This window comes from Bactrocera tryoni, chromosome 4, assembly GCF_016617805.1.
Source record: "Bactrocera tryoni isolate S06 chromosome 4, CSIRO_BtryS06_freeze2, whole genome shotgun sequence".
In the NCBI taxonomy this organism is placed as follows: domain Eukaryota; kingdom Metazoa; phylum Arthropoda; class Insecta; order Diptera; family Tephritidae; genus Bactrocera; species Bactrocera tryoni.
Genome location: NC_052502.1, coordinates 17,209,146 through 17,353,324, shown reverse-complemented (window position 1 = coordinate 17,353,324; position 144,179 = coordinate 17,209,146). Strand labels below are relative to the sequence as shown.

Below are 144,179 nucleotides of genomic sequence, written 5' to 3'. Positions count from 1 at the left end.
TCCTGTAGGTAAGGTTCATTACTTCAATTCCACCCTACAAAAAAGATTCCATGCTGAGCTCGGACTTACCTAAAGGTTAAAAATAACTTCGGATTGATTTGTGAGAAGAACCTGGCACGCCTCTAGAGACCAATTCCACGTCTTTTTTTTAACAAATGGCTTATGGCATTTTTTAGACTTTAAAGCGTGACCTCATGAAAGAAAATTCTGGAATAGTAATAGTGGTTGGGAACCTTGCTTTCACCTTACTTTCAGCGAATATAATTTTTAAGTACCTATTATAAAATATTTTTTTGTCAATCTTTTGTAGCCACCAATTGCAACAACTGTCCATCCGAACCTTCATTACAAACTCACTGGACGATTTACTAACCTATCGAACTCCTCTCGTTTGTCATACATTTATTTCGCTTTACTACCGATATCACTGTCAAACTGGCTTAATTTTAAGCCAAAGTTATGGTATGGTGTATCACATCACATCAGTTGGAATTAAATATTTTTATTAGCGTCAGTTGGTCTATCACTTCAATTGGTGTCCGTTTCGTTTTTGGCTTCCTTTTCTCCTAACCACCCGAAGTGTGTGTGGGTGAACCTCGACTTGTGCATTCGTAGCCTTTACAGTTTTTGTCATCCGATACTTGGCGGTGCTTTGTATTGCAATGTCATTGCCGCCGCCCCGCCACTCCAGCAACTAATGCAGCAGTCACATTAAGCTACTGTACTCGTTGGCTACAATTTGTGCTTATGGTGCACGCAATCAGCATGCGATACATCACTCGTTAGTTGATTGGTGGCGAGTATCAAGTGAAGTGAAAACTATCATCATCTATGGTATATGTAAGCAATGTCATTGTGAAATTTCATGTAAATATTTTTGAATTGTAACCATTTTTTTTTCAACTAATATTCAATAATTTTGAAATTTTTTATCTGTATAATTTTTTCGCATATTTTGATATTAGGTCATTTGAGGTTAGCGGCATATTAATGTATTATTTATGCGGGCACAATAGACCTAAGGTCGCGGTGCATTCCACGTTTATCAATGTGGGTATGTTTCACCGTCCCAGGATTTCGGGAATAAAATGAGTATGAGCGGTTAGATGAGGTTCTCCAGATCAAGAATATATAATGTGTAAATACTAGCTAGTGAAGTGTTAGGTTAAGAGGTCGACAGCTTACCTAAAACTCCTATATAATTTATTATCCTTACAACTAGACAAAGTGCTTTGAGCCTACTGCAAATTTTTTGAGCCGACTAATGTCAGTTTCAGCTACGTCTTCTGATTCGCTAATTGTAAGACTACCGATATGTTCCAGTTTCAGTCTTGCGAAGGCTGAAAAATGGAAGAAAAATTGCCTGTATGATTCCACCTCACACTTCTCCATATAACTAGACTAGCTCGAAGCGTACAGTTGGCCACTAAAGAGTAAATATTGTGTGGTAAATGATCTTCGATCAATCTCGAGGCCATCCTATTTAGTAGAAGTACTGTGAAAAATTTTAATAAGATCTCTTCACTAGTTTCTGAGAAATAGAGACCACCCAATATATGGTTGGATAAGAAAATCTTCGTTTTCTATATTATTACAGCTAGCTTGAGGTCATTTCGTTTAGACGATTTCAATAAACGATATGGGAAAGCATTATAAGCAATTTTGATTGATAATCTTAATAATACTTGACCATAATGGACTTGAAAATTATCCCTTTGGTGTGCAATCACGAAGCATTAAGGGGCTCATCTATGTATGGTCTATACAATAATATACGATTGTTAAAGAAACACTGAAATTTAACAAAATGACAGACTTTGAAAAAATGTCGAGTTTTGCTCAAAAATGAGATGCTTTTTGTCCCGTTAAAATTAACATTTTTCATTAGCTTAATCTGGTATACAAGGAGTCATGCATAGACCAGTAGTTTTGGTTCTTTGTGATACCAGATGAACTTCAGTCACTAGGTCCATGAGGAATAGTCATTCTTTAGGATGCCTGCTCTAGATGCGAATTTTAACAGACTCTCTAGCCTCACTGTCGATACCTCCTCCAGTCTATCATACCGTGGGAACCCCAAATTCTTACAACGTAGTCTTGCCAATGCGGGACAAGTGCACAAGATATGCACCATTGCTTCCCTGGTGCCTTGCTTTAGACAATTTCTGCAGTCCTCTCGATCTGTCAGCCCCATTCTGCGGTCGTGTGTTGCCACTAGACAGTGTTCAGTTAGTATTCCGATCATGTTCCTACAGTCTCTTCTTTCGAGTGCTAATAGAAATTTTGTGCACTTCCAATCTAATCTTTTGCACATGACTTTTGTAGTTTTGTAGCTCGTTCCATTAGGTTTTCCTTACCACGCTTCTGTCCCGATCGACGTATAGACAATGCATGAGTTTCCCAATATGCGATACGAGATTGAGGTTGACTGCCTTGATTGCTCTAGAATTGCCTGAAGGTGCATTATAGGTCAGCACCGCGGTTTTCGCACTAGCAAAGGCCTCAGCTGGGGTCCGGCAACTTAAAAGGCAGACTTATGCCTAACTCTGCACACTATATTCCCACACCAGCTCCATCGGTAATTTTCGAGCCATCCGTGTAAATATTTAGAGTGTTGCGCGTAGCTAACAAACCTTTACGCCAACCATATTTTTCTATGCTTACTTTGAATCGTCTCTCCCAGTTGCAAAGTGGGGTTATGTAGTCGGTGTTTGTCCAACCGCCCTTACCCAGCTATGTCCGCAGGTTCTATGTGTAAATTCTCCTGCAGCCAGCAGTCGTCCCGCCGATTTTGCTGTGCAGCTTTCAGCGAAGAGGTCTATAGGTGGCAGGTTTAGTACCAGTTCAACAGCCGTTGTTAGACTTGTTCTTAAAGCTCCCGTTATGCACAGCACAGCGAACCTCTGAACCCTTTACATTGGCTTCAGGTAGGAGGTTTTTCCTGGGCCTGTTCACCATACTACAGCACCGTAGATCAGCTGATCCTTTGTAACCTTGTCAATTTTTTCGTTCAGCTGTTCTAACATTTCTCTAATTTTACTAGTGTCGAGCAGCTACTGCAAATTGGTATTTCAGAGAACCTCTTAATTGAGTCAATTAGCATTGCATTGTCTGAAATGTCTATAATCTGACTAATGGCAGATATGAAGAAAATATTAAGAAACGACCATTAGGCAATCAGATTTTAGTTCAAAATTTTCTGCTAAAACAAGTTTTTACTTTATTAGCTTGGTTAAATTCCTATAAATATTCTTATATTTATTCTGCTACATTTTCTAAAATTTGTTTGTTTTTCTTTCTCTTTTTTCTCTTTTAGGTAAGCATTTCGCAACACGGAATATTATTTTGCAGTTCATAAGCCAGGAAGTCGGCAGGTGCAAACGGTAACATTTGGTACCACATATTCTAATCCTCGCTTGCATATTTATATTACTCACGTATAAATATTCTATGTACACACAATCATATACACTTTCAACCATGCCGCCGCAATATTACGCCATCAATAAATGCCAACCGAGGGCCAAAAGTGTTTGAAAACAAATGCAGTCCGCGCATGGCATATCAAGCGAACACAAAAAATATACTTTTTTTTACATATTAGGCCACTTATGTTGTCTGTACAACAGGAAATTCTGCACTTGGCGACGTGCCATCAATTTTTTATCTTATCACAGGTCATCTATTTACCTGCCTAAGCAATTTTATTTGAACGCACATAGTGCAACATAGGTAAATGCATACAAATATACATATATGCACACATACTTGTACATTTAGAGAGAGGCTACTACATACTTATATAGAGAGCGGCTCTTGGTGGGTATGTTGCATGATCGGCCGCTATGTTGACTCTCCATGTGCAGCCCCTTTCGGTGTTATCATAACGTTAAACATTTTTCTATGTCAAATTTTGTTTGCCATTTCCAGGACTTTTTTTTATGATTTTCCCCTTCTATTACAACGCTTTTACGCACACACAACTCCTATTTGCTAATAATATTTCATATTTCATAGAATTTCGTAACGTGTGTTGGAGTGCCTCAGCTAAACCTCGCACCGACATTGCACAGAATTCAATGCTGGAGTACCCTATAATTAGCTATGGTTATCCACATACCTTGTTGTTATTGTATATTTATCATGCACGAGCCGCTGCGAGTGTCAAATCGCATTGTGTTTTGCTTCAGAATAATAATGCAATGTCAGTTTCAAACTGACACTTTGATTGCAACAATGTTACCACATCGTTTAGAGCGGCGGTTTATAAGGAATTTTGATTGCAGTTTCATACCCAGCGGCAGATGGAAGGGTTATTTTTGTTTTTGTGCAGGAATAGATATAGCTAAAGGTGTCTTCGATTTTTCGGAACTTGGAGAGTGTTACCATAATCTTACCCTTAATCTTCAAAACGTCTTCGATCCAACCAAAAAGATGTTGTTACCGACGAAAACATCAAAAAAGTACACAAAATAATTTTGCGTGACCGTAAAGTGAAGTTGTTCGAAATGGCAGGTACTCCAAAGATATTAACTGAACGTGTACATCGTATCATATTTGGGTATTAGAAAAATCTGCGCGAAGTGTGTGCTGCACGAGCTCATTTTTTGACCAAAAATCGACGAGTTGATAATTCGGAACAATGTTTGGAGATGTTCAAGCCTAATAAATCCGAGTTTTTGCGTCGATATGTGACATGGGTGGATAGATTTCTCATTCATTTCACTCCGAAGTCCAATCGACAGTCATCCGAGTGGACTTCATACGATGAACCCGCCTCAAAGCGTGGAAACACAGAACAGTCGGCTATATGATTTGGAATGCGAATGGAATAATATTATTGACTACTTTGAAAAAGAAGTATTTGAAGGATGAAATCGCTGGAAAACGGCCGTATTTGAAGAAAGTGCTGTTTCACCAAGATAATGCACCGTTCGTTCCAAGACAATTCCATTCCCACGACAGTCGGGTCTACGTAACCAAAATGAACCCAGAATTTTTATCCGGTCAAGGACTGTCAACTCGGCAGGACTGTCACAAGTCAGAGAAAACATTGAAAAAAACCATGAATTGGATCCGTATGCTCCAGATCTGGCCTCTACCAACCATTTCATGTTCTCGGATCTCAAAAGAATGCTCGCTGGGAAGAAATTATCATCAGATGGTATTGCGAACGAAAAATCATCATGAGTTCCTTATGAGAATGTTCCTATAAATCTGAATAAGAAGTTATACCCTTAATAGTTTACCGTAAATTTATAATACCCAGAAAGAAACGTCGAAAACCCTATAAAGCGTCACGAGCTGAGTCGGTTTAGCCTAGCCCCTCTGAATATATGTACATAGACCACAGTAGTACATAGTCCCTTGTTTTTTTTAGATATCGATCTGATATTTTTTACACGTCCTCTTCTCTCTAAGAAGCACTCATTTGTCGGCTGCTGCTCTGATATCGGACCACTATAGCATTTAGTTGCCTTAAAAATTGAGCTTTCAAAGTCACGTTTTTGTATGAAATTTTTTTTATTTGTAAAAGTTATTACAGTTTCGGTGCAACCGAAATTTAAGCTTTTTCTTGTTTAAATTGAACTCAAATTCAGCAACATAAATGGCCTTTTACCAAAGGTTTCGAACCGTTCGCAGAACCGTTATCATAATACCTGAGAGAGGTACCACACCTTGGCTTACAACTAATTTAAAATAAGAAATGACGGTACCCCAATTAAAGAGTTCTCTCAAGTTTGCACTAGTTACATTGTAACTATTAACTGGCTAACAAAAAACTAGTCCGATTTAACCACAACCCCTAATTTCGCCGCAGATGGCATACGGAGTTACGTAGAGTTCAATATTCGCACACATTTATAACTGTTGTTGAGTTATAAATCTTGTAAAATGATTCACTACTTCCATGGAGAAAAGAGCATTGAATTGATGACTCAAAGGTACATTGTTACAATTGCCATAGAAAAACGTATCGAGCGACCGAGTATAAAGTGAAAATGAATTATCAATAATTGCAGACTGATAGCTTGAATCGAAGAAGTATGCATTGAGTAATATGTATTTATAAAAAATATGACTTTCTATGCAGAGTGCGTGGGTTTATGCTCGCCATTATAAAATATCGAAAGCATTTGCAGAGAAATTATATAATTATCACGTGATTTTTTGTCAAATAAATAATGCTTTATAATAATTAGTTTTTTTTACAAAAATAAATTTGTTTTTTTTAACAAAAATACATTTTTTTTAACAAAAATAAATTTTTTTTTAACAAAAATACATTTTTTTTAACATAAAAACATTTTTTTAATAAAAATAATTTTTTTTTTAACAAAACAGTAACACATTATAGTATTGTGCTTTTAGCCATTCCCTAAAGAGTATAACGATCATTAAATTGATTCATAATTTGCTTTTATCATCAAATAAGTAATTGACAATGCGATTAAGAGGGAGTATACATTCTATATTTCACTCGCACTGCCCAATTTCATGAACTATTGAATAACTTGTATTGAGAAAAGTTAACAAAGTTCTACCAAGTTTCCAATATGGTTTTTTACCTCTGATCTGTGAAGAGTGCCACTACATGCTTAGACGTAGAGCTTAGAGTTCTCTTAGATGACGCTAGCTTATTTCACAACAAGTTTGTACCGTTTCTTTTTCTTTTATTAAAAAATAAGCTTAATAGTACTATGGTCAAACATCCATTATTATTTTATAAAGAGTGAATCATTTCGAGGTTCCCCACTTATTTAAACAAAAAGCACAGAAACTTCAAATTTAAGTGTTTATTCGAAAGAAAATTCTTTGGCATTTATTTTTAGAAGATTATCTCTTTCCAATGGCCGCGGCTACGTCTCAGATGGTACATCCGTTGCGTCGAATTTTCGATGACTCGTTCGATCATTTCGGCTGGTAACTGGCAAATGACACGCGTGATGTTTTGCTTCAAGACCTGAATTGAAGCGTTATTGTGCGCATAGACTTTAGACTTTGCATATTCCCCAAAGGAAAAAGTCTAAGGGTGTGATGGTTTTTTTTTTTTTTATTTTTATTTTTTTGTCGATTGCTGTTTTGTTTCGGGCTCATACGCATAAATCCATAATTCGTCACCTGTGACGATCTTATAAATGTCTTTTGAAGCACCGCGATCGTATTTTTTCAGAATATCGAATGTAAGCTGGTGGGAGAAATGGATAGGCATGCCTCTATCTGAAGGTATGTTACATGACGGTCATGCATTATCAGTTCACGTACGGCATCGATATTTTCTGGCACAACGGCTGTTTTTGGACGACCATCACCGAATTCGTCTTTGAGCGAGCGTCGGCCACGATTGAATTCGTTGTACCAGTTTTTCACAGTGCTATACGATTAAATAGAATATATATGGCAGCCCTCGTATCACACGATTTTGGTCACTGGCCACTTAACCGGCCCAAAAAGTCTAGTTATCTGTTCGCCGAAGTGTTGTCTCAATATTGATTGATGCGATGTGTGGGATATGTCGCCGAGAACACGAGCTTCAATTTCAAGCATCGAATAGTCGGTTATCATGGCGCGGTAACGCTCGCCATTGACGGTTACTTTCTCAGCGGCTTTTGAAAAAATATAGACCGATTATTCCAACGGCCTAAAAAACACACCAAACCGTTGTTTTTTCTGAATGAAATGGCAACTCTTGAATCTCTTCATGTTGCTCTTCATCCCAAATGCGGCAATTTTGCTTGCTTACATACCAGTGAGCCGGAAATGGCCTCATCGCTGAACAAAATTTGACTCGAGAACGTCGGATCTTCTTGGAGCGTCTTCGCCCATAGAGCGAAGCGATTTCGCTAGGGAAGTTAGAGCGGCTTCGGGTTTTGCACTAGCTGTACGCTTTCACTTTAAGGTCTGGACGTAAAATTCGCCAAGTCGTTCCATACGTCAGTTTGAGTTGCTGCGAACGGCGCCGAATCGACTCTCCACGGCCTTCGCGTACACTCTCAGCTACGACTGCTATATTTTCTTCATTGTGTTCTGGATGTGGTCTATTCGGTCGAATATTATCGAATAATGAATGCTGGGTCTCAAGATGGGTGATGGTGTTGCGAATAGTACGTTTAGTGGACCGATTATGTTGACCATAACTTGAGCGAAGCGCGTGAAACACACTCTTTACGAACCTGAATTTCTGCAATAAAGTTGAACGGTTTGTAAACTTTGTGCAGGCGTGTGTTTTTCTGTGATGAAATGCCAAACAATACTGAATTAAAATAACATGACAGCTTGACACGACTCACGCGTGATCGGTCATGAAAGGCTATTGAAAAAAGTAACTCTACTTGGACCACCCGTTATTATTAGAATTACAATTGTTTTATAGTGCTTTTAGTTCCCATCAGTTTAGCTCAAAGCAAGGAGTATGAACTGTTTTTCTATATTTCCTAATTTCTGGTTTTATGAAAAAATTGTCTTCTCGTTATGGCCGCTTCACTATGTACTTAGCCTTATAGTGTTCACTTTCCCTTAAGCTATACTAATTGTTCTAAGAGTTCTTGAAAGCGGTCTGCACATAAAAAGAACTCTGTTTCGCATGTTCCTCTTTCGTTACTAGCGCAATGAACTGAAAATAGAATTTTTCTGCTTGCAGAGCTCCGCACTCGGAACCCGCACGTAATGCTGCACACACATGCTTCAATGAACCGGCTCAAATGCTGCACTCGCTTCTCGCACGTCTTAATGATTGAATTAATTTCAGATTCTAGTTAATCGAGATATTGAATTCACTGCTTTTTATCCTCAATTCAACATGTTCTTGTGCGCTCGGGGTTTTTTCTTTCTTATTACGTCTTGTTGCCGCCATCATTCTTCATATTTCATTGCCACCCTGGTGCATATGCGCGCCTGTCCGACCGGCCATTGTCCACATGCTAGCGCTTGGCTATATGTCGTTTGCGCTGTCGGTTCTTGTCTTTGGACTGTCGTTTGTTGTCTTCTAGGTTGCCAGTTCAGTCGCTTTGCATTGCCGTGCCGCTGCGTCACTCATCGGGTTGTGTGTGTGTGTGTTTTGCTGCGTCCACCCATTGATCCACTCTTGGTCTATTTGGCTCGACTGTCACTGCACATGCGTATTTATGCAACGCTTATGCCCATTCATGTGTTTATAATGCCAAGTGAATGCTGTGCAACTCTCGCTGCGGTGCGTTCTTAAATGGCTTGAATTGCATTTGCTTTGGACTTGCTAACAAAATTAAATGGAATATGCTAGAAAAGGCAAAGAAAATGATCAGAGAGTTGAGTGGTGTAAAATAAAATTGTCCACTGAAATTGTTTTTTTGCTCACCGCGTCATGGCGTGGACGAGACGTGACATATATTACTATAAGAAATGGCAAGTGTCAAAGAAAGGAAGAGTGGAGAATCATTTTATTCGGGAAGGCATGTTCTCTATTGAAGTCCACGAGACATCTCGTTACTATTGTAAGTATTTTTAGTGTATTTAGTTGAGCATAAGCTTAAGCCGCCCAGCTAAAAATAAGATCTGACAACACTCGTAAAAAAGTATTTATAACCAGCACGGCTTATTCTTGATCTTCCAAACTGCAGTTTCAAGTTTTTCAGAGTGAGAAATAACAAAAAATATATAAGACAAAAATTAATCTATCTAGTTCAACGGTTCTTCAAGATTTGATTAGTTTAAGCAAACAGCATTGCTTTCTGAAAATTTTCCTTAGACTCTGGACTCAGGGATCCAGTATTTCGTATGCCATCGTAGGAAAGCAGAAATATTATAGAACATTTGTGACGGTTTTTTTCTGCAGGCATGTACTTTGCCTCGGCCAACTTTTCTTTCACTCCAAAACCGATGGATTTCTGCTGAGTCCAAAATAGAGAGTCATGATGGGAGTCTGCTTTGTGGGGAATCAGTATTATACTTTTCGGTGGTCGAAATCTCAAACTCCATTATCTCCGAGCACTTTTCTTCTATAGTATTTGCTATACAAAATAAAGTGGGTTCGGACTGCTCTACAGCCCAGCATACCGATTGGCATCTAAGAAGCGTCTTGGGAAATATAAGGAAGAAGCGAATAATATCCTCTGAGAGTCCCATCCACCTTTACCATAAAGTAAAAATGCACACAACCTTTATGAGCGAAGGTGACAAGCAAAATAGTAATATTCTAGATGGCACTCACGAAAGTTGTAATTGATCCATAGCTTTGGTTGTGGCAGGGTTAATGATTCTGTAGACCTCAACGCCGCTCACAGATGAGTGAAAAGCGGGAGTTGGGAACCGTGAACCACTAATGAACGAAAAATGGTAGATGAGAATCCTGTCCGAAAGACTGGAAACGTTAGAAACGCAGCGCGCAAATATTATATAGTGGCTACTAGATCCAACCCAAACAAACAACCACGAAACTCCTCCTAAAAGTCGGTCCTAGTGAACCGATGAATAAAAACGAAGTTGCGATGCTTTTGTATTCTCTTTTTATCCAATAAATCTCACATTTATGTAGCTTCCTCTTATCACATGGTCGGATCTCATCGTCTCGAGAATAATAATAACATTTAAGGAATCGATTACGATACGTAAGATTTAGGAATGCTACTGATCACCTTCAGATGTAGTCCCAGAGCCTTATAATATTAAAATAATGAGAGTAGTTTCCACTAAACCAGATCACTATCACCACCTATCACCTTTTTATCGAGCCAATAAATACATACATACTTCGTTTTTTACTCTATTCCGTTTCTCATTATTTGTTTACTAACGATTTTATCTCCCTTGACTCCCCCTCTACATCATACTCGCATACCTGTTCTGTCAATCTAAATGAAAAGACTTCAAATTAATTTTCATTGCGTTGGAATTTATAGAAAGTGGTTAATCGCGTGTCGCTTTAATTGCTATTCTGATTATTATGACAAAACTCGTTTCGTTCACTCGTGTTTTCAGCTCGCTCTTTAAGTTTCCAATGCAGACACAGCATACGAGTGCAACATGCATTATACAAACAGCTTGAAAAGCAATTAAAGTAAATTCTACATTTGCTCATTTTGTTGCTGTTATCTCTAGCCGACATTAAGCGTCGCCCCAGTGACGAGTTTTCCCATAATCTTATCGCCTCTGCCGACGAGTGGCTAGTGAAAACGGTAGTGTTTTCTCAGAATCATTATCTTTTGATTTCTTCGTTTGTTTTATGTCTAATTTAATCAGTTATTAGTCAGGCTTGTACCACTTTGATTAGTGTGTGCCCCCATGGCGCGCTGTTTTTTATATGTAATTAAAATGTTTAGTGTAATTAATGAGTATTCTTTGAATATTTGAACATGGAAATGTTGTATGAAAAACTAGAATTTACATAAGCTGTTTCTAATATGAGATTTTTGTAGAGAAATATTTACTTTTTATGATTAAAGCTTGTTCGGGTTTGACCCTAATTGATTAATATGCTTATTATTAAGCGAAGAATCTTTCATTTTCTAAGTAGTAGACGTGCTAGTTGAGCTGATTGATCTGTACGTGCAGATTATATTGATCTCTCAAGAATTCCACTATTCATGCTGTGCTACAATATCTGAGTTGGAAGAATTATTTCAACTTAATGTTGAATTTAGAATGTGACTTACAAAATTTTTAATGTATACCAATAACTGTCTGGTGTGGATACATGCCCCCACAATAGGGCTGACAACTCGAGAAGACAGCAGGAAATATCTAGAGCAAGGCATCAGGGAAACAATGTAGCATCTATTGTGCACTTGTTCCGCATTGACAAGACAACGCTATAAGCATTTGGGGTCTCCACGGTATGATACACTGGAAAAGATATCGATTGTGAGGCTACAGAGTCTGTTAAAAATTCACGTCAAGCGGTTGGCCTACATGATTAACCTAACCTAACCTTACTTATAGTTCTAAAAACTTTGAAAAGATTTTTAGAAGGGTAGTATTCGATAAGAATAAGAAATAATATTTATATCGATAACTCCAAAATCAGACGCTATTGAGGTGATACCTTTACTGTAACTTCGGATTATATCTCGCACTTTTTTTATACCGATGAGTTAAAAAAAAGTATTATTTATATCGATAACTTCAAAATCGAAATTAATTTTTACTCCATCGCCCTAACTTATTGTTACCTAAAATATAGGGGGTTTGTCTCACTCTCTTTACTAGTTTTCAGAAAAAAAGTTCAGAAATGATTTTTTCGACTGCCCAAGCTACATAACCAACCTTGACCCGGATTTATAACGAACTGTTCAATCCCTCCAGATTTTTCCTTAAAACTATTTTATGATATATTGTATGCCGATATAGAAATCAACAGCACAACTACGTCTTTTTCAGCAAAGCTAAAAATACTGCCCATTATACAAAAAATATCGATATTATTATCGAATTTTTAGTTATCGATAGACAGCTAAAGGTCTTCAGGTTCTCAAACAATATTAAAAGTGTTGGACAAGTATACTCTTTCAGCCCCTATGTAACATTATAAAGCTTATAGCTCCAGAATATGCCTAATTTCATATTAATCGACAAAAATAATCGATACATTATCGATATTTTTCATATTACCACCGATTTTTTAATGCTAGTCGTCTTAAAATATAAATTTATATTTCTTATATAAATAACTTTGCTATCGTTCATCGATGAAAATATGAAAAACCTTGGAGAAGTATATTCTTTTAGCCTTTATTCCACATTATACGAATTGGAACTCCTGTAAAAAACTCCAAATTTAATATTAATCGATGATAATAATCGATAAATTATCGATATTATCATACTCTCATCAATTAATAAATGTTTATCGTCTAAAAATGTAAATTAATCTATTTCTATATCAATCACTTTACGATCATTTATCGATTTTGGTAGTGACTTTAAAGCCAGCGCCTTGTAAGATCAAGGAAAGCATTTTTATTTATATTTTTTCGTATACAATTTTAATATATTTAGCTTAGGTGAAAATATTAGCCATATTTTGCTAGCCAACTGAAATAAACCGTTGTAAAATTGCACGGTTGACTGCTTACTGGTCACTTGGCCACTACTAGCCTCAACTCAAAATATTTTAATTTCACACATTCCCCTAGCCACCGGCTGCACCAGGTCTTATTATTTATTTTATTCGCTGAAGAAGCCATTCTTTTTTTACTATTTGTAACTATTTCAACGCTGCCGCCACTTTGATGCACTGCTGTGCTGCCCGCCGGCCTGCGTTCGTGCACTGCGCACTGCGCCTGCGCGACTGAGGATATGCGCTGTTGGTCGCCGCCACAACCACAATCAGCTCCTTAAAACTTTAACAGACGATTTTCTTCTTAAAAGTGTGAAGTGGCATTATTTTTATTATTTCTTAGTTAGCGCTTCTCCCGGCAGCGGCAACAAAGAGCGTTGCAAACAGGTTGAACGCTAAATAAAAGCAAGAAAATATGTTAACTTCGGTTGCACCGAGGCTATAATACCCTACACAGGTGTGCTTCTTATAAAATATGAGGGTAAAAAAGGTAAGAAATCTTGTCAAATAAGAAACTTTTCCCTCAAGGATCTGAATTTTATCGCTCAGTTTGTATGGCAGCTATATGCTATAGTGGTTCTATTTGAATAATTTATTCAGGGAATGTAGCGTTGGCTTGGACGACAATCTATCCGAAATTTCGTGAATATATCTTGCCCAATAAGAAAGTGGTCCATATAAGGACCTGATTTTGATTGATCAGTTTATATGGCAGCTATATCTTATATTGGTTCGATATCGACGGTTCCGACATATATGAAGCTATTTGAGACGATAAGTATATGTGCAAGATTTCAAAGCGATAACTCAAAAATTGAGGACTTAGGCCGTATATATACTTTATAGGGTCTCCGACGTTTCCTTCTGTACAGGGTATAAATATAAGAAAAACTATATCAAACAAGGCGAACTACATACGTACATCTCGCTGGTGGTTGAGTGGCGGCATAAGATGATGATTATGAGGATGATGATGATGCGCGTGCGCGCGGACATATTTCTATGCAGTTACATACACTCTCTTACATACATATAGAAAACCTTGAAAACTAACAAAGCCGCAAGGTAGCGCAGCAAGTAACAAACGCTCATATGCATGTATATGTATGTGTGTATGTGTAATATAAACAGCAAAAGTCAAGCCGTGAAGAAGGTAAAGAAAGAAATTTATTCTTCCTTATCAAGTCAGGGGTGAAATGTGCATGAAAGAAGAAAAATAGCAGCATTGCAACAAAACGCTTACACTACACACACGCATACATGTATGCCATAAGAAGATGGTAAGAAAAATACACTTCTTAGCCGACAGCGAAGGCCCAACACAAGCTGCCAAGCCACATTGCGGTTGGTGGTTGGAGCGGCGGGGCGCGCGACGTGAATCGATAGCTCAGCAAAGCAGTGCAACTAAGTAACTATGTGTTGTTGTTGTTATTGCTTGGACGCTTGGTCAGCCAACGCGCCGCTTAGCGCTAGTCCAGTCGCCCAGTCACTCACTCAGCAGCACTTGGCGCTCTGTTGTGCTTGGAATGCGTTGTGCAACAACAACGACAACAACAAAACAAATTTACCTTTGCACACGTGTGTTTTTCATATATCAACTCATTTGTTGTTGTTGCTGTCATAGCTACGCGGTTGCCAATTGGTTTGGCCGATCGTCGGTTGGTCGGACGGCGTCGTCGTCGTCTTCGTCTTTTTCCACTGTCTTGCTTGGCGCATATCTATTTCAAAGCTATTATTCTTATTTCCCTATCGTATGCTGGGCTTGCATTGGCTTTTGCTTTTATTGTTGTATCTATCATAGTCATACGCTTTGTTGTGTGCATGTTTTTGTTGTAATTTAATTTAAATACAAAATGTTTTTCTTATGTAAAATTTATGACCACAGAAATGGATTTGAAATTAATGTCCGAAAAAATGCCAACAAGTAGATATACACACATGCACACATATACATATATATACACATACATATGTATATGCATACATACATACATATAAGGCGATATGTATACAAGTGCATTTCAAAGGGCCAACTGCTGTTTCGCTTCATCTCCACCATTGTTGTTGTTGACCCGCAGCGTTTCCTGACCATTCGTTGCAGTTGAGCTCATCGTACCCCACCACATACACACTCGCATGCATGACATTTGTATGTACATATGTGTGTGCGCATTTCGGTTTTACAAATTCCAATTAAACTTTTGTTATTTGTAGCAAAGCAACAATCATTATTGTTGCCCGAAAGCGCCAGCAACAACAGGTGCCAACTAACACTGCTATTATTATAACTTTGTTGTTGTAGCTCGTACCTTTTTGTTTTTGTAGCCGATCACTTTTACTTCTAATGAATTCCGCCGCGGGTATCGGCCGATTATTTTCAGCCCCGTTAATGGGTTTCTTAATAAAAGCTCACATTTATCACGCTTTGTTGGCGGAGCTTTTTTTGTTAACTCGGGTATTTTTGGTACAATCGCGGCTGAAGTTTATTAACTGTGTATAGTGAAGTTTTTATAGTGGCTTAAAATCCGTTTTGCTCCGAGAAAATTTAGTAATTCTTTTTGCTTAAGAATGCTTGCAAGAGCCTGCAGTATCCCCTGGAAACGCTTTGTATCAAGTTATTCGCTTTTGTCTGCTTCTTTGAGACTTTCGGTTTAATTTTTAACTGTTCTTCAGAGCAATAGCTGAATTAAACACACTCACAGGAAGGACTCAGTGAAGTTCAGCTGTGACTGGTACAATATAGGTTATAGTTCTGTCTGGATGTGTACTTTCAAATAATTTAATGATGATCTACATACCTTTCCACGTCGTTTTCGTAGGCGATTGGACAGTTAGAATAGGTTAAGTTATGTTAGCTTAAATGGTATATTATTCTCACAGGAATCTCACTTGGGCAGTATATAACGCCGGTCCATTGTGGTACTTCGAACTCCTATAAATTAATTATGAAGACCCTCATAAATCGCCAAAGCGTTTTGTGCCAATTTCAAATTTTTGAGGCGACTAATGTCGGTTTCAGCTATGTTTCCTGATTCGCTGAAGATGTGACTGTCGAGATGTTTCAACCTCAATCTTGCAAAAGCTGGACAATTGAGCAGAAAGTGCCTGGATAGTTTCACCTGAAGGACAAGCAGTTCAGTAGATCTGCTACGCTCTACTCTAGGCCAGTAATATATCGTAGAAGCTGGTCGTCGATCAATACCTTCTAAGCGCATGCGAAGTATGAGGTTTAGTACTATAACGCAAGACAACAACGCAGATCCAACTCCAATGAGAGCGGCATAAGAGTGCTCCACTTGCGAGTTCATCGAATCAGATGTCTAGTGAGGATAGACACTCCTTCACTTACTTTGAGCGCACAATTGGCGAGTTAAACGCTAGTTTTACCGCTCTAGTCTCGAAGTTGTCATCTTCTTTAAAGAAGAGGCACTTTGGAGCAGTATATATACTGCCACCTTAATAGCTGTCTCCTCAATAGGTTGGTAGCCTAAACCTACGCTTGATGGATACCTTCTTGCGGAAGACTCCCCCTCCAACCTTCCCATCTCTTTTTGACTAATCTATGAAAATGCTTACTTTTCTCCAGCGACTTTCTCTCGTCAATATATAGTACATATTTCTCGCCGGTATGTGAGCAGAGAAACAGGGACCAGGAGTAGTCTCAACGACTCAAAGGTCCCAGTGTTCAGGAATGCAAATGCAGGAGTACAGCATTTTAACGTGTCCCAGTTTGGACCGCTTCATATATCCATCAGAAAGCATTTCTTTTGAGTTAATGATCATTTTGGATAGCAATTACCAAGGTACATATATAGTTGGAAGTTCTTCTGGTCGGTATTAGATTAGTAAATGAGGATTGCACCGCGACCTAAGGTCTCTTGTGCGTCGAGTCTAAAGCCAATGCCATAATTTAACAGGCTTACCATAATGCTACGCTCAAAAAGAGTGTATAGTCCATGTCTAAGCAGTGCACTCAAGGTAGCCCATGTCGTATTTATTGCCCTTGGGAAGAGCTGGCTGGAGGGCTATGAGGGTATGGAACTTTCGTTGAGGAAGCATAGGAAGTTTTTTTTAGCTCTTCGTCTCCCGAAAAAGACTATCAATAAGCCAATTATTGAGTTTAAAAGTTTAGCAGATGAAGTTCAAACATCTGCTGCTTCTTAAGTTAAATTTAGACTAGAAAACTATGGCGCCTGATATTCGGGTGGACGTTTTCACTTTACGACCGCCGCTTCTATCATTTTGCCAAAGCGCAATGGACTATAAATCTTCCGCAGGACCTTTCTCTCCAAAACTCGTAACATCGCCTCATCAGATGTTGCCATCGTCCATGCTTCTGCACCACATAGCAGCACGGAGATGATGGGTGACTTGATAATACCAAAAATATCGTCGCTAGTATTTTTTGAATTTCTGTTTTTTTCCTTTTTAAGTGCTTACAGCTTTCTTTTTACAATAATATTGCCATGTTTCCTCTTTTTGGCTCTGAAAATTTAATTTTTTTTATTTCCTTAGAAACTGCCGCCTGCGCTGTTCGCTTAAAAGTCATTTCCTCTCTTTTTCGTTTGGTGATTTCGCCATTTATGTTAATAATGGCTTTATTTGTTTTTATCTCCAATATAAATGCTGGTTTGTATATTTTTATTGTTTTTGTATTTTTTCGCTCGAAACCAGTAAATCTTTTAATTTCTTTGCATTTAATAGTGCTGACTAGTCTCGCTTGACCCATTGACTCGCTAATCAAAACGCGTCAGCGGAAGCTCGCACACACATACACACATTTGTACATATATACATGCTTATGCAGCGTTTATTGTTGTAAGTGTGTATGTTAAGCGCATATATGTATGTACATATTTGGTTTGCCAGCACTTCAACAAATTGATTTACTTTTTGAGTGATTTCTTCGTTGTTTACTGCCTACTGTCTGTCTGCCCCATTGTTGGCCACCGCTGCTTTGCCAATTTAGTAAGTCATTCATATTTCTGCCACTGTTGCAATTTAAATTCCAAATCGGTGCTTTTTTTTACTCAATATAAAGCCATACAACTCAATTAATAAATCATTTTATGCTCGCATTTCGCACTATTAATTGATCAGCCGCTGTCTGTTGACTTATTCGCTTTGATATCCGGTCAAACCGGTTACGCGCATATTTTGCGGTTACGTTGCTGTTTTTGTTGTTGCTATGATGCGCTGCGTTTTGCGTTGAAAAGATCGTCATATTTTGTTTGGAATGTGAATAATAGGCAATATTGCAATTAAAACAAACATCTTCGTCAATTCTTTTTGCGCTGATGCTGGTATGTGTTGTTGTAATTTTTTTGTTATGAAAAACACAAAGCAATATTATTTAATATTATAGCATTTTGTCATAGCTGAGGCGAGTTTTTTTATTTTATTTTATTTTATTTTTGATCTCTTTTATTTTTTTTTTCTCTGTATGTATTTTATCTACTTATGAGCGAAAGATGTGAATTTGCTGCTATTCTTATGCTGATGCGTGGATTTTTGTTAGTTATATATCTACCTACAAGTATGTTTTATACAAATGAACACGCCATTTCTTAATTGCCGCATAATTGATGGCTTTTATATAGACTTAAACACACTCGCTAATTTTTTTTCTTTTTTTGTTTCTTTTTTTTTTGAAACTCGAGACATCTCATTCATGTTGCGCGTGCGATAATGATGCTGACATAATTGAAATAATGTTAAAACATTTAATCCGAAGGTCATTTGTGCAAAATGTTGCAATTTAAAATGTTTAATACATAATTATTATATTGTTGCCCGGTTTCATGCACATTTACTAAAATCACTTTTATTTAAAAGCTTTTGGATGTACATCCCTATTAAAATGATTTGTTTTTTCTTCTAAATCAGATGTACTATTATACAGGGTCCGGCACTCGAAGTGTAACCGATTACAAAAGCCATAAATTCGGTTTGGAAAATTATTTTTATTTATTTTAAAATACAAAATGTGTGAAAATAAGCATAAATTCAGGCCCAATTCACTTTTGCTCGATATGACCACCTTTTGCCTTAACTATGGCCTTGAGACGGTCAAAAAACGAATCGCATGTGACTTGCCGGTATTTTGGCTCACTCACGGACAATGGCTTTCTTCAACATCTCGAGACTGTTGTATTTTTTACTTCGAGCCTTGCTCTTCAAAATGACCCAGAGAGAATAATCCATTGGATTCGCATGTGGTGAATTCGAGAGCCATTGTGTGGTCGTACTCGTAATGAAGTTCGGAACGTTGTTTTTCAGCCATACTTGGTTCACTCGCGCTTTATGAGACGGTGCTGAGTCTTGTTGAAACGTCCATGGTATGCGACCGAAATGTTTGTCTGCCCACGGCTTCAAAGCAGCCTCCAGAACACTTTCCCGATAATATGTCGCATTTTCTTTGACGCCAGGCTCGATAAAAACAATTGGAGAGCGCCCATCTGCGTTGATAGCGGCCCAAACCATTATTTGTGGCGGATGCTGCCTCCTGGTGGCCAACCAATGACTTAGATTCTCGTATGAACGGTCGGTCAAGTAAACCCTATCGTGTTGAAAGTTTACGAATTGCTTAATTTGAAAATTTTTTTCGTCAGTCTTACTTGTTGCTGCTTCGGTGTGAGATCATGGGCCTTTTGGAACTTGTAAGGCTTGACATTGAGCTTATTTTGGAATATGCGTCGGATGCTGCGGTCGGATTTTCAGTTCTTTAGCCATTTGATTGGCACTTCGTCGTCGATTTCGCTCAAGTCGCTTCTTCACTTTCCGAACCATCTCACGTGACGTTGCAGCCTTTTGATGACCACCTCCATGGCGTTTTGCGATGGTACCAGTATATTCGGGTCGTAAGCGTAGATACAGTAATAATATATTCCAAGAAATCCTGGTAGATGAAAAGCAGTGTTTCACCGACGTTAATGCGACGCTGGTTTCGAAAAAATCCAGTGATTTTGGAATCAATCGTGTCTTCATTTTTCTTAGGCCCAAATGTTCTTTCAAAGAGGGTTCATTGATCCTTCTGATATTCCTACGATGCCAGTAAGCTCTCTGATTGTAAATCGTCGATGCTCAAGCACCAATTCCTTTATTTTATTGATGTTGCAGCTACAGAAATTTGTTTCCGCACATAAATTTTAATGGAGCTTCTTCGTTGAATGATTTCAGCCCTCGTAAAATCGCCGAATGCACTCTCTGTACTTCAGTAAGACAAGCCTATGCTAAACACTAATGAAGTTTTTAAGGTGACATTTGGCACAGAAGTCACCGACAGTCATACCAATCCAGAAAAAAATATTCCAACGAATGTATTTTCGCGTGAAATTTATATTCAAAAGTCTTACTATTTTTTGCCCATTCAAAATTCTTTATTTTTCCATTGACAAATGTTGTATTTGTATGAATCATTATACGCTTCTAGGCAAAGTTTAACAATCTGTTAGATTCATAGAATTCTTACATTGATTGGTTTTGGCTTCATTTGTCAGCAGTTGAAGAGTAATATGTGAATTTTAGTGTCCGAATTATTAAAAGCGGTCTTCGATTAGACCAGCTTGTCGAGTAGTGGAGCGAGCAATTCACTGGTAATACAAAATATCTTTCATCGTACTCAACGTAATTAATTGTTTGATGTTTTGGTCAATATAGCAGAGCTCAAGCACGAATCGAAGTTGTTCGATATTATTTAATATTTTTTTTTAGCGTAGGGGTCAACTCCATTTCATATAATTCTTATTTTTAAAACAAACGCAGCGTTTAGCAGACTGTAGACTTATTAGAGAGATAAATTTTTTAAGTTAACATTTTTGTTTATTATTTTCATATCATAATATAATACTTGATAATGTTAAAAATATATATAAATATATGTACATATATATAAATGTTTGTTTTTAATTATATATTTAATTATGAAATAAACATTTTTAATTATATACATATGTATATAATATTTTTGCTTATAAAAAAACAAATTTTCCACCAAAAACATTGATTAAAAAATTCTTTCCAGAAAATTAAATTTTTAACAGATTTTTTTTTATAATGAAGCATGTTTAAAAAATTGATTATCAGTAATAAATGCTGCTTCGCTGACAAATCTAAACAAGTTGGAAAATTCGTCTATCAGCGCCATCTATTGTAAGTTTTACACATGTATCAGAGAACGTATCTCTTTGTATGTATAGGAAAGATCATCCACTAATAACAGCTATTAAAATGGTCGGTATACAAATTATTGTCAACTATATCCAAAAATATTATTTGTAATGGGTACCTCTCAACGCACAACAACAATTGAGACAATTTTTTTTTATTTTCAATATTACGAAGCTTTACAAATCGTGTTGTTATATCATATGAGACACTCTGTAGTCGCACATGCGCCATCTATTGGTTAAAAGTGGCAGTTTTGTTTGCATGTATTCGTGTGCACAACCTCATACGACTAGTCGTAACGCGACTTCGTGTCTTAAGCCATCGTCGCGACATCTATGAGTGAATTTCTAAAGCCATTTCATATAACAAGTTCTCACCGTTACATTTTGTAATTTATTTTAGGATCGTATTTAATAATAATGGGTTGTTTATTAAATTTGTTTGAGAAATATATATATTTGCTTTAAAATATTTTATGCAAAATACATTCCTGGTTTTGAAATTAGCACATCAAATGAAAAGCTCTTTCAGTGGTTGTCTCTGTGTTTGTGTGTTTTTATACCCTGAACAGAGTATATTAAGTTTGCACGAAGTTTGTAACGCCCAGAATGAAGCGTCGGAGAGCCTATAAAGTATATACTATATAAATGATCAGTATGTTGAGCTGAGTCGATCTGTCTCTCCGTCCGTCCGTCTGTCTGTCCATCTGTCCGTCTGTCTGTATATATGTATGTATATGAACTAGTCCCACAGTTTTTCAGATATCGTTCTGAAATTTTTTAAACGTCATTTTATATTCAAAAAACTGCTAATTTGTCGGAACTGCCGATATCGGACCACTATAACATATAGCTGCCATACAAACTGAACGATCGGAATCAAGTTCTTGTATGGAAAACTTTCACATTTGACAAGATATATTCATGAAATTTGGTATAGATTTTTTTCTAAGGCAAAAATGTAATCTCCGTAGAAATTGTTCAGATCGGATTACTATAGGATATGGCTGCCATACAAATTGAACGATCGGAATCAAGTTCTTGTATGGAAAACTTTTGCATTTGACAAGATATATTCACGAAATTTGGTATAGATTTTTTTCTAAGGCAAAAATGTAATCTCCGAAGAAATTGTTCAGATCGGATTACTATAGGATATGGCTGCCATACAAATTGAACGATCGGAATCAAGTTCTTGTATGGAAAACTTTTGCATTTGACAAGATATATTCACGAAATTTGGTATAGATTTTTTTCTAAGGCAAAAATGTAATCTCCGAAGAAATTGTTCAGATCGGATTACTATAGCATATAGCTGCCATACAAACTGAACACATAGTTACTAAAAGAAAAGCACCTGTGAAGGGTATATAAGCTTCGGTGCAGCCGAAGTTAACGTTTTTTTCTTGTTTTTTTTTTGTTTTGCTAATGTTCTAAGATCTTTGGGTCCGGGAACTTTGCCATTTACTCCGTGGTAAAATCATACTTCTCTCGAAATCGTAAGAATGCGTGCTTTCTCGGTTGTTTTCTGAGGCTTAGTCAGCTGTTGAACCTACCTATACAACACATTTGTGCTTCGAAAAATATTTTTTTTAAGTATTTCCATTTAAAGATTTTGATTTACGAATGCCGAAACTTCATATATTAGTCTTCAACTATGTAATGTGTTCTCTTTCTCAATTCTTCTTTTCTAATTTGCGTGACTATAATTATTCATTTATATGCTGCTGTTTTTTTTGTATACCACTGTTGTTTTTTTTACATTGAACTTAAGTATGTATGTGTATAAACTTGTTTGTTTGATTTTGCTTTTGTTTCGCTTCAATTTCTCTCATTTGGTTTCCACCTTCGGTTTCCAGTAGTTGCGCTCATCATTTCTATAACTGCCATTTAATTTATTTTGCATGATTTGTGGTTATGGCACTGTGATTTTCTAAACATCCATACATACAAACTTATATGGACTAACTTCCGGTCATTAGAAGCGTTGTTGGTTTTGTTCTGCGAAATGATTTTATTTGTTGAGGGCGGTGTTAATGTCGGTCATAGTTTATATTTTTGTGTTGCTACTTATTCGACTAGGATAAACTGATGGTCACTCACATACTACATATGCATTTAACAAAACATGTGTTGATACCTGCATATACATTTTTTTGTTAGATTTTCTTTCATATTTTTTCATTGCCGAAAGAGTTTGGGTATTTAAAAGGGATATATCTAAGGTGATAGTATTTTAATTGCAGGAAAACTGTGAAGGGAAACTTGCAACCTAAAATTGGATCCAGATGTTCCAGTTACATAACTGTATGTACATAGATTTTGAGTCGTCTGTTCGGTAGGATGATGCAACTCTGAGGACTGCGGTGCCGTGCACTCTGGCCATTACCTTATGCCGGTTTTCCTTTTTAAGCATATTTGCCCAGATTTCAGCTCCGTATATTAGAACGCTGATTGTCGTAGACATTCGGCTGAAAGGCTCCTTGACATGTGGTTTCAACAAGATGGCGCTACATGCCACACAGCTCGCGATTCTATGGCCATTTTGAGGGAAAACTTCGGAGAACAATTCATCTCAAGAAATGGACCCGTAAGTTGGCCACCAAGATCATGCGATTTAACGCCTTTAGAGTATTTTTTGTGGGGCTACGTCAAGTCTAAAGTCTACAGAAATAAGCCAGCAACTATTCCAGCTTTGGAAGACAACATTTCCGAAGAAATTCGGGCTATTCCGGCCGAAATGCTCGAAAAAGTTGCCCAAAATTGGACTTTCGAATGGACCACCTAAGACGCAGCCGCGGTCAACATTTAAATGAAATTATCTTCAAAAAGTAAATGTCATGAACCAATCTAACGTTTCAAATAAAGAACCGATGAGATTTTGCAAATTTTATGCGTTTTTTTTTTAAAAAAAGTTATCAAGCTCTTAAAAAATCACCCGATACAATTTCAAAGACTCTTAAGTTGATCTGCCGGGCCTAAAGCCGTATTGTCTAGCGGAAAGTCCTCCAGCTTCGTTGATAACCGCATCGAGTCTGGGTTTCAGTAAAAAGGGCTTAAAAGAGAACATTAAATAATCAAATAAGTCATATTATCCAAACCCCTAAGCCAGTATAAAAGTAAAAAATCAAACCCAAAAAAAATATTTAAAATGTATGTACCATGCGTTACATGTTTACCTACATAAATATATTTCAAACAAGACTAAAACAACAAAAACGATTTTTATATATATATAAGTATGAATACATACCCTACAGAGTATACTAAAATAAGCCAAAATTCAATAGAGAAGAAAAATGCACTTAAAAATCACTGGCTCACTGAGCTGAATGAGCGTCTTCAAGTATATCCAAAGTGCTCTCAACGCTGTCAGAGCGCATCGCAAAGCTTTGTATGTAATTGAGCTGTCATGCTGCGACAAGATCCTTCACAGCGAGCGAAATGCCAGCCATCAACGAATACCAACATTAACGAGTGTACATACTTACATATGTACATAATCGGTGCATATATGTACATATTAGTGTATATTTATTTTTGTGTGGGTTCAAGCAGCCATTACATTTTCTTTCTCTGCAAATCGTTTCGAACCTTATTTTAAAATAGAAATGCTTTCCAGAGGTTTTTGCTAATATCTTGCTTCTATTTCATGCCAAGAAAAAAATTACGCTCATTTTCAAAAAAATAAAAATTCAAATAAATTGTTTTAAATTGCAGCCTTGCAGCTGCACATCTTTCACTTCCGGTTTAAATCAATCAAAGTCTTTGAGCGAACAATAAGTACTCTGAATATCTTGTTTATACCTTGAAAATTTCCTTTATTTCAATTCCAATTTTCCAATTGTAACTTGGCATTTGTATTCATCAAGTTATATAACTTGTTTGCCACATTGGCTTGCCACCACACACACTTTTGGTTGTCACTTGCCACATGCCACTTGCCACTTGGCGCTTGCGAAATTAGTGATTGGCGTTGCGGACACTAATTGCTTGATGTGTTGTTGTTGTTGTTGCTAATGCTACGCATTGTCGCCTTCAGCAGACGCATGCATATAACATTTACCATTTCCGCTTGAGTAATAGCAGACACCTACTGCATGTGTGTGTGTGTTAGCTTGTAGTCAAGGCCAAGTTTACGGCGAAAATCGGCAAAGTAAAGCAAGCAAAATTGTTGGTTTTTCATATGCATATGTGTATGTTACAAGATAATATACATATGTATGTACATACATATATATTACGTGAAACCATTTTATATACTTAGAGCTGCGTATTTTTTCTTTGGATTTTATTATTTTGATGTAAGAGCCAGTTCATTTTCATTATAGCAGTATCAACGGCAATAATTTTAAAGGGGCTTTAACTGGAGAATTTCCTATAGAATTAAAAAAATAAATTTTATCAATATATTTATGTTTGTATACGCATATATTTAATACAAATGCTTTTGTAATGCTTCTTTGTAAATAAATAAAATAATTGGTTAGAGCAAGAAAGTTCTAAAAATATAAATAGAATTCCTAAAATATATTTTTTTTAATGATTATAAAGTCTCGGAACAATTATTTTTACAACTGCAGAATTTTTGTTGGACAAAAAAATTTCAAAATTAAAACAAAATAATAAACAAATAAAATACAAGAATAAAAATAAAAAAAAATAAAAAAAAAAATAAAAAAATAATAAAAAAATAATGAAAACATTAAAAAAAAAATAATAAAAATAAATAACAAAAAACATTCTTATTAAAAATGAAGAAATTGTGTGGTTTATCATTAAAAAAAAATTTTGTTGTACAAAAAAATTTAGAAATTAAAAATAATAATAATAATTAAAAAAAAATAAAAATAAAAAATTAAAAAAATAAAAAAAATAATATAAAAAATAAATAAAAATAAAAATAAATAATAAAAAAAAAGAAAAAGAATATAAAATAAAAATTCTTATTAACAATGAAGAAATTATATGGCATATAATTCAAAATTTTTTGTCGCATTATTCCTTTTTTACCAAATATCTAATGATTGGAAATTTTAACAATTTTCGTTGGAAACAAAAATTTAAAAATTAAAACAAAATAATGAAATAAAATAACAAAACTATTAAAAAGAAAATAAAAAATAATTAAAAGAGAGAAAAGAAAAAATAAAAAAAAAAAATATAAAAATATAAAAACACAATAAAAAATAAAAAAGGAATAAAAATAATAATAAAACAATAATAAAAAATAATAAATAATAAAAATAAAAAATATAATAAAAATGCTCTTATTAACAATAAAGAAATTATATTTTTTTACCAAACAAATAATTATTGGAAATTTTCAGCTGTGAAGTTTTTTATTTCCATATTTTATTACTTTTCAATTAACTTATAATGCACGAACGAAATTTAATGTTTTTTTTAAATATTTTTTTTAAATTTTATTTTACAATTTTTCTATTTTTTTTTTTTATTTTTATTTTTTTTTATTTTTTTTTTTTAATTTTTTTTTTTTTTATTTTTTTTATTTATTTATTTTTAATAATTAATAATTTTTGAAATGTTTTTTGCAGTCTCTTAACCATAACAAAATTTTGTTCAACAATGTATGACACAATATAAGAATATATGGTATGGATATTCGTACGTACAAACGCATGCATTCAAACTGTTTTTCTTATTGTTGTTTGTGCATTTTTCCCCACCAACTTTATTTTAATTTTCAACTTGAACTTACTCTAATTATTTTGACTTTGAAAAGTTGTGATGTTGCAATAATATTTTGTGCGTTCAACGCATGCAAGTTGCTCCAAATAATTGTTGTTGTTGTTGGAAACTTGATTTTCTATGTGCACTTGTGATTTTAATAGCGCTCATAAACGATTTTTTGACTGCATTTTGTAACATTTAAGTGAGTAAAAATTAAACTAGGCTAAATGTCAGCGCTCGTGTGCAGTGACATGTCACGAAATGTTCGGTGTGTGTGTGTGTATGAATATTTCACACATACATACTTATACATATACATATGTGTAATAATATGAGACTATGAGAAATAGTTTTACAACAAAAAATAAAACAAGAAAAATTTGTAAAAATATAACAAAAAATAATAATAAAAAAAATAAAAAAAAACTAAAAAAAACTAGAAAAAAAATAAAAAATAATAATAATTTTGATTTAAATTTTGTATACATTAACTACAGAAAAGTAAGAGTTTATAGGTTTAGTTGAATATCTAATAGAGAATGGTAAGCGAAAGGCAAAATTTATTGTTTTTTTGTATCTTATTATTAAAACTATATATATTCATACCTAACCGACCACTTACTCATGCACGTGTTACAATTTTATGCCTTTTATAAATTAAAGTAAACTGTTTAAATCGCCACAAGTGCTGACAGCACTTCCTCTCCACTCAGCGGTGGTCAGCCACTCTGCCACTCGTGTTACCTCCGAGTTCAAGCACCCAAGACTCCGAATGGATCAGTGCACACGCATATGTAAGGAATATATAAAAGAAAAACATACAAAAACATACAAAAAAACATATATACTTAAATACATATAGACATATAGGTCAGCCGGAGTACATCAATTGCTGATCAGCTGGTCTTTAAGCCTATTTTAGACATTTATTTGTTGTTGCTTTTGCTACTACTCTACAATTTTTGCCAAGCTTTTGTCATCATCCATTCCCCCACTTCTCTCTTACGTTTAGCATTTCGGCGTTGTCTTCTAAAGTATTCTTGCTTTGGCATTTATTCGCTGCTTAATGAGCTGCTTGGCCGGCGTAAATTGGTCAAAAGAGCGGCTCAATCAAAACAAAATAGAAAAAAATTAGGAAATCATAAAAATCACATACACAAGAAAAGTGTATTTGCTGTGCGTTGCCAGTGTTTCTTTATTTTATTATTTTTGTTTTGTATTTTTGTTTTCTGCTTCTCTTTCTCGCAAACTTTTTGTTCTTTATTGCTTATCTAAATTTAATGTTGCTCATTAGCGCTGAATTTCTTCTGCCGGCAGTCTATTTTCATTTAATGTTTTTTCTTCCCGTTTTATTTTTATTTTTTTCAAAAAATATTGCTGATTCTCACCTAAGCACCTGAGTCGATTAGGCGATTTATTTATTTTTGTTGTTTGTTTTTATCGCTTTTTTTTAGCGAGCAAGCGGAAGTTGCTTTCGATACTTCTTTTTAATTTGCATTAATTGGAATTACGGGGCTTGTCTCACTGAGAATTAGGTTATTCTTAATTTCCAAAAGAGTAGACATTAACTTTTAAGCCAATTAAGTTTATTTCTAAATAATTTTATTATTTTTTAATAAATAGATGCCAATAATATCTGTTGTGGCCGTACGAAATATTAGCTTTAATGGGTTCTGTGAAATCCTACTTACATAAGACGTTGATTCCGGAGCCTTATATCATATTTGAGAAAAAAAATCAAAGAGAACAGAATACTCAGGCTAACGCATTTTAAACAAGGCAACTAACGATTGCAAATTACGGTGCAAATTACGGGAAATAAAAGATCAAGGAACAGCAGAATATCTATAGGAATCTGGATCTCACGCAAACAACTTACTTTTATATCTACAATTCCATTCTTCGACTCGACCACTACCAAAATTCCAAAACCTAATAAATCTTAGAACTGTTCTTCTTCATATCGTAAAATTAGTTTACTGGCGATCTTCTCTAAAGTGTTTGAAAAGATACTTTTAGAGAACATATTGCCGAAATATATTACCCGAACACCGGTTTGGGTTGAGAAGGGAACTTTGTTAAAATTATAACGAGTGCTTTCGAATGCAGGCAATACTGGGCAGGGATTGTTTTAGATTGTTTAATATCTCATCGTCCAATAAAGTATAGCATCCAGGCTTACTTTATAAAAATAAAAAAATAGCTCCCAGCGCTAATACCTAGGACTTTATTAGGACAGAAGACTCACTTGGAAGCCACACATAAAAGAACAATTGAAGCAGCTCAAATTTAAAACAAAAAAATGTACTGGCTTTTAGGCCTGCGATCACAATTTAGTCTTGAAAATTAAGTTCGACTCTACAAGTCAATCCTTAAACTATTATAGACGTATGCAATGCAGTTATGGGGGACGGCGAGTACACCCAACATTGAAATCATCCAAAGATATCATTTTTTAGACTTTAAGAAGCATTGTATGTGCTCCTTGGTATATAAGCAACTTTAAATCTACAAAAGACTTGAAAACGAAATAAGCAAAGCCTATCAAAGAAACCTAGATATACTTTCTTATCATGAAAACTTACTGGAAATAAATCTACAGGACAACAGTGTGAATGCAAATTATGTTATTGCAGAATATATTGATTAGTCTCAATGGATGATTGTCTTCAGCTAGATTGCATATTAAAAATATAGTAAAGAAAAAAGATCTTGTTTCAAGGAACCCTCTAAACGATTAACTTGAATGGTTTAAGGTTTACAAATGGACCAGAAAACCTTTAATGGTTCTACACATTATTCTTATAGACTATTATTTAAGGGGTCTCGGCGGTCTAGAATTTAAAAAAAATCGATTTTTTTTTTGGTTGATAGTTCGAAAGTATGTATGTATAGTCCTTTAAGAATGTACTGTAAAATCTTTGGAAGGATATTATTTTAGCTTCTACAGCCGTTTTAGCAGGTAGCGCGCGGTCGAGGGGCTCAATGAATGGATGCTTTGTACGTCATTTATCTCAAAACTACTTTTTTCGGCGTGCCGTTAATGAAAAAAAAAACTATCCATCTGAATCACTTGAAATTTTAATATGGTGTTTATAAGATAAATATCTACCGCTAGGACTACGATCAGATTTTAATTTTAAGAACTTCGATTTTTTTCGATCTAAAACTGGTAAAAATGGCTGTTTTCAGAATTGGAGCTTCAAAAGCGCGAAATTTTTTTAATTTTCAATTTTTTTTTTTTTTGGTTGTAATATGATAGCTGCACTCCTACTGATTAATAATTTATTTGGTTTTTATGTTTCAGATGTTCTGAAGAGTCAAAATCAACAACGGCACCGGGAGTAATTTTTTAAGATAGCTTTTTTTGGATGCCATTTTTAATATTATTAAAAAATTTTTATTTAACAAAAAAATATTTTTGTACTTTTCATAAGTGAATAAATGAACTGTAAAAATTTTAAATCGATTGCTCTTTTTTTCAACCTTAAAAAAATCCAGAAAACACCCTTAATTTGAGGGTTCGAGACCATCGGGACGCCTTAACACCCAGATAAGAACGTCGGAGATCCCATGTGTATACATACATACAAATGATCAAGGAGACGAGCTAAGTTGATTTAGCCACAACTGTGTTTTCGAGATATCAGTCTGAAATTTTGCACACAGCTTTTTCCCCCTAAGAACCAGATCATTTATCGAAATCGCTGACATTGTACCATTATAGCATATACTATCGCCCATACAAACTGACCGATAAATATCAAGTTCTTTTGTGGAAAATCCTTTTAATTTTCCCAAAGTTCATTGTCTGAGCAACGTTACAACGTCTCAACATATTGTTCAAATCGGAATAGCTACCATACAAAAATGTGTTCTAACGGTTATAAGACGGAATTTGAATTTTGAGGCAATAACTGCTTTAGTAGCTAAATTTTTCGTAGAAATATTTATTGCATTTATGTTTGTATTGCATATGATTTCACATAATTTACATTATTTATTATTTTCTTTTTTTTTCATTCACTGTCCATTTTTTCTTTATTTTGATTTATTTCTTACGGTATTTCTTAATATCCTTTTATCTACCGGTTCGAATCTTCATTTCCCTCTGCATTGTTGTCTGCTACTGCGGCGCCTAAAGAAGCTCTTAAACAAAAAGACAGTAATTCCAACTTATTGTTATTGTTGTTGCTGCTGATGCAATTTTCTATAATCGTCTGCGCAGCGCATTAAATAAATTGCTTCAAAAATAGCTTGGCACTTTTCCTTTTTACTTGCAACAATAACAACAACAATGCTAACAACAATCGAAATGCAAATTAAAACAATACCATGAACAATTTTGTTGTTGTTGCGAATTACATTTTCTGCAGATTTTCATATAATTTTAATGCATTCATTTTATACTCTTGCAACATGTTGCCACAGAGTATATGGTACTATTAGTAGTACGAGTTGCTTGTTGTGTTCACCTAACGGTTGTTTGTATCAGCTAGAACTAATGGTATTAGAAATAGGGTTATACATACATATAAATGTCCAAATCCAACCATAACTGTTCAAGCCTCTAGGTACCGAATATGTGGACCGGAGTATCTATAGTTGACTTTTGACTGAAAATTTCGGTCGATGTGTGAGATATACAATTAAAGTTCAGAGAAAATGCTTTCCTGACAATGGTAACTCTGTGTATTAAAAATGGGTTAAATCGGGTCAATACTTCCCTGAGCCCCCATATGCGTAATATAAAGCTTTTCGAACTTCCGGGTGACTCTATACTGGATATGTCGACCAAAATTTGAGTTATCTCAATGAAAGTTACGGAACGTATTTTACAATATATCTTTAGGCCTAAAATAGTTACAATTAGGCGAAAACCTGACCTAGCCCCCATATAACTACTTATTATTAGGATTTTGGAACTTCCGGCTGGCCCTGCTCCATATGATTGGTGATAGAATGTGAGGTACCTTAATGAAACCCAGGGAACATATGCCGAATATAGTATATAATTTCTATAGAGTATATATGTGCATACGAGTATAAAATTGCTTGAATTTCGATCCTCAGGTTGACGTTTTACACCATAAACTATTTCCCTGGCGCTGATTTTTGCAAGTTGCAAGAGTAAACTTAGCCCTTCCTTACCTCTTTGCATTGTTTTTTATTATACATATATTTTTTTGTTAACTGAATATTGTATTATTTATTGTTGTTGCCAAATTCATTGTAACTTCCAACGTCAGCTGACTTTTCGCGCACAAACTTTCCATGCAAAAATGCGAAACTCCACTAATTAGCATGTGAAATATAGTAAATACACGTCGTGCTGCAGCTGTGCAACTGGATATATACATACATTCATTCAGACATACGTGTATGTGTGTGTGTGTTTCGACAATATTTATTTTCCGCTGCATTTCCAGGTATGATTAGCGGCTCTCGAGCGGCATACTTTGTCTTGTGGTTAGCCAGCTGCTGAAAATTAACACTTCTTTCCTTATATATACATACATACATACAATGTTGTTAGTATGAGTTATCAGCCAGATTTCCATTGCACATGCGCAAGGTGTTTAATTTGCCTCGCAAGCGCATTCAACATTTCTTGCTTGTATTTCTCGTATTCGGTGAGGATTTATCTCTGTTGCTTTTGCAAGCTGTTATTTCATGAATTTATGCTTTCGCGCTCGCTCCAAATTCACGGTAAATTACAGAGATTTATGCAAACTAGGAAAATGCCAGCAGATATTTAGTTTCATTGTGAAAATTTTGTGGAAAAAAATAGAATTTGTGTTGTGACTTACTTTTTTTCAATATTTTTGAAATATGTAGTCGCAATCTGGCTGAGTTTTTTTTTTTTTACAATTTTCATAGATTTCCATAATTGCATTTCGACATTTACTAAAATAATGTTTCGACACCAGAATTTATTATCAACATATTACCTGTGTATAAGTTCTCTCTGTAAATCCTCATAACGTTTTCAACGAATTCTATGGCAAGTCATGTGTGAAAGACTAGATCGCGTGGGGTTAGTGCAATCTCAAAATTTGCTTATAGCACAAGTTCGTTCTATCCTGGAAGCAAAACTGTTGAACAATCACAATCAGAATCGTTGATTTGGTCCGGCTACCACTAAATCTAAAGTTGCACCATATCTTCCAAATGAGTGAGTTTTCAGTGTATCTAAAACTTAAGTTCACAGTATGGAATCTTGCTTTCCCATTTTTCAAAACAATGTTCCACAAATTTGAACTTAGGCATAGCGAAGAACTCCATCCTGTAATTATCTAAGCAATTTAAAATCGCTAATTTCATATACATATGTATAATGCTTAGAGTTTACTGATCATTTATTTTGTGAATTAGTCAAATTGCCTGAAAATATACTTGGATGAAAAATCCGGTTCGATTATGTTAACGTAAAACAGTCTCTCATGGAAACAGGCATAAATTCACTAAAAAGAGGTTGTGTACTAAAACCACCACTTAACGCAGAGCAGCCCGAGTTACCTTGATAAATCTGCGTAATCCTTGTAGACTTAGGTTAGGTTAGATGGCTGATCAAAGATCGCACATGGACTGCTATATGTAGTCCTTTGTGAAGCCATAGAAGAGAAAAACTCCTGTTTTCCAACTTATAAATTAGCAAAGCGCTTACTAGCCAATACAAAATTGGTAATACAGAAGGTATGCACTCCCTTGTATTTAAGTCTTGACCTCCCAAACGCGAGACAGTCAAGAAAGGTGTTTTAAGTTGTTTCCACCTCACCTTCTTCCATACAAGTTCTTCTTTACAGCTTCTGCAGATGGCTTACGATAGAATTCCCGTACTGCGTGGACCCCAATAGGGCAATGGTCTGTTAAAGGCCCCACAACTAGGATCACTAGATCTCTTGCTATAATCTTGGGCAAAAAAGCTTTTGCGACAGCCGATGGTGGCCCAGTGCTGGCAAAGTTTCCGCGAAGCCAAGCTCTCTAGTAGTAGAACACAACTGTATGGCCTGCCACAAAGACACTCGGTGGTATTGATAGCGAGGTTAGGCACTCCTTAACCAGCCCTTCGTCAATTTGCTTTCTAAATATTGTACGTAGCACGTAAAACTTCTACTTACGACGTGAAATGCTTAAACCAATTTCTACATGCAAAAAGTCCTTACATGATACCAACCACCTCTTTGCGCTCAGGCCAACTTATCCAAAACCTCCCCTCTTGCTCTATTTATCGACTCCTCTGAAGCAGCATAGGTTTTCCGTTAAATGACGGCGTTAATGCCAATCCTACCTTCTGGAACTGGAACTGTTGATTTTCTCAAGCTTCACTTCCATTGATTTTTTTTTTGCCAGCAAAATCCCTTGCCCCAGGTTGTCACATGTACCAGTTATTTGGTGCCAGGTTCGCACAATAAGGTTAATTTGTAAGGACCTCCCAACCAAGCCTTCGGAGCTTCTAACGAATCTCTATGGATGTGTATGGCCTGGCTTTGTTCTGATGGAACACAATTCTTCACCTACATATGTGCCACAGATTCCCACTTATGGGCAATTGCTTCCTTCAGACAATTCTGTTGTTGATAGTTCGGTTTAGGATCAGCTACTAGTAGAAGATTTCCTGTCAATCCCACCAAACAAATGGCAAAACCTTCTTGACAATTCTGGTTTGGCCTACGTTTGCGGTCTTTCGATTCGACGTTGTCGTAAGTGATTCACTTTTCAACAGCAGTATCCATCCGCTTCAGAAATGGATCGATTTGTTTGCGATTCTGCAGCGATTCGTAGATAAAAATTCGGTCTCTGAGTTTTTTTTGCGTTTACTCGTGTGGTGCCCATACATCGAGTTACTTTTTGTATCCAGCCTCATTTAAATAGTCCCAAATACTTAGTTTTTGTGCAATGCTTGGTACCTGGGCTATCGAAACATCGACTTGACAATTTATATATATTATAAAGTTTCCTGACCGCTCATATACAAGACGAAACACAGGTTACTAAAGACATCTTTTGGAAAAATAATGGATTTATTTTTACTAAAACTTGTTTTACATATTCCAAAACATATTCCCGAGCAATTTTTGAGCGATTGTGGCATTATTTTTAATGAAAAATGGTTATTACTATGGTACATTGTCGGATGTGGTTTAACTTAAAAATTTTCGTTTAAAGTAGCAAATGACTCTGGTGTGGGAGCTTAAGAAACGTATTCAATTTTAGAAAATGATTTAACAAAAACCTGAATTTGAATTGTGAAAATACATAAGAGAGGTAGTTCACAATTCAAATTCAGGTCTTGTTAAATCATTTTCTGCTCCTGCACCTGTCGCCATGCTTACATAAAAACTGCATTCAATAAATGATTTACTCGATTAGCGTGGAAAAATCAATTTGTATTTGCTTGTGATTGCTGAAAAAGATCGATAACGTTGTATTTATTACAATTTGCTGGAATTTCTAACATAATACCTGTCTGTCTGTCTATCTGTCTAGACCAGTCAAACGCGTTTATTCAAATGCACATTAGCCACAAGTGTCATATATGCATTAGGGTGGTACTTAGAATATTAATGAAGGTCAGTTTTTAGTGATTTCTGTACAGGAATCATTATTAGCCTGGAAGAAGTTATTATATAACATTTTGGTCTCTATTGAGATACTATACATATAATGGTATATAATTAAGGTGTTTCGGAATTTTATATTTTTGAGTGTGATTAGCGCTAATTTCGGGTTTTACTAAAAATACGACCGTTTTCGGTCATATGTTCAAAAAAAATATATATATGTATATATTGGAGTCAAAGTTCAGATAACTTTGAGCGTCTAAATATTCTATTTTTGAGTAAAATTACCTCGAATTTTGGTCACAAGTTCCCAAAAAATTGGTGGGGTCAAAGTTCAAGTTGTTTTGTTTGTCTTTATTTTATACTTTTGACAAAAATTATGACCGATTTTGGTCACAAGTTCCCAAAAAATTGGTGGGGTCAAAGTTCAAATTGTTTTGAGTGTCTTAATTATATATTTTTGACCGATTTTTGATCGATTTTTGATCGATTTTTGCCATAAGTTCAAAAAACACTTAAAGGGTTAAAGCTCGGTTATTTTTGACTACAATTTTGACCAAATAGTTAAAAAAAAACTACTCGGGTCAAAGTTCAGGTAACTTTAAGTGTCGAAATCTTCTATTTTACAACAAATTCTGGTCATAAGTTCGGAAAAAATTACTGGGGTCAAAGTTCAAATTGTTTTAAGGGTATTAACTTTATATTTTTGACCGATTTTGGTCAGAAGTTCAAAAAAAAAAACTTACTGGGGTCAAAGTTCAAATGACTTCAGTTCCGAGATTTTCACAGAAATAGACATTTCCGCTTATAATGCTCAAAAAGTGTTAAACAAGTAATTTTTGAAGTCTTCTTAGGGTGATCCAAAATTTTGACACCCACGTCACAGGTCCTAATTGTCTTTCATCGCTACCAAAATGTATATCTCTTGTGTACTGCTTATTATTTTTGTCTAAATTAATTTTTTTTTTCACAAAAAATGCACCTCCCACATTTTTAAGAACCACCCTAATCTATCTTCAATATTTAATGTTTGAAAAATATTAAAATTCCATTACAACTTTTAAAAGCGCTTGCTGTGTTGCGTGTTTACTTTTGATTTTCTTGTGCACTTGTGGCACGTTTAATAGCCACAGCATAGAGCTGAACTAGTCGCGCACTGTTGTTGTTGCTATTGTCATTGTTAGTGTTGTAGGTGCCTAAGAACAAGTTGCAAATTAAGTATTCAAAGCACGATTTCCGTCCTTGACATATTCCTGCTGTGCTGCAGAGCGCACTGAAAACCACATCTTTGTGTTTATGTGTGTGTGTGTGTGTGGAGACGACGCGCGCCTGAACGAGGCGACTACTAAGCTATTAAAATGACTAGATATAATGCTGGTGCGACGGCGCGCTGCTGCCACATGCAGACTGGCTCGCTGGTTTGGCGTGGCGCGAATCTCCGCCGCGCGTTGCATGCAACACAGCCGTATGCAGCAAGTGGCCGGTTGGCTGGCCGACCACCTGCAGTTTGCCAGCACCAACACCAGCACCAGCGCTTTACCGGCACTGCCACTGCCTCTGTTTGCAATGATGCCTTTGGCATGCAACGCGTTTATTTTTGCAATATTTTTTCCATTTTTTCTATTTTTTCTTTATTTTTTTCTTGCATTTTCTTTATGCTTCAGCTACCGCATTTCTGCCACGCCAACAGCCGGTAGTCGTCTGCTTGGCCTTTTATTTCCAGCAGCTCCTGCGCGCAGCTATTTAACGATTGCAATATATTGCATTTCGCCATAGTCGCAAGTTGCCACAAAACGTTGCTGCAACCTTCTATGCCATAATGTCAGAATGCCACATTGACCATAAAATAAGTGTTGCTGACACATTATCATAGACGCATTTGTGTGCACTCGCCATTGTTTATGTTGCAAGCATGGCAGTTCGCTCCACAACAACAGCACGCGGTTGGCAATGCGGCTGAATGTTGGTGGCGTATCATCAACACCTTCTGCCACTCAATGATCGCACTTCTTGGCTTTTATGCCTTTATGCGTTTGTGGCTACTCGTTTGTTGCCGCAAACTTTTGCCTGCAACTGCATATGTATTGATATGTATAAATGTACATATGTATATGCGCAACCCGAGTTGCACTTCAAAAATGGCTTCTACTTTTCTAATGTTCCTATTGTAATAATTTTTCTTCATTTTTTTTTCATTAATGACAACAACAATTTACGCGCGCATTCATTGTTTGACCGTTTGGACACGCTCGAAAAGTTTCTATGGCACCATTGTTGTTGGTGCACTAAAATAACAATTTTTTTTCGAAATGGTTTCTGATAAATGGAATGAGGTTAGCCGGAGTCCTTAGTTGTTTATATATGAGAACGTCGAAAATTTCGGTACCTCGGTACGAAGTTGGAATTTTTTCGAACTCTTATAAAATTTGTATCTCAGCGCGTTTTGTTTTAATTTTTTTTTCAACTATATTTTTTAACCAGATTCTCTATGTTTACTTCCTTTAAGCCTATTAGAAAAATATACTACTTCTTCACATCTGAATTTATATTTTGTATTCCATACTCTGGTCACCCGACCTCCGAAAAATTGTATATTTCGGAGTTAAACTGCCAACTGAATCCTTACTCCTTACTTACTTCCTGGTCTTCCCATGACGGCACGATAATACAGTAAAAGCCGTTTGACCGGTTTCTTTCTTTAGTTAAAGCAACGAACCGATACACGGGTCTGTACTATTTACGAAGAAGGGTTGTAGGATTAGTCTAAATTTTGGTTTGTGAAAAAAGACGGACGCAAGACATTACACTTCATAATTGCTTAAAAATCGAAATGTTCATCGAAAATCTTATTTCTTTAATCATTGCTTGACAACAGTAAGAAGGTCGTGCGAAAATTTCAAGTTGATCGGTCCAGCCATTTGGAAGAAGCTCATCGACTTTGAAAACAGCGTTTCGGGTAGAACGCGTTTAAAGTTTTGGGAGCCGATCTTGCAAATACATATGTTCATTTATCCGAATATGTTCATAACTCCGAAACTGGAAGAACTTTATTTTTTCAGAGAATATTTTAAAATATACCTACGGTCGATTGGGAACAAGATAACAATTTGGACCTTGTTGCCGGAAATTTATAAATCCTTAAGTTCGTCGGTTCCAAAACTTCATGATGAAGATTGTCAGCAAATTTGCGTTCGTGATATGAATCAACTTAAACAACTCAACACTTCCTTCTTGACTGCTCCGCGTTTGGGTGGTTAAGACTTTAACACTTGGGAGCAGGAATGAAAATGAAACACCTTTGTAAATTTATATTGGCTTTTCTAAGGCCTCACAAAGGTGCACGTGCGATCACCCATCTAACCTAACCTAATCCTTCTGTAAATTTTGGAACGTCGTAAAATGGCGTTATCGTTTTCTGACGCCTTAACTACCAATCAAGTCCTTTCGTAATATTTAATTATTTTTATATGCTGAACAGGGTATATTCAGTTTGCCACGAAGTTTGTAACATCAGAAAGAAACGTCAGAGTCCTTCAAGTGTATAAATAATTGATAAATATCTTTGCGAAATTTGGCATGGATTATTGTCTAAAGCAATAGTTCAATCATCGACCAAATTGTTTTGGGTCGGACCATTATAACAGGTCAATTGAAAAGTCCCCGCCCTGCCGAAGTAAAACACATTATTTAACAAAATTCATTTTTTATTGAACATAGTTTCCGTGAAAGGTGATAAACTATTTATAGCGACCCTCTAACTTTACTATTTTTGTAGTACTATTTGTCCTTTGCTTAAAAATAGGCCTCAGTTTCAGCAATCGCCTTTTAATTCGACGATAATTTCTTTCCAGCGAGCATTCGTTTGAGATGTGAGAACAGGAAATAGTCGCTGGGAGCCAGATCTAGAGAATATCGTGAATGCACAAGTAATTCGAAACCCAATTCATGAATTTTTTCTATCGCTTTCACTGACTTGTAACACGGTGATTGCCTAAGTGAAATAACACTTTCTTTCACCGCAAATGCCGCCGTTCTTAGGTGATTTCGTCCTTTAAACGGTCCAATTACGCTAAATAATAGTCGCTGTTGATGGTTCTTTTTTTTTTCAAGGTAGTCAATAAAATTCATTCCATGCGCAGGCGCTATAATCTTGCCTGCCGTCAGTCTCGTCTTTCCTTTCTGTGGAGCTAGTTCATCGTATGAAGTCCACTCGGATAACTGTCGATTGAACTTCGGAGTGAAATCGACGCAAAAACTGCTCCGAATCATGAACTCATCGTTGTTTTTGGTCAAAAAGTAAGCTCGCGCGGCACCCAATTTGCACAGAGCTTTCTCATACCCAAATATTCGAGAATGATATGATGTACAAGTTCAGTTGAAAACTTTAGAATGTCTGCTATCTCGCACAACCTCACTTTACGGTCATTCAAAATAATTTTGTGAACTTTTTTCATATTTTCATCGGCAACAACCCCTTTTGAGTTGTATCGAAGACGTCCACTGCGTTCACCGTCTTCGGTGCTCATTTCACCACATCTAAACTTAACATACCAGTTCTTTATGGTTGATTTTTCTGGGCATTGTCCGGAAACTTGTCATCCAACAAAGTTTTTGTATCAACTGTATTTTTTCCCTTCAAACAGCAAAGCTTTATCAACACGCAATATTCCTTTTTATCAATTTTTTCACAATAATAAATGTTGCTTCACGCAAAATTATATAATTGACAAATTAATGATCCGACAGCTGTCCAGTTAATATACACGCCTTTTGTAGGTTAAGACTTACTAAATATCTTCTTCTTCTTCTTCTTTATTGGCGTAGACGAGAGGTTTCTCATCTTAGGCTCATTTCTTCTTTACATTGGGAGTTTTTTTTTACGTGGCGGGTTCCAAACCCAGCGCACAACCTTGGAGAGAGATGTTTCGCCTTCCCACTTTCGCTCGTCTTGTTGGATGTTTTTTGGCTATCCAGAGGATACTTGGTCTAAGACCGGAAGTCGTGAGCTGCTTGAGCCATATGTAAAAGAATCGTTTCTGGCCACTCTCAAGTGAATGGTGCTCAGAGAACTTTCCTAACTTGCGTGAACACATGGTTTCATAATCCTCATATGGATTTAATTTTATTAGCGCCATCTATCTATTAGCATATGGCTACCAAACAACGATTATTTTCCCAATATAAAAAAAAACAACACGCCTGTTTTGATTTTAACGTATATTTGTTGTTGTCTGTTGCAATTGGTTCCTAAACTAAACGTTTTCATAAAGGTTCTTTAATTGCATGTCGCAATCGGTTCGTAGTTTCAACCATTTTATACTTTATTTAACATACAATACAGCTAAAGACATTCTAAGCCACGCTCAATTTATTTTGCACAAAAATAAAGAAGGGTTACCTCCTTCTCTGCATTCATAACTTCATAATGAGTGGTCAGTTCAACCAATGCGGCCGGAAGAGCAAAATATGCACTTGTGCCTCGACTAGTCGGTGCTAACCGCCGCTTCGGCAACTGAGTTCCCAACCGTTACGCCTTCTCCTGTTGCTTCTCTGCGCACCTTAGCAAGCCTCTTATACTCATTATAACAACAATGTATAGCGTGTATGCCTGCATATGCATATGTACTCTCATTTGAGCCACCTTCTAATCGCCTCACTTGACTGACTGCATTTGTTCGTGTTTGCAATTTCGCGTTCGAAAAAAATTTGCATTACTCATGCATTTATGCAGCGCCCTCCTCCAAATTGCCAAGCGCTTAGAAGCGCTGAGTGCGAAGCGTAAGAGGGTGCGCTTGTTGTGTTTGGCTGCAAGCAATTTTGGCGGCATGTTGCAATCACCCCATCAGAGTTTCGAATTTATTTGAAGATTTTCCATTCAGGTGTCTCTAACTTACAAACTTGCATGTAGACTCTTAAATGTCTTTATAGTGTGTTTGTGTGACTGTGTGACTGTGTTTGGTTTTGCTTTTTGCTCGATAATTGTGTTCTGCGGCGTGTTGTGTAGTCGGTTTCATGCGTTGCATGCATGCGCTTCTTGATTTCATATTTATTTCATTAATTCTTCTTCTTTTTTCACAATTAACTTGTAATTATTTCGTTTTCATTATTGCAAAAATATATTTTCCCTTCTTCCAATAATAGTTTGAGTGTGTTTTTTGCAATTTAATTGCATTTAATTTGGTCTGTGCGCCATGTTGGGTGCCTAAAGCAGTCGTGTAGTGTCTACATACATATATAGTGGCTAGTTAGTGTGCAAATAAATTCTAGTAGTTAGTTTCTCTTTTTGTGCTCTGTTTTGCTCAATATTCTATTAGTTAAGAGAAAATTATACTCATTTTCTGTTCTATTAATTATTTGATTAACAGCTTGTTTAATTTTATTTTATTCTTCTTTCTATTTCCAGGTAAAATATAATAATAAATTTGACGTTTGGAAAGAGATCATAATTTCTGGTATTATACATTATGACTTGGTAAGGTAATTATAAACGTACATATGTATGTATATTGCATGTGATTCAATTTTTTTTTATATATGACAGATTGTATAATCGCAGCGCTGGGAATTATTTTTTGTATTTGGTATTTAAACATTACTACGAAAGTTGATTAGCATATAAAGTTATTTTTAATTTTTGCTACTTTTTCAAACAAAGAGCAGTCCCAAAATCTCAATCGCTTTCAATTACTGAATAATCGATTAAGGTTGTGTGCTAAAACCACATGTTTCCGATATCACAAGCTTCAATTTCAGGCATCAAAAAATCAGTTATCATGGCGCGATAACGGTCGCCATTGACGGTTACATGCTCACCGGTATCATTTTTGAAGAAATATTGACCGCAGACTTCACCGGCCCACAAACCACATCACACCGTTATTTTGTCTGAATGAAATGAAAGCTCTTGAATCTTTTCAGGTTGCTCTTTGTCCCAAATGCGGTAATTTTCTTGTTTACGAGTACATACCCATTGAGTCAGATATGGGCCTCATCGCTGCATAAAATTTTGGCTCGAAAACCTCGGACATTCTTAAAACTTTTCAAGAGCCCATAGAGCGAAGCATTGTCGCTTGGGAAGGTCGAGCGGCTTCAGTTCTTGCACAAGCTGTATTTTGTACGTTTTCAAGTTAAGATCTCGACGTAAAATGCGCCAAACCGTTCTATAATACAATCCGAGTTGCTGCGAACGGCGCCGAATCGACTCTCCATGGTCTTCGTGTATACTATCAGGTATGGCTGCTATATTTTCTTCACTGCAGGCAGGACGTGGTCTATTCGGTCGAATGTTGTCCAATAATGAATGCTAGGTTTCAGGACGGGTAATCCTCTTCTTTACTGGCGTAGAAACCACTTTCGCTTTCTTTTCGCTACGTGGCGCCAATTGGAGATCCCAAGCGAAGCCAGGTCCTTCTCCACCTGGTCCTTCCAACCAACGGAGTGGAGGTCTTTCTCTTCCTCTGCTTCCCCCGGCGGGTACTGCAACGAACACTTTCAGAGTTTTTCGTCCATTCGGATAACATCACATAGCCAGCCTAACCGTTGTCTTTTAATGGACCATAAATCTTTCGCAGAACCTTTCTATCGAAAACTCGCAACGTCGACTCATCAGGACGGGAATAATGAGTGACTTATAGAGTTTTGTTTTTGTTCGTCGAGAGAGGACTTTACTTCTTAATTGCCTACTTAGTTCGAAGTAGCACCTCATGGCAAGAGATATTCGAGGCAGACATTGTTGTTGGCATGATGCTGGTTCCAAGATAGACGATAATTTCGTCTACGTCTACGATTTCAAAGTTATGACTGTCAACAGTGACGTGAGAGCCAAGTCGCGAGTGCGACGACTGTTTGTTTGTTGACATGAGATATTTCGTCTTGCCCTCGTTCACTGCCAGACTCATTTTCTTTGCTTGCTTGTCCAGTCTGGAGAAAGCAGAACTAACGGCGCGGGTGTTGAGGCTAATGACATCAATATCATTGGCATACGTCATCAGCTGTACACTCTTATAAAAGATTGTACCTGCTCGATTAAGTTCTGTAGCTCGAGTTATTTTCTCCAGTAGCAGATTGAAGAAGTCGCACGATAGGGAGTGGGCTTGTCTGAAACCTCATTTGAGATCGAAAGGCTCAAAGAGGTTCTTCCCGATCCTGACAGAGCTTTTGGTATTGCTTAACGTCAGTTCACACAGCCATAGCGACATAAAGGCAGCTCCTTTTCGTGCTGTCGAAAGCAGCTTTGAAATCGACGAAGAAGTGGTGTGTGTCGATTCTCTTTTTACGGGTCTTTTCCAAGATTTGGCGCATGGTGAAAATGCTGTGTTATCGGTTGTTGATTTTCCAGATCTAAAGCCACACTGATAAGGTCCTATCAGTTTGTTGACGGTCGGCTTTAATCTTTCACACAGTACGCTCGATAGAATATTTCTACTAAACAAAAAATACAATTTCTGAGTACTAATTAGCAGCTTATGAAGTTCGCGGCAGTTTGAAAACCGCTGTAGTAAAGCCAAATCAGCTGTTTCTGTTGCTCTTAACACGCGCTCTTACTGTGACGCTCTGCCTTAAAATATTGCTCTTTCCACCTGCTTCGTGGCTTAATCATCGATCGCTGTTTACATTTTAATGCCAATAGCAAATACAAAAACAAAACAAACAACAGCAACACATCAACACCAAAGAAACAAAGGAAAGGCAATGCAAAAAGCATTTGAAAAAATACATTTAAGTAGAGCTATGTACACCTATGTAGCTGTGTATGTGTGTAGCTGATATCCGCCGTTGGTGGAACACCTTCCGCTACTGCGATTCCCACTCTTCAACTTGCTATGGCTGGCGTTTTTGCTGTTGCCTCAGCTGTTGTTGACTGTTGTTGTGCTATCTGATTGTCTGTCTGTCTGCTGTTGGCTGTTTCGTTGCCACTTTGTGGGCATGTGTGTGTGTGTATTGCCTGTTGCGCTTTGGCCATTCGCTGTCGCAGCGCTGGCGCAGTGCTCCCAGCCAAGCTGCTTTTGCCGTCAAGTCAGTTTCAATTCGAACGCGCTCGCTTTCACAACGTCACCGAAACCGCGCTGTTGTTGTGTACGCGTGCGGTAAAACGACAACCGCAACAACAAAATAAAATTTAATTAAACCAAACAGCAGAGCAGCAATATTCAAAAGTTCAGCTGTGAATCGTGCAAAACGCGAAGAGAATGTGCAGCGCAAAAAATTTCAAAGAAAAAATTAATAAAAATAAAGCAAAAATCAACTAACGAAAATGCTGCCATTTCGCGTTTGTGGCTGGAACGTGACGCTTTTGTTGTTATTGTTGTTGTGGAAATACGAAAATTCCACGTTATCAAAGTGACTGTCGCGCGGCGCTGTTTTTATAATTTTCGTTTCGCGGTTTTATCTCTTCCACGTTGACAGCAGCACAATAACAACAACGCGCGCAGCTAAAAGAGACTGCGACGCCTGAACGACTGCCAACCGTGCAAATAACTTTTTGTTTACTTTTTTCGCACTTTTTATTCTTTTTTTTAATTTATTTTTTCGAAACGACACAAAAAATTGCTAAAAAGCTTAGCATTAAGCAAAAATAATTTCAATAAAAATTGAGAAAAAATTAATTCAATGCTAAACCGGTGCGAATTGTGTGAATTATGCGGCATTTTGTTATTGTTGTATTGTTTGTGCATTAAATACAACAAATAAAACAACAAGTGTAATTAACCTAAAAAGAAAATTTTACAAAAAGTGTACGTACTCGCATGAGTCTGTGTGTATGTCAGTATATGCAATTGCATTAATAAATAAAATCACAATACAACCCTGTGCATGTAGGTGTTTTGTTGTGTTTACAAAAAAGTGCAATAATTCTGGTGAATGCTGGTAAATTACGTTTTTTTTTGTTAAAACAAAAATATTATTTTGTTTGATGCGCCGCTTAAAGGGCGGCCGAAATTTATTTGAACCAGGTTTTCAAGTGCTGTGCGATTCAAATTTGATGTGGAATTATTGTTGCTGTTCAAAATATACGTATATGGCTATATATGATATGAGTTACAAAATTATGATTGATTTTTTTTTTTTTTTTTTTTTTTTTTATTTATTTATTTTTTATTTATTTTTTATATTTTTGTTGATATAAATTTTTAGAATTTTCTTGTATAATTTTTTTTTTTGAATTTTTGATTTGTATTTTTTTTTTTTATTTTTTATTTATTTATTTATTTTTTATATTTTTGTTGATATAAATTTTTAGAATTTTCTTATATAATTTTTTTGAATTTTGATTTTTGTATTATTTTTTTATATATTTTTTAATTTTTTTTTAATTTTTATAATTTTTTTTATAGAGTTTCATTTGTTTACATTGCTTTAATTTTTGTATTGTGTTCTTTTATTTATTTTTATAATTTTTTCTGTGGTTTATGAGTAAAAAGATTCATTAGAAGCAGAAATCTAAAATAATGAAACAATTTTTTGTAAAATAAGACAAAAAATCTGAAGAAAAATGCAAAATTCTGTTAAGATAATATTCCTTGTCTTTGTTGTTATAAAACTAGCCTCACTTCGGTTGCGTAGAACTAACTGTCAGGGAACGTTAAAAAATACTTTTTAGGAAAATTTGTTTTTGTTTTTTAATTTGTCGCTATCGTATTGGATTACGAAATATTTAGAGCCGAGGAGATTGAAATAATAATAATTTAAGGAGTTACATGTGTTTCCTCGGGTAAAAACAGCCTTTTTCAAAAAATGTTTTCTCATATAAAAATCAAATATTTTTTACAATTAACAAAGAAATTCTGAAATTGTTGGAAAAAAATATTCTCAACTCGGCTATTGCGGCGCCATTTCCGGTGACTCCTCGGAAAAAAATGTGCACGCGTTGGCAGTACAACTACTTACAGGATCTTATAAAGTGAAAAAAATACGTGTTTTTGTTAAAACCTAAATCTGAAACTTGGACGAAAGAAAAAAACTGAAAATTGGATTATTGGCAGACATTTTTACAAAAAATAAGAATTTCCGTGAAATTTTCGCAACATGTTTTCAAATAGTTATAATCGGAAAAAGAAATCCTTCATCCAAGTCTTTAAGAATGTATAAAATTTTATGAAATCGGTTAAGTAGTTCTCGAGAAATCTTGCCAACCGACTTCAAAAACACAGTTTCGAGAAAAAAGCGTGTACAGGCGGCGCACTTAGCCTAGCTAGCCTTGAGCACACAAGTTCTCAAGGCTGTATCTCCGAAACTATTACTTGGATCAACTTGTAATTTTATGAGAATATTCTAGAGGTGCTGTAGAATTTTAATAAGACAATAAAAAAAATCGATTTTCTGAAATCCGTAAACCATGGTCACCCCTTAATTCGTCGTTTTCGTATTGGATTATGAAATTTTTAGAACCGAAGAGATTGAAATAATAATAGTTTAAAAATATTGAATACAATATTTTCCCAACTATTATATAGAAATAAAAACTATTTTTTTATGATGAAAAAAAATAATAATTTTTTATCATAAACATTTTTTATCATTAAAAAAATACTGAATAAGTATATAAAATTGAGATTATCTACATTTTTAAAGAAAAAATTCTTAAAATAATGTCCCGGTTTCTTTTTTGAGTCTTAAACCGAAAATTTTCTGTATGATTTTACTGTTTTTTATGCTCTGAAAACACGGTTTCTTTGGTAAACAATTGAATTTATTCCACCAAAACCACTTACAAGCTCTGGCTCTACTTAAGCAAAATAATTTTAAGTTACTTTTTGATAAATTTCATGGTCTAGTAAATCGTGGACTTATCGATAATCGATTAATAAAGTGACATTCTTTACTATAAATAGTTATCAGATTGACTAATTGACAGTAATTTAATTTATATTTTTCAACAACTTAAAATAATTTAATTTTTTTTCTTATTTTTTCAACTTTTTATTTTATATTTTTTAATGCTTTTTCGTTTATTTTTAAATATTTCGTTTTTTAATATTTTATTTTTTATTATTTTTTTTTTTTTTTTAACTTTTTAAATTTTTAAATATTATTTTCTTTTTTATTTTAATTTTTTTTTAATAATTAATTTTTTTTTTTTTTAATTTTTAATTTTTTTTTTGTTAATTTTTAAATATATTGTTTTGTTTTTGAAAGGCGTATACACTGAGCGTCAGCCCATGCGGAACCAGTTTCCAGAACCATTAAACCTCTTACTTTTTATTTTTTATTAAAATTTAACTTTATTGTTTTTGTTTTATTTTGTTTTATATATTTTCCAAATATTTCCCACCTGTGCCTGCGCAAAATCTCCCATGCGCTTGTCGACATGTCCCTCCGCTCACCTGAGTCAACATTTTGTTTCGTACACTGTCGGAAAACGTTTATATTTATGTTGTGAAAAAATGCAAAATCAAGCGAGTTAACAAGGCGGCGCACACACACACACACACACACACTTGCCTGGCTGCATAAGGGAAATATCTTGCAAACTGCCACCGCTTTGTAAACTCTTGCAACAGGGAATTTAAGTGCTTAACTTCCCATGACGAAGTCGCGCAATGCCAGCCAGCCAGCCAAGAAAGCGGAAGCAATTGCCAAGGAATGCAATAAGATAATAAATACACACATACGCACATACAATATTTATTATTTACTTGTGCAAACTCGCGAGCTGGTTCGCCTGTTTGGCCTGCTTGTTGTTATCGCTTCTGTGCGAAGGGAATATTCACAAGATAATAATTTTCCTATATTTTTTGCTTTAAAAGTAATTAAATTAAATTGCTACCGATGCGGTGAATATACCCACATATGTATGTACATATGTGTGCGTGAGCACTCTCATTTTATTTGTTTTTATGTGTGTGTGCGTGCAAGCACTTGTTTGGGTCCCCTTGTGGTCGCTGCACTGCTGTTTACCTGTTGCAACCATTTATTGACTCGCCGCAATTACTTGTGGCGCGCATTTAATTGCATACGTATGTAACTGCTTATTTACTTACATACATACATATGTACATGCATACATAGATATATACATATATATGCATACATATTTATATACTTAAAGTTGCATCCTTTTTCCTGCTCATAATCCTTTCGGGCTTCAATGACTCCGATTACACATTGACTGACCGACTCATATTTCGAAATTCCAGCGCTAAGGAATCCGCTTAAGCGCTTGACACCCCAAGCAATTTAATTTGTGTGGAATTTACTTTTAAAAGCCGGTTAAAATGTGGCTTTGTTCGATTTAGTTTTGATTTCAGTTTTTATTTTTTTTATCCTTATTTATTTATTTTTTTATTTTTTTATTATTATTTTTTTATTACTTTTTTGTATATATATTTTTATAATTATATTTTATTTTATATATATATATATATTTTTTATTACTTATTTTTTTATCTATTCTTATTTTTTTTTGTTTTGTCTCCTTTGTTTTGTTTTATTTTTATTTCTTTTTTTCAATTCTCTCAAGTATTTATCGATCGTGATCGCACCGGCGCAGCTAACGGCGCTTTAAAGATAGATGTGTCTATATGTATTTATGTGTATGTGTGTTCTGCTTTCAACCAGTCGCGTTTAAAGCGTCTTACAATTAGCAGTCACACCAGCGTCTTGTAGACGCGCTGTACCCGTTTGTGTGGCTAATGTTTACATGTGTCTGTATGTGACAGTTAAGCGGCTTCAATCGGCACACACGTCGCTCTCCACCTACTTTATTGCCATTTATTCACGTATTTGATTTGCTTATACCCAACGCGTGTAGTTTATATGGTATTTAGATGCAGTGAAGCTTTATGGCAACTAATCTTTTATGAGGAGGTGCGACTGAGTGTCGATTGAGTATTAATTTGGCATGATTAAGGCTAAATATATAAATTATCTTGGAATTGTCTTCGGTTCACGACTTCGACTTCGATTCCTTTCGCTACGTTTAAGCGCTACTCGCCTGCCTAACACCATGTCCCGATCGATACTTAATCACGAGTTTTAGACTGTTAAGTAGATTATCTCACTAATCTACTAGATTTAACAAGATTTCGCCAAATATAACACTTCTTCATCTAGTCACCGAGGAGATTTGCAGCTAATCTACTCGAAATCTCCCTATGCGGCTCTGAGCTCCATAACTTATTTCATTTATACTAGTTGTTAGTTCGATTTGTCACTCTCTAAAGCTTAGTAAATCGAAAGCAGTCTACATTTTGCTTCTTTTCGAAAATGAGAAAAAGTATTAGAAATATATTTATTGCAAATTTTAACCGATAAAGTTAGAACTCGGGAGCCATATGGTATTAAAAGCTTCCGACCATTTAAAAACAATATCCAACTCTTAGAAAACAATGGAAAGGCTTCGAGTCCCTTCTTCTTATGAAACATTTCATTAAAATTCTGTACTACGATCGCTTTTGTGTGGCTTGTGAGAATTTTAATCATTAGGAGCCATTGAAAACCTGCCCATCTGTCATAAGATCGTTTTTTTTATGAGCTGAAAGCAATGAAAAGCCTTCGAGTGCGTTCTTCTTACGAAAAATTTCCATAAAACTCTGTACTATGATCTCTTTGGATGTCTTATTAGAATTTTAAGTAACGGGAGCCATCGGAGACCTTTCATCTGACATAAGATCGATTTTTTATGAGCTGATACAAGTTTGGTCATGAGGTTAAAATTTCATAGTATCGCGTTCAATGGTCAAGAGTTCACCCTTCAAATATGAGTTTATTTCGTATAAGCTAATGACTGTTAATGTCAAGTTATTAAACCTGGAGAATTCAGATCCAAAATACGCTCAACCGCCATACATGTAATGAAAGCTTTTACTTGCTGGAGCTAGTGTTAGTCATGAGGTTCGTGTTCGGATGTCGTTTTGAATCACCTATGAATGTGCGAACAACGGCCGTTATCAGACAAAATACACACCCCTCTCAACTAATCGTAAAATATGGGTTACTTCGTATTAATAATAATTAACCTGGAACTTGAACGAAGGAAAAAAAAACTGAAAATTGGATTTTACGCAGACATTTTTACAAAAAAATCAAATTTTCAATAAAAATCGAAGTCAAAGTCGTCCAAGTCTTTAACAATTGTATCTCGAAGAGCTGTGTAAAAACGAAGATCGGTTAAGTAGTTCTCGAGAAATCTTGCCAAGCGATTCAAAAAACACAGTTTCGAGAACAACGCGTTTAAAGGCGCCTCACTTAGCCGCCTAGGCTTCAAGGCTGTATCTCCGAAACTATTACTCGGACCAACTTGAAGATATAGGACAATATTCTAGACCTGTTGTAGAATTTATTAAGGCCATAAAAAAAATCGATTTTTGAAACTCGTAAACCCATGTAATCCCTTAAGCTTGAAATTCTACAAAGAGTCCACTCTTCACTCATAAAGTTCTTTAATTAATTAAAATCTATGACTATATTTGCGAGAGATTACCACGCCACCATGACAAAGATGATAAAATTCAATATAATACTTTGGGATCATAGCGTTATCCGTCTGAAGGTAGTCTCATGAACAATTTTCCAAAAATCAATATAATTTTCATTTTTTTTTTTTCAAAATGGTTATGACTGTTTACAATTACTACTCATTTTGCATTCACTGTAAGCCCTGAGTCGGCGCTAACACATAATTTTAGAGATTTTATTTCTTTCAAAATAAAACTTTTTTCTTCCTACAAACCCCCTCTCCGCTTCTGCATACAATAAATCATTAAATCCTGAGAGATTTTTCATTTTTATTATTTAATTCGTTCGTCATGCTTCAAATATAAATAAAACCAGTATGTATGTATATAAATTTGTCCATTTGTCGCATTCGCGCGCTCATTCACGCAAACACACCTGTCTACATTCGCACGTAACGTTGCATTCACCGTGCATTAAGTCACCTCCGCGCTTGCATGTGCATGGATTTATGTCGTTGGTGGCTTTGATGATAACCAATAGTGTTGTTAGTGACGTTATTGTTGTTGTGGAATTTGTTGTGCTTGACCACTACATGATTAGAACTGGACGTTAGCGTGTAGTTGGGTCACCTAATTTTGCTTGCCACTTAAACGTCGCTTTTACACACCCGTTTCTGCAAGTAGTTGATGTATTAACAGTGTTGTTTTTGTATATCACATTGTTTTTCGTTTCTTTATTCGCTGATTGTCAGTTGAGATTTTTATTAACAGGTTGTTGTCTTTGCTGACTTTTATGTTTTTACGGTTTTAGATTTTGTTTTTGTGTATTTTTTGTGTCTTCTCTTTTGTTTTTGTTTCTTTCTTTTTGTGTATTTTTTTCTTTTTTTTGAGTTTTGCTTTTCTTGTGAAACTGCTTTCTTTCACTTCTTTTGCGCCAAGTTCTTTTGTTGCGTCCTGCCGTTGTTTACAAAAGAATCCAAGAAATTACTAGAATGTTTTGGTATTTTCTCAGCATTTTTTTTCTTATTTTATGTTTTAATTGTTCTTTTACTCATCAAAATTGCAAAGTTTTTATGTAACATTTTTTATAATAATTTTTCTTTTTAATAAATTTTTGAAAGTAGTTTTATTTAATTTGTTTTGTTTAAATTTTAAGTTTTATTAATTTTAGTTATTGGTTTTTTATATATACATACATATGTATATTAATATTTCTTTTTTTTTTTAATTTGTAATTTATTTACTGTTTTAATTATTATTTCCTGTTTTGGTTATTTGTTTTTAATATAAATACTTTTAAAGTTATATTTACAAAATTTACTTTTTATTTTTTCTTATTTTGTTTTTTTCCCCTTTTTGTTAAATTTTTGTCTTATTATTTATTTTTTAATATATACTAATTGTCAATTTATTTTTCATTTATTTTTATTAAAATTTGTTTTTCAACTTTTTTATGTAGTGTATGTATGTGTATGTATGCAAGAAATTATACTTTTATTATTTTTTAACTTTTTTATATTTATGTGTTTGTTTAATTTCTACACTTAATGTTTTATAATTTATTTTTAATTTTTTGGTAATCCCTTAATTTTTTTATTATATTTATATTTATATTTTTAGGTTTTTTTTTTTAATTTTTTTTTTTGTTAACAGTTATGTATAGGTTTTTTTTTTTAATTTTTGTGTTTATGTTTTAGTTTAATTTCTGTTTGTAAATATTTAAATTGTTTTCATAAAACATTTAATTTTTTTGTAATTTTTTTCATAACTTTTTTATATGCATTTTTAAATTTTTTTGTTACATTTATATTGTTTATTTACTTTTATTTTTTTTATTTCCTTTTATAGATTTTTTTTATTTTTTTTTTGTCAAAACTTTTAGTATGTTTTATTATTTTTTTGTATTTATCATTTGGTTTAATTTCTTTTTATATGTCTTTTTATTATTTTTTTTGTTAAAACTTTAAAAATAAAAAATTTCTAAAGTTTTTTATTGATATTTTGTTAAATTTCTTTTCTTAATTTTTTACATATTTTTAAATTATTAACATTTTTATTATTTTTTTTTAATTAAACAATTTTTTAAATATTTTGAAAATTTTTTGTATTTACTTTTATTTATTTTTTTTCCTTTCCTAATATTTTTATAATTTTTTGAATATTTTTTCTTTCAATTGCGTCCACCTCAAACAACGCTTGTCTAAATCAGCTTTCTAGTTCTATAACGAATGGTGCCCCGTGCTGATTGTGCTGCTCCCTCCCATGCATACATTCATACATACATAAATATTTCGTTCATTAAAGAGATTTTCAGTCATTAGCACCAGCACGTTGCTCTGTAATAGCTTCGCATAAAACTTACTGATCTGTAAAGTTATAAAAACTGAAAGGCTTGCATGTGTGTGTGTGTGTGTGTGTGTGTGTGTGTGTTGGAGTTTGTGCTGATGAAGTAGAGTTGAGTAGAATAGAGCAGAACTGGCGTGACTCATGCGCATCTATTTAATATTGGCAGTAGTCATGAAAGTTGTGCATGAAAATAAATTCTGATTTTCGCACGCGGCGTAATTGTGTTGGCTACTTTATATTTTAATTTTTTTATATTTTTTTGTGAACTAGTTTTGATCTGCGGATTTCTGTGCTCTCTAAGTAAGGCATGTGTGCTGAGTTTTGAGATATGTTTATATATGTATGTGGAGTGCTGATAATGTTAGAATTTCAGATAGGCAACACGTAAATTTCATATATTTTTTTCGTCTGAGAAGTTGATTTTGCGCTATTTTCATAGTTTTGACGCCATAGAAGTTACCCATGAGCATCTCGTTGAAATTTAATGGCGCTAAGTGTAAGCACTAATCGAAAATTAAATCGATAGCGCTTGTGTTCGTATGGAGTGCTTATGTGTTTGAGGAAAGTAGAATTCTAGAATATCATTAACGATGATTTTGTTCTTGATTTTACAAATTTAATAGGGAGGTCTTTAAGTTTCTTAAGCCTAATATTAAAGCATTTTTCTTAGTTTAAGGAGTTACATGAGTTTCCTCGACTAAAAAACCTTTTTCAGCAATTTTTTTCTCATATAAAAAATGAAATATTTTGTTAGAATTTTTTGTTGTCACAAACATCGGCTATTAACAAAGAAAGAATGCAATTTAAAAAAAAATCTTTTAACTCGGCCATTGCGACGCCATTTCCAGTGACCCCTCGGGAAAAAGATGCGCTCGCGTTGGCAGGAAGCTCCTTAGAGGATCATTTAAAGTGAAAAGATGTGTGTTTTAGTAAAAACCTTAACTTAGAACTTGGACGTAGAAAAAAACAACTGAAAATTGGATTTTTGTGAGACTTTTTTACAAAAAAATAAAAGGTTTCAGTGAAAATTTTGCGAAATTTTTTCAAATAGTTGTAATCGAAAAAAATCCTTTCTCCCAGTATTTTACCTGTTAAAAATTTCATAAAGATCGGTTGAGTAGTTCGCGAGAAATCTTGCCGACCGACTTTAAAAACACAGTTTCAAGAAAAACGAGCTTAGAGACGTCCTCGTACGCACAAGTTCTCAAGGCTGTATCTCCGAAACTATTACTCGGACCGACTTAAAAACTGAGGACAATATTTTAGAGATATTGTAGAATTTAATAAGAAAATAAAAAATATTCGATTTTTTGGAAACCGTAAACCCATGTAACCCTTAAACAGTACTGAGTGCGAAGCGAACACTCTGTACTAATTGATGCCTGTCCTTAGTCTTTTCGCAGAGAGCGAGTTATTTTTCCAGTTCCAAACAGATTATCGAACCCTTCGGAATACGTCGCTGAGAATACTGTTACCACGAGAAAATTCATTCTTGCAGTTTTTCTATATTAATCAGAGTCGAAAGTCTTAAAAAAACATTTTAGAAAGTAGTTTACACTTTAATTAGATCCTTTCAATATATATTTTTGGATTGCTTCTTAGTAAAATTAAGAAGAGCCTATTGATTTACATATGTCTATGTTTTCCTGATTCTCTCTAACGAAGCGCATTCGGTGTTTACTGTTATAAAGAAATTAAGAGTTTTTCGATTGTTTTTCTGAGCTGAAACCGATTTCGGTTCTATATTTCTTTCGCAAAGTCAGTTCCACTTTTCAATGATAAGGCCCTTTGTTTATCCTTAAAAATTAATTATGTACATTTCTGAAGTTTCTTTAGCCTAATATTCAATTTTTCATATTTTAAGTACAAAAATTCTCATGAAATCTAAGAACGTTGATAAATGCAACCACCCGCAGTCTCAAACTGAGCTGATCTCTTTATATCTGCAGCTTTTTCCATTCTGTTAAAGTAAACAAAAAAAGTTAAAAATAAAATTTGGAACACTTTATTATAATCTAGTACTTTTCCTATAACTTATCACTTTACTGCGCAGCTTTCGAAAGTGAACTCACTTTGCAGCCAAACCTTTCGAAACTCCACTATCATTACGCTAAACACCAAAGTAAACAGCCAAACATACATACATAAGGTACACATGATGCTTTCTTCGGCGGCAAAGTAAAAGCAACGCAGGCCGAGGTTGGCAGCATAAACTCTTGGCTTCGTCTATAATTAGCCTCACAGTTTGCGCTGCGAATAAAACGAATTTGCATTTACAAACATATTCATGCTTGAACCTCAGGTATTCAGTGGAAATGCGCGTTAACACTTGGCGCGCGCTTGGCTTATCATTAGCATAAGCTTTCGTTTATCCAGCATTTAGTAGCTGCCAGCCGAAGGGGGCCGTCGTGAACGTTTTGTGGTGAACGCCCACTCATGCAACTTTCATATATACTTATGTATATATTTATGCAGAATCTTCATCTTTCACTTGTTGTTGGCTATACTTTCGTATTTCTTATTCGTATTGTTGTTGTTGGCTTTTCCGTTTAACACCAGCTTACTGCTTTTGTTGACATTTTTTTCTGCACGCTGATTCTTTCATTCTTTTGTTTGCCTGCATTTACCCACTAAAGTTGTTCCGTTTTTCAGCAAACTCTTTGTTGTTCTTTTGCGTGCTTGTGAAGCTTTAAATTCTTTGCTTTCTTGTTGTATTGTTGTGTCGCGCCCAGTGTTGTTGTTGTTTGTGATTTTAACCTTTATTGTTTACCTTCCATGCCTTGGCATTCCATTGATGTTGTTGCCAACAATGTTTGTTTTTGTGTTTTTGTTGTTGTTGTTGCCGTTGCTGTTGTTTCGCAAATGCCATTTAAGCCAACATCACTTTTGTTCTACATATTTTTATAAGTCAGCGAATGAATGAATGCGCCAGCGCCACAAACTCGCTAATCTGCTTGGGAATGCGAGCCGCTAACCGCAAATGCTGGTTTATATCTGAATATATGTATGTATGTGTGTGGGTACATACATATCTATGTAGGTGTGCATACTTACAGCACAAGCTTGGTTCTATGCAATTGCATGTTTGTTCGCTAGTTGCGGCTTATAAATGTAAAGTTAGGTTAAACTGCGCTATCTACTGCTCTATAATATATGTATGTATGTGTATGTATGTATGTATGCATATACATATGTACATATGTAGGTGTATAACATAAGGTCTTTTATTTTCTGTTACAATTTGTTTATACAGTTTTCATGCTTTGTTGCATTTTATTGTTAGTTTGTTTGAAAATCGCCATTGATATTGCTTTTGACTTTAAACTTTTTATGCTCAAAAATTTAAATTTTTATTTTAATTTTAAATTTTTAAGAAGTTATTAGTATTTTAATTTTTAGTTTTTTTCTAATTTTAAATTTTTTAATAAAGTTTTTATTTTTTATAAAATATTGAAGAAATAAATTTTTATAGCAAATTTTTTTTACCATAATTTCTTCGTATTTATTTGTTTTTTTGATGTTTATACATTAATTTCGTTATTATTTTTTTCTGTGTTTACTTTTTATTTTATTTTATGAAATCTTGATTTTTTTTTTATAAATTATAATTTACTTTTTTTATAGCAAATTTATTAGCTATATTTTGTTATATTTTGTTTTTGTTTTTGTAGTTTTTGTTTTTTTTTATTTACATATTATTATTATTTTTTTGTTTTATTTCATAAAATCTCTCAGACCAGATTTTATTTATAAACTATTAGATATTGTAAGTTTTTATAGCACATTTCTTAACTATAATTTTTATCATCATATTTTTAAATAGCATGCCTATGTCTCAATTTTCTTATTTTATATTTTTATACTCTTACAACCAGTTGCTACAAAGTAGCTGTCTGTCCGTCCGTCCACCCATGCAATTTGTAACTAGAGTAACAATTTAGATATGTCGATGAAACTTGGCATGTAGATTGCTTAGTAAAAAAAGTAATCGGACCACTGCCACGCCCACAAATCATTAACCGAAAACAAATAAATTGCCATAACTAAGCACTAAATTAAGATATAAAGCTGTAATTTGGTACAAAGGTTCGCAGTGGAAGGGGCAATTGTGGGCAAAATTTGAAAATGTGGGCGTGGCCTCGCCTCTAACAAGTTTAATGTTGTTTAATGTACCTATCTCTTAAACCACTTAAACTACAACAACCAAATCCGCTGAGTACAAATCTTATAAGAACTTCTACCGACAGTGAAAATCTATGAAAACGGTGGATAACCCCGCTCACTCCCCTCATCCCCCTTATGACCAAAAATTGCTTAAATCCAATAAATACTGTTCATGCCCCGGTGTCTATAGTTGACTTTTGTTAGAAAATATCGGTCAATGTCTGAGATATATAATTGAATTTAAGGGATGTTCCTTCTCTTATAATGATATGTCTGTATATAAAAAATGGGTTAAATCGAACAAATACTTGCCTTAGCTCCCATACACTTAATATAAAGATTTTCGAACTTCGGAATGACTTTGTACCGCATATATCGGCCAATATTTTATTTATCTCAATGAAAATGAGAGATCGTGTTTTAATCATGACAGTGTATCTTTGTGCCGAAAATGGATAAATTTGAGCAAAAACTTGAACTTGTCCTCCTATAACCATTACCGTGATTTTCGAATATCCGGCTAACTTTGCTACTTATGATTGGTGATTGTACAAGTGTGTGAGATACTTTCGTTTTTTAATAAATTTTATGCCGAATTTGTCGGCCAGTGTATGAGTTATATAAAATACATATATGTACTATGTATGTATGTATATGTATAAAAGATTTCTTAGAATCCGATCCTTTGGTTGACGTTTTACATCTTGAGGTATTTCCCTGGCTTTAATTCTTGCAAGTTGCAAGAGTATAAAACGTTCGGTTGAACCCGAACTTAACCCTTCTCTACTTGTTTTTACTATCCCACTTTCTAAGTTGGTTCGAACAGGACATAGTGTGCTAAGTTTTGCTAAAATCGGTTCAGTAGTTTAGGTGTCCATTGCGGACAAACAACCTGACACGTAATTTTTATATATAAAGATATATTCAATATTTAATATTTAAATATTTTTTTATTTTTAATTATTTCTATATTCAACTTTTATCCACCTTTACATCTTATTTTCATCGTTTTTATCTACTTGTAGTACTATTATTTCTATATTTAACTTCACTTCCATAAATTTTTTATTTTTGTTTTTATTATTTCTATTTTTACCATTTACACTGGCCCCCATTTCTACCTTAATGTTCAGTTCCATTTCATCGTTCTTGTTTTAGCGCGCTTTTCGCCACGCCTCACCGATTATTGAACACTTGTTGCGCTCGCTCGCCTCTTGCCGCCACCTCTAAACATGCACATATTTGAATTTCATGTGCTCGTGCATTTCCAACTATGTACCTTCATACTACATACATACACTGCCATAGATACATATTCGGTTCCACCTCACCTATTTTCGCCATTTCACAATTCGTTTTATTCTCGCCCAAAGTTTTCTGTGATTTTCTATTTGCTGTTATCTCGTGCGTTTCATTGTTATATGCAAATTGGCAATATTTTTCTGCGAACTACATGCAAACTTACACCGTTTTCTAAACTACAAAACTCTGGGCAACATTTAACTATTTACTGCTCATTATTGTTCTCTTCATTGAAATTGAAGCCAAGCGCAAGTGCTCGCCGCGCTCAGACGCAAGTCTCGTTCTCACCTGCTGAGGTGTGAATTTTATGATAGACTGACATTTCAAGAGCAAAGTTAAGTGTGTGAATATGTATATAAGGTCGTTTATATCATACTATTAACCCGACTGGGATGCTTTTACTCAAAACGGAGGATGGTTATGGAGAAAAAATTTCATTTTCGTTCTGAGAACTTTGCAAAGGTGACTCATACTCTCAAAATAGAATTAAAAATATTCCGCTAAATAATTTTTTGAATGATTTTAGTGCATGCTAATTCGTGTAGAATGTTTTTGTGAACATTTGTATGTCTTCTCGTTTTTTCAATGAGAGCAATTACATAACTATATCGCTGAGAAAATATTCAAACCAACTAAAAAAAAAACATTAAAGAAGTGTAAAATACTAATAATTTTATTTTTAACACTTTTTAATTCCATTCGAACTAGTTGCAAACTAGTTACATTCGGAGCAGTTTGGTTTTTCCTGCTGGGAACTTTAATTACGTTTATTTTACGTGTTTTTAAACTAATAATTGTTCTAGATTGGTATACAAACTGTACGTTTATTGGATATTCGACCGATTTGCTCCGTCAGCCTCGACTAAAGTTCATAACCAGCAATTTATATTTACCATACATATACAATGTATGATACTTATACATATATGTATTTGCATAAATATTTTCATATTATTTTTGTGTTATTGACCAATCGCAAGGCTATTTCATGTGTGCCACAAATCGTTTGGTGAACCGCGCTTGGACTCAATGGTAGTTGATTTCAGTTATTTGTGCATAGAGGATGTGTTTTTCTTTCTTTTGTCGCAGTTGGAAGCGAGAAAGTAAGGTAGGAGTGTTTTGTGGGTTTGTTTTAGTTCTGGGAATTTTTTGTTTTTGGACTTTGCTAATTTTACCTTTTTTAATTTTGTTCAATTATTTTTTGGTTTTGGATTTTTATTTATTTTTTTCGTTCTTTGCATTTTTTGATTTTATTTTTTCCATTTTTTTGTTTTTGGATTATTTATTTATTTTTTTTTTATATTATTTTTTATTTTAATTAATAAACAATTAATTTAATTAATTTTTTTTTTTTTTTTTAATTTTCCGAATTTGCTAATTTTTTCTTTTGGCATTTTTTCAATTATTTTTTGGTTTTGGATTTTTTATTTATTTTTGTTCGTTTTTTGCATATTTTATTTTATTTTTTGCATTTGTTTAGTTCTCTTTATTTTGTTTTTTATTTTTATTTTTTTTTTTATTTTATTTATTAAACATTTTTTTTTTTTATTTATTTTAATTAATTTTTTATTTTTTAATTTTCCGAATTTGCTAATTTTTTCTTTTGGCATTTTTTCAATATTTTTTGATTTTTTATTTTTCATTTATTTTTTGCATATTTTATTTTATTTTTATGCATTTTTTTATTTTTTATTTTATTTTTTTTTTTTATTTTTTATTTTAATTAAATTTTTAAATTATTTTTTTTAAAATTTTTAATTTTTTATTTTTTATTTTTATTATTTTTTTTAATTATTTTTAATAATTTTTTTTTTTAATTTTGGTTTTTAATTTTTCTTATAAAAAGTGTGAAAATGGAAATATTTAATAAGTTAGTAAATATTAAAAAAATAAAAAAATAAATAAGAGAAGTGAAAAATTTTTTTTATTGCTCACTTTGTCATTTGCTAGGCCGGTTGACTTTCACACGCACTCTCCACACACACACATCCGTTGTTATCTCATATCAATGCTTGCAGCTCAATTTAACGATGTCAATACACTTCATTAAAAAAATCTCCCAACAATCTGCTTGCTTTCTTTATTTTTTGCTTCTGCGCATTGCCTTTGCCGCTGCGCATTGACTTGTGCGAATATCCGCCATTTGTGGTTTTTAATCTTGTTTTAAGGCAGTCGACATTACAGGCAATTTAATGCCGAAGCATCAATATCAACTAGCGCAAGCTAAGCTTTAGCCTGGAGTGAGCTGTGCGTGTGTGATTGGAGTTGACGCCGGCTGCGCATGCGCATGCGCACGCTTGTGTGTTGCTGAACTCGAAACAAAACTAAAAGCGAGCTGACATGCGGTGCATAACATGATTATAAACGTACCTATGTACATATATTCGTACATATATACATACATACGCACAAACACATGCATTTATATCTTCAACTTTATCTGCTTGTGTACATTTGACTTGGCGCTCGAATTTTTATTAGTGAAAGTGATAGTGAACTTTAATGACCCACAGCAGCACAACGTCAGCAACAACAGCAACAACAATAAATAATGTGATATTGACGTGCCAGCGTACAAGTTCATAAGCGCAAGCTTTGTACATTGACTACCTCAGCTGCTTGGCTGGCTACCAGGCCTGTCAGGCTTCTGCCTACTGTTTGTGGCTGCGGCGAAGTAAAAATCATAGATAAAAGCAAATGAAGTTGAAATTGAAATAAAAATGAAAACAGAGCAATTTCAACTTGTCTGCTAATAAAATCATGAAGTCACTTAATCGTTGTCTGCAGACAACTCACTCGCCGACTCGACTTTTATGGCTGCTTGTGGAGGCAAGCGAAAGAGTTGAGCTTGCAGTTGTGAGACTGAAAAAATAAAATACCGAACATTATCAAATATTTTCGGAAAATTAATATATATGTATGTATGTGCATATGTATATACTATATATTACCAAATGTTATGCATGTTTTTAATACCCTCCAAGTCAATGAACACGCAAACATGTGTTCTGTGAATTTAATTTCATTTTTTTTTTTGTTTTTGTTTTATATTTTTCTTTTATAATTTTAATTACCACTCCAGTTCGATGACGTATTGCAATAAACACTGTTTACAAATACAATATGCAGATAAAAATACACCTGCAAAAATGTACGATGACGCCGGTGTTGTACATATGTAATATTTGAGTCACATGCAAATGCTCCAGTTAAAATATTTTTTTATTTACTTTCAATTGGAAAATATGCATTGCGCCTATTTTAGCTTGCGCTGATAAGTTTTTCAATACAGTAAAACCCATTTAAGTGCATCTATTTAGCAGCTCGAGTGATATTTTTTCGAGTTTTGGTTGCTGCGGAAACAAGTTGTTGGTTTATGACCCTTCTTGAACCATTTTTTACTTGAAATATTTGTTTTAGTGATGGAATTTTCAGTCAGATAGTGTAATTTCTCAATCGTACGACGCCACCTTTCATAAAATGTAGTATTTTTTTGTTTTTAATTACTCAGCTGAAATCCTAAAATTTAACATTCGGTTAGTGGTGTTTTTTACTTTGGAATCTAGGAACCATATAACCATTTTTTGAAAAGTGTAGTACCTTAGTTGAAAATTTCTTTTATGTGTATTTTGAATTATCGGCATTTTGATTTGTCGGTATTTCGATTGTTGGAATTTCAAATTTTGAGATTTTGATTATCGGCTTTATGTTATACACCCATCTAAAAGACTTGATCAACTAAGCACCATATGAACTGGTTATTGCTTTTCAGTAGTGGTTTTAAGAATTTTAATGTGTGTAGCGGCTATATGTAGGCAATTCAATTTAACTTGTAGATTAAAAAAATCAAATTTTTGTTTTGAATATATGTCAAATGTACTAGTATATAGTATACTAGAAAATTCTACGATATGTTGAAGTTGAACCGGCAAATAGTTTTGAGGATATGAGTACATTTCTAAACAAATTTTAGAATACTATAATGTAATTGGTATCAAAACATTAAACTTTTTTTTTGTTTCAAAACGTTTTTTTTTCAGAGCCGGTAAGGACATTTTTTCTGAAGCGGCTGACGACTTGAAATTTTCACACGATCTCTGTAGAAATATAAGTCAGATGCTGTATGCAGTAATCAGAAGAATAAGGACACAAGTGACCTAGGGTCGCGATGCAATCCTAGTCTTTTTATTAGAAAAATAAGTCCTTTGATAATAATTAACATTTTTTATTATCTCTGATTTATTGTTAATTTTTTCACAGAACACGACTATTTTGACTACCGGCATTTAGTCAGAAATCAAAAATTTTGCAAGTGCTTCGATATCTACCTGTATTCATCTATGATAATAAGTTTTTTTGTGGTGGTTTTTGGATGTGAGTTAATTTGAAGCAGAAAAATCTTCCTCACCGCCAAACACATTTTTTCGGAGGTGCTCCTAGCGATCGGCTACGGCATCATGTGACTCGAAAATTTTTCAAAATGAATCACACATTACCAAAGTACATTTAATTCGATAAATGTATATTATTTTTACACTTCTATAACCATTTAATCCGTTTTTCGATAGAGGATATAATCACTTAATTCTTTTTTCTATTATAGCGAACTTCTCTGTAGATGGTGCTTATCTCCAAATTGTTTATAAACCATTGCTAGCATCAAATGTAATTTTTTTAAAAGGTAATAAATGCAGTGAAAAGTTTTCTGATCAAAATTATAAATCACATTTGGCGCTGTAGTGAAAATATTTTCGAAAAGTTTCGTTTTTACAACTCATTATGATCAGATTTCATACAAATTGTAAAATTTGAAATTTTTTTCAATTAACCATTTTGAGATCGTGGTTTTTTACTATATTTATTTATGTAGATGGCTATTTTATACTTTGAATATCTGTTTAGGGTTTCAAAATTTATTATTGGGTCTCAATATTTTTTTAAGCGCCTAAATGTAGGCCTTTTTTATTTATATGATTAGAGTTACAAATTTTTTTTGGCAGCGACTAAAATAGAAAATAGCACTTAAAGATATGATTTTCAGCGCATATTGGAAGAAATTAAAAAATTGGAAATTACGCCAATACAAATAAATATTTGGAAAAATTGGGAATGTACATATCTCGTCACTTAAAATGCAAAATAACGTATCATCAAAATAATCGTAATTGAGTTTTTTATTGCTAATGATTTTCTACAACATATTCCATATACTTAGGTAAAATTTTCAGCTTTCCGCTGTCATATATACATAACCTATATATGTACATAACCACATTATAACCAAAAATCAAATTTTGTTTTTATGAGTAGTTTTCATTATATCGTTTTTTCTACGCCTGCAAACTTATAAAAACTGAAATTAAGTTATTTTGAATTTTAGGTGACGATATGTATAGATCGTGTGAAAAATTTTTTTGTGTTCTTTGAGAAAAATATGTGAGAGAGATATAGAAAAAAATAAGTGAATCGCGCGAATTATTTTTTTTTTGGTTTTTTAGGCAAAATATTAACAGCTTTATGTACATTTTTCTATAAAAAAAAAATTAAACAAAAATAGTTGTAAATTTAAAAAAATATTTGTTTATAAAAATGAGCCTTTTGCGTATAAAAAAAAGTCAAAGCTGAAGAAAAATGTATTTTTATAATGAAATATGGTACTTTTCTTCGTATACGCAAATATTTACAGTTACAATGAAGCGTTAAAATTTTAAAAATTCATTATTCAAAAATTATGATATTGAGTCAAAATAAAAAAATAAGTGTCCAATATTTGGCCTCAAAGAGCAAACAAAAGGTTTCGAAAAAAATTTTTTTAGCAGTGTCAATTTTCTATGGAATGACTCATATGTACTATTTTGAAAATCTCAATAGTTAAAAAAAAATTTTAAACTGAATACTGGAGAGCAATATATAATTATTTTTTTAAATTTTGTTATTTCAAACTTCGAATTTTTAATTTTTTTAATTTTTTTTTTTCATTTAGTATTTTTTTCTGCTTTTTATATATCATATATCATATTTCAAATTGCTAAATTTTATATTTAATAAATCTTTAATGCCTTTAATTTAAATTTCCTGCTCAAACTAATGAGCATTATTAATTGCTCAGCTATTTCTCTCCGTCTCGCCATGATGCAAGTAAGCTGCACAAATTGTGATTTTATGACAAGTTCACAAACACATATACAAGCATTTATAGCCATGAATACACATATACATATTTAGATGCTGCCAACTAATAGTACTTTGTGGTCATTAATCATGCCACAAAATTGCTTAGAAAAGTAAAAGTAAATGCGCTTTGTTGAAAATTTCCATTTACGCTTTGTTTGTAAACATTGCGCCGTGTAAAATAAATACGATTTTTCATTAGCTGGCATTTTTTCAATTTATTTGTCGCAAAGCGTCTCACCGTCGCCTGCACGTGTGCAACAATTTGTACTTAGAGACATTTGCTTGCATGTCTCTGGTATTGTAAATCATATTGTTATTGTTGTAAATCTCATTGTTATTGTTGTAAATGACGACGATTTATCGTTGCATTCACTTTTCACTAACAAACACACGCATACACTCACACAAAAGTGCCTTAGTGTTTGCTTAACATTTTCAAAGTGACGGAGACACTTGTAATGCTCGCTACAGAAATTAGTTAATTAACCGCAACTTGAATGTTTGTTACTTAACGCTTGTAAGAGTAAAAAAAATACAAAGAAAAAAACTGGAAAAGCAGCGTAATAAGCAAACATACAAATATAAATGGCTTAAGTGCACTTAGTCAGGCAACACTAGTGCTACACTTGTCTTCAAACTGTCACTAACAACTCAACGCGTCAACACAGGTCAGCAACTTGGAGTGATGTTTGTTTGTTTGGTTTTAATTGCTACATTTGAAGTGAGTTAGGTCTTTCAGTTTAGTTTTATTTGCATAAGTTTAAATTTTTTGCTTATTCTTCAATTTCTGTTGAAATTTGTTTTTTTTTATTTTTTTGTAATTAAATTTTTTTGTAGTTAATTTTTTATTAATTAAATTTTTTTTCGTAATTAATTTTTTTTTGTATTTTTTCAAGTTTTTGTAGTTTAGTTTCAAATTTTCTCTCAAAAGTAAAATTAAAAAAAAAAAAAAATTTAATTAAAATGTTAATAATGTTCTGCCACAATTCTGAAAAAAAAAATTTATTTTTATTTTTTAGCTTATCTCACAAAGGCATGCGCCATAATTCTCAAAATATATATTTTTTTTCGTCTAATCTTAATTAAAATTTTTTTTCGCTCCACTCTTAAATTTTCAAACCGGCTCAATTACATAGTTTTACTACTTTAATTGCATATGCAAACAAATTTTTTGCATATTTTTTATTATTTCAGTTATGTCATTATTTTTCATAGTAGGTAATTATGAATGAAGCTTTTGACTGCGGCACCATGGCGTATACGTACTATTGTACGCTTTTTATTTATTTTATATATACATTTTTATTTTATATTATTTTTTTTTGTTTTTTGTGCGAGCGTACAAAACATAAGCTCATTACGTTTTGTCGTTAGCAAAATAGCATTATTTTTGTTTGTTGTTGTCGTTGACCAGCTCTTAAATAGCCAACAACATCGGTCATTGCTCTAGCTTTGCGCGGCTCAGGTTTGTTTGAGTTTTTTCGCTTCAGCTGTGTTCACGTAGGTTGAAACGCCACTTTATTACAATTGACAGTGGTTTGATGAGTTTACTGTTATGTTTTTTGTTTATGATTTTTTGTAGGAGAACTGGAGTTTTTAATTTTGAAAAAAGAGTATATTTTTTTAATAATTTCGTTTTTTTTTAATAAATTAATTTTTTTCGAACATATTTTAATCTAATTTTATACTAAAAACGATGTAAAAAATTTTAGCTATGAAGCTATAAAAACATTTTCGAAATTTTTGAAAAAAACTATCAACAAATAGTATCCTTCTCGTTGTTGTTGTAGCAGCAGAAAATATTCTCAAAATGTAACTTATAGGAATACGAGTAACAGTCCCTGTTCGAATGAAAATTCGAGTCTATTTCAGTGTATATTAGTTGTCTGTCGCCAGATGAATTTACTGTATTATTTTATAATTTTTGTAGGAGAACTTGAATTTTCAATTTCTAATAATTTAAAAATAAAAATATTTTGTTTACAATTTTTTTTTTATTTTTTTATTTTTTTTTTTTTTTGATATGGATTGATAATTTTTTTATTTTTATCTTTTCACAGTTTTGACATAATCTTATACTAAAAATCTATGATAACAAGTAAGGAAGGGCTAAGTTCAGGTGTCACCGAACATTTTATACTCTCGCATGATAAAGTGATAATCGAGATTTCATTATACGTCATTTACATATTTTTCAAATACCGTATTTTTGTAAAGTTTTATTCTGCTATAAAAAAATATCACCAAAAAGTATACTTATTGTTGTTATTGTAGGAGCAAAAAAATAACTAAAAATAATTTTAAGTAATGCGTCCTAGTTGACAGTCCTTGTTTGAATAAAAATTCGGGTATATCCCAGTTATGCAAACCCGATATGGGTGAAGCGCGTCGTGGGAACGATTGGTAGCACCATCATATGGTGTTAGACTGATTTCACAACAACAAGATATAGTTTTCAAAAACGAAAAGTATTACTCAAAAATCTGTTCAGTCAGATTTTCTTATAAATATTACTATATGTAATAGGTAAAGTTTTTTTTTCTCAAAACTTCACCTTTTTTTGCAATGTACCATTTTACTTTTCATAATTTTTTTAAGGAAATTATAAGAAAATTTTTTTTTTATGAAATATAATGAAAAACTATTTTGAAAAAGTAAGAGCTTTTACGAAATCTCATTTGGGAACTCAATTAAATATATATTAACTAATGTATTATTTCATATTAAAAACATTTTTTTTTTATTTTAATTTTTTTTACTTTTTTCTCATTTTAATACTTAAACTAAAACATATTTTAATCAAAAAATTGCCACTTATTTCTCCGGCTCTCTATTTAATCTTTATTGACTGAAATATACATTTTTATAAGCAAGCGATATGGCAACCTTTCAGTTAGCAAATAGTTATTATAATATAACTTTTTTTAATGTCTGCGTAATATTAAGAGTAAAGTTTTTTTGAACTCCGCTTTTGGAATAGTTTTATTTTAGAAAATTCTTTGAAAAATTTTAGTAAAAAATACATATTTTCGGCACTCTTCACACTTCTTAACTGCTTGGCAATTCTGTAGAAGAAATTATCTAACGAAAATTGTCTTCATTATGAGTTTAGTAATATTTTTTGTTACTAACTCATTGAAATTGTATCAAGTTGGCAACTCTAATCAATAAATAAGCAACAAACAATCTAGAATATAATAGATAAATATAATATTGCAAAAAAAAATTTAAAAATTTAAAATAATTATATTAATTTTGAATTATTGTTGCGAATTCGAGATCTGAAAAAAAAACGAAAATAAATTCCTTTTGAAGCCATAAAGAAATATTTTTTTGACCAATTAAAAATATTGATAACCGTTTTTGAGTTGCAGAGAATGTTTTCTTTTTTAAACAAATGTTGAGAATCGTCTATTTTCAAGAATAAAACAAAATAAATACAATAATAAAATTATTTTCAATTTTTTATGAAAATATTTTCGAAAGACAATATCGATATTTAACTTTGAAAATCGTGAGCTGGTTGAGCCATATGTAAAACAATATTTTCTCGCCAATCCCAAGCACATGGCTCCGTCCTTCGATATTTAATTACTTTTCTAAAAAAATTTATATAGGCTCATATAAATGAAATTGTAAAGCTTGACTTCTAGAGAAAAGTTTGTTGGCTGCACTCTGAAAATTCCCCAAAAATTCATATACAAATCGGCCTCCTTTTATGTACATGTGTAAATATAAACATTGTGCACACTTTATCGCTAAACAATTTCCATTCCTCAATAACCAAAAAATAGAAAGTTTTCGCTTTAAAACAACAAAAACTTCACTGTTTTTCCAAGCACTCATAAAATAATTAACTTTACAACTTCTGGCAACTCGCACACGAAAAAGTCGTTTAAGATTTGAAGAAAGTGCTGGTGCCTCAGTGAACCGGCATCAATTGCCGCGTGCAGCCAAAGGCAAAGCTATACATTTCAATTTTTATGAGCCTCGAGGAACATGTTCATAACGTTTGCTTATCGCCACCAAAGTTAAATATATATGAAAACTACAAGTGAAAAGAAAAACTGAAAACAATTAGGAAAATGGTAAATATTTGATAACTTTGAACAATAAGAAGTGCTGTAAAAATTGAACGCACTTAAAAGCATATCGCTTGCACTCGCAGCTTTGACATGCTTGTGACGACTAGTCTCCTAGTTGCGCTACATTGCTTGGAAACCCAGTAAGCTTTTAGGCTTTTGTCAATTTGCAGCTAAAGTTGTGAGTAAACGAACTCAAAACTACAATAAAGTTGTCTACAGTACCTCAAGTCGAGTGTAGTAGCGCTTTTAACAGTATTTCTAATCGAGAATATAACGTTCTCAACCGCATTTCAAATTGAGAATAATAGTATTCTCAAACAATAAAAAAAATCCTTTTTGTATCACAATATTATTGTTCCTGTTGGGGCTCAATTTGATTTCAATAAATTTCTCAAAAATAAAGTTTTTGTAGCAATAAATTTATCAGGGCTTGAAAAGTTATCAGAGAAAGATGTTGAAGTCCATTTCGGGTGCATTTAATTCTTCAAATCCAGGAAATTGGAGATCAACTTCACAACAAATTTCTGAAAGGTTGAAATGATATGGAGAAAAGATGTTAAGGATCATCTTGGGTGCAATCGATTCTTCAATTACTTAGAAGGAATTAAAGACCGATTTTGAAGAACAAAGTTCCGAAAGGTTAAAGAAATATTAGTGAAAAATGTTGAAGACCTTCTTGGATGCAATCAATTCTTCAAATATTTACAAGAAATTAGAGATCCACTTGGGAACATATTTTTAAAAGGTTTAAGAGACATTCGAAAAAGATGTTGAAGACCATCTTCTGAACAATAAATTTTATTTGATTTAGAAGAAATTGGCCATCCATTTTGGAACAATAAGTTTCTCAAGTTTTCTGGTAATATGTTTTCGTTGCTTATTGGATAACCTACTATATATGTATGTATCTATAGCATATACCCCCATGCGTAGGCAAGTTGATTGATGCGCTTTGCAGCGTTTACGCTTTGCAATGTTTACGCTTGACGCGCCTTACTTTTGTCACTTTGTCACCGCTTTCGTAATTCGGCGGCATTTTTCGGTTTTTTTTTTTACTCTGCTGCTGTAAACTATTTCATTTTTGTCTTCTCTTGTTTTGTATTTTTTTTTGTAATTTTTTTTTGAATTTCAACTTCAAGCATACCGGTGCTGCTGGTACGTTCATGCGCCTGCTAGTGTTGCATAATCCCGGTTTTACTTTGACTTTTTCGCTTTAATATAAAGCTATTTGTTATCACCGCTGTCTTCCTCGCCGACTACTTACATTCAAGTTGGTATGTTGCTTTTTCCTTTGTGCAACTTTCACGCGACATTTCTCGCATGGAATTTGTAAAGGCCTCCAGCGGCAGTCTTTATGCACCTTTTTTCTCGCTTTTGCCGTTTTTGTGCATTTTTAATGATTTTCCGTTTTGATTTTTTACGCTTTTTCGAAATTGCATTTCTCTATGTCGTCATTAATTGCTTGCGCTAAGCGACTGCTGCTGGCGCTACTTTTTGTTTTTGTAATATTTTTTGATTCATTAATTTCTGCATTTGCAGCTGCGCATTGTCAGCCGGGAGTCTTTGTGTCTGTCTGTAAATAGTGACGCTTCCGGTTTTTACATTCATTCAATGCGTACTTTATGTACTATAATTCATGAGCATTAAAAGACTAAAAAAAAGTATCTAAAAATAAAATATTGTTTGGAGTTTGTCGGCAATTTGGTACTCTTTAAAATTTCTTCATTCAAGTACAATGGTTGCGTAATCATCATTAAAAAATTGCTATAAAAATGTGGTAAAAATAGAGTGAATAAAATAATGCATTGTTTTGTAATTTGTTATTTATTTTTTTTTACTTTTTAATCTTTTTTCGGCTACTTTTTGAAGTAATTGCTTGCCACGTGCCGCTTAGTTAAACTAAACTGTGTAATCTCTCTTCTCACTCGATGCACTTCTCTTACGCTTGGTAAAAGTGTGCCTCGTATTCATACCATCTCTTCTCTGCTGAGATACAGCAGCTGTTTCGAATGTTAAACATACCATACACGCTAGCTTTCTAGTAGCTCAGAAACTAATTGTTACATTTTTCTTAAATTTGATTATTTTTATCGAGGCTAAACGAAATTTTGCTCCAAGATTTGCATATTGCTGAAAGGGCTTCCCCCGTTCTGACAATTTATATATATTTCAATATGTTAATAAAATTTGTATATATGTTTCAAGAATACATATATTATACCCTACTGAATCTCATTAAAAATATTTGGACCAAATTTGTCACCGCATTAGTATTTTAAAAGAGTTTAGCTTGAAAATATTAGAAAGAGACTTAAATCTTAAATTGGAGTTGTTCGATTTTAGTTTTTTGGTGCAGATTTTTAGTAAGAACATGACATAAACGCTTCCTTATTACCTTGAACTAGCAATTTCTATACAGTAAACCGTTTACCATTCCAAAAAGCAACCAATCTTTCCAATCCTCTCATTCTTCTTAGGACAGCTATTTATTGTATTGATAATGTATTTGATAATGTATTTGATAATGATTCTCTGAATATTAAATTAATAGATCTAACGAGGCTTGCCCTAAAAGCTCACCTATATTTAGTAGAGAACTTTACTGCATTGGGAAATTGCTTATGAGAGAAAAGAGCACAGATCCTATAAAATATACTACTGTGAGCAAAAAATAGTAAGTAATTTTTAAATTAGTAATTTATTCTTCAAAATCTATGTCGTCCCCCTCAAAGTAATGCCCCTTGGTTCCAATACATTTGAGCCAACCTTTTTTCTAATCCTCGAAACAGTTGTTAAAGTCAGTTTCCGGAGCGGCCTTAAATTGGAACCATGAGTTGTCGGCCCGTAATTCCGGCCTCTGACGCATAACGCTTAAATGGTATTCCTTATTATTGTCAATTCGTCCTTATTTCTGTCAACACAACTTTGATTTTTGACTTGCTTTGACGTGGGTGTTTCGGCTTCGGCTCACCTTTGTCACGATATTCGGCCGATCTATCGTCTGTTTTCGGGTCATAAGCATAGATCCAAGACTCGTTGTCAGTAGTTAGTGTTTTGCAAATGTTAACGCGTCGAAAAAAGTTAGTGTTTTTGGAACCCAATCGTCCTTTCACTTTTCTTAGACCCAAATGATCTTTCAAAAAGCCAATCTAGAAAAAATGTATTTCGACAAATGGGTTTTCGTGGGAAATGTAAATTAAAAAGTCTTACTATTTTTTGTCCACAGTTTTATATAGTAAAAATTCTCTTTAGTGCATAATTAACTTAGCTTTTTTTTCAAAAATTATTTTTAATTTTTATTATTTTGCAATAAATATTTTTATTGAGTTTTTTTCCAAATATAACTAATTTAAAAGTTACTTTTATTTATTTTTTTCTTTGATTATGTATTTTTTATTAATTCTTTTAAATTTTTTTTAATTTATATAACTAATATTTTTTTTTATTTTTTTAAATTATTTTTTATTTTTATTTAATTATTTTTATGTATTTTTATTTATTCTTCTAAATTTTAATTTTTTACTTTATATAAACATTTTTGTTTTTATTTTAATTTTTTAATTGTTTCCTTTAATTAAATTTTTTTTTTATTTTTATATTTTTATTTTTTTATTTTTTTATTTTTTTATTTTTTTTTTTTATATTTTTTTATTTTTTTTTTTTTTATATTTATTTTTTTTTTTTATATATTTTTTTTATATTTTTTTGAATTCTGTTATTTTTTTTTTTTGTTTTGTTGTACTCAAACTTAAAAAAACTCCACAAAAAATTCCCACTCACCTCTTCAGCTCTCAGCTTCACACTTAATAAGTCTAACAACTGTTCTTTATTTGCATGCATCGCATGAAATTAATTTGTTTATTTAGCAATTGATTGGCATTTAATTTTAGCATCTCATTTAAGTGGAAAAGCATTTTCGCAATTTTCAAGCCTCACAAACACATTCGCTGCGCTTGTTTGAGCGACGCCTAGCTAATTGAATTATCAAGCGTATCCAGCCATACAATTACTGCACTTCTTTTAACCTATACGGTGCAGCTGTCTGTATGTAAATCGTGCAAATTGTAAATGAAAAGTTGCCATTCGCAATTAGCTTTGTTGTCTTCATTCAAGCATCTGTTAACTCGATTTTGCCTCGTACCTTTCCTTTTTGCTTGTTTTTGCAACATTTTCATTTGAAGTCGTGACCTTCGTGGTTTCTAAGCCACATACAGACATTGTACTTAGATATGCTTGATTTGTAATTGATGTGACAGTAATGATATAACGGACTTGGCGGTCGCTTTGTGCAGTCATTCGCTAAAGCTTTTCGAATGTAAGAAGAAGAATAGATTGCAAATGTGATAGCGATGATTGTTTAGAATATTCGATCTTGGATGTACATATGTAATATTTTTTATTCCACAAATTGGTTTTCAGTGATTCAGTGAAATCCAGCTTCAGTTAGGTTGAAGTTGATTCGGTGAATTTAGAGTAGCGTTTTTTTATTTTTAGTAAAATTGAGGCTTTGCATTGCGACCTATGGACAATTGCGCCGTCTCCTATACCATATATGGTCTCAAAGGTCCAGCATCCTGAACAATTCCAGTAGCCTGTTGGACGCGACTGAGGTTATCTGATCCCTGTTCATGGAACCTAGGACGCTGTAGATGGAAACTAGGGCTTTGATCCTGCTTCTGTGAATTGCTGGGCAATTCAAAATCAGGTATTCTGGACTTTCCTGTTCCATGTCGAAGATCCGGCAGTTTGCTCAAGAGACTATGCCCATGTTGGACAAGTGCTTCCTTAGCCTACAATCCCCAGTATAGAGCGCAACAAGGGGGCGGAATTTGTCATAAGATGAGATCACGTTTAGTGCCGCTTGACTGTCGATAAGTATAGCGATAGTTGCGTTGGAGATTGTTTTCTGCGCACTGACTTATAGTAAAGACTTCTGCTTGAAAGATGCTCGGAAAACGTCCTATTGGTATTGATAGTTTGGTATACGGTCCCACAATGGCTAGTCCAATTCCTTTCGGTGTTTTCGAGCCATCAGTGTACCACTGGATAGTGCTGCCTCTCAGTAGTATGTCGATCGTGGAATCGTTTTCTACTCTTCGTAACTCTGAACTTATTTGTAAAGTTAATCCTCTTCGTAACGGCGTCCCTTGGAAGAGGGGCCAGTGGTGTGCCTTGTAGTATGGTCTTCATTTGTTGAGACGACATTATACATATATCAGTTTCTCTAGGTGACTACTAAGCAATCTCAGTGAGACCAAATTTTGGTGTACCTTAAATCTTGAAGAGACGATTTTGGAATTTGATCATTGTCACGCTCTCAAAATAAGGGAAGTAAAAACATAAGGGTCTAAAATTATTCAAAATGGCTATAGTTCCAGTCTGTTTAGGTTTTCGTGTACATATTTCTGGAAATAGTTGATCATCTCTGAAAACCTATATGTATATATATATATATAACCCTTTCTCCCAATATGATACCATTATGACTTCCACCACCTTCTCTGTCTTTTTCTTAGAGGACTCAAAAATGGATTAATAAATGAAACTTGGGTCATATTATACTACTGATATCTGGTAACTTTCTTCCATAAATTGGTGCCATCGGTCGAGATTATTATATTTCAATTGTACTATTTTTTTCTCGTAAAGAAACTTCTCACAATGCCCTTCTCAGACACATAAATATCAATGCACGCAAAAACTCGCAAGCGCGTTAAACGGCTCGCACACAACATTTTCGCAAAAATTGCAAAAACAAACAACAACAACAAGAACTACCCACAATATGCAATTTAAAAATAATAAGAGCACTCCCAGCCATAATATTCGTGGGTAGAAAATTATTTTAAATTTGAGAAGCTGGTGAAAAGTGGGTGCGACCCAATGTGGCACAGAGCTATTGGCGTTGTCAGCAAAATATTTCCTTCTTTCCACACTCAATTTTTTCATTTTTTTGTACGCTCAACACGCAGCTTTGTGCATATGTTGCAAGTTGTACAAAAATATGCGACAACGTTGGCTTGTGCCATGTCAGGCGCATGCAGGCATATGCACACATATCAGCATATGTGAGTGCGTGGGCTTGAACGCCACAATTTTCAGGCTTAGCGCTGGCATTGCTCGCATACTTCTCAAAGGCACGCTTAATTATAGCAATTTATATGTAGATGCGCGACGACGCGTGCGCACACACCATTTAACTGGCTCTTTTTCTACCCAAGTGAGAAAGCTCAGTCCAATATATGTATGCATGTACTAAGTATATTTGGTATGCATATTAAGAAAAGGTAGGCACTTCCCACCTTTAAACATTTTAATATAGAAAAGCTATACTTTTTCCTTATTAGGCGCGCGCACGCATGCGCCACAAGCTGGGAGTTTTGAGACGCTGGCGATTTTTATGCCCTGAACGGGGTTTATAGAGTTTTCCAGGAAATTTGAACTATGCGAAGTAGACGTATTAGCGTTATGAGCTTAGTCAATTTTGCCATGTCCGCCCGTCTATATATACGCGTATCTAGGCTCACAGTTTTTAGTTATGAACTTCTTTATTTGATAAGATATCTTTACGAAATTTGGCATGTATTATTCTTCGGAGCCATGGTGTAATCTACGCAGAATCTACGCTGGCATACAAACTGACCGTTCAAAACCATGCCCTTGTATGGAAAACTTTTTTATTTGACGAGATAACTTAACGAAATTTGGAATATATTATTGTCCAGGGCCATGGTATAATCTACTAAGAAATAGTTCGAATCGGATCACTATAGCATATGGCTGCCATACAAACTGACCATTTAAAATCAAATTCTTCTAAAAAAAACTTTTTTATTTTACAGGATATCTTAACGAAATTTGGTGTGCATTATTGTCCAAGGCCATAGTATATCATACGAATAAATTGAATGGGATCAGATCCCTATAGCATATACATAGCTGACATACAAACTGACCATTCAAAATCATGCCCTTGTATGGAAAACTTTTTTATTTGACGAGATAACTTAACGAAATTTGGAATATATTATTGTCCAGGGCCATGGTATAATCTGCTAAGAAATAGTTCGAATCGGATCACTATACCATATGGCTGCCATACAATCTGACCGTTCAAAATCATGCCCTTGTATGGAAAACTTTTTTATTTGACGAGATAACTTAACGAAATTTGGAATATATTATTGTCCAGGGCTATGGTATAATCTACTAAGAAATAGTTCGAATCGGATCACTATAGCATATAGCTGTCATACAATCTGACCGTTCAAAAACAAATTCTTCTATTAAAAACGTTTTTATTTGAAAAGATATCTTCACAAAATTTGGCGTATATTATTGTCTAGGGGCGTGGTATAATCTACCAAGAAATTGTTCGGATCGGATCGCTATAACATATAGCTGCCATATAAACTCATCGATCAAGATCATGCTCTTGTATGGGAATCTTTTTTTTTGACGAGATATCTTAACGAAATTTGGCATATATTATTGTCCAAGGCTATGATATAATCTACTAAGAAATAGTTCGAATCGGATCACTATAGCATATGGCTGCCATACAAACTCTCATCTATGAAATATTTTTTTTTTTTCAGATCACTAAAGCATAGAGCTGTCATACAAATGTCTCGTTCAAAATCAATATTAAGATCTTTTTATCCCCTTTTATGCTATAAGAAATGCACCTGTGAAGGGTATTACAACTTCGATGCAGCTTTACTTAACAGTTTTCTTATTTTATTATTACATTTCTACACATAATATTTAGTTTAATTATACTTAATGTAAACTTATTTACTATTATGTGAATTTTTAATAGAACTGCTGACAAATTTTTTGTTTATTTTTTCATATTTTTTTTTTTTTATTAATAACATAATTTTCAACCCAACGCCTTGAGCAAACTTCTCTCGATTTCACATGTAATGAGAGCTCTCAGCGCACAGCTGACAACTGTTAACGGTTAACTGTTAGCACCGACTTTCCTGTTGTAAACTGATATTGGCTTTTATTTTATTTGTTTAGTGCAAAAGCAAATAATATTTACTATATGTATACATATGTACATAGATATGTACATAGATATATATATTTATTTACTTTGAAATAAATGTGAGACTGTTTTTGATTGTGTAAATGATATATGAGTCGTCTGCGCGTCGATATATATTTCATACATACATGTGTATGTACATAAGTTTATATAATCGTCAGATGTTGCAATTTTACGTTTAAAGTTTCATTTTGCTAAACATTAAAACACAATTATGTAAACACACCATTCACAGGTTAGATTCGATGCGACCCAAAGCAGTTACAAAAATACTGCTATGGTTTTTAATAAAATATATATGTACATATATATTCTCTCATATAGTTTTATTTGTTATTTTATTTGGCTTAGTAGATCCTGAGTTAGAGGATTTTAGTTAAAGGTGGATGGTGCTACGCCTATTGTCCAATTTTGACAACGGCTCCTATGACTGCCTTCTGTAATACCAATCTTCATAGAACCATAGACTATAAATGGCAACTCTAGTTCACTCATAACAGTTCCTCAACTGGTTTTTACAGAATACTAGTGTAACCAATAACATCCGTTTGATTAACAGTTTAATGATTGTCTTATTAGTAATTTTTAAAATATGGCAACTCTGTTTCACATATTTTTATCGAAGTTATCTTTCATGTCATTTTCGAATACACCTTATTATATCTCTTTTTCGTTATTGAGGTAAAATTAATTTTTCTAATCAGGTGGCAACACTTTAAAATAAAAAATTAAAATAAAAAAATCAAGCTGCTCACGATCACTGCCTTAATTATACAATAGTTGATTTTACTATTAATTATAACTGTTTTCTTGCATTGCTATGCATTTTAAAATGCTTGCAGACCTGTTACAAGAATTATAACTACTTAGAACTAATATTTGTATTATTATTAATTTTGCTTGCTTTCGTTGTCATACGTTTTTTCAAATGGCCATCTAAGTCCATACATATGTCAGTGTGTGTGAGAGCCTGCAACTGCACTGCTCGAAATACAGGTGCAGCCGCAGCGCTATATTTCAACAGGTTTCCCCAATTACTCGTCTTGTCAATTCCAGTGTCGGACGCGTATGCGCATATTCTCGTGCGCTTTGCAGATATCGTTTCATATTTGTGCTATATAATATATATGTACATACATATAGACATGTTTTCATATTGCGTACTGATCATACCACTTATTTATGTATATAACCAGTTCATCTGGATGCTTTCATGTGGATGAAAAAAACCTAAAGCAAGATATTATGTTCATAATTTAATTGATTTGTGTTTCCACATACCTATATCCGTTAGTCCAACAACTTATAATTTTTTTTATATTTTTTCATTTATTTATTTTATTAATTTTTTTTTCAAATTTCAACAGTTGTTAAGAAGCCCAGTATTTGTGTGGACATAATTTATTGAGGTTTTGTTGTTGTTGTGGTTATTTATATATTTAAAAATTTTTAAAATGAATATTTTCTTAATACTGCCAACATATTTCAATTTATAATTTTTACGAAAGTCGATTTTAATTAAAAATCAAACTAATTATTTTATTAAAAAAATTTTAAATGGATTCTTAAATTACAGTAATTTTTTTAATCAGGTAGTTCAAAATTTTAATAAATTTTTCATTGAAATTTTAATAATTTTTCTTTTAAATTGTATATATTTTGTTTGTAATATTAATTAATTTGTCTTAATTTTTCGAATTTTTTCTCAATCCCAACATATGTTAAGAACCACTTTTATAAAAAATATAATTTTACCAAATTCAAAAGTGTTAATTAATTAAAATTAATTATTAAATTACCAGAAATTTTTTTACAAAAGTCCATTTTAATTACAAATCAAATTAATTATTTCATTAAAAAGCTTTAAATGGATTCTTCAATTAAATTACATTTTTTTAATATTAATTATTTTTTTTAATTGTAATTAATTTTTCTTAATTTTAATTAATTTTTTATTTATTTTCAAATTCTAACACTTGTTAAGAACATTTTTTTTTTTTTGCGGGCGAGGGGGTGGAAAATGCCTTCCGCATCATCGGTGCTATCGTCACAGCAGCGGTATGTGCCACTTGAGGTCACTAAAAACCCCCCCTCTAAGGAACTGTCGCCCACCCTGGGACCGCGTTTGCATTACTTCAGGGTGGCGTTCCATTTTTCTCATTGAGAGATTTACATCTGCGCATCCAGGTCCCGCTTTTTGCTGCGTAGCAAGAGTGCAGCGAATTTCTTGATGATGCCCCAGTTTTCTTCGCTTTCCAACATAACGCTGACTAAATTGTCCGCGTTTATTGAGCCAGCCAGGTCCTCTTCATTCATTCAGCACATTCGAATAATGTTAAGAACATAACAAGTACCATACAACTCTTTATAAAAAATAATTTTTCTTAAATTAAATTCAATTATAATTACTTAATTTAATTAAAAATATTTAAATTGAAGTAATTTTTTTAAATTAGGTTATTTATATATTTGAATAAAATCATATTTCATATTGAAATTTTAGGCATTTTTTTATTTTTCGTTTAATTTTATTAATTTTTCCTAATTTTTTGATTTACTTTCCAATTTTATAAAATTAAAAATAGCAATAAATCAATTCTTCTTAAATTAAGTCCAATTATAATTAGTTATTTCAATTAAAAATATTTAAAACAATTGTTAATTTATTACAACTAATTTAAAATTTTAACAAAAATTTAAACAATTAAAGTTTAAGTTAATTAATTAAAAATTGAATTGATATTTTTTAATTTTAAGTTTTTTCAATACTAATTATATAAAAAAATATAAATTTTTTTAAATTTTAACTTTAATTTTAATTTAAAATTTTTTTTTTGTAATAATTATTCATTTATTTTTTGATTTTTCTTTTTTTCTTTTGAATTTCATAATTTAAATTCATAATTTTTTTTTTATTTCAATTCAAAATCAAAATTAAATATTGCCCTTCCACCTTAAAAATATTTCAAAATGGTTACACTCTTTAATTCTTCTATTTTCTATTATTTTCATTTTTCTCTGAGTGCCACCATCGTTTAGCCCTGATTTCCATTCCTTCATTTTCAAGTATTCTACTTTTGCATAAATTCCATATAAATATGCCACAGACATCAACGAATGTGTCTGAAAATTGCTTGGGACAGCAAATAACTGCACAAACAAAAAAATGTCAGAAGTTAGCAACCTGGAATTGCATGCAACAAGTAAATTAGTTTGCCGACAACATGCGAGGGAATTCGTTGCTACAACAACAAAAGCGGAAAATAAGAAAACTTGCGTTAACTATCTATTGTTGCATATTTGTTGTTGCACAAAAATACATATATTTGTGTTGTTGCCGCTTTTGTTGTTGATTGCTACCGCTGGTCTGGTGTAGCAACAATCGCATTCCTAACGTGCAACCTTAATTTGCTGCCATTGCTGCTGCTGCTTCTGGCTGGTTGACTTGTCTTACTTGGCATAAACCGTGCGCGTAGCAGTTGCAATGTCTGTCCACCGAAATGTGTTGGCATGCATTGTTGCCACAACAATAATAGTGTGTTGCACAAGGAAGTGTTTGTGGTGAGGTATGCGAGAAAGATAAAAATATTTTTTTTTTGAATGGTTTTTCAAAATATATTGTGGATATAGCGGTATACCATATTTACAAAATTAAAAAAAAAAAAAAAAGTTCCAAATTTCCTTATTTATTTTGATTTTTTTAATTTTAATTTTTTAATTTAATTTTATTTCAATTTTTAATTAAATTAATTTAAACAAAAAATAATAATTAATTTTCAAATTTTTTTATTCTTAAGTTTTTAATTTAAATTTTTTATTTTATTTAATTTTTTATTTTTATAAAATTTTTTATTTATATATATTTTTTTTCTAAATTTTATTTTTATTTTTTTAATTTTCTTTAATTTTTGTTTACTTTTATTAATTTTAATAATTTTATTTTTTCTTTTATTTTTAATTTTTTATTTTAATTTTTTTAGTTTTTTTTTGCAGTGCTCTAATATATTTTAGTTCTTTAATTGCATTATTTATGTGTTTTTTTCTTTTTATCAGCTTCTAACCCTATTTATGTCTTTACACACCCTTTCATACCAACTCACCCATTTAAATACCATGCATTATTTGCACTGACAACCATCAAAATACCAATCCATACTAATAATCTGCACTCAGCCAGTCAGCTCGTTTCTCTCGACCAAGCCTTGATTTTATTATGCAAACAATTCTCCCTAACCGTCGTCAGTTAGTCGGCTTGTTGCCTTTGCTTGGCTGCCGCTATGTTAATACTCCTAAGATTGCTTTGAAAATTGCCATCAAATTTAGAAAATGGCCTGGGTTTAATTTTAAAGAAATAACACTTAAAAAAGTTGAGGACTGGAATACCGCTGAGAATAAAAGACTTAGAGAACAGTCAAGGTAAAGGAGAGTTGAAGTTGCTAAGGCTGAAAACGTAGTGCAACTGTTATGAAAGTTGCCTTAAAATTGTTATTTGTTCTTTGGATATTTGATATACATAATATATATTGTATACATGCTTAGAGCACTTTGTAAGCTTTACTGCGGGTTTCTCTCAGTTTTGAGCGCTGATAAACTCTGTTGTCAGCCTTTTTCAACTAAACACTGTTTCTATTGCTATACAGACTGATTGTTAGCTTGTTGTTTGCGATTATGTTTTTTATTTCTTGTCAATTGCAGGCTCGTTTTCGATCTACTATGACTACAGCCTCAATTAACTAAGATTTCTATGAAATTTTATATACAAAGCTATGCTTCTATTTGGTAGGCTTGCGTGTCCTCACAATAGTATATATTTTTGTTGTGCTTTCATAGAAAGTTCATTTTTCGATCTACTGTGTTCTCAGCCCTATTTAACTAAAGTCGCATACTGATGAGCGGCCTCTGGTTTCTGAGTCCTGTTAACGCACATTGAACGTTCATTACAGTCATCGATCTAATGTGTCTTCAGAATTATTCAATAAGCCTTATTCTATTACTAATTTTGATCTTTTTCGGATGAGTGTTTTTGTAAGGAAGTTACTTCTAAAAAGGTTATTTTCAATGTTAGTTGGCAACTCTATGTGATAATAGTAAGCAATAAAATGTCTATACTTAATCATTATCTTTTTTGTTTTGTTTTGGAAATATTATGTTATTTTTTTTCTTATACGAGTATAATACATTATATTTTCAATGTTAGTTGGCAACTCTATATAAAATAAGTATGCAATAAATTATATATTTTTAAAGAGTATCTTTTCAAAATAATATTTTCGTATTTTTTTTTATTTATTTCATAAATTATATAAATTTGCATATTATGGTTGGCAACTCAGTTTACAAATAGTATGTCATGGCATATTTTAAAATAATAGTTTTGCAGTTAAATATACATATATTTATACTAAGAAATTATTATATTATATTATTTTATATAAATTCAGTGGTATTTGGCAACTCTGTTTAAAAAAATGGTTTCTAAAGCAAATAATTTATAAATTCACATTGTGAAAAGTAATTCTTGAGCAAATTTTTTGCAACTGGAAATAAATATTTTGATATACACAATTTTTTGCGCTCTTTTATATCTTGAAGTTTTTAACCAAACAAATTTGAAAATTGTACACAATTAGTGAATTAATTTTTGTTTAAATTTTTAGTAAATATTTTTATATTTTTTAAATTTTTATTTTTAATTTTTTTTTTTCTTCTATTTTTAAATTTTTTTCTTTATTTTTATTTTTTTTTTTTTTTTTTAAATTTTTTTAATGTTTTTATATTTTTATTTAATATTTTTATTATTTTTAATTTTTTTATTTTTTTTAATTTTTTTATTTTTTTTTAATTTTTTTATATTTTTAATTTTAAAATTTTATATTTTTTTAATTTTTTTATTATATTTAAAATTTTTAATTTTTTTAAATATTTTAATTTTTTTAATTTTTTATTTTTAATATTTTATATTTTTTTTTTTTATTTTTTAATTTTTATTTTTTTGCAATTTTGATTTTTTTTTAATTTTTTATACTTTATTTTAAATTTGTTTTTTTTTACTTTTTTGAAGTAATTTCAAAAATTGGTTCTAAAAATTTTCTAAAATTTGGCAGATTTACATTTTTACCGCTTGCTACGCCTCACTATGCTCTCAGCCTTACTTAAAAAGCTTACTTTTCGAACATTTATCCATCTCAGTTATCGTGTTTAATTTTTTATACCCATTTGGTTCTAGGTTTCACTACGTGTACTGCCTTAGCTAACTCGGCAATATCGTTTCTTACTTTGCTGTTTGCTTGTATGCACGTTTAAACGCTTGCAGTGCAAAAGTAGATATAATTTCGGTTATTATAAGATTGCAAGAGCAATCTAAAGGCTAGATTTGAATTCCAAGCTAAGCTGAGATCATTAAAATTGTGTTGTCGACCATTTGCATGACAAGTAACTTTCCAAAGAAAACTCGCTAAATTGCGAAAACTGCATGCAGACTTAACTACATACAGCATATGTACATACATATATATAAGTAAGAGGTCAGGCGCCCTGTCCGTCTGCGCTTTTCCTTTGATGATAGTAATTGCCTGGCTGATTGCCTGCTGCGCTTATTAAGATTCTCCGCACAGTTCTGAGATTAAGCGCAATTTCAGCGCCAACATCAAGCAGCTGACTCGCTTATGCAGTGCAGATAGTTAAGCGAGCGAAAAGAAGCGCGCTCAGCTGTTGCTGGCGCCGGGCAGCCAAGCTCAAGAAGTTGGTAATTAATGTACAACTAACGCTGCATACGAAACTCAATGTGTTGTGTGTGGAAAAATCGCATAATAATTATGGCAAATTCTTGCATAATTTATTAACGCACTTGTACGCTCGCCGTTTTAATTAGACATTACGGTGTTTTTGCTGTTTTATATGGTATACCTTATATAAAATATATATACATACATATGTATATGTATATATCTGTAAACTTCCAGTAAACATCCTCTAAAACCAGGTCAATAAACACCAGCAAGGCGAACTCAATAAAACAAACAATAAATAAATAAACGAAAGGCAAACAAATAAAGCCAACTTTGTAGGCAGTGAATCGTAAAAGCAAAAATAATTTAATTACAGCTTGATAAGTAATGCAGTACTCCATTAGCCAAGTTGCTAATTTTAGCGTTTGCAACGAAAAGGCGTTGCTTTATTCTAACTTTATTCATGCGTATGTGTGTGCATGTATTTTGCCAGTCTTTTGCCGCACTACCGTTCAGGCAATCGCACGCCCATCCGCCTCTTTGACCTTTTCGCTCCACTTGTTGCAATCACTATGCAATTAATCATGACTTAAACATAAATATTCTTAACTTTTATGTCAGTTTTTCTTTGACTGACTTCTTATAAACATTATATAAAAATATTTTTAGTCTAGCATTAACATGCTTTATATCCTAAACATTAACCAGAATATGTTGAAACGTTCCATAAGTGATATTAAGATGCTATGACTTCTATCTGCGATCAGCAAGTCGATTTTCAAGCACTGTTTCTCAAACTTTTTTAACTTTTTTGATGATAACAAGATTAATAGAGTTGCATTGACAATTCCCATGACGCAAGTTCTCGGATGACTTCATGGCCTTCATTGAATACTTTTCGCCTTTTCATTACTTGTGTTATAAAATAGACCCCACAAAGCACTTCTGAAACATTTCAGTCATCAGCAAGCAGTCAAATTTGAGGAGATGTTATATTCGAAAGCGGGTATTTTACTTTCGAATCCACCTTTCTTGGAGTGCATACTAAATATCCAAACTCCTTATATTGTTTTTGATTCACTTGAGTTCTTGCTCTCTTATCTTTAGATGCTCTGTTGAGTCGACTTTTACGGATGATAACCTCAAAAAATCGTTTTTTTTTTTTGTTTTCATTAATTTTTTAAGAATGTTATCTCAAAGACCTGTATACAATTTCATTAAGATCGGTTGCGTAGTTCTCGAGAAATCTTGGCAACCAACTACAAAACACACAGTTTCGAGAAAAAACGCATTTAAAGACGGCGCACTCAGCCTAGCTAGCCAGGAGCGCACAAGTTCTCAAGGCTGTATCTCCGAAACTATTACTCAGATCAACATGAAAATTTAGCATAACATTCTTTAAAGGTTTTAGAGTTAAATAAGAAATAAAATATATTCGATTTTTCGAAATCCGTAAGCCCATGTAAGCCCTTAAGAGCCCTCATTCAAGCGCTTTGCAAGAACGAACATGTGATGAGCGTATGACTTTGAATGTTGTTAGATTAGCTTGGTATTTGAGTTTATCGTTTGTCAGAACATTATGTTGTTTCGTGAATGCAAATTCAAGAAGCATGGCTGTCTCAACGATCTTATTTTTTATATGTATCTCTTTAATAGTTTACTTAAAGTAGTTTTTGCAAGGGAAGACCGTAGGTCACACTAAAGGGTCTTCAACTATCCCACGGTATTATTGGTTTGGTCCAATAGGTAGCCTTGTGTTGTTCAGTATTATGAGAAATTCTTGTGAGGTCAACAAAAATTCTATTGAGGTCAACAAAAACAAAATTTTATTATGATAGTTGGCTACGCAAACATAAATAGAAATAAATAAACCATGTGTCAAAATTTTCTTTTAATACTACTATTTCAGTATGTCGCATTAAAATATGTCGTAAGTTTGGCAACCCTGCTTAAACCCTTTTTATATTTGTTTTGCATTATGCCATATATTTTTATCAATTACCATTTTTGTAGCCGAATATAAATGTATTCTAAAGAAAAGAACTATAACAATTCACAGACCTTTGGCAGCTTTGTCTGGAAAAAAGCAGCTTAACTATAGGGAATTTTATTCTTAAAAATCAGGTATAAATATTGAAATAATTCTTATATTTCAAAATAAAAAATTAATTTTTTATATAAGTAATTTATATTTTAATTTTTTAAATTTAATAAAAAGTGTATTTTTCCTGGAAAACCGCAGCCGAAGATTACTATTATGATTTAGAAGAGCTGGATGAATTTTTCATCAAACATTTTTTAACGATTTGTTGTTCATGGCTGTATAAGCCTAAGATAAAAAATTAGCCAATTTTTAATGTTATTTACTGCTATTCTTATCTATGGCAATATTTAATCTATGTACAATGTACCTACACAGGTGTTATATGATTAACATTCAAATAATTTTTTATTCCTTTTCCCTTGCATTTTTACTTCTTATTTTGTTTATTTTACTTTGTTTGATTTACGCTACCTTTGAAGGTTGCCACTCCCGATATGTGCCTGCAATAAAAAAGCCATTACATATGACTCATTTGTTTCCAAGCTATTTTCTTTTGTGTGGCTTATCAGGAAAGTATTGAAAAAAAAAATTAAAAAGTGTTCGATTAAAAATGCAATTTGATAAAAATAAAATCATAAATACCATCTGAATCAAAGGTGGGCGAAATGCAGTGGGTAATCTCTGTTTTTTTTTATTTTTTGGCGAAAAGCCATTAGCTGCACATGACCGATTGTATGTTGCATTAATCGTGACTGGAAATAGATAAATAGTTTTTGCTTTAATTTTGTTTTATATTTATATAATTTTTTGTATTTCTTTAATTTCTTTTATTTTGTTTTTTTGTTTAATTTCTTTACTTACTCCCTCTTTTATTGTTTTTTTTTCATTTTATTTTTGAAATAAATAATTTATTTTACACATTTCTAAGTAATTTTTTTACATTTTTTATAATTTTTTTAAGTTTTTATATTATTTTTTTGTTTTTTGTTTTTTTTTTTAATTTTTTTACTTACTCTCTTTTATTGTTTTTTTTTATTTTATTTTTGAATAAATAATTTATTTTACATTTTTTTTAAATTTTTTTTTAATTTCTGTTTTTGAATAAATAGTTTATTTTATGTATTTTTTTTTTAACTTTTTATATCTTTTTTTATTTACTCTCTTTATTTTTTTTAATTTCTGTTTTTGAATAAATAATTTATTTTATATTTTTTATAATTTTTTTTAAGTTTTTATATTATTTTTTTAATTTTTTTATTTGCTTTCTTTAATGTTTTTTCACTTTTATTTTTGTATAAATAATTATCATCATATATTTTAAATTTTTTAATATTTTTATTTTTTTACTATTTTTTAGTTTTTTTTATTTACTCTCTTAATTTATTTTTAATTTTGTTTTGAATAAAGAAAGTAAAATGTATTTACATCTTTTTTTTATTTTTTTTATATTTTAAAAATTTTACTTTTTTCCACAATTTACCAAAAACGGTATAACAATTTTTTTTTTGTAAAAATGTCGTGTTTTGTTTTTGTAATAACGAAATATATTAAAAAATATGTTAATTGTCAATAATTGTCAATTTAAAAAAAATATGTAAGTTTTTTTTTTAACAAATGAACCTTTTTACGTGCATACATTAGAGCGGGTCGATTAACAAGAAGCAAAAAAAAATGGAAAAATCACGCATACGGGATATATTCTACGGATCATGCTGAGCAACTTTGTCTAAAAGACGTAAGGGTCTGAAACCTGTTTCGAGCCGGCGATTTTTAATGCGAAGTCTATTTTAGAGCCACTTTAGGGGTTGTTTATTATTTTTCGTCAGTTTTTGAGACATGCGAATGAAATTGAATATAATATGTAGAAATATTTTTTTTAATAGACGAATTTTTATATTCTATTCTTCATTTGTCGGAATCAACCAGATCGGATAACCATATCACATATCTCCCATACAAGCGATGATTTGGATTTTTTAAGCTTCACCTCAACAATCGCTGGCTCGAAACCGGTTTTAGACCCATAGTCTCTTAAGATAAGTTGCTCGCATGATCCATAGAATATTTCTAGCAATCGCCATTTTATAGAAAAAAATCGACCCGCTCTAATGTATAGTATATACTCTGTACATTTGGCATGAACACAAATATTTATTTGCCTGAATTTGATAAGAAAACGCTTGGTGTAAACAAAATTACTAACTCATTGGTGAATCGCAAGGTAGGCAGACGCTCGAGCACCCACTTCTCGCACACATAATAGTCGTCGGCAGTAATTAATTGCGTCATTTTGTTTATTGCCATTGTTGCTGGCGAGGCCGATCTGGGGGCTAACAGGCCAGCAGGCGGCGGGCAGGCGGTGAAAGCAAAGTGTTAGTTACTGCAATTGATAAGATATGAAATGCTTACGAACGCGTTTGCGCACAAATTTTTTTTGTACAGCAACAATAGTTCAGTCTAAACGGAAAAGTGATTTTAGCAGCAACAAGAAAATAAATTGAATTTTATATAAATAATAAATACAAGTGCTGGAAGTTATTACAAATTTTAATAACAAATTAATGAAAATTAATTTAAATTTATTCGTCCCCCTTTAGTGCACAAAAAAAATTCCACTAAAATGCCGTGATTTCAAGTGAATATTTGTAAATATGCGCGCACAGACTCTAAAAACGACGCACAGCTACAGCATGTGACAATGTGAGTGCAAGTGTGTATGTAAATAAATAAAAAAAAAACTAAGCTAAAACACTAACCAAAGATTAAAACACCAAATTCTCTGCGACAAAAAAAAACGAAAACCACTAAAATTGTAAAAAAAAATCTCCACACAACTGTGTATACAACATCAAAAAAAAAAAATTACCCACAATGTTCGACGTACCACCGAAATGTCCCGCTTTGGCCCACAAACTGACTGGCATTTTCGGCTGGCGTCACACATATAAAGTGTCGGCGAAGCACGAAGGCATACAACACACATTCCTGCAGAAATCCTATTCGTTAACGCTGCCGAAACGGCCGCCGTCACCGTATCGCGGCCAAAAGGTAATTGTGGCATGTGTCAGAGCAAAAAATGCAACAAAAGCAAAGATAAAAATATATCTCTTGAAAATAATTGGTTGGTTTGCATTTTTCGTTATTGAAGCCGGCTGTGATAGTACATTGAAAAAAAAAATTAATTGTTTGTTTATGTTTTTTATTGTTATTTATTACAAGTACAATTATTATATTTTTTTTGAAACAAAAATTCCTGAGAGCAAACAAGAAAACTCGAACTCAATTTTTCTAAAAAAAAAACTCAACATTTTCATGAGCTCTCAAAAAATATTTTTTCAAACTGTAATATCTCGATTTTTTTAAACCATATTGGTGTTTGAAATAAATAAATATTAAATAATAATAATATCCCATTTGAAGATGGCGGTTTTTGACTTCGCTAAGCTGGTAGAAGCACCCCAATATGATTAAGTTTGAAAATTAACCGGGTCTATTACTTAAGAACAATGAAAAATTTTTAAAAATTTTGTTGGAAAAGGTCGAGGATATCAAATTTATAAACCTTCGAAATAAAAAAAATTCTCGGTTCAATTTTTTTTTCTGAACTTCGCACTAAAAAAATCATGCCGACGAAGGGAAAACACTTTTTCGGCAAAGTAACCAGATCCACAATTTAAAGAAGACAACTACAAACGAACTTTTAAACATCTTTAAAAGCATCTCTAATTATGTAGGCTAAATTAACTAGCTATTAATAATATCGAAGTAGCTTCAAATAAAATGAAAGTCGTTACATAAATCAGCCCTTCTAATGACGTCACTTTAGCTCAAAGCCTTATATCGAGGTTATATCCACTTGTGAATTCTCAAGTATCGATTTCTCAAGTTTCGGAGATATTCATAGGTGTGTTAGGTAGAATTTCTTTACTTACTGTATTCAGTTCCCAACAGTTTCAACGTGTTTTTCTCGAAACACTGTTTTCGGAGGCGGTGAAGGTGACAAATTTTTGGCTGGACTGATCGCCTTGCAAGTTTCACACGATCTTCTTAGCTATATTTGTCAGTTAATGATGGAAGGAATAAGGTTTTTTATAATAATTTCGAAGCGACTCCGAAGTGTAAGTTTTTCACAAGATTCTGCTTTGTTTTGAGAAACCGTCATTTTGACCAAAAAGAAAAAATTGTACTACTTCTTCGATCATTACCTACATTCATCTATAGTCATAATACTTGTTTTTTTTTTGTTTTTGGATTTGAGATAATTTTAAGCAGAAAAAACCTGCTCACCGCCGGACCACTTTCTTCGGAAGTTCTGCTGGAGATCGGCTACAGCAAGGGTTTCTTCATAACTATGAACAGTATTTGATAATGAATACTAAAAATTAAATATATTTTAAGTAATTTCGAACTATACTTGAATAATAGCTTATAAAGAATCCTCCGGAAATATGTTTGAAGTAATCTCGAAATTTCGGGACTTTTATAGTAGCTTGTAATGAATCCTAAAATATATTTTAAGTAGTACTGAAATTTCAGCGCTAGTATAGTAGCTGATAAAGAATCCCGAAATATAGTTTAAGTAATCCCGAAATTTCGGGACTTGTATAATAGCTGCTAAAGAATCCCGAAATACATTTGTAATAATCCCGAAATTTCGGTACTTGTATAGTAGCTGGTAATGAATCCCGAAATATATTTTAAGTAATCCCGAAATTTCGGTACTTGTATAGTAGCTGGTAATGAATCCCAAAATATGTTTTAAGTAATCCCGAAATTTCGGAACTAGGATCAGAACAATAATGAACTTAAAAACCGATAAATCCCGAATTACCTTCAAAACTTTTAATTATTTATGTATAGTAATTTACAACTCTGTAAAAGAAAACGTCTATTAAACAAATTATTTAATATGACGTCACAGAAAAATTTAGTTATACTAGTAAAGAATTCGTATTAATAAAAAATGCGAAGAAAAACTTGCTTAATTAACCATTTTCTTTCTATTTCCAACACTTTTACTTTTCAGATTACAATATCTAAAATACCTTTAGTACTAACTAAATTCCATATTTGAAACTATATATATGATTTAATTACTAATTATGTCGGTATGTTCACATTCCGATAACACTTCAGCAAACTGTTCAATTAACCCAATACTCGCATTTATCAATGGTCATTTTATGGCATTACTTTGCAACTTACCAACTACTTCTATTTTCGTTTTAAAATATTGTTCGAATCAACTTTTATGCCTCAGCTGTAAATACCCATACCCATATTATGCACGTGTATCTCTGGTATTCCCATGTCTAACAATTTTAATACTCAAAACAAACACCTTATTTGGTTAATTAAAACTAAAGTTTTCACTTAATAAATTTCGAGGCAATCAAAGGCAATAAAAAACGTAAAATAGCAACAATGCCTTATCGTAAAAGCGCATAAATTTAAATTGATGGGTTTACAAAATGTATTCGAACAATGAAAACAACAATTTTGTTGTGAACTTTATTTGCATGCGCGAATAAATCACGAAAGCAAAATGTGAAATAAAATAAATAATAAATAAAATCGCTCGTATTTAAATACAACTAAACATTCGCGTTGTTTCATTGATGCGTTGAGCGATGCGCTGGGCAGAGAGGCGTATTTCCGGTTATTTGTTTTTTTTTCTATTGTATTAGTTATTGTTGATTTTGTCTAACTTTTTGTGTCATTTTACGTGCTTACAACTATATTGTATGTTAGTTTTGTGCTAGTTTTTCGGGTTTATTTGTTATTTTTACATTTGTCGCATGTTTATGTGTTGTTGCTTTGTTCTGCTAACTAATTTTTTAACATGTTTTAGGTTTTAGTGTCATTGTTGTGGGTGTTTCAAGATTTCCGATGCATGTTAATGTAATTTAAATTTTTTTTAAGTTAAATCCCGAAATTTCGGGATTGTTAACTTTAACTTTATTTCTTATTATTACTTTTATTTGCAACGGAATTACTTGAAACAAAACATATCCGATAATAAATCCCGGAAAATATTTTAGATAATCCCGAAATTTCGGGACTTTTATAGTACCTGATAATGAATCCCGAAAAATATTTTAGGTAATCCCGAGATTTCGGAACTTGTATCGTACATATCTGATAATGAATCCCGAAATACATGTATGTATGTACATACATATGTATGTATTTAAAGAAATTCTGAAGTTTCGGGGCTTAAATAGTATCCGATAATGAATTTCGAAAAAATATTTTAAATAATCCCGAAAATATATTTTAAGTAACTCCGAAACTTCGGGACTTTTATAGACCTGATAATGAATCCCGAAATATATTTAAACTAATTCTGAAATTTCGGGACTTAAATAGTATCTGAAATGATTCCCGAAAAATATAATTTCAAGTATCCGATAATGAATTTCGAAAAATATTTTAAATAATCCCGAAAATATATTTTAAATAACTCCGAAATTTCGGGACTTTTATAGACCTGATAATGAATCCCGAAATATATTTAAACTAATTCTGAAATTTCGGGACTTAAATAGTAACTGAAATGATTCCCGAAAAATATAATTTCAAGCGTTTGATTAACAAAAAAGTTGCATGATAGAAAATTCATAAATTTAAAAATTTCATTCTTTTCAGCTTTTTCAATAGATCTGAAGGAAAATTAATTTTTGATAAAAAAAAAAAATCGCATGATAGAAAATTTAATTTTCTAAAACACTCAACAATTTTATTTTTTTCTCCGCTTTTCAATTAGATCTCAAATTTGTTATAAAAAATCGCATGAAAGAACAAAAACTAAAAATTGTTTTTATTAAAAAAACTTGCATGGTAGAAAAAAATTGAAATTGTTTAAAAACGCAAATATTTTTTCTTTATATTTTTTTTGTTAATATTAATTATTCTCCTTACCATATATTTATTTTTTGAGTAAGAAACGTATTCCATTTATTTTTTGTTAGTACCTTTTTCTATATTTATCCATCATAATTATGCGTTTATGTTTCTGTGCTGCAAGCTTTTGCTATGCCAAGCGTATTTTTCAATATTTTCATCATCTCATTTTGGAATGTTTAGTTTTTCATTTATTTTTTCATGCTTACCATTACCATATACATACATACATATGTATGTATATACGTAAATATACAACTGCTCTTACATAGCTATGCCTTTGCATCCAGCCATGTCTGTTGCCATCACCCGTCACTCGCTTGTCTTTGCTGCGCGTTTTTTATATCATGGCGTTTGTTGCTATTGAAGTCTTTTGTTTTGCCATTATTCGCTTTTCTCACAGTTATGAGCAATCCGATAACCATATAAACAATGAATGCAACACATTTTGGCCAAACAAGCTGTCACATATTTTAGTTTATATTATCATTTTTTTACTATTGTTGTGGTGTTTTTTCTGTTGTTTTATACAAATTTTTACTTTTATTTGGTTGCATTTGCTACACCCACATGTGGCAGCCGTGAAGAATATATTTTTAGTTGCCTTTATATGGGCGCCATGAGTCACCAAAAAGTGTCAAATGTGAGCTGCGGTGCATGTTTCTTATAGGAAATTGCTGGTTTGCGGAATTGCATATGAAAAAAAGGAATAAAAAATTTGTGGAAATAAATACATACATACATATATAAAGATTCAACAATTTATAGAAATAAATATATAGTATAAAGAACAAAAAAAAACTCATATAAATATTAATTTTGATAAAAATTATGAAGTTTTCCTTGACTACTTACGAAGAACTCCTAAAACTATCTCAGAGTGCGTCAAGGTTTGACTGGTGCTCCCAAAAAGTAACATTTATTTGTGAAAAAGCTTTCTAGCTTCCATAAAATATGTCACTAAAAGCATATCAAAGAATTTAATTGGGAATACACTTGGTGACCCATTTCGAGCTACCCTACTTTTTTAAAGAAAAAACACATAAACTTCATATTTAATGGGGAAATGTTAATTATCATTCGAAAGCATATTCTTTGGCATTTATTTTTTGAAGATTATCTCTTTCAAATGTTTTCCGTGGTTACGTCTCAGATGTCCGTCCGTTGAGTCCAATTTTCGATGACTTTTCGAGCATTTCGACTGGTAACTGACGAGTGGCACGTGTAATGTTTTGCTCCTAAGCCTGAATCGAAGCGGGATTGTCCGCATAGACTTTAGACTTTACATATTCCCACAGAAAAAAAGTCTGACGGTGTAATATCACACGATCTTGGTGGCCAATCGACCGGCCCAAAACGTGAAATTAACTGCTCACTGAAGTGTTCTCTCAATAAATCCATTGACTGTTGCGATGTGTGGGAAGTGGCGTCATCTTATCGAAACCAAATGACGCTGAGATCACGAGCTTCAATTTCAGATATCAAAAAGTCGATTATCATGGCGCTAACCGTCAACTATTGAAAATCATAATACTGGAGATTTCAGAGCACTATTTTGGTGCGAGAAGTACAAGAAATCGGATAACGATTTTGAATCTTACCCCATCCTGTGATCCCTGCTTTTTCGCTAAGAATTTCAAAGTTCAGTTCCAGTTTCTAGGTTATGGTGCTAGCCTTCTGTTTTTATGGCTATCGAACGATGATGTCTTGTGAAAGTTTCTGTTTTTTTAATATCAAATATAATTCTAATGCATTGCCACCAGAGAATGACCTTTTCCAATATGAAAACTATTTTCCAATACGAAAGTAGACTCTACCAAAAATGTCAGTGACCTCTGTAATAAGAATAAACGCTACTTCGTTGCATACTTTCGTATAATTGCTCGAACGAACTTGAAATGTGTATGGAGCTAATAAAGACGCCTGAGTTTTTTATTAACACTTTGGCCCTTCTACGCAACGGAAGTCACATACTCAAGCCATTATTATGGGCAACAACAGTTACGCTACGCTACAGACAAAGGCAAAGGCATTTCAGCGATTGCCTTATTTTACAAAGTATTTTTATGACCACGCCTAATTAACTTACCAAGTCACGTGCACGGCGAAACAAATACAAACACACAGAATATTGATTAGTTCTTAATTACGTATTTTATTACGACTATTTCTAAGCATTTACTAATCATCTGTCCCGCTTTCATTTGCAGGAGCCTGATTCTTGGGTTGCCGTACACCATCTACAAACACAGTCGGGCATACTCGACCCCGACGATTGTGTCGGCGATGTCGCCGATGATCGCGAACAAATACTTGCCAGCTTCGATGACTCCGGTCCGGATCCGGGTGTGCCGCAAGGTGGCGGCGACGGTGCCTCTGGCAGCTCTTCGGTGGGCACTGGCTCGCCCGATATCTTTCGTGACCCCACTAACACAGATGCGCCCACAAATGGGCAACGCGGCGATGCTGCCACGCCGCACATTGAAGTCACCAGCACTACTGCCTGCCCCATGACCGGACTGGGTTTGCAAGTGCGTCGCAGCAGTGATCCGAATTTGCTCGCCTCGCTGAAGGCGGAGGGTGGTAATAAACGCTGGTCAGCAGCAGCGCCACACTGTGGCGGCGATTCACCCGATCGTGTGCTGCTCGATAAGAGCGGCTATTTAACGCCACAATGGGAGGAAGAAGACGATGGACAACAGCATGCGACAGCCGCACCGACGCAACAACCGTTCGCACGCTCCGGTCGCTTGTCCATGCAGTTTCTGGGCGATGGCACGGGCTACAAATGGATGGAGGCCGCCGAAAAGTTACAGCATCAGCAGCAGCAGCACCCGCAACAGCAATCGTCACATCAGTATGCGTCGCAGGGACAAATGTACACCACCAAGTCGCTGCCGCGTGAAAGTAAGCGCAAAGAGCCGCTCGGTCAGGCTTATGAGTCGATACGCGAAAAAGATGGCGAAATGTTGCTCATCATTAATGAGTATGGTAGTCCGTTGGGTCTGACGGCCATACCGGATAACGAACATGGCGGCGGTTTGCTGGTGCAGCACGTGGAACCGGGTAGTCGCGCTGAACGTGGACGCTTGCGGCGCGGCGATCGCATACTCGAAATCAATGGCACTAAACTGATCGGTCTAACCGAGGGTAAGGTGCAGGACTATCTACGACGCTCACTCGAAGCATCCGAACTGCGTGTGCGCGTGTTGCGCGCCAGTGGCAGTAACGCTAACCAACGTAGCGTCAGCAAATCGCGGCGTCGCGACTCTAAAGTCGCCGAAATGATTGAAGCGGAAGAGAAATTGGCCTCAACCGTAGAGACGAAGGTGGCGACTGTCTCGCCCACACGTAAGCCACATACGGCGCCAGTGGGCACATCTCTGCAGGTTGCGAATACGCGTAAGCTCGGCCGCAAGATCGAAATTGTGCTGAAGAAGGGTCCGAACGGTCTGGGTTTTTCCGTGACAACACGCGATAATCCAGCCGGTGGCCATTGTCCGATTTATATTAAGAATATACTGCCGCGTGGCGCTGCTATCGAGGATGGTCGCTTGAAGCCAGGCGATCGCTTGCTCGAGGTGGACGGTGTGCCGATGACTGGCAAAACCCAAACGGATGTGGTCTCCATTTTGCGCGCTACGCAACCCGGTGCTACGGTGCGTTTAGTAGTGTCGCGACAGCAGGAATTAGCCGAACAGGATGAGCGGGAAATTGTAAGTATGCCTGAGAGGGTTAATCTAGAGCAATTAATCGAAAGTTTGCTTTGTAAAATGATTATTCGGAAGTTTAATCAAAAAATTATTAATCGAGAGATTAATCGTCTAAATTATTAATGTTTAATCGAATGATTAATCAACTAAATGATTAATCGAAAGACTAATCGACTAAATGATTAATCAGAAGTGGTCGAAAGATTAATCAGCTAAATGATTATTCGAAAGAAATTAATCAGAAGAATTAATAAAAAAATATTAATTGAAAGACTAATCGACTAAATTATTAATCATAAATGCTGGACTAAATTATTAAATTTTAATTGAAAAGTCAATCAAAAGAAATTAATAAAAAAAGGTTAATCGATTACATTTTTAAATTTAAATCGAATGTTTAATCAACTAAGTGGTTAATCGAAAGAAGTTAATAAGAAGATTAATAAAAAAATATTAATCGAAAGAGTAATGATTAATCGAAAAAATTAATCAGAAAATTATTAAAAAAAATATTAATCGAAAGACAAATCGACTAAATTGTTAAATTTTATTCGAAAGATTAATCAACTAAATGATTAATCGCAAGAAATTAAAAAAAATTATTAATCGAAAGACCAACCGACTAAATTGTTAAATTTCAATCGCAATCAAGAAATTATTCAGAAGATTAATAAAAAAAAATTATTAGTCGAAAGGTTAACCGACTAAATTGTTAAATTTCAATCGAAAGATTCGTCAACTAAATGATTAATCGAAAGAAATTAGTCAAAAGATTCATCAACTAAATGATTAATCGAAAGACTAAGCTCCAAGATAATAATATTGTTTTTCTACTAATTACTGTTTTCAACATCCTTTCCAGAACTACGATGAGAAAGAGCGCGACGTTATGAATACACCACCAAAACCGCCAGCGCCAGTGCTACCCTCTTCATTACAAAAACAGCAGCAGCAGGATAAACTGCCGAATGGCGTTAAGAAGTCCAACAGCGCACGATCACTCTTTGAGCAGCACCAACAGCAAGCGCAGTATCAGCTGAACGAATCCCAGCACTTCATAGATGCGGGCAGCGAGTCGGCAGCCTCAAGCGTGAGTATAATCCTCAAGCTTCAATAAATATTTTCTAACCTCTAAACCCTCGCTACCTCTCGAACAATACAGGATAGCTTACAAGCGGGCATCGCATGGCGCTCACGCGAAGTCCTCACACTACACATACCAGTACACGATACAGAGAAGGCCGGTCTCGGTGTCAGCGTCAAAGGCAAGACCAGTTCAAATTCCAACAGCAGCAACAACTCAATGAAACACGACGGTGATTTGGGTATTTTCGTGAAGAACGTCATACATGGTGGCGCCGCATCACGTGACGGACGTCTACGCATGAATGATCAACTCTTAAGTGTTAACGGTGTCTCGTTGTTGGGTCAAAATAACGCGGAGGCAATGGAGACGTTGCGTCGTGCCATGGTCAACAATCCCGGTAAGCATCCGGGCATGATAACGCTATCGGTGGCACGCAAGATTGCACGCTCCGCCAGTTCGGGTGACATACTCGAGCAGACCAATAGCAGTTCGAATGCCAGCGATAATTCCGGCGCCACAGTGATCTATCTGAGTCCGGAGAAGAAGGAAGCACGCAGCGGAGGTGGTGGCTGCGCAACAAATGAAATGAACAGGTGAGTGTGTGGGTCTACTTTTCTAAGTCATTTATATAATAAAATCCTTTCAGATGGAGCAATCCCGTATTAGATCGTCTAACCGGTGGAGTTTGCTCGTCGAATTCATCACAACAGGCGCGTCGGCCCTCACGCGATCACTTGAACGCTGGCGGTGGGGTTGCAGGTGGTATTGGCGGTGCTCCCGGTAGCGCCGGCCTACATGGCTTGCGCAATGAGAGCTATTACATGGCAACAAATGAAACGTGGTCGCCAGCTTTGCATCATCAGAAGATGATGAATGGCCACGTCAATAACAACACAGTTTTAATTGAAGATGATCCAGAGCCAATGTCACCGTGAGTACTCTTTTCTGCCCTAAACCCTCAAAAAATGTATTTGAACATATTTTTATTTTCTGCCTTCAGCACACTGCCCCACCATCCCAACGATTCAGTGTGCACACAAAGCAGCAATGGTGGCCAAAACACGACCACAGCCGCACCGGGCTTCGATGCCACATACTCGTCCCAGTTGAGTCTCGAAACGAACAACTCGGGCGTTGAGCATTTTTCACGCGACGCGCTTGGGCGCCGTTCAATATCGGAGAAACATCACGCCGCCTTGGATGCACGCGAAACGGGCACCTACCAGCGCAATAAGAAGTTGCGCGAAGAACGCGAACGCGAGCGCCGCATACAACTAACCAAGTCTGCCATATATGGTGGCTCCATGGAGTCGCTGACAGCGCGTATTGCCAATGCGAATGCGCAAATACCCGGCTATAAGCACACGAAGACCGCTTCCGGCGTGGAGGCGCAACAACTGCAAGCGGAGGCACGCGATCAAGTCGGTGATTTAGGTCCCTCGTTGGGCTTGAAGAAATCCTCATCGTTGGAGTCGCTGCAAACCATGGTGCAAGAGATACAAATGTCCGATGAGCCGCGCGGTCCGACGGCATTGCGTGCGCCGCGTGGACGTGGACGTGAGGACAGCTTGCGCGCCGCTGTGGTGGCGGATCCCGAGGCGGGCAGTAAGTTGCGCTGCAATTTAATTTGTTTTCTTATTTATTGTTATTTTCTCTAACTCTCACTACAGAGCCACGCAAGCACTGGCTGCTCGAGGAGGGCACCGATCAGGACGGCGGCTTTGCGCATCGCAACGGTCCCTTCCAGAGTTCGCTGAACGACGGCAAGCACAAGTCGCGCGCCAAGAAGCCGAGCATATTGCGCGGCATCGGACATATGTTTCGCTTCGGCAAGAATCGCAAAGACGGCGTTGCACCGATAGATGTGCAAGCCGCTGCCTTGGCTGAGCGCCCGCCAGCCTCGCTACCCAACAATCAGCTGCCTGCCGCCGCTTTGGCCGCGCTCGATCGGAATACGAAGCTGGTGCCGCCTGCCTACCAACCGCCGCCGCCCTTACCGCCTGCCAACAGCACCGGCAGCGGTGGCAGTGGCGCAAATACGGGCGCTGGCGTTGGTAACTTGTCGTCGAACTCGAATGGCATACACCACAATGATATTTTCAATCATCGCTATCAGCACTATGCCAACTACGACGAACTGCATCAGCAACAGATGAGGTGAGCGCGCGTTTGCTTCGCTGAAAATTGTATAAATTGTTTATTTCTCAACATTAACTGATACACGCATACACTCATATACACATATACATGCATTTCTATATACATTTATATATAAACAAAATTATATAAGCGTTCACTGCGCTAACTGTATGTTGCGCTTTCATGAAGAAAAATAATTATTTTTGTTAATTTTTGTAATGAAAGTCGCTGCGACATTTGGCAGAACTCGCATTTTACACACACACACACACAAATACATTTACATTTTCACTCTCTTTAATGTCTGTTACATTTTCTCTTTTTCTCTTCCCATCAACAAACCACCATTATCACTACTATTTTCCGTTTATTTTTAATTTTTTGAAATTATTCTGCAAATAAACCGTTATAATATTGCATTAAACAAACACGCCACATATGCGCATATGCAAAATTTGCGCTGCCACACTTTGCAAAAAATCTGAAAAAATAAAAAAAAAAATTAAAAAATCAAACAAAACACACACACACATGCCCAAATCTATTGCACTATTTATGCACGAAAAAGCAGCGAAAGCGAAAACACGGCCACTAAACAAAATCAAAATAGTACAGATGTTTTATCGGAGTCGACATTAGAATGCATGCGGCAACAAGTTATCAGGCAGCGCATTAAAGTCGAGGCGGAAAGGTAACTACTAACTGCAACCCAACACGCACACATACACACACATTTGAAACCTACATACATAGCGCTCTTAAATGTATGTATGTACATACATATATAAGTACTTTGTAGCTGTATATGTGGATGCTGCGGTTGCAACACTTAAGCATTCTTAAACCACACGCCTCTCACCTTATTAACTTACCACCGGTTTTTTCGGTGCTCGCTTTGGTTCCTATTGCAGCTTTACCCCTAGATATGTGCGTTTGAAATCGGAAGATTGGATTTGCTTTGAATTGAAGTAATTGCCACATTGCTTACTTAAACACTAGTTTAGTTTTAGTTGCTAAAGTTATTATTTTTTAAGTATTCATTAATTTATTATATTTAATTATTAATTTTTTTTAAATTTGTTGTATTTTTTTTGGTATCTCTGTAACTGTATTTTATTCGATGCATACTCTTGAGTGGTTAGGTACCTAATTAATTACTTTAAGGGGTAATATACAGTCAGAAAGCCGAAGAAAACGAATTTTCCTGATTTTTTTCTCAGAAAACTTTTGAATTCCTTGATACAAAAATTTCGTTTTAAAAAAAAAAATCGATAAATCGATTTCGACTAAAATTTCACCCTTAAATTGTTTATAAAAAAAATTTATCGGTGAGAAAAAATATATTTAAGAAGCTCGTGTTTGAGACTAATCGGTTTTGACTTTGACTTTGAAAACACTTTTTTTTTGCGAAAAACGCATTTAAAGCTTGGCTTTGTACTTCCAAGTATTCTACGATATAAAATTTTTTGTATGTATTCTTAAATATATGTACATTAAAAAATAAAATAAAAAGAAAATCGATTTTTTAAAAAATCTGCCTGTACATACCCCTTACTTATTGTAATGATTTTGTAGTTTTTTTAATGTTAGACATAACCTATATATAAGTATACATATATGTATATATATTTCGTAGCAAAAAACTTTAGTCAGCTTTTTTAGCAGCAAACCATCGAAAAAATAATTCCCACGACTTCCGGTTCTACGTTACCCGAATTGTCCCGAATTTCTTCCGGCCAAGAGTTGTTTTTTTGAAGATCCAAGAAGAAAATAAGGCTATTTATGTTTGTTTTTAATCAACTTCATATATTTCGTACTTTTCCAATTCACAAGGATTGTATAGTCAAGAAATATCCGCACTTTCTTGTTCAAAGTTAATTTACAAGGAGTGTTCCTAAGTAAACAGGACTTAAAAAAAACAGCAAATGGGGTTTTCGGCAAAATCAATTTATTTTATTCAAACTAGTCTCCTTCGGCTTCAATACAGCTTTTTGCACGGTCCAAAAGCAGGTCGAACTATTGTTTTAGCTCGTTGGCCGGTATGGCCGCCAGTATGCCGGTGCAAGCCTTTTGAATGGCCTCTACGTCTGCATAACGCTTTCCGCTCATGGGCAAATGCATTTTTCCGAAAAGAAAGAACTCGGAAGGTACCATGTCAGGTTAATACTTCGAGTGGTTAATGGTTAAAATGTGATTTTTCGTAAAATAATCGTCCTTCGAATGTTGGATTCTGAGCAATTTTTGGTCGCCAGTCAAATGTTCGGTCACAATGCGATAAATCGATGTTTTGGAGATGTTCTATTCCATTTCCAAGAAATTCAATGATAATTTCGGCTGATTTTTGATGAATTCACGCACAGTTTCCATGGAATTCCCGGTGATCACGGATTTTGATTGGCTTACATGTTGATCGTCATTTATGTCCTCACGACCACTTTGAAATCGTTGAAACCACTCGTGCACTCTGCTACGGGATAGGCAATCATTGCCATAAACTTGTTTATCAATTGAAACGTTTCGGTCAAAGTTTTACCAATTTTAAAACAAAATTTAATGTTGGCTCTTTGTTTGAAGCTCATTTTCGCACCGATAACACTAACATACTGACATTTAAAACGCAATAACTTCACTTCCAATCGATGAAATGTCATGAAATTCTCACGGGACAATCGATAAAAATAGCAGATTCTAACGCACCAGTCCACATATAGATGGCGCCAGCAAGGGGGCGCTAGATTCAAAAAGTCCTGTTTACTTTGGAAAGCACCTTGTATTACAGTCGGCGAAATGTCACCATTCAACCCGGTTAAAGACCTAAACTGCTCAATCAAAGCACCAAATATTTAAAATAAGTCTGTAAAAATTAAAAAGAAAAATGACTGCATTTTTTTTAGAAATTATTATTTTATATTATCTTTAGTAGCTATTACAATTACGATTTTTACAATTTTTTAAACAAAAATATTTAATTTCCTAAGATTATATTTTCTACTTTAATTTTTGGTTGTATTGTTGCTATTTTTTATTTATTTTACCCCTTTTATATTATATAATTACGCTTGATTGGTTACTTGCATTCTAATGTCCGCAGAAACAAATTTTATTTATTTTTTTGTTTTAATTTTTATTATATTATTTATTATAACACACACAAAACACTCATATGTACATACGTACTTTTTCATTACACATTTTGCATGCGCCCACTTTTTTCGCTTCACACGCTTTCCCTCACCTTTGCTTTGCTTTATTTTTTCATTTTCATTTCCTTAGGTATTTCTCGCCTTGCTATACTATCAAGACATACATATGTACATATTTAGACATATGTGACCTGGTCTACGGAAAGGGGGCTTAGGTGTCAAAAAATCAATTTTCACTTTTTAGTTGGATCGGATGGAAGATGAGATGCTTTTTCACGTGATAGAATCCAAAAAGTCATAACTAGTTTTCGCACGTTAGCTCCCTTTTCGTAGACCAGGTCACATATTGATATATATTTCTCACACCACATCAACATTACTCATGCCATTTTTCCCTTCTGTAAACGTTCTCTCTTGCATATACTCACATTCGCGCCCTTGCTTTGTCACGCCCTACGCTTTGCCGCTGTACATTTTCGATGGGTGTTTGTGCGGTCTGTGCAGTCGCCGTCATCAGCATTACCATTCGCAACGCAGCGCCCGCTCACAGGACATCAACTTGCAGCATCATCATCATCACGCCGCCATGTTGAGCAACAGCGGCAGCGCTGCCGACAAGAGCAACCTGCTGCGTCCCACCTCCACATACTATGAGTACGAGACGGTGCAGCACAGTGTGAGTCCAGCCGCGGCGGCGGCGCAACATCATCAGCTGCGCAATGGCAGTCTCAAGCAAAACGGACATCACTCACCGATAACGGTGAATGGCGTGCAGCAGCAGCAGCAACAACAGCAGTCACATCAGCAACACAACAACAGCAATCATCATCAACAGCAGCAGCAACAACAACAAGCACAACAGCAAACAGTTGGGCCACCACCACAAGCGCAACCACACTGGAAAGTGGCGGGCATGAATGGCTTCTCGCCCGCCTCACTCAACAGCAGCGCGCGCAGTCGCGGTCCCTTCGTCACACACGTGACCATACGCGATCAGAGCTCAGCGGCCATCGCCGCACAACAACCCACATACCAAACGGTACAGAAGCAGCAGCCGCAATTTGCGAGCGCAGTCGTTAGCGGTGGCGCGCAGCCGCACGCATCGAAAGTGTGACTATAGGTGCCGGTGCTGCGCCCAAGGCGTGGCGTAGAACAAGCAAACCGCGCGGCGGTTGGTGATACAGCGTACGCTGAGCTGGCGCGCGATGCGTGTGATGTTGGTGGTGGCAGAATGGATGATGGCAGCAGCGCTGGTGGCGACAATGACTACGAAGATGTGGACTCGGATGTGGTGGAGATATTCTACCTCGCCACCGAGTGTTAAAGCGTGTGTCGCCGTCGACGGGTTTCTAAGTCAACAGCAATACAAAAGCGTTCGTGTAACAAAATAAAAAAAAATTGGCTGAGAGAAAAAGAAAATTTGTAAATAAATTATGTTCAATGTGGCACACAGGAATTGGTACGAAATCCTTAAATCATGAGACTGCAACAAAACAAACAACAACAAAAAAATATCAAGTGCTGGCATACAATTACAAAATGTAGAATTTGTAATCATAAATATTTTAAGTAATTAAAGTTAAAATTATATATAAAAGAATTGTGTAAGCTGAGCGCTAACGGTAGTTGCAGCTATTCTGCGAAATTTACATTTATATATACACTAACATACATTCCGTTGCAGCATTTGCATAGTTTGCAGCTTGAACAGTATTGTTTTTAATTTAAAAATTATTTAAATGCAGCAATGTCGTCTGCATAGCGTTAAAATAAATCGAATATATTGTAAATTTATTACTGCAAAAAAAACGAAACGAAAAAATCCGTACATACATAAATATACGAAGTAGATTTAAGGAGCCAACTGCTCAAAGTGAGGTTAGGCGCGAACTAAACACTAAAATTAAGTTAAAAATAAAGCAAAAGTATGCCAACAAGCGCGTAGATATGTAATTATACATTTATTTACGTCAGAAAGCAGCATAATTTTCTTTAAAAAATATGTGGAATATTATATTTTATTTTCTGTGTTTAATATATATAATGCGTAGACACCAAAATGCAGCAAATTAAAGCTATAGCGTGGCAGAAAATGCTTATACGTACATACAATATGCTATAATTATTGTATTTTTTGTTTAATTTGTAATTATTGTAACAGCAATTAAAAATAAATGAGTGTATGCTTATTTTCTTAATAATAACTACTTGTTAGCTATTTCTTTGTGCATATTTAGCATTAACGGCAAGCTTATGTTGTTATTTTGTGTTATAACGCGGCAATTAACACTTTTGAAAACAAATTTTTGTTATAAATTAATTTTTGAAAATTAAGCACATAACCTAAAAGTGTAAAACTACACGCCAGCGTGCTTATTAGTGACGTTACAATTAAAAAAAAAACACTTTTGAAACAAATATTTTGTTGTATATTAATTTTCTTAAAAAAATTAAGCACATAACCTAAAAGTGAATAGTGCATATGAGTTACGTTAAAGTTCTAAAAATGCGAATTTCGTTATTCTTAACGCAAACATATGTTAATAGTTGACATATAAAGACGTATGTATATAGTTTTTAAAAATATATATTGACATTTGTTTTTATATTTGGAAATAATATTTATATTTGGAAATAATATTTCTATTTGGAAAGAATTTTGCGTAGCTTTAAAAGCCGTTGCCGTAGCTAATTTATGTCTATATATTGAATTATGCAGCAAGCTTTATTATTACAAATTTATTCTAATTTCGTCCACTTTTTAGCTGCCGCTCTGACTAAACCAAGTTTGTGAGCATTTGAAAACTTCGAATTTTGTTACTACTAACTACTGCTTTTCATACTATTTAAATATGCCGAAACGCTCTTAAAAACAACTAAAAATTGTTGAAAGAAAAAAAATTATTTTGCACACTGAAATTGCGAAAAAAATTCATCCAATTATATCTGAATGTTGACTTTCAACAATAAACAATAACAATCAAATTTCCACTCGTACTCTATTCCACCTGTCACAGTGGAAGTAAAATCCAATTGGCTTCAGTGTAGCCACCTTTGTCTATGAAAAAATGCTTAAAACTTATTTTCTACTTAAAGTTTTTCTAATTAAAAGTATTAAAAGTTAATAGTGTACATTTTCATTCCAAAAATATTACTACTACTACCAACTACTAACTATTTTTGTACTTAAGCAGCGCAAACTAGGCGTTTAAAATTACTTACAGTGCATAATAATTTAATTCATTTACAAAAATGCAATTTTTCAATATTTTTGAAATTTAAAATGAAATATAAAACGAAAAACATTGACAAAAATTTACAAAAACAACTATATACAGCAGAGCTTAGTATCTGTGTGTGAAAAATAATTCACGATAAAGCAAAATTTTGTAACAAAAATTAAAATGTAAATACAAATTTGCATTAAAAGCGAAATAAATGAAAAATTATAAATTCAACTCTTGAATTTAAGCAAGAAAATGTGTCTAAAGCTTTACATACATATGTATATGTTTGTTTGTAAACACAATTTTTTTTTGTAAAAAATTTTTGTAAATAACAAAAACATTGCATAAATGCTTATACATGATAACAATTTTTTTCAACCAATTTCGGGCACACCTTGACGCCATGAAGCCATCTTTAACCTAACCTAACTTTTAAGTCACACATTTAACGCCGCCGCAACGCTCTAGCACACCAACCAAACGCACTCATTGTTCATTTACATATGTATGTATATACGTGTATGTATTTGTCCTTTAACATTTTTGTGTGTGTAATATGTATGTATTTCTATATACGTATGTGTGTTAACATTTTGTAAATAATATTTGTAATATTTATAATTTAATTTACATACATACAATATAAGTGAAAGCATAAGACATTTCTGACATTTATAACATAAGCGCGTACATAACTGTTAAAATATTTGTCTATATATGTTTAATTACATTTAATGCAATTAATTTCATTAATTTTTTGTTAAGCGTGGTTTGAAAGTGTTTGTGAAAATACTTAATTTTGTAGAAGCTGCGCCGATTTTTGTTTGTTTTATTATTGTTTGTTAGTATAATATATTAATTTAGTTTTTTTTGTTACTAATTTTTGTTACTTACGCTAATATATTATTCTTTTTTTCTAATTAATTTTTGTTTATTTTGTAATATATGTATTACTATTATTTTTTACAAATTTTTATTTAATATTTTAATATATTATTTTTTTTCAAATAATTTTTGTTTATTTTTATTATTATTAATTATTATATTATAATTATTTTTTATTTTTTTCCATTTCTCTCATTCCAATTTTTTCCATCATTTTCATTTATAAATATTTGTTTAGTTTGTGTTTACTTTAGCTTTAAAATTAGCTACTAAAAATATTAGTTTTATATACAAACTTACATATAGACATGTACTTAACCTTAAATATTACTAAGTGACTAATATTGCTCAGTATAAATTCCGTAGCTTTGTAAGTTAATATTGTAATTTGAAATAAACGTTTAAATGTAAGTTAATTACCAGTAATAAAAAAAATTAAAACGATACAATAAAATTATGTCCAAATTAATAATAAAGAAAAAATATTAAAATAAATGTAATTTGTGTTTATGTGATTTGTTATGGTGTTTGTGTAACTAATCCGATTGCACGTGACTTATGCTAGATTTATGTTTCAATTTCAGCCAAAAAATGAAGAAAATATTTTTCATATTTCTTTACAAATAAGAAACACGCTGGCAACCCACAATGAAATTTATTTCAGTTTTGACTTTTAAAGTTAAAAACACTTTAAAATGCAGGCGATGGAAGAGCTTATCATGCAGAGGGCTACATTTCTTGTTGTTTTTGTTGTTGTAGCGACATAAACACGATTCAGTCGCGGTAACTGCTTCGGCTGCTTATAATCCGAATGCCTTTGAATGGCCAATTAACATTGAGAATCACTAAAATGAGCGTTTTCCTCAGCATTTCAACCTTATAAAGGATGAAAAGTCCAACAAAAATTGTTATATTTGTCTCATAACGAATTTAAACCAATTTTATATAAATGTATGTACATACATATATACAGAAAAAAAATTAAAACAAAAACAATAAATGTATATAAAAATAGAATAAATTTTAAATATAAAAACTATTAATTATAAAATTAAAAATAATAATTAATAAATTATAAAAAATAACCTCAACATTTGTTTTTTCTATTCACTTTGGCATTTCAGTACACAAAACTTATCAACAAATCGAACACGTAAGTAATCGATAACTTTTATTTATTTTTCACTTAACAATTTTCTTTCGTTACAAAAAAAATAATAAATAAAAATAGTTAAAAAATATATAGCATTTTCAAAATGACACTACATTATCACTTCCAACGATTGCCGCCAGCGCCTCTGCCTTTCGTGCTCGGTTGTGCAGTTTGTGCTTGTTCTTCTTGCGCTGCCAGCTCCTCATCGAGCAACAAATCGAAATTGCCCAAAGCATCTGCGCTAGGTATTTTATTCCAACGCACGCTAAAAAAAGAGAAAATAAAGCCATATTACAGAAAAACAAATATTACTTTAAAAAATTTTAAACTAATAAAAACAATCAATAACAAAATATAGCAACTAAAAATGTATTCAAATTCAAATTCAAACAAAGCACTGCATTAACTTTATCCGGTTTCACAACATATTCAAGCACCAAACCACGCGGTTGGCAACCTTGCTAAACAGATGTTGACACACCCACACACACAAAATTTCCGCTACTTTGACAGTACGCCATTACACTTTACAGTTTACCGTTGGAATTGTGCAAAAATCGCAGCGTCATTTCGTGCTCCGCGTGAAAAGTGAAAAATCGTGTAAAATTAACAAATTTTCTTGCACTTACTCGGGTACACCGTCCGGCGGTAACACTACAGATAATATATTATCGATTAGTTTATATTTTAGTATGCGATCAGTGACTGTTGTTGAGGTAAGCGACGGTGATGCATTCACTTCAACTAGCCAAGGCTTCAGATTGTTGTCGATTATTATATCGTAGCCGTAACACTCAAAGCAATGGCGATCGCTGGCCATCACTGGCGCTACAGCGCGCAGCGAATGCACAATTAGCCAAGCAATTGAACCGAAGAGGCGATCCGTCACCTCCTTGCCACGTGTGCCCTCTAAGTAGAGCGCTAAATTCTGCACAGACCACTTGCCGCCGTGCAGATTGTTGTATTCGCCCTTTAGACGGAAGGTGGAAAAGGAAATGAAATAAAGTATGTAAGTAAAAAGAAATCGGTAAAGTGCGGTTATATTTGTTACTTGACACTTTTCATTTTATTGCAGACTTCCTACTTACGCCATGCTTTTGCACGCTCACGTTCGTTAGATGCACATACATATTGTCCAGCTCGGTAACGCTTGTGTCATATTTGACAGTGCAGAAGCGGCAAAAGCCCTGCTTGAATAGATATGCTTTTAGTGGGCGAAACGAGGTGACCAACACGTAAAGCCGCAAGTCGAATTTCTTGCCGCCAATTAGCAGTGGATTGTCAATGTATCTAGTGTTTGAAAACAGTGTAGTTAAAAAATAATTGCATACAATTAAAGTGCATGACATTTACTTGGAGATGACATAACTCTCTTTGGATAATTGTTGGTGGAAAGGACCCTTTGCTTCGCGTGACCAGCGCTTCAATTTTGACAACTTGTTGATGAGAAAAATGCCGGCGCCTTGTGATTTGCCGCAAGGTTTCATGATCCAAGTGCTTTGTGGGTTTTTGCGATACTCCTCAACAAACATATTGTAATCTAAAAACATTTAATTAATGTTTAATTAAAATCGTGAGTTCTGCAATTGGAAAAAGTGTTTTCGAAAAAAGTTTAATAATAATTAAAATGTATGCAAATAAATAAATCATATTAATATGTCATGTAGTAAAAAAGGCGAAAATTTTAAGAAATGGAAATAAATAAAAATAAAAAAATATAATTATAATTTAAGGTGTACACAATGCGTTCAAAATAAAATTTAAAATAAATCGATAAAAACCAGTGAGTGTAAAAAGAAAGTGGTAGAAGAAAAGTAGTGGCAAAAGGTGTAAGCCAAAAAGCGTAATAAGAAGTAAAATGTGTGAAAGTATGTAAGTAAATAATAAAAGAAAATAAAGTGGGTTAAAATGAAAACGGTTAAAATATGCTAAAAAAAGCTTCAAAAGTGTAGTTAGTTAAAAAAAAATCGTGTGCTAAAAGAAAAATAAGCTCCGTGAAAAAAAAAGGTTAAAGGATGTGAAAATAAATAAAATAGCGAAGGAAAAAGGTTGAAAGTGTAAAAAAAATAATTAAGAAAAAAAGTTATTTTTCAAAAAAGTGTAAAGGTGCAATTATAAATAAAATAGCAAAATAAAAAGTTTGAATGTGTAAAAAGAAATAAGAGAAAAATAAGCTATTTGAAAAAATGTAGAAAAGGTGCAAATTATAAATAAAATAGCAAAATAAAATGTAAAAAGTGTAAATTAAAAATAAAATAGAAAATGAGAAAATAAAATGTGTAATAAAAAAAGAAGCCATTTGTCAAAAAAAAAATCAAAAGTGAAAAATTAAATAGCAAAATATAAAGTAATAAAGTGGTAGTGCTATTGCAAAAAAAGTGTAAAAGGTGCAAATTATAAATAAAATAGCAAAATAAAATATAAAAAGTGTAAATTATAAATATAATAACAAAAAATAAATAAAATGTGTAATAAAAAAATAAGTTATTTGTTAAAAAAAATCAAAGTTGATAAATGAAATAGCAAATATATAAAGTAATAAAGTGTTATTGGTAAAAAAAGGGTAAAGGTGCAAATAATAATAAAATAAGAAAATAAAATGTGTATCAAAATATAAGCTATTTGTAAAAAAAGTAAAAAATAAAATGCCAAAATAAAGAAAAAAGTATTTCATAAAATATCTATTACAAAGTCATCAATAAAATATATATGCTATTAAGGTTGTAAAAAAAGAAAATAAAAAACGTCAGCTTTAAAGCTTGTGAAAAAAAAGGAAAAAGCGCCAGCTTAAATAATAAATGCTAAAATGTTTTTACCCGCCGGCAATACAAATGTGATGGGCACGAAATCCAAATACACATAACGCGGCGCACCGGCAGCTGTTGGCTCAGAGCGCTCCGCCAGTGGATTGCCTTCACGCTCCAAATCCTTGCGATAACGCTTAATATTTTTCACCAACAAATCCTTGCGCGACAGCTCATAGTGATTGGGAAAGTGATTGATCATTCTGTAAGTAATTTATTATTACTTTTTACTTATTTCATAAAGCATATTTATACTTGTATTACAATACTTTAACATATCTGTAACTCACTGATTGTCGTGCATGCGATAGCCGCTGTCGACGCTAAAAATATTGCGACACGTCTGCACGCTCGCCCAATAAAAATTCCAATCATCATCGGGACTCACTTGCGACCAACCGCGTTTCTCGAAATTATTCACCAAAACTGATTTGTCCAAATCGGTGCAAAAACTTATGCGCATACGTTCGTGTGGTACCGCATTGCCCGCTCTGCGTGGAGTTTTTTTCAATTTGTATTTTTTAAACATTTCAAGCAATATGCATTTATATAATAAGTATTTTAAATTAATAAGTGATTTTTCGCTCAGCGTATGTTAGATATGCCACAAACTTATGCTACTCTACTATTTATGTATTGTTGTACTTAAGCGCTCAACTCACCTGCCATACATTTAGTCAATTCTATTCGATTTCAATTGTTTGATTCACGATATTATGCTATATTTAACGGTTGTTGGGCTTGTGATTTATTTGCTAATATCCTTATCGAAGTGGAGTTCGTTGCAATCAAAACAATTAAGGATCGCGAATGTTGCGCTAAATGTCCTATTTAAATGCTTTAGGACGGCCTTTGCAGTTGTTAACATACGTACATATGTGTGGGTGTATGTATTTGCGTTTGTTTACACTTCGTTTTATTGAACCAACAGGCGCCTCGTATTGCTGCTAATAATTTAGTGTTGCTAAGGATTTTTTTTGCCGTTATTTTCTATAATATTTCACTAAAAACATGCGCTTTGACTTAGTCTTTGTCTGCCCGAAAATATGTAAATTTATTTTTTGTTGTATTATCGCTTTCTTTTTTCTATTTCCAAGTGAAATATACAGACAAAATAGAAAAGTCTTCATGTAAAAGAATTTATTCACAATTTATATTTGCTTTTTCAAGTATTTAAGTCTGTATATAATTTTTATGTAAAAGTATGTAATTTTTGTCTATAAATATTTAAGACTTGTCCAAAACTTCGCTGGAAGATGCTCACTTCCCAAAATTGAGAGGTGTAACGTCTACGCTGGCTAGGTCATGTTGTCCGGGTGGACGAAAACACTCCAGCTCTGAAAGTATTCGGCGCAGTACCCGCCGGGGAAAGCAGAGGATGAGAAAGACCTCCACTCCGTTGGAAGGACCAAGTGGAGAAGGACCTGGCTTCGCTTGGAATATTCAAATGGCGCCACGTAGCGAAAAGAAGAAACAGCTGGCGCGCTGTTAACTCGGCTATAATCGCGTAAGCGGTGTCTACGTCAATTAAGAAGAAGAAGAACTCTTGCAATGAAGGCTTTTGTTAATATGAGAGACATTTTTATGAAACTCATTCGAAAGATCAACATTACATACCGAAAGCAAATATTTTGTAGATAATGCATACTTATGGGCGCTTTTGACACTAGAATTTTGAACTTTTGTATCCTCATATAACTAATTATAGTCGGAAGAGGGGAAATTAAGTTTGTAACACCCAGAAGAAAATGTCGGAGATCTATCCAAATATTTACAAAGAAACAGCGAGACGAGTGGAGTCGATTTAGCCATGTTCGTCTATCTTATTGTATTTTATATATACGCGAACTAGTCCCTCAGTTTTTGAGATTTCGATCTGAAAATTCGCGCACATCGTTTCTACTGATCTGTTTTTTATTTTGTCTAAAGCGACGGGATCAGGCCACAAGAGCATATAGCTGTCATACAAATTAACCGCTCAAAACCAAGCCCTTGTATGAAAAACTTGTTGACTTGGCGAAATATCTTCACGAAATTCGGCATGGTTTATTGTCCGAGGCAACAGAACAATTTTGGAACAATTCGTTCAGATCGAACCCATCTATTGCATTGATGCCATATAAACTGACCGATCATTATCAAGATAAAAATCGTTTTATATCCTGTTATGCTATAAGAAATGCACCTGTGAAGGATATTATCGCTTCGGTGGAGCCGAAGTTAACGTTTTTTCTTGTTATTACTAAAGTCGAGCAAACTGTAGTTACTTTCGCTGGATTATTGGAACGATCCCTTTTCACTTTTCTTTTATTCTCGTTTAACTGTGTCGAAAATATCAACCCTTTTCTGTTTTAAAAGTGCAGGAGGTGGCATTGTGGTAATACAAGGGGCTTTCTTTTATATATTCGATTTAGAAAGCCTTCGAAATATTCCTATTTTTGCTTTAGATGGAGTCTACCCTATATAATATCTAGGTTTTTAGTACTGGAATTCAACAGATGGCAATAAGTTATCACAGATTTTGAAAATTCCTGCGAATCCCAACGTCTTTGAAAGCGTTATCTTCTCTAATTGCGGGGAGAACCATATGTAAAGAGGATTGTTGTTATAAAAACTGGATGAACTCAGTCATCTTAGTTGATGTATTGAGAATTCAATTTTCATATGCTGGTTAGCTTTACTTGTTTATCCTTTTTATCCCTAGATAAGTGATTTTGTGCCTTATGTACTCTGGGTACCTTTCTATTTTTATATCAAGACGAAATTAGAAAACTTTGAAGAGACTGTTTTAAAGTCAGGAACTGTCTCTAGTCAAATTCCAACATAACGAAATTTAAATGAAACTTCGTTAATTTCTGATTTACATATATTTGAAAAATACTGAAAACTTACCTCAAATAAGTTGTTGGAGAATTTTACCAAAAAGAAAGCTTCGGAGCTTTTCATAAGTAAAGTGAAATGGTTTTACTTGTTCAGTGCTCAGTGATCATTCAGTGTTTTTCGGTGATCGCGTGTGGAAGTACATAAATCAAAAGAGCTTTCTAAATATAGCACATAGAAGAAAATATTTTTTTTATTTTCGATTTCAATTAAGGAGTTATAAATTTCGAGGAAACTGAAGAAACGTAAAACTTGAATAAATAACCGAAAAAAGTGTCCTGATTGTGCATACTTCAATTGTGAAATGGATTTGCTTTTCCTCAGCAAACGTATTTTCCTTGGCACCGAGCAGGGCTTCTTGAACGGTGGCATTATCGTCGACACAGAGGGCATAATACGTAAGGTCTTGCGCACTGCACAAGAGGTGAATACTTATGTCTACAACACGGAGTCGGAAGCGGTGAGTTTAACGAGAGCGCGGAAGAGCGGCGAAGAGAGTGAAAGTGAAATTCGAATTGTATTGTTTTGCCGGCTAACAGACGGTTGAACTGAACTCTTTATACCAATGCGCTCTATTTGTTTTGATTTGTCGTAGGTCTATGACTTTGGCGACAAAGTGCTTATGCCGGGTCTGATAGACGCCAATGTAAACATCAGCGAACCGGGACGTAAAGATTGGGAGGGATTTGTAACAGCAACGAAAGCAGCAGCTGCCGGCGGTTTTACAACGATCATTGATCGGCCGACGTACGTACCGAATATATTTGTTATTAAGATAAGGCGATTCACGAATATTCCTTAAAAAACCGATCTTTTTAGTAACACTATACCCCCAACAACCAGCGTCTCGGCGTTAAAGACAAAAACCGGTGTGGCGCGTGGAAAGATTTATGTGGATGTCGGTTTTTGGGGTGGATTAGTGCCCGAGAATGCCCAGGAAGCCGAGCCACTACTAGCCGCCGGTGTTATAGGCCTACAATGCACACTTTCGCCTACACCGGCGCCAGTTGGTGATGCTTTTCCCGCCATCAATCGAAAAGGGCTGGAGGCGGTGATAGATAAACTAGAAGACGGAACCGTTGTGGCTGTAAGAAACTCGAAAGCGCACGTAGCGTTAAAATGAGCAAAAATACAAGTTTATTTAATTTTTAGTTCAATGCTGAACTTCCATTGAAGACTCCCATCGGACCTGATGAGGAGGAACCCAAAAAATATGAGTCCTTCTCGCGTACACGTCCTGCCGAAATGGAGGTGAATGCCGTCCAATTGATCAGTCAATTGGCCACTGCATATAAGGGGTATGTCGGACTGTAAAAATTATGTGAAACTGCTATTGACGATCCATATTCTAGCAAACATATGCATATCATGAATGTGAGCTCCGCAGATGTGCTGCCCATTGTGGCGCAATGTAAACGTGCAGGCGCGGACCTAACTGCCGAAACTTGTCCACACTATCTAACGCTATCAGCCGAGCAAATCGAAGATTGTCACACGGAGTTCAAAGCCCAACCGCCAATACGCAACAAATCCAATCAACCAGCGCTGTGGGAAGCTTTGAAGAATGGCTGTTTGGATATTATCGCTTCCAATCACTCGCCAGCGACGCCGGGCGTTAAGTGTTTGAATTACGGTCGTGCACGTGGCAACTTTTTGAATGCTTGGCCGGGCATTTCGTCATTGCAATTGGGTCTCTCAATAGTTTGGACACAGTGTCAGGCACAAGGGCTCGGCATGGAGCACATTTATCGTCTAATGTGTCAAAATCCCGCCGTGCTTTGTGGTCTATCGAGTTTCAAAAGCAGAATTGAAGAGGGTTATGATGCCGACTTTTGCATATGGGATCCGGAAGAGGAATTTAACGTGTCGGCGGATATGCTTTTCTCCACCAATAAGGTATCTGGATTTTCCAAGACTAGATTTGATTTATATTTGAATGTTTTTCAACTTAGGCTACACCTTACATGGACCAACGCTTACGCGGCGTGGTGCATGCCACGGTTGTGCGCGGCTTGCACGTTTATCAGCAGTACGAGGGCTTTGGCCAGCCACTGGGTAAAGTGTTGCTGCGTAAAACTACTAAGAAAATTGTTAAATTTGTACGAATGTAATGCTGGCTTTTTGTTAATATGAAGATTAAGGTTCACAAGTGTCATAAAAATTTAAGAATAAGTGTTTTAAATATTAAGTTCTGACATATTTTGCCTTAATCATGTCATATGTATGTTAGTAACGTTGCACATGACCCTAATGAAACTGTTGTTCTTGTTGTAACGGTTATCTAGTCCCTGCTTAGGTGGTAGATTCATGTTGGTTGATGTTGTTGTAGCGGCAGAAATCTGCTGAGTTGGCAGTCCTCGACCGGATAAAAATCCGATTCCGTTACGGTTACGTACATACATTCGACGAGTCTTGTTGGTTGTCATCGAATTCATCTAATGGCAGGCTCAGGAAATGTGCTGTTTGAACTGGATCAGACTATAGAGAGAGGGGTGTTAGATGAGTTGGGGTCGCTGCGCATGCAAAGTTGTGATCATGTGAGAACTCATGGATTTATATTTTGCATATCGGGTTCGATTCTAAATAAGTAAGAGTTTAATATGCCTCGGTATCTAGCAAGAGGTTGCCCAAAGGTCGCTCTACATTCGCAGTCAGCAGTTCCGGTGGCCTAACCTCGTGGAAAATGTATGGTTTCTGCGACAGAAAAACTTTGTAGAATATTTTTGTAACGTTCGACTTATCCAGGTTGTTGTTACTGTTGTTGTTACTGTTGTTGTTACTATTGTTGTTGTTGTTGAAGCTGCAGAAATCTCTCGAGTTGACAGTCTTTGACCGGTTTAAAATCCGAGTCCGTTCCAGTTACGTAGACCCCACTGTCATGGGAATGGACTTATCCAGGTCTTTTGTCATGGTCAGGAGATTAAATGCTTTCCACTCTCAACATAACCCCACATAAAACGACACGAATGCTACCTAACCAATTTGATACCAGAAGCTTTAGGAACTCATATAAAGCTTTCTAGATTCTAGTAATTCCAATTCCACATCTCAAAACCATTAAAAATTTAATATTTTCATATTTCGCTCGCTACATACATATCAAAGAACAAAATCGACAGACTGAGTTTTTCCATACTCTTATACAGTCTACGTTCATCATGTACACAGTTTTTGCTCACTTCTTCAAAAGCGTGCTAATCAAGCTTAACACATCTGTTTGTTCCTTTCGTGATACGTCTTCATCATCATCAGATTTATTACTGTCAAAGCCTTTAGTATCATCTTCCTCCTCTGCTTCTTCAGCTAATAGTGGACTTTTGTTCAATTTCACATGTGGATGACGACATTCGAATATTTTCGAATAGAATATTAACTTTGTTTGCAGTATTGAATCGATAAAGTATCGCTGAAAATCCTTGCTGCGCACTTCATGCCGACCATGCGTATGATATTGTCGACGATAACCCTCAAAACGGTACATTACTTTAACGGGAAAATGTTTTGGCAGGTGTGCTGGTACAATAGCGGTGAAATGTACATTAGCCACCGCTAAGGGGTTGGGGCAAGCTGGTGTGGGTTTCGAAAACGTGGCATCTAGAAAATATCTCGAACCTTTATTTGGTACAATAGTGGCTTTGTCATTGATGGCGAGCGTAAATTTCGTACATTCCGATAAATTCCATAGATATATATAATCGCGTACTTGCTGGAATATTTCGTTCACCGAAAAGTCCTGTATATTAACCCAATTAATACACTTCTCCTTATATATAGCATCAAAGCTAAGAAAATCGGGATAGTCCTCTTTCGTATCGGGTACAATTTTCGGATCCGGATAGAAATATTCTCCAGTGACATCACTCAATATCCATTGCAGCGCAGTACAGACCGTGTCATTTACTACTTTCTGCATAACTTGCACAATCTCATCCAGCGATAGTAAATTGATATTGCAGTTGGAAACTCTGGGTGAATCGCCATGACAGATCCCACAATCGTAACGGTGATGGCGTAAGCAGTTCATGTTGTTGGCTTAAAATTGAAATAAACGTGCAGAAAAATATATCAGAAAGAATTGATTAAATTGAAAAAAATAATTCTGTTTTTTTTTTTTTATTTTGACTTCATTAAAACTGATGTGTTTATGGTTTGAATTCAAAGTGTATACAATGTTCTCCCTCCGTTTTTAAGATATCGTTCTGAAATTTCGCACCCGTCGTTTTCTCCCCAAAAAAACCAAAAATGCTTGTATGGAGAACTCTTTCATTTCACAAGGTATCTTCAAGAAATTTGTCAAATATTATTACGATAGGCATCGCTGCAATCTCAGAAGAAATTGTCCGTACTTAAACTGGCATAAATGCGACTATATTTCGATGCTTTGTCTTCTGCTTCAATCAGTGAGAAAAAACGCCAAATAAGGTGTAAAAAATTAAATTCTATATTTATTAATGTGATTAATATTATTACAATAATTTTATACTTTTGCTAAACAAAAGCTTTCGAGAGTATTATTTGAAAGTTAGTTAAATAAATCTAACGCACTTAAGTCTACATACCTGGTACTTAAAATTTTTAATTTAATTTACTGCTATATTCTATTTTAATACTTAATCTTCAATTGTCATGGTAATTTTCGTTGATTATTATAATTTTTGTCTTAATAACGCACTCATGAGTGTTATTTGTTAGTTTTACCATGATTTGTAGCTGTCTTCCAACAGTTCTACATGCATACAAACACTACACTTCAAATATACCCGGCATATTATCATTCACACAAAACATTAGCATTTCTTCTAAAGCGTATTTTTGTAGTTTTGTTTTGCCCTATAACCGCATGTAAAGCCACCTTGGTTGTGTCTAAAATTCTAAGCAACTTAATAGACTTCAGTCGTTAATACACAAAACACTTTTAAATCAACCGATTTGTCACTACCACTTTTGCTTTAACTACTGTGGCACAATCAACGTGCCACGCCACCCGACACTTCACGTTGTGATTCATGTGCTTCTGTCTGTCCATAACAGTATTTGGGCATGCCATCACGATATTTGTTCTCATGCGCCACAGAGTGCGAGTTCGTTCGACACTTGACCAAACACAATTCGAAATGATCCTCGACATGCGCATAGACAGCTGCCTGACGTCCAGTAATTGTGCGCAACACTAGCTCCAACAGTGCACGTTTCGAGGGATGTAGACAGCAAGAGACGCAATATTCGTATATATCACAGCAATGTGTTGTTGTATTGCATGTATCGCATGTGTAATATTGTGTTTCGGGCACTTCGATGTCACAGCAATTGCTGGGCAATAAGAGATGTTCGCGTCGGCAAAGGAAACCGCGATCATCGACGAGCAAATCGCGTCCTTGCACCGAATTGCGGCAGTGTATGTCTGGGTCGTTGGTGCGATTCTGTGACTCCTCGGGCAGTAGGTGTTCCTGTAGCGTTCGCCATATAAGTGGGCGTGTGCGTTGCACGGTAAGCACATTGTCCGCATGCAGTGCGCGTAGACCACCAAACTGTTAATGAGTAATGGGAGGAGGTGAGACCGTTTTCTAGTGGGTATATACATATGTAATAAAGCACTTACCTTAAGTAAATTCGTTAGTAAAAATATGAGGGCAAGTAACGTGATGGTTATATAAAGGATACGTCGGCCAAGAAATCGTGGCCACATTGTCCTTTGCTCTCTGATTGCTGTGTAAAGTTCACTGCTGGCACGCTAGCTGGTGAATTTGCTGTGACATAGCGACTCTCAAAGTTTACTACATATGACCTATGCGCATCCAATTCACGTACACAAACGTGGGCTCTCCATCGACCAATTAGGAATGTTTCAAAACATTTTATAGTTTTGTACGAACGCTTTTAACACAAAATTTTCTGCAAACAATGTGACAATAAATTAATATAAATTTATTTTCTCTCTTTTTATTGGAGAAATGCGAGTACGCAGTGATACAACAAAACAAAAGTAATAATCAGACAGTTGATCAGCTGTTGATGGTGTTGCCATCATGTTTAGTTGATATTTTAGCTTTTATTGAGAGATTTTTGATGTAATTTATTTTTAAATATCGCGCAGAAGTCTTTGTGTTTTTAAATTATATGTTAAAGAAATTTTAAGATTTGATAAATTAAAATTGTTTGAATTTAAAGGTCACACGAACAGAAATATGTGTATAATAGTACAACTGATGAATTTGTAAGCAAAGTAACAATTGGTTATTCAAAGTGGTTCGTGTCTTTGATAACTTTTGATAATTCATTATACATGTACGTTTAAAACGAAGCAAATGCCAACAAAAAATAAATAAAGTACTTAATTCGAACCGAATTGTAGACTATATTTTATAATTTAATTGATAGGAATGTCAATTAGAAAGTCTAGCGGATTTTCTGTATTTGGAAATAACTTTCAAGTTGAAGGTAACCTAAAGACAATTGGAAATCCATAAGTAATGCTTACACACACACACATTTGGACATACATATATATGTATGTATGTACCCGCATTGCCATTTTCTACTCACTCACCGAGCTAGGAGATATGAATAGATGATATTTTATCTCTGGATGATATTCTCAACAACTTGATTATACATTTTGTTAAGTAAATATTTTGAAAGAACATTCAGTTCAGTGCGTCCAGAAAGTATGCGTTGACAAATTTTCTTTCGCAATCTTTCATTTTCGTTTTACTCAAAAATATTCCCTTTTTTCATTTCTTATGGCATTTAGCCGGATGATAGCCGGGTCAATTCCGGTGCGTAGAACCGGCTGTCGTGGGAATCGAAACTTGGTTAATCCTCACCACCACAACGGGGATTAGATAACTCCGCCAAAACAACAACAACATACATATATACACTATATAGTTCGATCTGAACAGTAATCTGTGGCAAATAAAGATTTCGAGTTGTTTTCGAGTTCTGTTGTCTCAATTTCGGCGATTACCTCTTCATTCAACAAAAATTTCTTCCCAGCGATCATTATTTTGAGATCTGAGAACAGGAAATAGTCGTTGGGTGCCAGATCTGTAGAAAACGGTGGATACTGAAGCAATTCGAAGTGCATTCTTGGTGAAGCAGCACTTTCTTTTATTTTTAAATGCGGTAATTTTTCGGCGATTTCATTCTACAAACGGTCCAATAATGTTACGTATTAGTTCTTGTTGCTGTTGTAACGTGTACTTAAGCCCCGTTAGGATGGCAAGGATTAGATAAGTTGTCATCGACGTCATCTAACGTTAGGCCCTGGAAACGTGCTATTTCGACGGGGTCGGACCGAATGGAGAATGGTGTCAGATGTGTAGGGTTAGCATGGCATGTAATGAGATGGCTAGTATCATGCATGCTGGACATAGTACGTATAATTAATATGTCGGGGTCGATTTTGGATAAGTAAGCGTTTAACCTTCTACAATATCCAGAAGGTAGCTGCGCAAGGGTCACTCTCGTTTTTCGCAACTACTCGAGCAATTCCAACAATGCCTAAAACAGCCGGTTCTAAGTAACTGGAATTGACCCGGATTTTATCCGGCCAAGGGCTGTTATTTCGAAGATCCTACCTAGTTTATAACGGTAAGTCTAAGTTACGTAATAGTCGCTATTGATGATTCTTCCTTTTTCAAAGTAGTCAATAAAAATTATTTCATGCGCATCCCAAAATACAGACGCCATTACCTTGCCAGACTCTTCGTGTTTTCACACTTTGAAGCGGGTTTATCATGTGCAGTGCACTCGAATGACTGCCTGTTGGACTTCGGAGTGACATGATGGTCACATATCGACGCAAACAGTCGGATTTTTTACACCTGAATATCTCCAAATACTGCTCAGAATCATCAACTCCACGCCTTTTTTGGTCCAAAAATGAGCTCAACACTTTTCACAGAGCGTTCTCGTGACCAAATATTGGTGAATTATATTATATGTTGAAGAATTTGCGGTCATCAAAAAACATTTTGTGGATTTTTTTGAGGTTTTCGTCGGTAACAAGCTCTTTTGGGTTGGATCGAAGGCGTCCTATGCGTTCACCGTCTTTGCTGCTTGAGAACTTAATCTTTATCTATAATTTATGACCGAGCTGCGAAATTCAAAATAATTTTAATTTATGACGGTCAAAATCACTTCTAGAAAAAAATGGCACACTGTACAGTTATATATGTATATGTATGTGCAGTATGAGTGCCACAAATGTTGTAAGCGATAAGCTAAAGATTACTGTAGCGCCGACCGCGACCACGATGACAGCGGCAGCTATGATGACAATCAACTTCAATTGTGGCAGCCGCTGCTGTGTTTGTTGCCACAGTGTTGAAGTGGTTTCCTACAGCTGTTTGATACATTTACACACACTTTTCGCATCTAAGTATTATTGCCGAGTATTAATGTTATGGCATTGCTTGACGACAGCGTTGACTTGTCCCCGACGGGCCACGACAGGCGATCATTTAAATATCGTGCGCTCGATTGTGTCAATCAATGTCAAAGCATTTTCTCAGCTTTTTAGCATTTTTTTGGCCTTTGTGGCTTGCCTCAACTATGTTGCTGCTGTTACACTGCTGCAGTTGCAGAAACATAACACAACTGTGCTGAATGTTGTTGCCGCTGTCGGTGCGCCGATTCTCAGCTATTTGCCTGATGGGGCCACCAACCCACTGCCAACGTCTGTGACATTTCATTGTGTTGCTTCCGCTGTCTGCAATTGAGTTGGATGGGCTCTCCTCCACTGCAATAGACACTCTTGGCGCAGCAATCAGCGGCTGTGGCATTTTTGTTGCAATTTTTGATATTTTGCGCTAATTCGCGGCGTTGCTGAGCTGATATCGCACTGAAAGATCAAATCGATTTTCAGCACACAACTACACACTCACACACACATCTGCAATCGTTAAGTAAATTTGGCTACCTCAGCGGCACAATGACCACCCCCACTGCCTGTCCGTCAACTCACCACCCCCCAACTGTCTACCCAAATTATTCACTCGCTGCAGTTGATTGTAGACAACTATTTACCTGAATTGAGTTTGAATCAAATTGATGGCGACGTTGATGTGCAACCAAAGCAGCAACAATAGCAACAACAATGCTGACTTTTGTTTAATTTCGCTTTGTTTAGCGTTTTTAATTCCTCTCGTCTGTTTATTTATTTACTTGAAAATTAGAATAATCGAAATATTCGCAAATGCCAAGAAGAAATTTTTGCGTTTATTCAAAGACAACAACAACAAAAGTTTTATAAAGTGAAATTTAGCAAAAGTAATGAGCGTTCTGTGCATGTCTGCGTCGAGCCGCAGCTAAAATAGGTGAGGTCAAGCGTTCTTTCTTCATCCGTTACACAATGAGAATTCGAAATCTAAACAAAAGGTGGGCGCAAAAATGCCATGAAAAGTAAATAATCGCGTTGCAAAGTGAAATTGAAATTTATTTTTAGTTTTCTTCAGTTTCATCAGATTTCGAAATTTTGTTTCAAGTGGCTAACAGGTGATTTCGAAAATGATGAGATTATTGCAATTAATTCATAATCGAAATATTTGAAAATTAAAAGCAATCGAACATTAATGTTTTGATAAATTTTATTACGGACTAGTCTAGCGACATGACTTTCCGGTGATTTTTGAAGTGTCGTAAAAAGGCAATTAATATTTTTGATTAATTAATACTATTATCAACATTATAGGATTACAGAAAAATCCAAAATTATCAATCAAATTTAAAAGTCAAAAATTAGCCAGTGCTGAAGTAGGGGGTTTCAAAAAATGTTCACGTGAGCATATCCAGGATATCAGTCCTGCTATCAATTATTATTGTAGAATAATGTTCCACTGAGAAGTTGGAGAAATTTTTTTTTTTTTCACGAATTGATTGGTTGAATTTTTGAACGTACGCCTACGCCAATAAAGAAAAAGAAGAATTTCAACGTTATGTGGAAAAGTTGTTAATACGAAAATTGTAGAACCTTTCATTATTCTTTACTGAAGTAGACACCGCTTACGAGGTTATCGCCAGTCGTTTTTTCTTTTCGCACTATGGTGCTAATTGGAAACTCCAAGCGAAGCCAGGTCCTTCTCTACCTAGTCTTCCAACGAAGTGGAGGTCTTCCTCTTCCTCTGCTTCTGCCGGCGGGTACTGCGTCGAATACTCACAGAGCTAGTGTTCATCCATTCAGACGACAGGACTTAGCCGGTGTAGGCGCTTTGTCTTAATGCGCTGAACTATCTCTATGCCGTCGCATAACTCGTACAGCGCATTGTTCATCGAATGCGATATTCGCCGTTGCTAATAAGCAAAGTACCATAAATCTTCCACAGAATCTTTCTATCGAAAACTCGTAACGTCGACTCATCAGTTGTTGTCATTGTCAATGCCTCTGCATCAAAAAGTAGGACGGCAGTAATGAGTGACTTATAGAGTTTGGTCTTTGTTCGTCGAGAGAGGACTGTTGTCAATTGCCTACTCACTCCGAAGTAGCATCTGTTGGAAAAAGTTATTCTGCGTTGTATTTCGAGACTAAAGTTGTTGTTTGTGTTAATGCTGGCTCCAAGACAGGCGAAATTATTCACGCCTTCGAAGTAATCACTGTCAACAGTGACGTAGTAGCCAAGCCGCGAGTGCGACGATTGGACATTTCGTCTGGTCCCTTGTTCACTACAGCCCATATGCTCTGCTTCTTTGTCCAACCTGGAGAAAGTAGAAATAACAGCGAGGTTGTTACGGCCAATGTCATTAGCGTACGCCAGCTGTTGTACTGTCTTGTAGAAGATTGTACTTTCTTTAATCAGCTCTACCGCTCGAATTATTTTCCCCAGCAGTAGATTGAAGAAGTCGCGCGATAGAGAGCCGCCTTGTCTGAAACCTCGTTTTGTATCGAACGGCTCGGAGGGGTCGTACACTCTTGTAGAAGATTGCACTTTCTCTAATCAGCCTACCGCTCGAATTATTTTTTCCAGCAGTAGATTGAAGAAGTCGCGCGATAGAGAGCCGACTTGTCTGAAACCTCGTTTTGTATTGAACGGCTCGGAGGGGTCGTCCCCGTTCCCGGTTTCAGTCTATCACACAATACGCTCGATAGAACCTTATATGCGATGTTGAGGAGGCTAATCCCACGGTAGTTGGCGCAGATTGTGGGGTCTCCCTTTTTGTGGATTGGGAAGAGCATACTTAAATTCCAATCGTTAGGCATGATTTCGTCCGATCATACCCTACATTCCTTATCAGTCCTTCGCTGCTGTATTTGATTAGTTTGGCTGGCAATCCGGCCCCCGCCGCTTTGTTTTTCTTCTGACGGGCAATTACTATTCGAACTTCTTCATGGTCAGGCAATGTCCGCTCCACTATCTCCTGGTGTTGTATTTCACTACCATTCAGCTGGCTGGAGAAGTGTTCCCTCCATTCCTCTGGGGTTTCTACAGGAGTATGCTCCGGTCTTGAAACCTTCTGTTAGTCGCCGCATCTTTTTGTATAATTTTCGAGCATTACCCGTCGAAAAAAAAAATTTTTTTTTAATTTCACACTAGGTGGACCTCTTTAGGGCCATCTATTGCAAACATCTCTGGTTCGAATATTCTATTTAATGTTATTAATATAAGATCCACTTCCAAACCTAATTACATGATTTATATATATATTTTTTGTTGTTTTTAATTTACAAAGAAAATTAGTTTAAAATCTCTATTTATTTGAAAATCAGTTGCAAATCTCTATTCAAACCTTTCCATTTCAATACAAAAGTGAATGCATTTCAAAATAATTGACCTAAAAAACTAAACTAAATGGCAGTTTCATTCACGCTCGGCATTGCGACAGCCTAAATCCAGTCGAAGTGAAAGATAAACAAATCGGAAAATCGACAAAAACAAAACCAACAACTACGAAAGCAGTTGAACTTGCACAGCCTACGAAATCGGCGCAACAAATCTCAAATCGACATAAATAATATTTAATACAAGCACATCGGTGAACGGTAGTGCACACGTAGCGCTGAGCTACAACAGAAATAAAAAAATACATTAAAATAAAGCAAAAAAGTGTTGTAAATGTGCATTTCCAGTTACTTTGAGGCGGCGTGAAAACATTTAGCCAGTGACCTTCCGCCGCCGAGACCCTGAACTCCAATTTCGTGTGCAAATGAATTTTACTTTGCTTTTGCTTTTGCTTGCCGCTGTTGTTGTGCCATTTTTGTTTTCGCAAAACAAATGTTTAATTGCTCCAATTAAGCTAGAAAAATCAATTTCACAATGTGTTTGCTTTTGAGTATTTACATATGTATGTATGAATGTGTGTATGCAGGTTTGTTGGGAATGAAAACGGTGCGTCTACTTGGAACGACTGTGTGGTGGAGCACGTACCGGTGTAGCCTCAAAAACGCAAACAAATAGTAATTATGGGGCAAAAATAAGTCACAGTTCGACGTGCATGCAACAGTAAACATAGAATGTGCTTGCCACTGAACTAAATACTTACATAAGTACGTACATATTATATAATCTACAATTGTGTCGAAATGCACGTAAAAAGTGGCGGTCATTTGATTTTGAAAAATATATTTTTTCAAAAAAATATACATATACGAGTATATTAGAAAAAAATAAAATTACATAAATTTTGATACATTTTTTTTATAATTTTTTATCAAGTAGAATTTTTTGCTGAAATAAAATTTACTGAAAAATATATTTGTTTAAATTTTTATAATTTATTTTTTTTAAGGAATTTTTATAGATATATAAATTTAAATATATAAAATATGAATTTATATATAAATTTAAATATATAAAATTTATAAAAAATTATGAAAAAAAAAAAACAAAAATAAATACATTTTCAGTAAATTTTATTTCTAGAAAAAATTTGCATGTTTTTTTTAAATTGTAAATTTAGAATTATTTTTTATATTCCAAAATATAGTTTTCATCATTTTGTTTATCAACTTGATAATATTTTCGTAATAAATTGTTTATTTTTTATAAAAATTAAAATTTAATATTAAAAAATAAAAACAAAAATTTTTTCAATAATAATTTTTTTCGTTTTCTTCTATTTCAGAATATATTTTTTTGCCGAAAGTTTTATTTTTTATAAGCTTTCTAGCTTATTTTAATATTTTGTTTGAAAAACATATTTTAAATTTTTTTCAAAATAGAGTTTTTTACCAATATTCTAGGCTATAAATAAATGATTTATTTAATTTTAGCTAAATATTTTTATAAAAAATTTAGTTGTTGAAAATTACTGTATGTCGTAGATTAGGATCCTAACTACTGTGTAATATATTTTGATGAGGTTTCGACTTTCTTCTGGGTTAGGTGTGTGTCGTTTAATTCGCTGTTGTGTTGTTGTTACACTATCGTAAACATTTCTCGGAAAGTTTTATGAAATGTGCTTCTGCGATAACAGCTCTTGCCAGTATATAGATAGAAACTCGGATGGATGGACCGCTTGAAATTGGAGCTGATAGAAAATTCGCGACTGTGGACTCCTCCGCCAAACGTCCCCGCAAGCTTTGATTCAAGCGTAAAAAAACTCACAGTACCCAAAATAAAAATTTCATAAAAAAACTCTGTAGAACTTTATAGGCTTAACTATGGTTTCATAAAGTCAAAGAGCTACCTTTGGGGAGAGTCTCCACCTTTGTAAATGGATCTTCTGCAGTAGTACAAGGCAACCGATGCCTAGTATGTAATTTATTGAGAACGAAAGATAAAAAATCAAACATTATGCAAAGAAAAAATAGAGTATGAGCGATCTGAGGCCGGAGAAAGAAAGGGAAAGGAACGTGATTGAATTTTTAAAAATCAAATCAATTTTTCCGGCAAAACTACGAGTCCTATACAAAAAAGTTATATGACAATGTTGTAGGCAATGAAAGGATCTATAACACTTGTTGCCAGACTTTTTTCACATAACCTCAAAATTTAGGTGCAAAATTCATACAACTCAGTTTTGAGGCTTTAATTTAATGTAAGCTTATCATTTTAAGTCCCAAACGAAATGTATTTTTTAATTTAAAATATTGGGCAGTCAAAAAAGTCTTTAAGGTATGACACAATGTGATTGGTAGCACTGGAGAAATACGACTGCAACACCATCTATTGACAAATTAACGGAAAAAATTCAAATTTTAATCAACAAATATCAAGTTAAGAGTTAAAACTTAAGCTATAATTGGCTCATCTAAAAATCATTAACAAAAAGATGCAAAACTACTATTTTTATTAAACAAGTCTCCAAAATATGACATTTCATAAGTTGGCTGAGAATTGCACATGGCTACTACTGATCGAGTGAAATTGCAGATATCCACTAAAACTATGCAAGCACATACATACATACATATGTATATGATGGTATGAAGGAAACATACTTATGATCACTTTCTCTCTCTCTCTCTCTCTGACTGCTTCTCGCTCTAGTTCAGTGGTCGGCATTTCTTAGCACAAATGTGCAAACTAACTTCACACGTACGCTTACGCTCTATCGTACAGTCGTTGTCGAGCCAGCAACGAATTAACATCACGCAAGACTATAGCGCAAAACCAAATATGCCCTGCGAGAAATATTTTATGATTCCAAATGCCTTTGGTGCCATGCAATGCCTTTTATGTTCCAAGTCTTTTAAGGATAATAGGGAATATATCCTTAAAAGACATTTTGTTAATTTTCATTGTACTATTAATTATTTAGATTAGATGCTTAATTTTAATTCCAATTTCTCACTGGGCTACTTTTTTTTCGTGCTCACCAACACATTGACAGATCATCTCATGCCGACCACTGCTCTAGTTATATCTCTCCAAGCATACTTTTTATCACTCTCTTACTCTTGCTGCTTTTCTCTTTAGTTAACTCTCTATTTCTCCAAGGCATTCGATAACTGCAAATCCTTCCACAGCCCAACTCCACCACTCACAGTTGAATTGCACATTATCTCGGCTTTTACTTTCACTGCTGCGCGAAATGCATGAAATATAACTGCCGTCAGCAATATTTATTTCCATATGATATATTTCAAAGCCTATTGCTTTCCTTTATCGCTTGGCTGCTTGGTCGTTTATTTACATTTCGCTTTTCGTGGAAGCTCGAACATCAGTTTCCTTTCACTTTGGATGCCGGCACTGCCTGCCGCTATTATTAGGCTTTGTTAGCACTCCGTCGCGCATCATTGCATGACATTATATGAATATATATACATATATGTATATGTTTGCATAATTTATATATTGTATACACATAGTTAGATGCTTTCATTTCCAACGCTGCGCCTAGCACGTGCCGCCTCGACCGCTGCAATTATTTTTGCAAGCGCCGCTTGGCTATGAGTCCACTTTTTTATATTCTTTTTTATTCAATTTTGTTGACTTTGTTTATTTGTTTTTGCTCGCCGCTCGATTGCACACATTAATGACTTTGTATTTGCTTTCCTATTTCTGCTGTGCCCACAGCTTTCCGGCCAAAGCCAGTGTTGAACTTGAAATAGTAAATTAAAATTCGTCAGCATTCGAGGCGTGGGCGTGGGCTATCGAAATTACGCAACAACAAGCTGCAATAATAAGCAATGCAAAAAAAGAGTAAAACTAGATATTTGAAATTGCCAATCATAGTTGCTTTTGTTTTCATTGATTTCATTTTTTAGTCATTTGCTTTGTGCGAGTGCGCTTTGTGACCGCCCGGCGTAACGCGGTCGTGCCGCATGCGCTCTTTAGCTGCTGCAGACACGCTGACACGCCTGAAAAAGCCGCAGCTGGCTGGCAAGTCAAATCAATGACCGCAATTACATGCGCCACTGACACTCGTGTGCTTGGCACGCGCATGCGCATGCGCCAATTTGCACATTTTCCGGGCATTCAAAGAGCAGCACCGCATTGTGGCTGGCGGCCATGGCGTATGCGCAACATATGTATATACTTTTGTGCTTTACATACATTTACTTTGGATTTGGATTGCGTGCGCGCTGTTTCCCTGCGAACGTTACGTTACGTTACGCTGTGGCTAGCGTGTTTGTACGCTCAATTGGCGCATATGAAAACAATTTACAAATCATAAATTGCGGAAATTAAAAATTTAAACGCACAAAAAATATAAAAGTGAATGAGAAAAAATTGCAAAAAATTATGAAAAAGCATTGGCGCAAAAACTGTATGCCCGCGAGATGTTTAATATCTGCACATTCGCAAAAATATTAAGCAAACAAAGTTGCTTTAACACAGCATAAAATTCAACTTTTCCATAATTATGCGCAGAAAATTGCGCTGAAGCTGGTTTGTTATGCAAAACCGCTGAAATTACAAAAAATCTTCGTTACAAAAACAACAAAAAGCAAGAAAAACGTTAACTTCGAATGCTTAGCAGCTGTAATACCCTTAACAGCTGCTTTTCTGATAGCATAAAAGGGTATAAAAATAATTTTTCTTGGTTTTCACGGGTCAGTTTGCATGGCAGCTATATGCTATAGTAGGCCGCTCTTAATAATTTGTTCGGAGATTGCAGCGTGTCTTTGGATAATAGTCTCTGAGAAGCTTCGTGCAGATATCTTTTCAAATAAAAAAGTTTTCCATACAAAAACTTGATTTTTAACGATCAGTTTGTATGACAGGTTTATGCTATAGTGATCAGATTTAAAAGATTTGTTGGGAGATTGGAGCACTGGCTTCGATAATAATATCTGCCAATATTCGTGAAAATATTTTTTCAAATAAGAAAGTTTGCCATACAAGAACTTGTTTTTAACGATCAGTTTATATGGCAGCTATACGCTATAGTGGTCCGATCTAAATAATTTGTTCGGAGATTGTAGCGCTACTTTAGATAATAATCTATGCCAAATTTTGTGTAAATATCTTTTCAAATGAAAAGGGTTTTCATATGAGAACTTGAATATTAACAATCAGTTTGTATGGCAGATATATGCTATAGCTATCCAATCTGAATATTTTTTTCTGAGAATCCATTATTGTCTCAGGCAATAACCCCTGCCAAATTTTGTGAAGATATCTTTTGAAACGAAAAGGGTTTCCATGCAAGAACTCGATTCTGATTGATCAGTTTGTAAGGCAGCTATATACTGTAGTAGTTTGATATCGGCGATTCCGCCAAATAAGCAGCTTCTTGGAGAGAAAAAGACATATGCAAAATTTCAGTTCGATATCTCAAAAACTGAGCGACTAGTACGCGTATATACCTCTAGGCAGCCAGAAGAATACGTCAAAACCGACTCAGGTCTACACGCTAATCGTTTATATATATTTTATAGGGTCTTCGTTGTTACTCTTTGGTTGTTACAAACTTCGTTGCAAACTTAATATACCCTGTTCAAGGCATAAAACCGCCTTGAAATCACAGCTCTCTGCACCATTGGTACCAAACTCACGCTTGCACCGCCAACAAGTTGTTGTTGCTATCATTTTTAGTATTATTTGTTCTTTGTTTGATTTTCGCACACACTCATCTCACGCAGGTAGGCAATTTTAGAAAGTTGCACAACAATTTTTTTCGTAAAATTTTCTTTTTAGTTGCAACACATTTTTTTTTTCTGAAAACTCTTTTACGCACGACAAAATTTTTCAGGCGGCAAAGTGCCCACTTAAATTCAATTAAATTGTCACAGCAGTCACCGAAAGTAATGCAGCGCCAAACAGCGCGCAAACACTTACACACACACACGCGCACATATTATACACGCGTGCGTTTGCTTTGCAAAGAAGAAGAAGACAAATTGCATAGTGCATCGGGTCTCGCTTACGATTTATTAAATCTTAAGCACTAACTAACGCGCCACATAAATTGGTGTCGTCGACTGACAGCGCGCCAAGCATACGCACACACACCGCAATACATACACATACACATACATATGTCGATATGTATTATGTGTGGATGCGCCACCGCCGCAAAACGCGTACGTCGCCGTGCCGCGCGCCAAATTGGCAGCTTCTCCGCTGCCGCCCCAAATGCGTTGTAACGTAATTTTGTTGGCAATTATTGTGCCATACGCACAGCATTGGCGCTACAGTGGCATGGAATGGGTCAAAATTGTGTCAAATTAGTGATTATGTAATGCAATTGAAGGTTTTCTTTATTGAGAGTTTTACAAACATTGATGAGCCCAAAAAAAAATAATTTTTTTACACCTAAAATAAACTTTAGGGTTCTACAAATGGTATACATTCGGTGGGTTAAGTTAGGACCGTGGCTAGATGTGAGCGTTGGTTCTCTGATATACTCAAAACTCCTCAATATCAATAACCAGATCCGCGTTGATCGACGTAGCATTTTGAGCTTTCCACAAATTAGTTAAGAGGGCTATATAGTATAATATATACGGAGATATTTCAACCTCAGTGTAGTCAAACTTGTGTAGTAGAGCAGATAGAGCCTAGATGATTCTATCTCGCCTTCCTCTCTCAACCTTACGTTTTTGGTAAAATTCATCCGAAAAGATAGTTAGCCATACCGCGTGTGAGCCTATTAAACAGTGGCCATTCAGAGCATCTACAATACAGTGAGATGGACTTTGCCAAGATTATGTGGTTTAACGGAGCTCTAGCGTTCCAATCTGTGCCAGAAAGATCCCGAAGCCGTACAGTAGTTGAATAGTGTCAACTGGTTTCCCTGTTATATATTCTGCGGTGTCGAAGTATATCAATGAGTCAGCCTTTTTTATTTTGTTTCACTTATTACGAGTTTCTAGAACCATCGTTGTCCTCTTAGAAAGACGATTAGCCGCCATTAGTGTAGCTACCTTTGTCTTCGAACCTGCCATAGTTCACATTTCTAAAGAGAGCCACCGGTTGTTTAGTTTTCATTGGGGGCGTTTTTTACGTGCCGGATCGTCAACCCAGCGCACAACCCTGTGGTTCGCCTTCTCGCTTTAGTTCGCCTTCAAATGAGTGTTCTTTGGCTACCCAGAGGATACTTGGTCTAAGATCGGAAGTCGTCATATGTAAAAGAATCGTTTTTGCCCACTCCTAACTGAATGGAGAATGGAATCAGAGAACTTTCCTCACTTGCGAGAACTTCTACACATGACTCCGTTATCCAAATCCTCTCTCGACGAACAAAAACGAAACTCTATAAGTGACTCATTATTACTGTCCTGCTATATGGTGCAGAGGCATGGTCGATGACAACATCTGATGAGTCGACATTACGAGTTTTCGAGAGATAGGTTCTGCGGAAGATCTATGGTCCTTTGCGCATTGGCCACGGCGAATACCGTATTCGATGGAACGATGAGCTGTATGAGATATACGACGATTTTGACATAGTTCAGCGAATTAAAAGACAGCGGCTGCTCTGGCTAGGTCATGCGGTTCGAATGGACGAAATAACTCCAGCTTTGAAAGTTTTCGACGCAGTAACTGCCAGAAGAAACAGAGGAAGAGGAAAACCTCCATTCCGATGGAAAGACCAGGATCTTGAAATCTCCAATTAACGCCACATTGCGGTTTTCGAACTAAGCTCCAGTGGGAGTTTAAGAAAATACTGTAGTCATACTTGAGATAACGTCCGGCTCCCTTGGAAAGCTGAACACCTTTTGAAATTAAGAGCTCTTAGTTTTATCGGCTGCATATATTAGAAAATGTTTTCTGAGCAAATTTGGCTATATTTCTATGGACTCTGTTTAGTTTATAAATCTGTTTATATTATACTTATGTCGGCTCCAACTATTGAAAAAATATTCACGTACAAGCTCTGAAATTTTCATCAATTTTATTCATGATTCATGCGAGGTTTGATTTTTCTAAAAGTGAGACTATTGAGTCGAAGTTATGTTTGGTTTGATCTATCTTTAAAAAAATTGAAAAAATGTCCGAGAATTCTTTCCACAAACATTTTGGTTCCACTATGGATCTCCCACACATGTCACCGGCGCGCAACGCTTTTTACCTCATTTAAACTCATTGTGCGCCACCTACTAGCAATCATCTGTACGAAGTCTTTGACATTTGTGATAATTTATGATGTTGGCTGGCAGTTTGCGTTGCAATTTTCCACAATTTATTTAACCACCTGAACGCCTTCGGTGTTCGTAAACACTTAATAAGTTGACTTTCGTGTCATTACAGTTTGTAATGGTGAATTTAAAGTCACTAAAAAATCGTCTGTCGACAAACTACGCACTGATAACACTTATGCCGTTACATATGCGGGTATGTCGGCGCGGCTGGCGCTTGTGAGCAGTGGCAGGAAAAATTGTCCGCTTCAATTTGCAATGCGGCACGCATTTTTCGCCATATTGCGTTGAAAGAAAGCGAAAGCATTAAATAGTGAGTCGTCAAAAGCGACGATATGGCACCAGGCAACCGTAATTGGTAACTACGTCGTTACGCATAGTTGAATAGTGAGCGATCGAAAGCGACGAATATATTTTGTTAAAGCCGGAGTGAAGTGGCGGTTATAAAAAAGAATAAATAAATAAGGTGAGGTTGGTTCATTGGATCTTACTTGAACAGCTATTGATCTTTTGTATTATTCACGAACTCTTCAAAATGGATCACCAGATTCTCATAGTTCGACGAAGTGTCGAGCTTAACACCAATTTGTGAAGGCAATATCAATTCGATCAAGGTCGTTAGAGACGAGTATACCAAGATATTTCGATCCCAGACGATCAAAAGCCGTTAAATAGAGCAGAAACAGGCAAAACGATTCCAACTCGCCTTCCACACTATAACTTTGACAAAATGAATCCGACAAAATATTTAGCCACGTCGCGTGTGAACCTATGGGACGACGTCCAGTGAGAACACAAACAATTGCGGTGAGATTGACTCAATACAAGTAGCTAAGAGTACGTCTTGCGGTTCACTCTGGGTCAGAAGGATCTTACAGTCACACAAGGACGTCTTATGGTTTACTCTGGGTCAGAAGGATCTTAGAGTCACACAAGTTCTGGTTGTTGACCAACGCTTCTGTGCGTCCATAGGTCTAGCGGTAGAACGCAAGAGGACAACGGAAAACAGCGGACCGATTCGCTTCAAATCGGTTGAAGTAGAGTAAGTGCCCTCTCAAGCCAACTTATCAGCTCTGCAATTACTGGGCTGCTAAACAATTATAATATGGCAGAAGCTTAATGTTATTGCTAAATCGGTCATGCACTTCTTTATTAGTTTTGAGCACATAGTCAGCGAACTCAAAGGCAGTATAGCCGCTCGTCTATCGGAGTGAACGCAACCTCTTTCTTCTCCCTTGGGAGCAGTACAACTATTAAAACCTTGATGGCAACCACCACTGTTTGAACGACGCTGTGATGGTCTGGTATAGTTTATGGAGAGCTCTCGATTCTAACTTCTATCCTCCTTCTTAAGTTCGATCTATTGTTCGATAGTGAATTCTTCAACGGCTTCGCCCCACCCACAAATATCTTCCAGATTTGCAGAGAATGAATCGCCAGTACAGAATATATTTAGGTTAGGTTAGTCTGTTAGGTTAATGAGCCACGCATAGACCAGTTTTGGTTCATTGCGATACCAGATAGAGTTCCGTTACGATATACATATATTTAGCTTGAACCTCAACTTAAGCACCATTTACCTCTACCCTAACACAACGGACCGGCGTTATAAGCTGTTTAAATGAGCTCAATGCAAGGATCGATCTCATAAGCTAACCTACCTCTACCGTAAAACAGACCGAGAAACGAATTATTTCATATATTTCATGTCGATTCAGACCTTCAAGCTAAGAAAAATTTAAAGCAATCCTAGAAATATTATACCCTATGTCCTCTTTCGATATTTTGGGTCGAATAATTCGACAAAATAACCGAAACAATCAGGGAAACCGAAATTAATACCCAAAATATTCGGCAATCGAAATCGCGACTGTATATTTAGCATTTAGTAGACAGTTGCACATGACCAGCCAGTCAAGAAAGAGGCTACGTAATCGAACTCGTTGCGTTCACTTACCACCGACTTGCTTTACCGGCTCAAAGAGATCACGTACTCGCTGCAATGCATTAACAGCAGCTAACTGCACTTTATATTAAATAACCTAAAAGCGTAACAATAAACTACGGACAGGTTGAGTGCGTCAAGTGTCTGCAAACATACAAACATTTGTTTACATATTAACAAGTATTTGTTTGGATTGCCTGTCGATTGCCGATTGCAACGGCGCTTTTGATTCCAATTTATATGGCTCACTCGTCCAGATCGTCGCTTTTTTCGCTTTTACACCTTTTTTAGCAAATGGGTTCATTCGCCAAACTTTTACTTTCATTAGGTGATAAATTCGATTTTAAATTGCATTTGGTTTTATAAGACGAAAGTGGCTGTCGGGTTGTCGGCTGAAAATTCGCAGAGATAGCGCGAATATGGCGAAAACACGCAACAATAAATTGGGCAGCTGCTCTATCGTATGAAGAATAATTAATTGTTTATATAATATTTGAATAGTTTGAAAATAATATAATTCCGTTTTGTATAAATGTAGTTATTTAAAGAAATTTATTAATATGCATGAAATATTATAGGGAAATGCTTACTAATTTGATTTATGTTATGCGGAAAGGTACGAGAAAGGCTTTAGTCTCTGAAACTATTCTTCATATACTAAATTATATAAAAAATATTCAAAGTGCATACATACGTTTTTGGTGTTAAATTGTGTAGTTCTCTTAGGTTCGTTGTCTGGATAGCATGAAAAATATTTTCTGAACACTTTTTGTACTTCTCTTCTTTGAATCTTAGGTGTCCTAAGAAATGTTATCTCAACGGTTGCGGGCAACACAATTGCAATTTTCAGCTTGAATGAAATTCGATTTTTTTATGGACGGTAATACAAGGTAATACAAATTTTTAATAACCTTTTTGTAGTATGATTTGCCTATTGCTTCAAACTAGGCCTGATATCCTGGAAGAATCCAGCGACAATCATATTAAAGCCAATTTTACGGCAACAGCTTTCACTGATTTGCGGCACGGTGCATTGTCCCGCTGTTTCTACTCCTTCCACTAAAGGTTTTCTAGACCTTGTTCTCGTGTGTTAGACTGTGGAACATTTTTGGGATTATTGTCTGGGGGGTGAGAAATTCCAAGTCAAGGTGATGGTACTAGGTCAGTATAGTAAAACCCTCAAAGGTTCGTATGTGTCAGTTTTTTTTATGACCTTTTAAATTTTTTCCTTATCTTGATGTTTTTTCGCTTAGTTGTAACATTTTGGCAAAAACGTATTTTTTTTTTATGTTAAACTACGTTTTTGCTATACTGTCCTAGTACCATCACCCTCACTTGGAATTTCTCACCCCCCAGATTAGCTGTTGTACTGTGTTATTGATCATTATCTTATTTGGAAAGGTTGTACCTTTAAATATAGCGTACTACAAATTTTAAATGATTATTTAGCTAGTTTTTGAGTTTATAGCCGAGTTACAACAGCGCGCCAGTCGTTTCTTCTTTTCGCTACGTGGCGCCAATTGGATATTCCAAGCGAAGCCAGGTCCTTCTCCACTTGTTCCTTTCAACGGAGTGGAAGTCTTCCGCTTCCCCTGTTTCCCCCGGCGGGTACGGCGTCGAAAATTTGCAGAACTGGAGTGTTTTCATCCATTTGGACGGCATGACCTAGCCAGCGTAGCCGCTGTCTTTTAGTTCCCAAAACTATGTCAATGTCGTCGTATATCACATACAGCTCATCGTTCCATCGAATGCGGTATCCGCCGTGGCCAATGCGCAAACGACCATAAATCTGCCGCAGAAGCTTTCTCTCGAAAACTCGTAACGTCGACTCATCGGATGTTGTTATCGTCCATGCTTCTGCACTATACATATAGCAGGAAGGCAATAATGAGCGACTTATAGCGTTTAGTTTTTGTTCGTCGAGAGAGAACTTTACTTCTCAATTGCTTACTCAGTCAGTAGCACCTGTTCGCAAGAGTTATTCTGCGTTGGATTTCGAGGTTAACATTGTTGTTGGTGATGATACTAATCCCAAGATAGACGAAATTATCTACGACTTCGAAGTTATGGCAATCAACATTGACGTGGGAGCCAAGTCGCGATTCCGACGACTGTTTGTTTGATGACAGGAGATGTTTCGTCGTGTCCTCGTTCACTGTCAGACCCATTTGCTTTGCTTCCTTGTCCAGTCTGGAGAAAGCAGAACTAACTTGCGGGTGTTGAGGCCGATGATATCAATAACATCGGCATACGCCAGCAGCTGTACACTCTTAGAAAAGATTGTACCTGCTCGATTAAGTTCTGCAGCTCGAATTCGACCCACCACGTAAAAAACGCACCCAATGAAAATGAAAAAGAACATGATTGTTCCGGTTGATGGCTTTTCGATCCGGAGACAGCCAGGCAGCATGATGAATTATAATATGCTGGAATCTAGTACTATAGATAACCATATTTTGGGCACCGAGGAAATCAATCAGTCTCAACCCATTTGGAAATGTTTCATCATGGAGGCTGAATAGCTCCGCTCCAAGCGCTCATGAAAGACATCTTTGGCCGCATCGTCCCTCTCTTTCTCTCTTTCTTTCAACCACCGGGGTGGACCAGACATTCCAGATGCATGCTCTTAAATCATACGTTTGCAGTGGTCGTTATCAAAAGGGGGTCTTTTACGGACGAGCCAAATCCAACGAAAGTTGTTCGTGGAAGAAGCAATTCGAAGCAAATGGTCGCCTGTTTCTTCGGCGACTGTTCCGGTTGAGCAACGTAGGACGGTCAATTCTGAGTGGTACACCACCATTTGTTTGCTTGAAGTCTTCGGAGAAATTCGAAAAACGAACAAGAGAAGACGAATCATTGTGCACCATGACTATGCGAGCTCTCACACATCGGCTCAAACCAGCGCTTTTTTGACCGGCCAAAATGTCGAATTGATGGGTCATCTGCCTTACAGCCCTGACTTGGCACCCAATGACTTTTTTTTATTCCCACACATCAAGAAAATATTGCGTGTTCAACGATTTTCGTCGCCAGACGATGCTGTTGAAGCATTCAAAAGCCATGTTTTGGAGGTGTCTCAATCGGAGTGGAAAAAGTGCTTCGAAAATTGGTTTGAGCGCATGCAAAAGTGTATAAATCTTGATGGAGAATATTTTGAAAAATAATAAAACCATTTTCGTTGATAAATATTCCTATTTTCATTATTAGGCCAGAAATATATATAGCAGCCCTCGTATGCGAGGCTGTTGTGTCCTTTTCATTGGGGGTGTTTTTTGTTGTGACGGGTCTAAAAGAATCATTTCTGGCTACTCAGAAGAGAACTTTCCTCAGTTGCGTCTACACATGGAATGAATAAATTTAATTATTAAAAAAATTTGAGTTTTGATTATTTATGCATATGTAGTAGTATATCTGCCACAGTATCGTAAGTTTTGCTTCACTTAATGCCGCCCTTGCTGGTTTTGCATGCCACTAAACGCCTACCAATCACGCCTTTGAATTATAGTACATAAGTATTTCAAGCAAATTCCATCAATGTTTAATATTTTCGTTTTCAATAAATACACCTGCCTTTTAAGCAACTAAAATCCATAAATTATACCACAGCTTAAGAATAATAAATCGTTACAAGTAAAGAATTAATTGTTCGACGCAGAAATAAAGGCTTGACGGCTCCGGCAATTAACAATTGCCGACCAAACAAAGGCTGACTTATGGCCAAGGAAATATTAAATGTGCGCATATGTATATACATATGAACATATATATGCCTGTGTGTGCGCGCATAAAACACTTGCTGAAAATAGTAGGCCTATGACCAAATTGGCGCCAAACCAAAAACCAAAATTGATTTGACAAAAATTGTTGACTTTTGACTGAATTTACTGAATGAATTGGCATATGTGCGTGCGTATGGGTGTGTGCATGGCGTTGTGTGTTGTAAGCAAATTAGGTTTTTGTAAATATTGACTGCATAAAAACTCCAACAGCAACAAAGAAAACTGCAATATTTGCATAAGAAACGGAATAATCGAGATTTTATGCGCGATAAACAAGTGTTGAAGTGGCAAGTGTTGGTGGTTTATGTTTGCTAAGGTGTTGTTGTTGCTAACGACTGGGAGGCGATCTGCATGTTGGCGTTGTGGCTCACTAAGCAACACATAAAAATATATGTATATTTAGTATAGCTTCTGATCACGTTTTTCGCTAATCTACAGCTTTTTCAAGTCAATATGTGCATACGAGTATAAGTGTGTTAGTGTGTGTTGGCGCTAAGGTGGGCAGATGTCACTTGTGGTTTCGCGTTGAACCATTTTATTATCTGGCTTACAAAACGGTTTCGTAATGATCACACAAACGCACATACACATATACATACAAATATAATCACAATATGTGTTATGGCATGCAAATACATACATACATACATACATATATACATTCATATTTGCATATGAAGCGGAGCATTATTCAATGGGCGTATTATCCATAGACTGTGATGTCATAACCCGCATTCAAGTATATCTATCTACGTACATACATACATATATAGTTGTATATGTTATGTATGTGTGTGTGTCAATGTCTGAATATTCATAATCCAGTTTCATTTTGCATATTTCATCATTTCATACATATTTGATTTGCTGTAAATAATGTTATTAAATTACAAACAAAAGCCCGTGCGAAAGATTTACATTTGACTATGAATTCCATTTGGAAACTGGTTTGCAAATTAGAAATCTCTTCTTCTTTGTTTGATACCTATACTCGTGTATTCGGCAACATAATTAGGCAGCTGGAGCTCAAGGCCTTTTAACAGGATCGCAGCATTTACAGTTAGCAGTGAGCGCAAATGTCGCAGTTTCGGTGAAAATATTTCCGAGCTTGTGGAATTCATTAACTCTTCGCACATGGGAACAGTGAAATTAGTTATTGTTATATAAGATGTGCGAATAAGTGCGTAAAAAGCTGTTAACACGTGTTATTTGTTTAAATATATAACATATGTGTATGTAAGTACATAGAATATTTGTTAGCGTTAACTTTTAATGGTAGAAATTTAAGTCGATGGATGGTTATGTCTAATAGAAATTTTAAGCTGCAAAAGTAAATATTTTCGTTGGTGTTAGGAGATGGGATCTTGTCGGACGTTAGTTTTTAAAGTTGTATGGTGGAGATTGACGTGGAAATATTCTTTGCATATTCTTCTTCATTGTCCAGCCTTTGCAAGGCTCAGCTTGAAACATCTCGGTAGTCTTATGCTTAGTGAACGAGTGGACATAGCCGACACTGACATTAGCCGCCTCAACCAATATGTAATAGGCGCAAAGCACTTTGTCTGCTTTGTAAAGGCTTTTTGATCTATTAACGGGTGATCAAAGTAGAGGTATTTATTTTAATAGTCTTTTTGACAGATCATTTATCATTGAAAGACTTAGGCCGTAACAACGTTTACAAATCGTTCAACTTTATTACTTATGCTTAACATAATCGACGTACTGAGCATACACCATCATCCTTGCATTCATTATTGGATAATATTCGAGCAAATAGATAATGTTCAGCACGCAAAAAATTAAAGCAGCGGTAGCTGGGAGTTTACACGAAGACCTGGGAGAGCCGATTCGCCACCAACGTTTTCGAGCCAAATTTTGTTCAGCGATGCGGTCCATTTCTGGCTCAATGGATATGTAAACAAGCCAAAATACCTCATTTGGGACGAGAGTAACCTATAGAGATTCAAGAGCTGTCATTTCTTTCCCAAAAAAAAACAACGGTTTGGTGTGGTTTGTGGACTGCTATCACGCCATGATAGCCGACTATTTGATGACTGAAATTGAAGCTCGTGATTTCGGCGCCAGTTGGTTTCAACTAGCGTGCGCCACTTCCCACGCATGGCATCAATCAATGGATTTATTAAGATAAAACTTCGGTGAGCAGATAATTTCACGTTTGGGTTGGTCCATTGGCCACCAAGATAGTGTGATATCACACGGTCAGACTTTTTTTCTGTCAGGATATTTAAAGTCTAAAGTCTAAGCGGACAATCCCGCTTTGATTCAGGCATTGGAGCAAAACATTACACGTGTCACTCGCCAGTTACCAGTCGAAATGCTTGAATAAGTCATAGAAAATTGGACACAACGAATGGACCATCTGAGACGTCGCCGCGACCAACATTTAAAAAACATAATCTTCAAAAGATAAACATTCCGTATTAAATTTGAAGTTTCTGAGGTTTTGCTTTAAATAAGTAGGGAACTTCGAAATGGATCACTCTTTATATAGAAGTTTTAGGCACCATAACGAACAGGCGTTCTAAGCTGTCTAAGTGAGATCCTTACCTTAGGGGATGGTAATAGATGATTTTAACAGTTTTTAAGCAGTAAGGTCCTCGTTCATAGCCAGAGCCATTCGCTTCGCTCCCTTAACCAGTCTAGAGAAAGGAGAACTAACGGCGCAGTTGTTGAGGCCAATAGTATCAATATTATCGGCGTATGCCACCAGCTGTACACTCCTATAGAAGATTGTACCTTCTGTATTCAGATCTGCAGCTCGTACTACTTTCTTCAGGAATAGATTGAAGAACTCGCACGATAAGGAGTCAACTTGTTTGAAACCTCGGTTGTTATTGAACGGCTCGGAGAGATCCTTTCCGATCCCTATCAATATTCGAATTATCCAACGGTTGGTTATTGTCCAAACATATTATTTATACCATAATTTTTTACAAATTACTTATCGATATTGGTGACAATAAACAAATAAACGACCTTCTCGGAAGTGCAATAGCCTATAAGAGGCGAAATCCGTTTGAACTTGGCTCATTTTGGACTTTCCAATATTTTTCGCCAACATGAAACTAGGTCAGAGCTACCAGCAGAAGCTGTTGGTGTCTTAGATATTAGTTTGCATAAGTGGCCGAAAAAATCAAGAAAAAAACTTATTAAAGAAGTTAAATAACCGTACAAATCTCACTTCCACGCGCTCCAAACGTGAATCACCGCCAAAGCAACAAGAAAAAAGACACCAATAAAAGAGTCACTTAACAACAGCGCCTATAAGTGCGTGTGTAGGTGTGCCGTCGCAGTGCGAAACTCGCCACTTTCGCTTTCGAAAAGGGAAAGGCCAAACAAAACACGCCGTCAAACGTCAAACAACAACAAAAATACATTATGTATTATAATAATTAAACAAATACAAGGCACCGTATCAAACCAGCCGCGCCACGAACAAATCAGACACGATCAAGACCAAGTCAGCTGATTAACATTGACGCATGCGCTGACAGACGCTTAACCGTTACCACACTGGCAACACAACGAACGGTGCCGCCGCTGTTTATGGTGGGACTTGAAGACTTTGACATTAGCGGCGACATCACCACTATCGCCTCAAGCAGCCAGCCATACATAGATACATACATACCATATGTATAGCAATAACTATCAGCGCCATCTCCAATGACAATAAATGTTAAGGCGTTTTGGGTGCCACACACTGTTTGTATACATATATACATATGTACATATGTATGTAGAGGAAGAGAGGTGGAAAAAACATATCAAGTAGTATGTTTGTATGTATTTGCTCGCAGCTACGTCTCATATGATAAATGTCATATCGCATTTCATTTATGATGGTCGCACATCTCTATTTACTGTTTAGCCTGCTGCTCTACCATATTTGCTCGATTTGTTGGTAATTTAATGCCGCTACTTGTATGTGTATGTATGTTTGTTTGTATATGGTTAATTGTATATGTATATGCATATGCGTTAAAAATGCGGTTAAGCTTTGGTTAGTGGACTGAGCTGCTTGAGATGGTCACCTGGTTGTATTTTGAATGTCGGCTTAAAGCGCTTTGTAAGCTATTGTTGTTGTGTTTTTTTAATCGCAAACGAGGTTGTCGACTGTTGCTGTTGGTTTTTATTTATTATACCCTCAACAGGTTATAAAGTTTGCCATGAAGTTTGTTATACTCAAAAAGAAATTTCGGAGACCCTGTATGTATGTAAATTAAAATAGTAAATAGTTCCTTAGTTTTTGAGATATTCCTCTTAAACTTCGCACACGTTCTTTTAGACCCAAGAAACTGCACATTCTTCCGACTCGCCGATATCGAATCACTATAGCATATAGCTGCCATACAAACTGAACCATCGGAATCAATTGCTTGTATAGAAAACTTTTGTATTTGACGAAATATCTTCACTAAATTTGGTACACATTATTATCGAAAGCAATGCTACAATCACCGAAGAAATTGTTCAGATCGGAGCACTTTAGCATACAGCTGCCATACAAATTGATCGATCAAAATTGAGTTTTTATAGAGAAAACTTTTTTTTTCGACAATATATCTTCTCTAAATTTGATATATATTATTATCCAAGGCAGCTCTATAATCTCTGAAGAAATTGCTCAGATCGGACCACTCTAGCGTATAGCTGCCATACAAACTGGCTGATCAAAATCAAGAAAAAGATCTTTTTATACCTTTTTATTGCATCTGAATGCACATGTGAAGGGTGTTGTTAACTTTTTGTATTTTTTGTTGTTGTTTTTTTTCATCGTTGTC

The 144,179-nt window shown here is 34.7% G+C and overlaps 5 protein-coding genes across 10 annotated transcripts; 2 read left to right on the top strand and 3 right to left on the bottom strand.

Annotated features, from left to right (window-relative positions):
• The first annotated feature begins 44,996 nt into the window (after positions 1-44,996).
• Positions 44,997-106,026, top strand: LOC120773973 (partitioning defective 3 homolog). Of its 5 annotated transcripts, none has more exons than XM_040103215.1 (11): positions 44,997-45,323; positions 88,348-88,798; positions 94,864-96,369; positions 97,229-97,456; positions 97,529-98,046; positions 98,100-98,384; positions 98,454-99,058; positions 99,124-99,610; positions 100,164-100,283; positions 100,504-100,560; positions 103,240-106,026. In XM_040103215.1, the coding sequence occupies exons 2-11, from the start codon at positions 88,622-88,624 to the stop codon at positions 103,847-103,849; spliced, it is 4,593 nt and encodes a 1,530-aa protein (XP_039959149.1). In that variant the 5' UTR covers positions 44,997-45,323; positions 88,348-88,621; the 3' UTR covers positions 103,850-106,026. The 5 variants fall into 5 exon arrangements, with proteins under 5 accessions (XP_039959149.1, XP_039959148.1, XP_039959151.1 ...); XM_040103214.1 differs by having other exon boundaries at positions 100,161-100,283; XM_040103217.1 differs by lacking the exon at positions 100,504-100,560.
• Positions 106,027-108,098: 2,072 nt separating this feature from the next.
• LOC120776187 (probable tubulin polyglutamylase TTLL1) lies at positions 108,099-111,873 on the bottom strand. Of its 2 annotated transcripts, XM_040106812.1 has the most exons (7): positions 111,467-111,873; positions 111,095-111,295; positions 110,817-111,007; positions 109,354-109,540; positions 109,089-109,290; positions 108,630-108,970; positions 108,099-108,265 (listed from the first exon to the last, which is right to left on the bottom strand). In XM_040106812.1, the coding sequence occupies exons 1-7, from the start codon at positions 111,475-111,477 to the stop codon at positions 108,118-108,120; spliced, it is 1,281 nt and encodes a 426-aa protein (XP_039962746.1). In that variant the 5' UTR covers positions 111,478-111,873; the 3' UTR covers positions 108,099-108,117. The 2 variants fall into 2 exon arrangements, with proteins under 2 accessions (XP_039962746.1, XP_039962745.1); XM_040106811.1 differs by lacking the exon at positions 111,467-111,873 and having other exon boundaries at positions 111,095-111,333.
• Positions 111,874-113,846: 1,973 nt separating this feature from the next.
• LOC120776186 (allantoinase) lies at positions 113,847-115,825 on the top strand. Its single transcript, XM_040106809.1, has 6 exons — positions 113,847-114,144; positions 114,280-114,431; positions 114,504-114,771; positions 114,837-114,982; positions 115,037-115,580; positions 115,637-115,825. Exons 1-6 carry the CDS (start codon positions 113,989-113,991, stop codon positions 115,793-115,795), a joined length of 1,425 nt encoding a protein of 474 aa, XP_039962743.1. The 5' UTR covers positions 113,847-113,988; the 3' UTR covers positions 115,796-115,825.
• A 947-nt stretch (positions 115,826-116,772) lies between these two features.
• LOC120776188 lies at positions 116,773-117,708 on the bottom strand. Its single transcript, XM_040106813.1, has one exon. It carries the CDS (start codon positions 117,706-117,708, stop codon positions 116,860-116,862), a length of 849 nt encoding a protein of 282 aa, XP_039962747.1. The 3' UTR covers positions 116,773-116,859.
• A 494-nt stretch (positions 117,709-118,202) lies between these two features.
• Positions 118,203-119,645, bottom strand: LOC120776189 (SREBP regulating gene protein). Its single transcript, XM_040106814.1, has 2 exons — positions 119,284-119,645; positions 118,203-119,212 (listed from the first exon to the last, which is right to left on the bottom strand). Exons 1-2 carry the CDS (start codon positions 119,368-119,370, stop codon positions 118,652-118,654), a joined length of 648 nt encoding a protein of 215 aa, XP_039962748.1. The 5' UTR covers positions 119,371-119,645; the 3' UTR covers positions 118,203-118,651.
• Positions 119,646-144,179: the final 24,534 nt, after the last annotated feature.

Excerpts from the sequence above, each read along its gene's own strand:
- LOC120776188 (XM_040106813.1), bottom strand. The coding sequence starts at position 117,708 with ATGAACTGCTTACGCCATCACCGTTACGATTGTGGGATCTGTCATGGC.
- LOC120776189 (XM_040106814.1), bottom strand. The coding sequence starts at position 119,370 with ATGTGGCCACGATTTCTTGGCCGACGTATCCTTTATATAACCATCACG. Across the intron at positions 119,213-119,283 it reads TACTAACGAATTTACTTAAG|TTTGGTGGTCTACGCGCACT; the intron begins GTAAGTGCTTTA and ends ACTCATTAACAG.
- LOC120776186 (XM_040106809.1), top strand. The coding sequence starts at position 113,989 with ATGGATTTGCTTTTCCTCAGCAAACGTATTTTCCTTGGCACCGAGCAG. Across the intron at positions 114,145-114,279 it reads ACAACACGGAGTCGGAAGCG|GTCTATGACTTTGGCGACAA; the intron begins GTGAGTTTAACG and ends GATTTGTCGTAG. Across the intron at positions 114,432-114,503 it reads ACGATCATTGATCGGCCGAC|TAACACTATACCCCCAACAA; the intron begins GTACGTACCGAA and ends CGATCTTTTTAG.
- LOC120773973 (XM_040103214.1), top strand. The coding sequence starts at position 88,622 with ATGTTCGACGTACCACCGAAATGTCCCGCTTTGGCCCACAAACTGACT. Across the intron at positions 98,047-98,099 it reads GCAACAAATGAAATGAACAG|ATGGAGCAATCCCGTATTAG; the intron begins GTGAGTGTGTGG and ends AAATCCTTTCAG. Across the intron at positions 99,611-100,160 it reads CTGCATCAGCAACAGATGAG|CAGCGAAAGCGAAAACACGG; the intron begins GTGAGCGCGCGT and ends TGCACGAAAAAG.
- LOC120776187 (XM_040106811.1), bottom strand. The coding sequence starts at position 111,333 with ATGTTTAAAAAATACAAATTGAAAAAAACTCCACGCAGAGCGGGCAAT. Across the intron at positions 109,291-109,353 it reads GAGAGTTATGTCATCTCCAA|ATACATTGACAATCCACTGC; the intron begins GTAAATGTCATG and ends TTCAAACACTAG. Across the intron at positions 108,266-108,629 it reads CCGCCGGACGGTGTACCCGA|CGTGCGTTGGAATAAAATAC; the intron begins GTAAGTGCAAGA and ends CTCTTTTTTTAG.